This window comes from Staurois parvus, unplaced genomic scaffold (assembly GCF_062004578.1).
Source record: "Staurois parvus isolate SC_StPar_1 unplaced genomic scaffold, SC_StPar_1.0 ptg000235l, whole genome shotgun sequence".
Lineage (NCBI taxonomy): Eukaryota > Metazoa > Chordata > Amphibia > Anura > Ranidae > Staurois > Staurois parvus.
The window spans coordinates 1,556,299-1,692,446 of NW_028318031.1; the positions used below are offsets into that span (position 1 = coordinate 1,556,299).

At 43.2% G+C, this 136,148-nt stretch overlaps 1 protein-coding gene across 1 annotated transcript; it reads right to left on the minus strand.

Annotated features, from left to right (window-relative positions):
- Positions 1-7,874: 7,874 nt before the first annotated feature.
- PDE6D (phosphodiesterase 6D) lies at positions 7,875-87,932 on the minus strand. Its single transcript, XM_089680081.1, has 5 exons — positions 87,127-87,932; positions 41,649-41,737; positions 30,324-30,449; positions 23,595-23,700; positions 7,875-21,220 (listed from the first exon to the last, which is right to left on the minus strand). Exons 1-5 carry the CDS (start codon positions 87,171-87,173, stop codon positions 21,139-21,141), a joined length of 450 nt encoding a protein of 149 aa, XP_089536207.1. The 5' UTR covers positions 87,174-87,932; the 3' UTR covers positions 7,875-21,138.
- Between the last annotated feature and the right edge of the window lie 48,216 nt (positions 87,933-136,148).

Below are 136,148 nucleotides of genomic sequence, written 5' to 3' on the forward strand. Positions count from 1 at the left end.
GTCAGTGATGTAGTTCGGGGCAGTATGGTGGACAGCTTTGTACGTCAGCGTTAGGATTTTGAATTTGATCCGTTGCGCAATCGGAAGCCAGTGGAGGGATTGGCAGAGGGGGGTGGCGGAGACAGAGCGGTTGGAAAGGTGAATGAGTCTGGCAGCCGTGTTCAGGATGGACTGAAGAGGGGATAGCCAGCGGCGAGGCAGGCCAGTGAGGAGGGAGTTGCAGTAGTCGAGTCGTGATATGATGAGGGAGTGGATGAGCTGTTTAGTGGTTTCTGGGGTTAGGAACGTGCGGATTTTGGCGATGTTGCGGAGGTGGAGTCTGCACGAGTTTGTTAAAGATTGGACTTGGGGCTGGAAGGATAGGTTGGAGTCCAGAATGACACCCAGTACTCTGGCCTGCAGGGCGGGTTTGATGGTAGCGTTGTTGGATGTGACGGAGAAATCAATGGGGGGTGGTGGCCGGGCTGGGGGGAAGACAAGAAACTCGGTTTTGGAGAGGTTCAATTTAAGGAAGTGGAGCGACATCCAGTCTGATATGTCGCTCAGTAGGTGTGTGATTCGGGCTGAGACCAAGGGGGTGAGGTGGGGGGTTGATAGATTTGTGTGTCGTCGGCATAGAGGTGGTAGTTGAAGCCGTGAGAGTGTATGAGTTGGCCAAGGGAGGAGGTATAGATGGAGAAGAGAAGGGGCCCGAGGACAGAGCCTTGAGGGACCTCAACAGAGAGGGGGAGTGAGGGGGAGGTGGTAGCATTATACAGTTGCAAGAAAAAGTATGTGAACCCCTTGGGATTACGTGGAGTTTTGCATGAATTGGGCATAAAATGTGCTCTGAACGTCATCTAAGTCACAACAATAGAAGAACACAGTCTGCTGAACATAATACTACACAAACATTAGATGTTGCCATGGTTTAATTGCACATAACATGTAAACATTCACAGTGCAGGAAGGAAAAAGTATGTGAACCTTTGGACTTAATAACTGGTTGACCCTCCTTTGGCAGCAATAACCTCAACCAAACGTTTCCTGTAGTTGCAGATCAGACCTGCACAACGATCTGGAGTCATTTTGGACCACTCCTCTTCACAAAACTGTTTCAGTGTAGCAAAATTCTTGGGATGTCTGGTGTGAATCGCTCTCCTAAGGTCATGCCACAGCATTTCAATCGGGTTGAGGTCAGGACTCTGACTGGGTCACTCCAGAAGGCGTATTCTGTACTGTTGGAGCCATTGTTTTGTTGAATTACTTGCATGCTTTGGGTCATTGTCCTGTTGCATCACCCATCCTCTGCGGAGTTTCAGTTGGCGGACAGATGGTCGTACATTTTCCTGCAAAATGTCTTGATAAACTCTGGAATTCATTTTCCCATCAATGACAACAATCCATCCAGGCCCTGAGGCAGCAAAGCAGCCCCAAACCATGATGCTCCCTCCACCATTTTTTACAGTGGGGATGAGGTTTTGATGTTGGTGTGCTGTGCCTTTTTTTCTCCACACATAGTGTTGTGTGTTCTTCCCAAACAACTCAATCTTGGCTTCATCTGTCCACAGTATATTTTGCCATTAGTGCTGTGGAACATCCAGGTGCTCTTTTGCAAACTTCAAACGTGCTGCAATATTCTTTTTGGACAGCAATGGCTTCCTCCGTGGTGTCCTCCCACGTACTCCATTCTTGTTTAATGTTTTCCTTATTGTAGATGTGTCAACAAAAATGTTAGCATGTGCCAGAGATTTCTGTAGGTCTTTAGCTGACACTCTGGGATTCTTCTTTACCTCATGCAGCATTCTGCGCTGTGCTCTTGCAGTCATTTTTACAGGACAACCACGCCTAGGGAGAGTAGCAACCGTGCTAAACTTTCTCCATTTTTAGACAGTCTGTCTTACCGTGGACACATGAACATCAAGGCTTTTGGAGATACTTTTGTAACCCTTTCCAGCTTCATGCAAGTCAACAATTCTTGATCGTAGGTCTTCTGAGAGTTCTTTTCTGCGAGGCATGGTTCACATCAGACAGTGCTTCTTGAAACCAGTAAAGCCAAAACAGGTGTGTGTTATTTAAGGGCAGGACAGCTGTCAGCAACACATCCAATATCATCACACTGATTGGAGTCAAGGTTGGCTCACTCCTGGCTCCAATTAGCTCTGGGAGAAGTCATTAAGCTAGGGCCTCACATACTTTTTCCTCCCTGCACTGTGAATGTTTACATGTTATGTGCAATTAAACCATGGCAACATCTAATGTTTTTGTAGTATTATGTTCAGCAGACTGTGTTCTTCTATTGTTGTGACTTAGATGACGTTCAGAGCACATTTTATGCCCAATTCATGCAAAACTCCACGTAATCCCAAGGGGTTCACATACTTTTTCTTGCAACTGTAGGTAACGCTGAAAGAGCGTTGTGACAGGTAGGATGAGATCCAGGAGAGAGCAGAATCTCTGAGGCCGAGGGAGTGTAGTTTTTTGAGGAGGAGGGGGTGGTCGACTGTGTCGAAGGCCGCAGAGAGGTCAAGGAGTAGGAGCACTGAATAGTGTCCATTAGCTTTGGCGGTTAGCAGGTCGTTGGAGAGTTTGAGTAAGGCAGTTTCGGTGGAGTGTAGGGGACGGAAGCCGGACTGTAGGGGATCGAGGAGGTTGTTGTCGTTGAGGTGAGAGCATAGGCGGGTGTAGACTAGGCGCTCGGGGAGTTTAGATGTAAATGGGAGCAGGGAGATGGGTCTGAGGTTGTTCGGGTCATTGGGGTCCAGGGAGGGCTTTTTAAGTATGGGGGTGATGTGTGCATGTTTCAGAGGGGAGGGGAAAGTGCCTGAGGAGAGGGAGAGATTGAAGATATGGGTGAGGGAGCGTAGGATGGAGGAGGAGGAAGGTCGTAGGAGTTGTGAGGGGATAGGGTCGAGGGGGCAGGTGGTGAGGCGGGCATCAGAGAGGGTCTTGGAGACTTCCTCGATGGTAGTAAGGTCAAAGGTGTGGAGTGTTGGGGGAGCTTCAGTATGAGGAATGTAGGGTGGGGTGGAAGAGGAGGTCAGAGCAGTGGTGGGGCCGTGGGAGAGGGGTGATGAGGGGGTAGCTGAGTGAGGGTGAAGGGGGTTGGAGAGAGTTTGAGCAGCGACGAAGTCCCTGCGGGTTATGTCGAGGGGGAGGGGGGATAAGGGGGTAGCTGTGTGAGAGGGGACAGGTTGAGAGGGCGTGTGAGTTGCGGCAATGTCCTTGCGAATTGTGTCAATTTTGTTTTTGAAGTGATTGGCAATCTCAAGGGCAGTGAGTGAGGTGCTGGGTGGAGGTGGGGGTGGAGAGAGTAGAGAGTTGAAGGCAGAGAAGAGTCGGCGAGGATTGGAGGAGAGGGCCTTGATGAGGGTCAAGAAGTAGGCCTGTTTGGCAGCATGGAGGGAGGAGGTGTAGGTGCGGAAGGCAGATTTGTAGCGGGTGAAGGCTTGTTTGGATTTGGTTTTGCGCCATAGTCGCTCTAGGGCACGACTTTGTCGTTTGAGGGTTTTGGTGTGATCAGTCTGCCAGGGCTGGAGCGGTCGGGGTCTGGTGTTGCGTGTGGTTAAAGGCGCTAGTGAGTCAAGGGCTGTTGAGAGCGCATTGTTGTAGGCGGTCAAAGCCAAGTCGGGGCAGGACAGGGGGAGGATGCGGTCGTGGAGTTGATCAGCTGCAGAGTGGAGGGAGGCAGGGTTAAGGTTGCGGAGGTTACGGCTGGTAGTAGTGTGACATTTGGAGGGGTAGGCGTTGGAGGACGAGGAGATAGAGAAGGTGATCAGGTTGTGGTCAGAGAGAGGGAAGGGGGTGTTAGTGAGGTTGTGGGGAGCGCATTGGTTGGAGAAGACAAGATCAAGGATATTTCCGTCGGAGTGGGTGGTGGATTGTATGCACTGTGCAAGTGCAAAGGAGGAGGTTAGGTGGAGGAGACGGGCTGTGTCCGGGTTGTCGAGGTTGACAGGGATGTTAAAATCCCCAAGAATTATGGTGGGTAGCTCAGAGGAGAGGAAGAAGGGTAGCCAGGAGGAGAAGTCATCCAGGAAGCGGGGTATGGATCCAGGAGGCCGGTATATCACAGCAATCTTCAGGGGGGTTGGGGAGAATAGTCGGACGCAGTGGGCCTCGAAGGAGGAGAAGGATAGGGAGGGGGGGTTTGGGAGGACTCGGAAGGTGCTCTGCGGTGACAGGAGCAGACCAACCCCACCACCTTTACGACCGTTAGGCCTGAGTGAGTGGGTCCAGGTGAGACCTCCATAGGAGAGTGCAGCAGGGGAGGTAGAGTCAGTGGGCTGGATCCAGGTTTCCGTGATCGCCAGGAGGTTGAGGGAGCGGGAAACAAAGAGGTCGTGGATGGCGGTAAGCTTGTTGCACACCGAACGGGCGTTCAGGAGTGCACATGAAAACGGGGGGGAGATTTTAGGGAGCAGGGAGACAGATACTAAGTTGCGGGGGTTGCAGTAGGACGTGGAAGTGGAAGGGTGTTGAGCGGGTGAGGGAGGTGGAGGGCCAGGATTTGGGGAGATGTCCCCCGCGGCTAGGAGGAGGAGAAGGGTGAGAAAGGTGGCATGGGAGCGGGATGTGCAGGAGCGTGAGAAACTCCTAGTGGAGGTGTTGGGGTCAGTGGGAGAGCAGAGTAATAGGAGGAGGTGGTGGGTGCCATAGAGGGGTGAGGGAAGCAGTGAGGACACGATATACAAATGTTTGGGAGGGGCAGAGGGATATAGTGAATGGAATTTGGGAACGGAGGAGAGGAAAATGAGAAGGAGGAGTGGAAGAGACATTTTGGGGAGGTGAAGAGAGCAGTAGTAGGGAGATGATAGCAGTGAGGGGGAGATGTACAGGTTGTGGGGTGGAGCAGAGGGGTAGAGAAATGAGATTTGGGAACAGAGGGTAGTAATATGATGAGAAGAGGGGCGTATTATATAAAGGCACACAGATTGGGTCTCAGGCATGTAAGAGGTTTCCCAGGGTGTTTGCTTGCATTGCCTGTAGACATCTCCTTTCATGTTATGAGTTCTGCCTGTCTGCTAGACATCGCTTTCCAGAATTCCATGCATGCTTTACAGCTTCTGCTCTGCTGTTTGCTTTCATTTTCTAAGGACTACATATTCCATGGTACCTTGCTGTCTGCAGTGATCCCAGTATGGACTGAGCCTCCTGAAACTCCTCTTCACAGCACCTCTGTAATTCTGTGACATCGCACTACCTACATTTAGGGCAGTGTTAAAACTAGACATGTGCACACTGAAATTTTTTTTCCTTTCTGATACATTGATTCATTGAAGAATTTCATTTTGTCATATTTGATATGTTGAACGGATTAGTTTTCAGAACTCATTTAGTATCTTTGGCATTCATTTTGTACATTCATTGGTCCAGGTGGATTTGAAAAATTTTGATTTTTTTATAGATTGCTATATATTTTTTAGTTTTGATATTTTGGGTGGATTCATTATTTATATATCAATACTGTTCAATATTTTCAGATGCAACAGAATAAATAATGCTAAATTTGGTAGCTCCAAATTTTCAAACCTAAGAATTGCATGAGACTGTGGAACTGAACTGACTGACGGTGACCATTAAAAATTCATATGAAATCACAAGTTTACTCGAATCCGAATTATCGGAGGAATTTAAAAATTAAATTTCCCAATGAGCCCAAACTATTGCATCATGTGATGTCATCCGAATTAACTGAATTAAACAAATGCATTTGTTAATATGGTTATAAGTTTTTTGAGGTTTTGTTGACATTCATTACTATGTCCATACCGTGATTCGTATATATCCGAATCTCCAAAAATCACATTTTCATCCATAAAACAATTTGTTACAAAATGAAAAACACACGTCTAGTGAAAATGTTTCACAGAATTCAGGGAATTAAATATGTGGGTATCTTGTAATATTAAAGCAGTATTAAACCCAAAATTAAACATTAATTAAATAGCAGCTTAGCAATTTTTAGATGTGATGGTTGCATTAGTTTTCTTTTATTTTCACCTGGTGATCCAGCCAGTAAGTCTGTTGTTCTTCAAAACAACAAGCGCTTCTTCAGATGTAGCAGTTATAAGTGTAGTGCTATCCTCACAGGAGCCTCTTTGTATAATAGGCTTTCTGTTCTGCCATGCCTCCTTAAGCCGCTAGGTCCTCACTAACACATCTGTGCACCTTAAAAGTTTGTATGCTACCACTCTATAACACACAGAAAATAGGGCAGAAGGAACTTGGTAGTAGATTTATTAGATGTATTATGGCAAGAAAAAAACACTTAAAGATGCTGTACTGGTTAAGGAACATTGGCCTATAATATGGCAATTATCTAATTACAATAAAGTTAAACCAAATTTCATCTGGTATAAACAGTGGGCTATATACCAACTACATTTAACTAACTCAAAGAAATGTCCTTGAGTGCACTTTATGCATGCCCTAATAGCAGGTGGGTGTATGCATTCCTGACTAGAAGTACCTGGCATCTATCTTGGCAGTACCAAGTCAGTTATCATTGGGGCCCAACTGTAAGGTGGTGCACATGAAACTGTCCCTTTAGGACTGTACTCAATGGATGGCTCATGAGATGGTAGCTAAAGCACCATTTGCCCTGGCATTAACTGTGGGTAGAAAGGGCTTGGCAATTCCACTCACCACTTCTGGTATGTATCTGCTCAATATGCCTGTAAGTTAGCTGTCCCAGAAAGATCAGTCCGCATGACCAGGTCCTTTCTGGTGTAAGCACACATGGTAACAGATCTTCCCCTTTCAGGTCCCAAGACATCGAATCTCTGTGGCTCAGTCTCACAGCTCCCTAGGTGCTCAGAAGGGCTCGGTCTCTCACTGATGTAGGCACACATGAATCCAATGTGTGCCCAGCTCCGGTAACCAAACCACAGGAATGAACCATTACTCATTCTCAGCCTCAAATCTCTGCAGCATGTCCGTCCTTTCTCTAGTGTAGCATAGACTCCAGCAGCAGGTCTATAGTCTCTGGCTCCACACACTAGCCTCCACAGCTTTGCCTGAGAAAATTCTGTGTTCCCCTCCTTACTGTACAAGGAATTTTGGGTGTTGAAGTCACAGTGCCTCCATTGCACAGAACTCACACTCAGCTCAGCAGAGTCACCCAAAAGGGAAGGGGGCGAGCGGCTGTATCATACATACTCCTTGAGAGAATCGTCACTGCTGCTGAAGAGAGGGGGGCGAGTAACTGATACACATGGCTGTGCTCCACAGCACGGCTAACAGTGCAGCAGGAGAATGGAGAGAGCAGGCACACAGCCTGCAGTTATGCTGCTCTGTCAATTCTTACAGTGAGTGGGGGGGAGCAGGTAGAAAATCACATGTGCCAGCAGGCCCACAGCTACACAGGGCTGAAACAAACCATTTAACACTGGCACAGGTGCTTATAATGATGAGCTTTTATGTATTTGTGCAAAACCTTTATCCCCAAAGGAAAAAAGTGGTTTGCTGCAACTGCTTATAAACTATTAGCTAAAGTTTGGCTTCAATTTGTTAGTGTATCCAAATCTGCTAGAGCATCTAACACTGCCCTCCCCAAGCTGACAATGCTTTTGTCCAAAGGTACCCCAGTGCTCATTCATCCAGAGTGGAAGCACTCTAATGCAGGAGGTCTGTTACTGACCAGATCACCAGGTGATAAACAGATTTGAAAAAGTCTAAAAAAAAGAAAAAAAAGGAATACAGCAACCACATCTAATGATGGAGAAGTTACAGTATATTACTTTTTTGATTTTAGATTCAAAACTGCTTTAACGTTACAAACCTCAAAACAGATCAAATTAATAGGAGTTAACTAGAAATAAAATACAATGCGGAAATGAATATATATTTTTTACATATTGACCATAGATACTGTTTAAATGTTGAAACATGAAGACATGTAAACAAAAACAGTTTATTTAATCTACAGCATATTGTCAATCATTATTACATCGATCTTTTACCAAGAGCATGTTTATGATTTTCTGGATAAACAGGGTACATTCAGTTTATATTTTTGGCTTATTCCCCAAAAAACAGAATAGCTTCAGATGAAAGAACCAGGAACTGCTACTTTATCCAATAGTATCAAGTTAAAAGACATTTTATTGCACAAAGATTGTAGGACTAGGTACACACAAGCTATCCCTGCATTACTGCACATATACGTGAGCTAAGGTCTGTTCATGGATAAGAGACAAAGCTCAGTCAGGTACAATAAATAGGGCTCATTGAGCACTATATGTGATGCACTCTTCTCTACACAGAAAGCTTAAAAAAAAAAAAAAAATTATATATATATATATATATATATATATATATATATATATATATATATATATATATATATGAATGCATACCAAAAGTAACATACTGTACATCAGCTTGTTTGTGCCAAGCAGAGTTCTACTGAACCATATTCGAAATGCCATCCCCAAACAGGAACTGTAACTTATAATAAATGTGTGATGAAAGAAGTATGGAGACTACCACTCAACATGCCTTGTTCTGAAAATGCTAGTTGTCTGGCTGTCATGCTGAACCTGTCCGTGATCCAGTGACCTGGAATAAGCACATTAAAAAAAAAAGCAATCCAGTGAAATTGCAAGTCCTTTTCTCAGACCAGTGTTTCTGAACGTTCCTATGTCTGATAGCATAACAGCCAAGCAACATCATTTTCATAAGGTGGTCAGTAATAACAGCCCCTAAATTCCTCCAGTGACAGGTGTACCAGATGAAAACAGTCAGGAGCAGGAAATGTTCAGGTGTACATAATTTTACATCAGGTTCTAGGAAACCATAGCATTCCAGGTGTCATCTATGTGATCCTTCCTGGCTACCATATACAGGCAGTCCCAAGTTATGAACATTTGAGTTACGAATGACTTGTACTTACGAACAGAGGGAGAAACAGGTAGTGAGAGGAAAAAACTACCCCTAGGAAGGGAAATTCACTCCTGTAAGAGTTATCATGGGACAAAAAGGTGTCTCTACTGAAGGAGTATCACCAATCCTTGTTTCCTCAACAACCCCAAATTTTCAAAATCCAATTGTCCCAAGGACATAAAAGTGAAGTGAAATCTCTGAACAGGGGCACAGACAGCAAACTAAACATTGCAGGGGTGTTAATTCTTCCCTATGCTACCCCCCCCAAAAAAAAAAAAAAAAAAACCTTAGAAATAATTTTTTTGCCTGGAGCTACACTAAAAAATGTTTTACCTGTTTCAACTTGCATACAAATTCGACTTAAGAACAAACCTACAGACCTTGTTCCTAACCTGGGGACCACCTGTAGTGAAATACAGTGGCCATTCCCAAAGTATTATTCCATACACCCCTTTCCTGCTGCAAGACTACGGTTTTTCAAAGAAAAGCTATTATATGGTGTTAATGAAACCAGTTTCTAACCCACAAATTCAAGTATAAATACACTTCTAGTGTTTAACACATAAGAACACCTACTTTTATATGTAGAATTTTGAAATCCTGTGCCCTTTATGACTAAAGGCAGCTAAACAAGCTGAAGTTAGACATCCTTTGATACAGCTATAACAAAAATTAAGTCTATTATAACATCAAACAGATGTGCTGCTTAAATCTGGATAATTTAACATGTGGTACAAAACTGAACAGGTCTAAATTACAGTAATAAAAATATTCATACAATCGGAGCTTCTGGTTAGAGCGCAAATGATTTTTTTTACCTCCCTGCATTAAATCCTAATTCCAGCCAAGACTTTTATTTAATTTCTGATAAAGTGCAGAAGGTGTACAACCTTTATGTTTTACTGCCATCTGTAACGTAACTGGGGAAATTTTCTTTAAATTGCCTGTCAGGAGAGACAGAAATAAGAAATCTCTTCTACAATGACAAAGAAAACAGGAATTTTTAACTTACTTATAAAATTCCATATGGAATTTATAGGCAAGTCAAAAAATTCCCTTTATCTTAATCATACAGCACAAAACACAGGCTTGATATTCATAGAGCCTGGGACATCCCCAGGCAATGAATGAGAATAATGAGCAACAACTAGGCAAACAGAACTGTGCCAACAGAGCCAAACAATATCTAGGGCCAACAAACCCAACTGCAAGAACCTTATGGTTGAAAGCTGTATCCACAAATGATTGGACATCCATCTGATAAATCTTTGAAAATGTATGAACAGAAGACCAGTTGACAGCCTTCCAAAGATGCCTTCCAGAACCTTGATGACAGAATACTCAGGAAACTCCCACCAATCTGATGACGCAAACATGTAATAGTGCAGGAGAAGACTTGCGTTTGTAAGCTCTTGAGATGAGCTAATCATATTCATCTAGCAATGGTGGACTTTGAAGCTGGTTATCCCTTTCGAGGTCCTGAGGTTGTACAACATCTTTCTAATAGAAGTTGTAGCTTTACGATATACTTTGATGGCTCCAACTACATCCAGGTAGTCAATAGCAATTTTCTTTGAGTATTTTGGAGTGGGACACAGAAGGAAGGCCTATGTTTTGACTGAGGTGGAAGATTGACACAACCTTAGGAAGAAAGATATACAACCTTGTCCTTGTGAAGATTGAAGAATGGTCCTTGATAAGGGAGGGCGACTATCTCAGAGACACATCTGACAAATGTGATAGCCACGAAGAAAGCCATTTTGAAAAATAAATCATCCAAGGGTGTTTCCCTGTTGGGTTCAAAGGGTGGTTTCCTTCAGGGCAGAGAGAACCAGACTTAGATCCCAAAGAAGCACAGGGCACTGTAAGGGTGGTTTGATCTGAGATACACATTGAATAAAGGTTTTTGTTTTTTTTTACAAGGAGGTGCAAGGTCAGAGGTTTTTGGAAAACCGAAGCCCAAGTTATGGTCAAGTCCGGATTATAGGAAGGCCAAAAGCAAAGCACAGGTGAGCAAGGCACTGAAATACCTGTGCACAAACTAGACAACGTAGGATTTCCAGATATAATAGAGCTTTCTGGAAGAGGTTTTCCTTGCTTTAGCAATGTACGTATGGCAGACTCGGAAACCCCTCTGTCTCTCAGGACCTGGGCTTCAACATCCATGCCATTAAAGCCAGTGACTGAAAAGCTCTGAGGGGACCCCAAGATAACAGGGCTGATCTGTTTGGAAGAGGGAATTTGGAGGGGATTCTAGGCTGAATGCAGAGTAATGTTTGGGGTGAAGGGTTTCTATTTTATCTGGAATTTGGACTTATTACATCTGTTTGGGACCCTGGACTATTGGAATTTGTAACATCTTGGTAAATTCTCCCTTTTGTTTGGAAAATTGGATATACCCTTGGGATTATGGGCCATTGGAAATAAGATTTTTATCAGCCTGCAAAATCCTCTTAAAAAGTGATCCTCCAAATGTACCCTTTGTGCACATTCCTACTGCCTTTAATTGGGTGGGGGTAGATCACAGGAGCAGACAGTGGTTTTATAGTGTGTGGCTGACTGAATCTACCAATTGGTATTCTTTAGGTTCTCTCTGTCCCCTGAATGCATCAAAACACATTGGATTTCCATAAGAACACCACCATATGTCTCGCAAGATCTTTTAACATTATGGCGTTTGATGGGTCAGAGTATGTAACTTTATCCTCTTGCATGAAGCATGTGTAACATTTGTCAGCCTTGATTTTATGTGTAATTTTTTTGTTTTCATTTTTGTACAATTGTTTTTTGTTTTTTTTTTAACAATACATAGTTTGTGTAAGAATGTTTGGTATATATTGGTGCCTAAAAAGTCCCACCACACAAATGACGTTCCTAAATACTGTTTAGAAGAGGTCAGGGGTTGTCTCCTAACAGTCTGTCTGGTGGTTCGGATAACCTGGCCCAGAAGAACCTGGTACACAGTTTCTTCTCTTGCTCTATTTTGCAGACCTATCAAGACACAATTCGCACTGGACAAAAAGGCATACATTATCCTGAACGGACTCCAGTGAATTATCAGAGCATCCGATGCCAGTGCTAAAGAATCCTTGGTCTTGGCCACAAGAGTTAACTTGTTGAAGCTGGAGGCCAGGTTATTTATGTCTGGAGTCCTGCATCTCTTTATCAGGTTGAAGATGTCAGGGTGAAGGGCTCATTCCCCTTAGTTCATGCAGTGACAACTGAGGTAATCAACCTTACAGTTGTCCACTCCTAAAATGTGGACAGCAGAGATTGGACAGTGTTTCTCCAGCCATGAGTTTACAAGACACAGCTATGTAGGTGTCCGATTGTACCCTGATTGGGTGTCACTAAAAATGAGGGGTCCAGTAGTAAAAAGCCATCCCTATTGTTCTGAGCCCCAAGATGTTAAAGGGGAACTTGGTTTCCTGTGGGGACCATATTCCCTGAACTGTGAGAAGATAAAAACACTCCTTCCCAGCACAAAGGTTTGGCATTTGTGGTCTCTGCCATAATACTCAAAGGTGATAACACATTCCCAATTGTCAAGACTGGGTTGGAAAGCCACCACGCTTGGGAATTCCTCTCTGGTTGGATAAGAGCATAAACAAGTTGAGAGAAGGCATATGCTTGTACCATGAGAAAAGGACATTCTGCTGGAGGTCTTCAATGAAACTGGATGAAATAGAACAACCTTGAAGGAGGCTTCCATAAGGGCCAGAACTCTCATGAGAACATCACAAAGGGGCATCTCTGATCTCAAGCCCCAAATGTGAATTCTGAGAAAAAACAGTTTGTTTTCTGGAAGGAAGACTTTTGCTCAGGCTGTGTCTTGACTTAGGCCCAAGTAGAAAGTTGGAGGGCAGATTTTTGGAAGCCAATTACCCAATCAAAAGCCTGAAGTATCTGAATGATTCTGTGAACGTTTGCAGATAGCTGGAAGGGAGAGTAATCTATCAAAAAAAGGTCTTCTAGATAACCTTTGACCTGATGCCCCTGAATTCTTAGAATGGCAAAAAGAGGTATAAGTACCTTTATGAATACTGTGATAGAAGAGGATTGGCCAAATAACTGCAACAAACTGAAAAGGATTCTCTCCTACTGTGAAGCACAGAAAGTACCAAAAGAGGTGAATAAATTGAAATATGCAGATAGGCATTGTGGATTCCTTTTGGCTCAGAGAGGCAATAACTGACCTTGCAGATTCTGATGTGAAATTTTGAAATCTGAAGGTATTTGTTTATGTCCAGGATAGGCGAATACCCCCGTTTTTTTTTTTGTGAACAGGTTTAAATAAAAGCATTTGACTCAAACATGCAGCCCATCACTAATTGGTTCCAGTGCCTCTAGAGGACAAGTTCAACTCGAACATAGGCCATTCATGTGTTCGTTGAACACACAAATGCTACGGGCGGTCGGCAGGCTGTTCACCCACCGTGTCCCACAATGCACTGCGCCAACAGTGCATTGTGATTGGCCAAAGCATTGCCTCTAGGCACAGGTCAGGTGCAATGCTTTGGCCAATCACAGGGCATGATGATGTCACAAGGGGCGGGAATGATCCCTTGTGACAACATCAGCCTATTTAAGAACTGTCATCCTGGCACAGCTGTCAGATGGTGGGAGTCAGTGCCGAGGGCGGAACGGATTTTTCCTGTTTTTTTTGGGTCGGTGGTGGCAGTGGGCATCATGGTTGATGGCAGATTTACTTTGGGTTACTTTTTTAAAAAATTTTAAATAAAGGACTTGTCAAAGACTGTTGCCGGTCTCTTTTTACAGAACACTTTTTGTGAATGGGTAGTGGCACCATGTACCGCATACGCATTCAAGAGAGGCGGTTGCACAACCACCAGCCAGGGTTGTGGGGAGGAGGCCCTTGTCCCCATAACGTGGTGACAAGGTACTTTGGAGGGGGAGGGGGTTGGGAGAGGCCACCCTGCCCCAAAGCACCTCCCATTGTTGTGGGCATGTTGTCTGGTATGGTTCAGCAGGTGGAGTGGGGGCGCTCACTCATCCCCCCCCTTTCCTCCTGACCTGCCAGGCTGCATTTTGGCATGGGGTGTTCTTCTCGCAATCCATACCAGACCCGAAGGGCTTGGTTTGGAGGGAAGGGGGGACACTATGACCTTTTTTTTTTTTTTTTTTTTTTTAAATTGTGGGCAATGCCAACAATTCATTTGACATTCAGCTGTCAACAGGGAACCCCACTGACAGTTGAAACATGAAAAATGCTTCACTACTATAATACCGCATACTTAAGAATAGAACTCATGCGGTATTTTAGTAACTGAGCGGTATCTTACTGCATACTCAGGTGTGGTAAGATACTGCTCAGTAAATTGTCCCTGTTCAAAATTCACGGTCGAACTTTTGGTAGGTTCAAATGTTCAACCACGAACTGAACAGGGAGGTGTTCAGCCATCACTAGAACCAATATTTCCCAAGAGATGGTTCAGAGCATTTTGCAAATCTGACTGTCCTTGGGCAGATTCCAGCTGATTTAAAAGGAAGAAAATGGTGAGGGAGGAGTACTTGGAACCATTTTGTACCCCTTTGAAATCACTGATTGCCTATCTCTGGGTCACAGACATCACAGACCTGTGAGTTCAAACTCAAAACTAACAGATGTACCCCCACTTGGAGTAAGGTCCTCCCTCCACTGGGAAAAGGGCTTGGGGGAGGACTTGGTAGATTGGAGTTCCAAGTCTTGTGCGAAAAAAGGACTGAATTGTGGTTCAGACATTAAAGCCTGGGAAGTGTTTTCAGGAGGTAGAAGCCCCTGAGCAGGGAGGCTTCTGAACCTTCTGCTGTGGCCTTGAGTCAGAAGTTTCTGTGCATGTGAATGGAAATTAAAGCCTTTATGGACATCTGTGTCAACTTATTCTAGGGCATCACAGCAAGAGAAAAAGGCAAAAGAAATTAGTTGTAATTACTCCGTTAAACTGCAGTCCTGGAATACAGCATTGTGTTGGCTATTCATTGCTCTAGTCCAATTAGCTGCAGTTTGACAGAAAGAAACTGCATTAGCTGGTTGCAGAACTGGGCCTGTGAGTTAAGAGTCTTTAAGAGCATCTCAAACTTTCAGTCACCAGAATGTTTAAATAAAGGAATATCTTCAATTAGTACAAGTGAGATGTTTGTTAAAGACTGAGGTGTCAGGGTCTACTATGGAAACAGGTAAACTTTTTCCCCACTGGTTAGTGCCTAGCAATAATTCTAAGAAGAGTGAAAATATGTTCTGGATTTACCCAATCATTGTAGATTGTTCATTCTATGCTTTCATGAACAAGGAATGTCGTTTTAGATGTAGAAGGTTTCTTTGTACCCAAAAGGAACATGGCAAGATAGAGGAGAATCAATTGCCATAGTGCTGCAGAGGCTTTTCCAACCAGTAGAAATTAGTATATCAAACTGAGCAAGCATATTACGCAAAGCTGTAACACCAGGTGTAGAGGATCATGGGGGTGAGAAATCTTTTTTGACCTCCTCTAACACCACATCCAGGTCCTCTTCATTCCTTCTATTTTTGCCTCTTCTAGGGTCGGTATGTCAGGATCAGAATCATGTAGAGACAGCAGAGCTAGAGAAGGAGCCTGCACTTTTGAGCTCTAGCCAGTGATGGCTGCAAAGCCATTAGTTGCCCAAGGAATCGCAACATAGTTGTGGAAAAATCGGTCTTCAGTAGGTCATTGCTGCATGCCTGAGACTGTGATAGGACTGGAGACAGAGAGCAGTGTTAAAATAGGGTCTGCTCTCGAGCATTGGAAGCGTCATCACTATGAGTTTGAATGTTTTACAAGCCTTCAGCAAACTGAAGGTTTGCCTGAGGTTTTGCCATGACTTTCACCACTGCTACAGCTGAGGGTATTTCCGAAGTATTCACGGACTAGGATTCGGAGTATGCGTATAGAAGGAGTACAAAGCAACCTGGGTGGTGACCCTCCTGTAGCAAAATCCTCATTGCAAAAGGATGTGAGGAAGCTCTGGAATAACTTCTAAAGGGCTCTTGGTGGAAGTGGGGGTAAAGTGTGCAACCTGTGGTGTGATGTTACATCAGGTCATCCACCTGAGACTAACCCGATTGTTTGAGTTTTAGCGCCAAATTTGAAATGTTTAAACACGGTATAAGTGAATAAGTTTCAAATACATTCACAGTTTCATGATAGTTTTGACAAATAAACACACCATACAGGAAAGTGTAAAGCACATAATTAAATTTTTTTGGTCTTGTACTTTCTGTGGAACTACAACACTAACTGTAATAAAAAGGGTGACCCTGTCTTACCTATCCATGATGCTGGCCCTTATATAAGGTCAAGCTTTACCTGTCATGATGGGCATGTCCCTGGAGGGGTCATTAGGTTCTGGGTTCCATAGGGAAGAGCCACAGTCCTGGACCTGTATAGCACCCTGCAGTTAACTACACACACTGCACTAAGTGCCAAGGTGAGCACCCAAGCAGGATCCAGTGCTTGAAGCAACATGACGGGCCATCAGGCCATCACCACAGCATGGGGTCCAGATACAGCTCCCAAGGTTTTACCAAGGTTACACTGCTTCTATTTTTGTATTAGACAGTGAGGAGTTTGTAAAATTTGATCATAGAATCAGAGTGAAAGAATAACCTAGTTAAAATGTTAGTAAAAGGCCAATTCTAACAAACACTCTTTTAAAAACATTACCCTTCTATCTATTCTATACACCCTGTATATAATAATAATACAAAAAAAAAAAAAAAGATCTGTGTAGTTAACTTTTTAAATCTGGTCTAGTCACGTGATTCAGCAGCTTTGGCTGCTGAATAGGTAGCAGTGGGGAGGAATAATTTTAAAGATTAGTTACAGTTACCCTCATCTTCCACTTTAAGCTAAGAGTGATTTTTCCACAAGGGAGAAGAGGTCCATCTCCTAAGGAAAAAAATAAGGATTTTCAGAGTGGAGTATGGTTATAGCTGGATGCCCAGATGGTAGACAAATGTACCAGCCTATAACGAAGGGTCTACGAACATCAAGCCTGTACTGTACAATTTAAAATACACCTTTTTAGTAATGAGAAGGGGATAGAACTTCTTACATTTCCTCTATAGGGCCTCAGACAGAAATAAGAACAAAAACAGAAATATTGAGCCTTCCAAAGTCTATCCAAAAAAGAAAAAAATGGCTGGACTTGATCTTTAACATGGGCATTCCATGACAGACAAACAGACATGAAGATATGTTGCCACCAGCTTTCATTTGATTAATAAGAAGGGAAAACTAGGTATATGTAAACCAATTTTGAAATCCAATTTGGTGTTCTGATGGTTGGTGCTCGTATGTTTTGTGTGTGTACATGGTCTGATTAAGACTCATTTTCTTGGAAATTTGGCTCTTTGCCACTTTTAGTCTCCAGGACAGGTTCTAAATGTAACTGTAGTTAGGATAAAAATTATAATCTCAGAGTGCACACAGGTTTAGTTTTCCTCTAGAATGGCCCCAGAGACCTGGGTCTCTACTGGCTTGCATAATAGATCACCCTTTGTTATTGGATTCTATTCATTGTATTCCATTTGCTTATTTAAAATAAGCTCCTTCTGCTTTAGGAATTAAGTGCTTTGAATACCTTAATATTTGCGGTCATAAAATTGTAAATTACAAGGTTTGGCTACCTTACAATTCAGACTTTCATCAGACAGAACTCGCTGAAAACACCTACTTCTCCACTTCCAAGGGTAGAGAGCACACACAAAGCATTAGATGTTGGGGTTCATTTATTTAGAAAAAAAAAAAAAAGAAGATAGTAGAAAAACTGTTTTTTTTTTGTTTTTTTTTTACAGCTAAGCATCTTTCCTTCAGCTTCTATATATGAATCCCATTGACTCCAAGAAATAACACTATAACCATGGTGTCATATCCCTTATGCTTTACTGTAGATGAAACCACGTTTTGTCAATGTTTGGCAAAAGGCCTCTGTTTTCATCCAAATTGATCAGTTAAAAATCAGGTTTTAGTGAAACAAACCGAAACAAAATTTAAAGCAGTCCACATGACCACTAACTTTCCATTTGAAAACAAATCAATGTCTATATAAGTCAGAGAATTAGTGCCCAATTAACTTTCAAAAGAAAATTAAAATTTTTAACATTCTGGATAATGCATTGAGTATGTAACATTCAGTACAAAGATTTGCCTCTTGCAGTTGTCATCGTCAAAAACAACCACCTTGACAAATTTCTAAAGAAAGTGGACTGACACCAATCACAAGAGTGGTAGAACAGCAGTATCTTGTTGGCATAAAAAAAAATGCACCCACGTGGTGTATTCTAAACTTTCTTCTGTTGCCAAGTACTAATGACACATAAAAGTAGGATCAATGTAGAGATAATTTAAAGATGTTTTTTTTCTTTTTTTTGGAAAACTCTGAAATAGCAAGTTAAAAAATAGTGCATGCATGCATGCAAAACTGTATTTTTTGTGATGCTTCCAGAAGATATGCCAGTTGCAAGGATTGGCATAGTACAGGACCTGGGATTCTCTATGACCTCTTGGCCCCAGCCCTGCTGCCTGAGCAGGGAAGCATTTAGGCTAGCCACACCTCCCTCTTAGTATAAGGGAATAGAACTGCCCTAGTAAACACCCAGTTTCGGGTAAGAATAAATAAAACAAATAGTTCCGGCAGAGACCTTCCTGTGAGGGAATGATATACCACTTACCAAAAATGATCATCACCTCCCACTAATGCTAAAGAACAGACTAGGCAAGATGACATATGGAAACTTCCAAGGGGTAACGCAGATTTGCAGATATTGCACAATTTTGACTTGCAATTTCAAGATATTTTAGTTCTGCTTTAAGTCATAATAAGATAGTTTGAATGCTACCAAATTACCATATGCCACATTCTGGTGTGTGTGTGTTGCAATTTACCTTGTCCCTGCGATCCCCTGATGTCCTCCCACTGTGTCCTTTGGCATCTCTTCTCTTCCCTGTGAGCGCCGCGATGCAGGAGGGCAGAACCAGCAGGAGAGTCAAAAACGTAAAAACATGACATACACACAATACATTGTAATCTGTTAGGATTACATTACTGTATCAAACCATTTCACCTCAGTTTTGTCCCTAGTGCTTTGTCCAGTGCCCTGCCTGCACTTTTACTGTTCTTTCTGCCTGGAAACTTGAGAATGTCCATGGCATCCAAAAAGCATCCCTTTAGGTCAAAAGCGGTTTTAGACCAGCTAGAAAACAGAGATAGTGAAATAGAATCACTTGCAGAATTGAATAATAGTGATTCGTGTGGAAATTCGTCACCAGACACTGAAATTTCCATGCAAAACAATGTACCGCTTTGACATTCAAAAATATTGACATAATCAGACCGCCAGGGAGGTTAAAAGAGTATTGAAAATTAATTTGAACAACTTTTGATTTTAAGGACATTATAAAGCTCACTAGCAGTATTATACAGATAAACTATTTTACTGCACTTGTATAGTAAATGTAGAGGACACTACATCCATACAGCCTAAATCCATGGTAATCTAGTATGGTGGCAGATTTCTGTAAATACAGTTTTAGAACTTTAAACATTTTACAGATACATAAATGCTTTATGAATATATAGATTCACAACACTTAAAAGAAACACCTCTAGATAGACTGGGTGTTGTCGTGTTTCCAGAAACCATAAATTAGTGCTCCACGGTATTGTAACTGACTAATATGCTCCAGCAAACACAGGCAAGGACGCCTCCAGAAAATGGAAAATAGTTCTACATCAAAAACGTCTTTTCCATGCCTGGGTGGGCAGCTGCTGCCCATTTTAGCTTTAACGTACAAGAAACTTGGTGAAAATCAAAAGTGCTTTGGTGTTATAACTGTTAACCATATAATGCATTCATAACACATCTTTATGCCTCTATTTAACAAAGACAATGAAACGGTCTGTTTTTCAGTTTTACCATTACATTTATTTGCTACCTCATTAGATTAACTTTAAATATTTATTTCCTGTTATGAGTACTGAACCCACAGAAAGCAGTACAGTACTATATAAAAAGGACTAAAGAATGAAACGGTATTTTTAACCTATAATACTAAAGTAACTTAAAAACAGAACGCACGGTTTGTTTTCATTGCCATTCTTCAATGCACTGCATCTAGATCTCTCAGCAGAAGCACAAGTGAAATAATTAGCATGGTTAATTCCATTTTTGGTGGGACTAGATTTGGGAGATCTAGTGCCAACTAAAGAATAAGATGGAGAAGATCTTGTAAGAGGTTGCTTTTACTCACAGTTATTTCTGGCAATATCAGTGTTTCCAGTTGTAAGAGTATGAACATTGTTAGAATTAATACAAGCTCCTGTAAGACTTTATTCACATAGGATTCAGATGCTTATTTGAAGAGAGACTTTCAGCAGGCTTCAAAAAGCTTTCATGAAGCCCTTAAAGTGAACCTGTATTACCAGTGCAGAGACAAAACATCATATTTACTTAACCTACCATTGCAGTGCCCCATACTCTTTGATTTCTTCCCAGCCGTTCAGTTCAGCTATTGGAAACAGCGTAGAGTGGCTTATAGATAACAGCTCTCTAAGCATTGAGGGAGTAGGCAGAAGTTGTGTGAACTGGAAGTGTTGAACACTCACCTAAATGAAAGTGCCAGAGCCTGCTAATAGTCTGTTAAAGCTCTATCCTTTGTAAACTAGGCTTACTGAAGAACAATGATGTACCTATAAAGCTTGTATTTGGTCATTGTTAACTACGTGACAAACTACAATAAAATTATGATTATATCTGGGAAACAAAAATCAGGTATGTGGCAAAATCAATAAATGCAAGTTAATGTGGTTACTGTAATATGCTTCTCCAGTTACAGACATTTATATGTGTTAAAACATATATGTTAAACAGATCAGGTCATGGCTGACAAAAAACAAACAAACAATCTTCTCAGATGTATAACTGAAGTTGCAAACTTCCATAGAAATGGACTAATATTTCACTTGTCAAAGAGAAGTTTTGAAATAACTTAAACAAGTTTCAATAATCAGCACTGAGAAGCTTCTGGAAGTAGAAGAACGTTGGAAAAATGATTAACTTTGAAAGTTGATTGCCTAGTGCTCGATAACAGCGTAATCTGCAGCATGTTGCAGTGGCTGTCTCCTTAAGTATATTTGGAAATGGATGTAGACCCAGAATGCAATCAAGTCCATAGCACCCAACAAACAGTTTTTTCCATAAAAGAATATACATGAAAAAGGAAGGTGGGGTAAAAAAAAAAAAATGTAGAAGATTCAAACATAAAACAGCCTGACCCTCGATGTACTGACAAGAAGATCAGCATCGTAGAACTTGGTTTCTATGATGACGTTGCCACTGAAAAATAAAGCCATAAAGCAAAAATACTGTTAGATTAAAAAAAGAAATCAGACTTAAAGAGTAACTCCACTTCTGTTGAGAGAAAAAAACAATCCCCGCTGCATGATCAATGTACATGGCAAGGATTTTAACAAAGTTTGTAGCGGATTCCTACCAATTTTCATACAAGAAAAAGTTGTATGTTCCATAGTGTCCTTGGAATACTGATTTCTAAACGTGTTCTGCGTTTTGAGGAAAGATGTAGTGTCTGCATCCCTTTACAAGTAATTAACCCCTAAAGAGTAGCTCACCAAAAAGATAAATCCTATTGCAAAAAATGCCAAAATTTTTACTTGCCTCTTAGTGCAGACTGCTGGGAAAATCAGTGAGCCAATCACACAAGCAGGAAGTGAAATTTCTGGGGAATTTCTGTACAACCACTGTGTACAGAACACCTCCAGGTTGCCAAATTGCATTGAATTTTACCAGAAATTACAACAGCTGCAGATTGGGAAGGAAATTTCATTTTTAATAACATTAAATTACAATATGGCATGTGTAGCAATTGTATATGCTATTTTTTTTTTTTATTTGCTATAATTCTTTCCCACAAGAGTGGAGTTACCCTTTAAAATGCCCCATGTAATATACAATAGATTTATAAGCTATACACAGTAAAAAGCCAACAATAACTGGGACTTTTAACCTCTTTCCATCCGCCCTATAGCAGAAATACTGCTACAGGGCAACACACACACACACACACACACACACACTTTTGCAGTACCTGATAGGGGCCATTCATGACCTTGGCTGTCAATCACCAGGTCCCGGCCATTGATTGCCGAGTATTACCGACGGGGGACGAGAGAACTGTATGTAAACAATACAGTACTTTCCCCTGACAGCTCCTGCACGCTGATTTGTATGGCTCTGCATAGCAAATCCATACAAAGCAGTGTGCTTACAATGAAGCACACACACAGCCCATAATGTGAAACAGCACACAGTTAACACTTTGATTGCCCCAGATGTTAACCCCTTCCTGCCCAGTGCCATTAGTACAGTGTCAGTGCTTTTTATTTGAACGGATCACTGTATTGTTGTCACTGGGGATGTCAGTAACACCAAGTCAGTTACCCCCAGTGTAAGAATGCCCACCACAGTCCCGCTATAAGTCGCTGATAGCCGCCGTTACTAGCAAGTTAAAAAAAAAAAAATTCCAGTATATACACCGCCATATGTATGTTTGTATGTATGTATGTATGTATGTATGTATGTATGTATGTATATATATCACATAAGCCAATTAATTTACATGTATTATTATTTTTTTCTAAGCAGACATGTAGCAGAATACATTTTGGACGAAATTTATAACGACATCTGTTTTAATTTTTTTACTGGACATGTTTAATAGCAAGTCAAAAATATAGTTTTTTGCTCAAAATGGTCGTTTTTTCCTTTTTTTTTATAGCACAAATAAAAAAGGACGTAAAATTTAATTTGGGTGCAGCGTCAGTTAAAGTAATGCAACACTGTATCGCGGTTCAGAAAGGGGGGTACATCCTCTGGAGGGCAGGTGGTTAAGGTGCCCTCACACATATAAAACATATGAGAGATACCACACTGGGCAACCTTACATTTAGGGTTATACACTATACTCCAATTTTAAGTTGAAACTTACAACAGAAAGAAATAAAGCAAAATTATCATTTATAAATGCAGATGTAAAAACAGACAGAGTAGAGCACAGTCACTTTACCATTGTCTGAATGTGTGGTAAAATGACTGTGACTATTACTATATCAGACTTGTGGGTGCATGTTCACGCATGCAGTGGTGCATTGCCCATTTATTTTCAATGGGCCCTCAATGTATGTTCATGAGTCAAAAAACAAAGATGCCAGTTCACAACACAGCATGTTCCCGTGCAATTCACATGCAATCCACATGCAGTGCAATTTCAGCCCATCAATTTGAACGGGCTCATATCGCACCAGACAAAAACAAAAGTTGTGCATGCACTACTTTAAAAAGAAAGCACAGCAATCTGTACCATGCAATCCGGAGCAGGAAAACACACTGCGTTTGTGTCCTGTGATTAGGGTATCATAAAAGTGGTTCTAATTCTATGCATTAGGGTAAAAAACCTTCTGGGTACAAAAATGACTGGAGCTCCGCTTTTGCTGACAAAAACCTGCAATAAGGTTAGTGTGCTCCCCTATAGCCATTAGTACACAGAATTATTCCCTGCTTGGACAAAATTAACCACACCATTCCATTTTCCTAATTTCCTAATTTTATCTACAGTACTTGATCTGCTACCCAATGGCAAATCAACTCTATAGGTTAAAAATAATACTCCAAAATACCCCATTACTATACTTACGTTAAAACATTAGCAGGCATCATCTGAGACTCTGGAGCAGCTTCTATCATGGACTGCCATGTGTTCACTGAATTGGGCATAACAAACCCAAACTCAAAAGACCATTCTACAGAACAAAGAATACACATTTAAATAAAAGCAATATATATAAATGGCAAATAAAGCAAAAAAGTGGAACTTCCTTTAATGTAAAAATTCACAAAAACCGTTAAATAAGGATTTTTAACTTGCTTGCAAAAATCCTTTTCTTGCAATATAGTACTGGACATAGGTTTCCATTAATCAAGACCATGGGTTGTATGTAGTCAACTTTCGGTGAGCACACTGGAAAACATAGCTGAAAGGACAGCCAATATAATTACATCCTTATCCAAGCAATCCTCAAGTTTATCAGCAAGTGAGAAGTTGATATGCTAGGACAGGAAAGGGGGGGTTGGTCGTGTACTTCACAGCATGAAAGGATTTAATAGGCAATTCAAAAATCCTTGGCTCTTAAATTGCACAAAAAAGAGGTCAGATGCTTCCATTAATCAAGACCATGGGACTTCTCCAGGCAATACATCTGAAGAATGGGCACACACCAAACAATGCCAACAGGTCCAAGATGAGGAGGAGATCAGATTCCCAAACTCAAAGAGGGGCTTGAAGCATCTTACAGCCAAAGCTGATGTTAGTAGAGGCCTAAACATCCACCTGGTAAAACTTAAAACATGTGAACAGAGAACAAGGTGGCGGACTTGCAATTCTGACAATTAGACATTGGGTGCTGAAAAGGCCAAGTGGTACCAACTGAACAAGTGAGAAAACTAAAGATTTGTATCCTTCAAGGTATAAGCATTAAGTGATATCCCATCTAATCCACGTAGAAATAGTGAAATGAGATGCAGGATACCGTTTGTACAAAATAGAATCAGCTTCGGATAGGAGCAGTGGCAGAGAGGTAAAGGAGAACTGCATGTACCACATCTAAGCAGTGTAGAGAAATCTTTTTGGGATGCTTTGGATGCAGATAACGAGATGGCAGGATGATGTCCTGATTAAGGTGGAGGTGAGAACCCATCTTGGGGAGAAAGGAGGGCTGAGGCCTCAAGACCACTTTATCCTTTTGAAGAACAAGGAAGGTTTATATACAAGATAAGGCCATCAACTATCTCGTGGAAGTGACAGTCATGAAAAAAAATAAATAAAAAAACACTTTACAGTCTGCCAAGGAAAGTTTCTGTATAGTCAACAGGACCAGGTAGGGATCCCATAGTGACACTAATGAATGAATATAATGCACTATCTGAACCACTCTCCAAAGAATGGCCAAGGCCAAAACTTAAACCTTCAAGGTCAAGTGCTTATCCAGCCTATGCTGGAGAAAGAACAGGGCACATCCCTAGTTTGGTGCAACCAGGATAATAGGGAAGCCCTTTATCTTGATCCTGTGAAGCAGCCGAGGAAGAAACTGTAACCTGCATCTGATGCCATGGGGTTACCAGTACATCAACTGAGAAGGGCCTTGGGTCCCTGATCCTGGCTATGAACCTGGCCCACCTTGTTGATGAAGTGGGATGCCAACAGATTCACATCTGGCGTACCCCAATAATGACCTGGAACACTAAGGGGTGAATAGACCATTCTCCTTTGTCCAGACACTGAGAAAGTTTGCCTGCTTATTGTCTACTCCAGAAATGTGGACTTTGAACAAGGCTGGAACATGCCTTTCAGCCCAAGCTAGGATTGGGTCAACTACATGAACAGCAGTGTGGCTCCTGAATCTGCCCTGATGATTGATGTAAGCTACAGCTATGGCATTGTCCAACTGAACCCTCGTTGGTCATCCCTGAAACTGCTTGGTCCCCCACATTAAGGATAGGCCAATGGCTCTAAGTTAATGTTGATGAGAAGTCTAGACTCCCTTGACAACAACATCCCTTGGACTGCTTCTGTCCCTAGGAATTCTCTCCAGCCCAACCGTCCATGTTAAAAGGGAGAAGACACTTTCCCTATTCCAGCACAGGGCTGGGCAGCCACCAAGGTCTTGGGAGAGGGGCAAATGAGCCAATCCAGAGACCGAGGGTATTTGTCCAATGCAGTTAGTACATTAAAAGTTGCAGACCCTGGGATAGGACTGGGCAAATATCACTTCCTCAAAAAGGAGGCCACCATAAGGCCCAGCAATCTCATGCAAAATTGGACTAAAGGAAGCTTCTTGAAGCCAAGAGACATAAACATGGAGAGTCAAAAGCCATTACTGGGGAAAAACACTCTAGCCTGTGTCATGTTCAAGACTAGAACCAAGTACTCTAGTAGTGCATTGGATCCAATGCAGACTTCTGGGTATTGAGGATCCACCCAAAGCTCCTAAGTGTCTGCATCTTCTGCTGGACATTGGCATGGGTGTGAGCAGAAAGCGCCTTCAAAAGCAGATCGTCCATATATCTGATCATGTGGATTCTCTGAAAGTGCAACAGTGCTAGGATCTGGGAAATACCTTCATAATGTTGGAGGAGCTGATCCCCACCACAAATTGGAACCTCTAAAGCAAGGGAAATATGAAAAAACATATAAATACACATTCTTGATGTCTATTGATGCTAGAAATTGACCTTGCTGCAGCAATGGAATTACAAACCTGGCTGATTCCATCCAGAAGTTTTGGATCCGCAAGAAGGCGTTGAGAATCTTCAGGTCTAGGATGGGATTGTAAACAGGTTTGAATAGAAACCCTGCAATTGTTACTCAAGGGAACTGGAACAATCACTCCTAAAGAGTGAGTTACTGCAAAGCAGTCTGAAGGTCCTGCAATATTGTCAGGGAAGTGGGGAGGTTTGAGGGCATAAAGCAGACATTGAAATTCAAGCCTGCATCGCTGGGACACTACACCCTGGGCCCAAGGATCCAAAATGGCTAGAGTCCAAGGCCATTCACCATTAGTAGGACTGGGGGTGCCCCTTCATTGTGAGGAGGACTTGATGTCAGACTTTGCTGCCTTCTATGTCCAGAACTTGCAATGAAACGGAGTAGAGGACTCGGCTTTAGAAGCAGAGTTCTAGTAAAGACAAAAAGGAAATTCTTACAAATTCCAGAAGCAGACGATTTTGCCACGGGCAATTTAGCTTTTTTTCTTGATAGGTAAGCGTGTGCTCTTCCTGACTTCCCTAATAAAAAGTGTCTATGGACTTTGCTCTTGGGGGGAGTGTGTAATTTGTCTGGACGCAGCTTTTCTTTGTACATAGCATCCTGTATTACTGAGGGAATTGGAAAGGTTCCTTAGATTTGGGAAGAGATACCATACTGGTGACTGTGACAGAGCCAAATCGGAACACAGGCTTTTGGAGGGGACTAGGGGCTAGCCTTCTACCCACCGATTATGGCCCATGGAGGAGGCCGGGGATTGTCTGCTTCTCCCGGTCAGAACATGGAAAAAAATAACTCAGTTCAGCCTCGGATCCCGTGTAGAGCGCAGAACATTCTCTAATGATGGACAACAACATGATGAACAAGGAGAGCGAGGCTTGGATTAATTCTCCAAATAAAGACAATAAGGCTTCCCTTCTGGAGTGGATGGAATGGTGTAATATTAATTTAGTGGTAAAAAAAAAAAATATATGGTGGCCCTCCTGCAGACTGGGTTTGAGAATCTCCTCCACTTGGGACAGAAATTTTTATCAACAATCTCCCTCAGGAAATCTATGAACAGAAATTAATTCCACACTTTCAGATTGCTGCAACTTTGTATGAGATGTCTTGTGATGACCTTTCTAGTTATTAGATTACACAAGTGAAAGCCAAACACCTAAAAGACAGAATGTGTCATGTACTTTGTGCATCCAGAGCTGTGGGGCTCGTTGCCAGACTGTCTGGAGTGGGCTCCCTGACTAATCAAAACCTGTCTGGGTGCCTGGCTGTTGATTAGCTTACTGTTAATTAGATCACTGTCTACATTAGGTTACAGTTAGCTTCTAGCTGTTCATTAGACATAATGATGATATTTCCATTTAAAGTTTGAATTGTTTAGGATAATGTGACCAAGCTCTCAACTCATTTTGTGTGGTATAAATTCTTTGTGAATTATCATTAAAGTGAATTCCTGTTTGCACCTAAGCTAGTGTCGGCTAGTTCTCAGGTGCAATGCAGAGATATATAATCCCTTGTTTCTGTGTTCCAGTGGCGAGGAAGCAGCTCTCTGACTGAAAAACCTAGGCGGGGTGCCAGGCGGTCCGGCACAGTGACCATAAGTCCAGAAGGTGGAGACAGTTCTAACATCATAAAAGTACGTACTTTGTCCTCCAAAACCTTAATGGTTTCTTTTAGCTTGCGAGAGATCAAAAGCAACTGCCTACCCTCCTGGATGAGTGCTCAGACTCTGAGGAATCACCTTCCACTTGCCACACTGAGCGAGTCAGAAGACTCAGCAGGGGAAACCTGCTCTGACGCGGTCTGTATTGGTGTAGAGACTTTCCTCAGTAGGTCTGCCATAGAGGCAGAATATTCCTCTCTAGTTAACAAAAGGAATGATGGGTATCAAACGAGGTATTGAAGGCTTAGGTCCCTTTCAGACAGGTGCTCCGATTCGGTCAGTTTCTGATCATCCTCTTGTTTAGGCGGAGCGGGTCAGAGGTCTATTTACTCCCAGCTGCCTATACAGCAGAGCAGGGTCTGCCCATGTCCACTGTGCACTGAGTGAACACACTATGCTCCGATCTGCAGGGGATTAGCGCAAAGATTAGCTGCTAATTATGACCAAATCTGCCCCATGTGAAAGGGACCTAAGGTCCAAAGTACTTGAAGCAGAGTTTTCATGGGAACTCTGAATCTCATCATGGTACTATGCACAGTAAGTGCTGGCCCACCCCTCATCCCATATTTGTTGTGCCTAACATCCATCATGAGGGTGAGGTAATCCTGAGGGGTACTCACAACCTGTTGCTGTAGAGTAGATGGGGTGCAGCCATCCTGTGTCTCATGACTGAAGGATGCTGGATAACCCGGTGACAACTGATGCAGAGACCTGGGCCAGAATTTGTAGCAGGGGAACGGTGGAGCTGAAATGTGTCCCATCTGTAAGAAAGCATTTACTCAAGATGTAGCCTGAGGAACCATCTACAAGGGCAGGACTGTGCACACAGAGCAGGTCACTGCAAGTCTGAATGCATTGCAGGGGATGCAGCTAGAACAGCAATGGGCAAACTATGGCCCCTGGGCCGTATACGGCCCGGCGGACCTTTTAATCCAGCCCGCGGAGCGTGGCAAACATCGGCTGTCAGAATGTGTGTAGGCGGGGCAGCGTGAGGAACGTGAGAGGAGCTAGGCTCCTCTCACAGTCCGCCCTGAAGACCGGAACGGCGCGGGAACACGGCGAGAGGAACGGCGCGGGAACACGGCGAGAGGAACGCGCGGAGCAAAGGTAAGTGAATTGACACAGGGGGGACTTGGCTTACTACTTGGGGGGGAATAGTACTGTGGGGGATAAAATAATATGGGGAATGAATTACTATAGGGGGGATGAATATGGGGAATGAATTACTATATGGGGGATAAATTACTATATGGGGGATAAATTACTATATGGGGGATAAATTACTATATGGGGGATGAATTACTATATGGGGGATGAATTACTATATGGGGGATGAATTACTATATGGGGGATTAATTACTATGCTTACTATGGGGGAATATTACTATACTTACTATGGATGACACATACACATCATTCATCTACTCTTGGTCCGGCTCCCGGGTCCAATATATGAACCCATTGCGGCCCTCAAGTCAAAAAGTTTGCCCACCCCTGAGCTAGAAGGTGAAAGAACAGTGTTTAGTCTTCCCAATCTTCCAGGTAGAAATCAGAATTATAAGACAGAAACCTGCTCTTAGTAGAGAGAGAGATCATCCATCACCTTAGAAGTTCAATGGGCTGTCCTAAAAGCTTTATCTGCTGGTGTCCTCACCTGAAGGTGGCAGCATATAATCCATGGTCTTGATTAATGGTACTGTGTCCTGTACTGAATGATGTTTATGTTTGAAATGTATAGAGGCTGATCTGCTCCCCTATTGTTCCAAGAATTGAACTGCGTGCCTGTGGTTTTGCTGTGATTGAACACAGCAGATCACAGGCAAACCGTATAGAGTCAATGGGAGAGGCTCAGTACCATGTGACTGCTGTGATCAATCACAGCATTACAGAATGTAAACACAGCCTACAGCTATGTGTCACTTACTAGCCAGTGACTGGATAGATCCATTTGCTGACCACCAGCCTGCACTAGTGCAACATAGTATGGTTCCAATAATAATAAAATCCACCCCACTTAATGTCATTCACCCCTCTACAGTCCATCCTGTCTCTAGTCGGACCTGTATATTAACCCTCACCTCCTGATCCCTCTGTGTATTACATGTACATTTAATGTACCTAGTGGATCATTACCAAGCTCCATGTTTTAACCTCCACAGTACTGACATGTTTCTTCATTTCCAAAAAATTGTAGAAAAAATAAATAAATATGACCACCCTGAAGTGTCTACTTTCCAAAAAGAGTTAATATCAAGGGTTTTAATATTGTCATGGCATTTTTATTTGCTGCTGTATATCAGAAAGGAAAATAAACTGTTCCTTTTTTCAAATGTTTTGTTTTTTTTTTCATATCCATGTGTAAAATGTGAGCCCTTGCTGACTTTCTTCATAAAGATAAACATTTTTAAGAACAGCATGAACTTCACTTCGTGCAGTCCTACCTTCTAAACATTGTCCTTTAAAGTAAACTTTCTGTTCTAGTCTGAAATTCTCCATCTCTTCTTCAGATGCAAAATTTATCTCTCTGGACACAGATTTACACTTCAAGATTTTCTTTGGAACACGAGCTGAAAAAAAAAAAAAAAAAATTTGGAGGTGCATCAATAAATGCTAAAACACCGGAGAATCTCAAAAGTAAGTCTGCAGGCAGTGTAAAATTCAGTTTAGAATACATTTGTAAAATTGGTAAGATGGATGAGCCAGGCCTACATGCACAACACATACGGCCTTATGCACACTGGACGTTTAGCCCAGATGCATGGGGCTCCAACATTAAGTCACAGGCAGAGGGTAAAGGTATGAGGTCCAGCACCACTGCTGGCAACCTGTTAAGCTCAAGGGTGCACAATACATCCACTTGGGGCAGCACGCATCCAGGGTTTTCAAGCATTCCTCCTTGGATGCATACTACCCTAAACAGAAGTACTGCAGGGTTATCTGTCACATATTATCTGGCTACAGCAGCTTTCAGCCTCTGAGAATTTGACAGGCTGCTAAACACCAAAGCTCCATGTACCGAGACTAAACACCCAGTGGTGCATGGGACCTAAGAAAAAAAAGTGTTACTTTAAAACAAATTAATACATGAGGATTTGATGGAGAGAGAAAAAAAAAAACAAAAAAACACAAGACTATTTTCCTCCCAATTCTTTTTCATAGTTTTCTAATGGCACTTAGAGACCCTGTCACCAGACCATTAATTTCAGCAAAAGTCTTCCCATAAGATTATATGCACATATAAACCCTGAAAAATGCAGTGTTAGCTATTTTGCCTAAATAGCACAGGGTTAATTAAAAAGGGTTGCAGGGTTAATTAAAAGGAATGGTGTCATTAAAATAAATGTCTAAAACCCATTCACACCAGGTTCACCGGGTCTGCGCTAGGTAGCCTCGCCCAGCATAGTTCCAGGGCAATATTTAATAATGTACCAGTTGACATCACAGCATGAATTTGTCAGTGAAAAAAAAAAAAAATGCATATGGTTTCAGTCAATGTATGCCAGCAATTGTGTGATCATCTCAGCTGTCTGGTGTGAACGAGCCCTTAATATTCATCCCCCTGCACGTGTTGCCATTTGCAAAATATAGAGCTTACGATTCCAGAAGTGTCATATTTAGTCCCCTGTTGCATTCGGTGATTCAGTGGCCAGTGGATCAATCCACTGAAAAAAAGAGGACAAAGGAAATTTGCAACAAATACACCGTAAGGGGCAGCACAGAAGTTCCCTACTGAGCACATGGTTTGATCCCAGTAGTTGGGGGGGCAGGGGTCTTGGTCGTTACTAAAACATATTATTTATCTTTGCTACTTGAAATTAATTGTACTTTGGCTTCTAGCCAAGAGAAAGGAACTGTATAACTGCAGTAATAAGTGGAGAGAGCTCAGGCAGCCGTCTTACAATGTATTGTGTAAACTACTAATCCCATAAACTACCATGTAATAGATATGAAAAAGGCAGACATGTTTGAAGTTCAGCCTGTGTGACAACCGTGCCTGCCTCCAGGGATACAGTGGAAAAGCAAGTTTAGAGACACAAAAGGTACAGGATGTGCGTTATTTGAGGGATTTCCAGGTGAAAATAAATGGGGAAAAGTCTTAAAAAAAAAAAAAAAAAAAAAAAAAGGAAAGGAAGGGAAGAAAACAAATGCAGCCACAGAATTTAAAGTGGTTGCAAAGGCAGAATGGTTTTTTCCTTACTACAGGCAAAAAACCTTCTGCATGCAGCTTCCCCCACAGCTTCCCTAAATACTGAGGCTGACATCGATCCAGCGATATGCACGAGAGCCGAAGCTCTCTCGACTCTCTCACTCTACATCAGCAGTAACCATTGACTCCCGCTGCTGTCAGAGCCAGTGACGAGGGACACAGACTCGGGAGTGAGCAAGCAAGCGCGGATGCCCCCATAACAAGCGGTTTGCTATGGGGGCACTCAGCAGGGGGGCAGGAGCGCCAGCAAGGGACCAGAGAAGAGGAGGATCGTGGCTGGCCTGTGCAAAACCATTGCTGAGAACAGGTAAGTACAACAGGTTTGTTTTATTAAAACAATAAAAAACTAACCTTTATTATTCGTTTAAGGGCTAGTAAGCTGCATTATATCAGTTTTTGGTTTTAGATACAGTTAAACCATCCAAGTACAGCTTTTACTGAGCGCTACAAAGGTTCAAGGTACGAAAACCTATATCTCCCAGGCAATCAAAAAAAATTAGAACAAACTGAACCTTTCCTTGCTTTTGAATGATTGTTTTATATGATCTTTTGTTTGAAAACAATCAAATCTATTATCATTCATTCACTTTTTGTTACATGTATGGACCGTATAAAAAGAGGATGTAGTGACCATGTGTATGGGAACCCTGTCAAGGCAAGACAGGCATTTGTTACTTCAGCTACCTCTTGTTATTGCCACAATGGAAAAAGTCCTTCCTCCTGGTGCACTCATAAGCTCTGGGGAACCCTTAGCTTCATAGAATAGTTAGGGGGTTTTTTTGTACAAGGTGGGAACCAAGCAGATAAGAAGTCCCCATTATTCTTCCCTCAATTTTTGTTTTATTAGTTTTGGATAGTGTAGGGTATGGTTAAGGCTTCTGTCAGATATTTCTCATGTCAAGGAGATTTTTCTTCACCTCCTGTCCCAGAGACACAGAGCAAAGTAAAAAGAGATGTCTCCAAAGTGACAGGATAAGTCTCTTCTCAAATTGGACAGACACAGATTGAAAGTCATTTTTTTACCACCTAAATTTCAATCAGTAGATGGGCATCCCTGCTTAGCAGAAGTCGAAACAGTCGCAGAAGTAGGACCAATCTTCAAATAATCAGGTCCCAGGAAGGACTCTGGATATACTCTATCCCCAACAGGAGGTACCTTCAACAGGAATCCAGCATATCCAGCCTGAGGGTAATCATGGCATGCACTAAGCCCTCCAGTGATGACTCCTGCCTACCATGCAGGATATTAGGAGCACCCAGATGCACAAACCTTCCATGTGGAGACCATCGGTTGAGAAGAGGCAGATGTCAATGCCTTGATTCCAAGGAAGCCACTACAGTTGAGAATAGAACTCTGTGTCATCAAGAAAAGGGACAAGGCCACTCGAACTGTCCGATGAAGGATTGCCAAACTTTCTGGTGGGTGAAGGTCCTGCAACACCTAGGTGATGTCAATCGGAGTCCAACTCAGGAAACTGACTCCCCATGGAGATTCTCTGATGAGAAGGGGACTCTCTGTTTTAGGGAACCAGACTAAAACCCTAGGTATAGGGAGACCCCAGCAAGTGAGGTCCCCTCAGGACAGGGGACACAGACCACCCTATTCACCTGAAGGGACTGATGAAGGAAGCCAGAGACTTCCTAGTCCATAATGACCATCTCACCCTAAGCTCAGGCCCCTCACCTAAGAAAGGAAGGTTGAAAAGGACAGAAAGCCAACGACAGAACAGAAGACCATGTTAAAATGGAACTTCACCCAAAAGGAGAAGTTCTGCTCGTTTGCCTCCTCCCTCTCCACTGACACATCTGGCACTTTTTTTTTTTGGGGGGGGGGGGGGGGGGGGGGGGGAGTAGGTACCGGGTTTTAACAGATACCTGCTCCCACTTCCAGGTAAGATCGCAGCGGCGATCTTTCGGCCCCTCCACTTTTCCCCCCGCAGCCTTCTGGGAAACACACTGGTCCCAGAAGACTGCAGGACCAGTCGCAGCGCAGTGCAGCTGGCGCATACAAAGTAGGAAATCGGCTGTGAAGCCAGAATGCTTCATTGCTGGTTTCTCCTACCAAAGATGCCAGTTCCTGCACCCAAAGCTGACTGAAGAATCGGCTTGGGTGAGGACGTCAGTGGAGCCCTGGACAGGTAAGTGTCCTTATATTAAAGGTCAGTAGCTACAATATTTAAAGCTACTGACTTAATTTTTTTTTTTTGGGAGTGGGGGGAAAATGGAGCTTTACTTTAAAAGGCTGTCACCCTTAATGACCTACGGACCCCTAACAGTTTAGGACAAACATCCTCATACGTCGATGGCCAATGGTTACCAACAATAGGCATCTGCTAGTGATTATCCAGTTGATGCTTGTGTTAGGCTTTTCAGAAGGGTTCTAACTACAAGGGTCCAAAAAGCTGACCCTCTTCAGGGAAGGTGGTTCAAGTGTCCTGACTTTGAGCCCGATGCGCTGAGTGGTTTCTGAAGGCCTATGAGTATCTACTGCCAAAGTAGATGAGGGAGAGGGGTGGTATTTCTCCGATGTCCCAACAGACCTCTTGTGTTGAGACAGATTTATATAGGAGGAAACAACCCCCCCCTAGATGGGACTCAACAATCTAGGCGGGTTGTTTTCTCCTATATAAATCTGCATTTTAAGGATGTTGGCATCTATTAGATATACCTCAGGATCACTTTTCTTATATACTTGTGTTGAGATAGGAGCACACTCAGGCCACTCCTGCTTATCAGAGTGTAAAGAGCAGGCCAAAAGACGATGCCCCTCAAGAGGTTAACAAGGTCAGATACTACTTGGATATAGTATCACACCCCTGACACTTAGCTAAAGTGCTCTACACATCTGTACGGCATCAGCTTTTGTGCCATCTTTTGTATTTTGCATGGGACTATAACAGCTAAAAGCACAAAACGCCAAACATTTTCTCCAACCACACTATAAAACAGGGACCCACCTCTGCAGTAGAGGGATTCCTCTTGGTGGAATCTACACATTCTGACATAGTTTGACAGATTAAGGGTACTGCCAAACACAGTGGACCAGTTGGGCTAATTAAGAGTGGACTCTGCCTGTCAGTGGAATCCTGAAAGGTGAGCACACTTTCAAACAGTTTAGTGGTATTTCTGTTAGGGTGAGCACAGACCACCGATTTACAAATACCCTCTCAAAGGGGAAATTCCTGACACTCTCAGGTGGGGCACAGGAACCTTCAGTGTTTTTTTTTCCCGCCAGAGAAATTACTTAAATCGCAGGTCTAGTGGAAAGGTCTTTGCAGTTGTAAGAGTTCTGAAAGATCCGAGGCTTGAAAAAGTAGGCTGATCCTCCAGATGCAGGGTAATATGCATTGCATCAATAAGGTGTGAAGTAAATCCCTGTAAATTTGAGTCAATTCCAGTGCCAATGCCTCAAAACAAAACAAACAGTCTCTTCAGAGACAGACTGTTGAGACTTTGAATCAGAGATGGAAACAGGGTCGGCAGGCCCAGTTTGATTTAATGGCTGAGAATTGTCAGAAAAACTCTGCAAGGAATGGCACCAGAGCACACTTAGAGCCTCTGTGACCACAATGCCCAAGTAGCAGAGAACAAACAGCTAGAAGCTTTGAGTGTGAATTGAAGTCCTTGTGGAAACAAGAGAGGTTGAGAAAGATGCCTAGGATAACGACTCTTCAACATTAAGGAACCAAGGTTCCAGATTGCAGGCAGCTGTTCTTTCTGCATGCACTGGGTAAACATCCCAAGAATCACTAAGGACTATAGGCTGAGGTTACTCATGGTAGTGGGACTGTCCTCTGTGTGTCTTAGAGAAGACATGTATCCGTAAAGCAGTAATGCAACTAGGCTTAATGTGGTGGGTCAAGGCCTCAGGTATTTACAAACTCAGGGAACTGGTGTCAATAATGAAAGAGGTGACCATTTCAATGTAGGCAGGCAGTGGTAGCAGAGCAGGGATCCAAGTAGTTCTTTAGGAGCAGGAGCAGCAGCAGCAGCAAAATGCTGCTCCCCCCAGGCTAAATGGTAGGTAAGCTGGTGCAAAGCCATGCACACAGCACTTCACCATGCGGATGACATCAGTCCCTCAGCCCTAAAGATTAATGCAGCAAAACCAGCAGTGGGTGGAAGATTTGAAAATGCGCTCAGCAGTGCAAACTGTGGGGTAGCTCCCAGTTCTTCAGCCTAACCACCCTTACTCACACCTGGGGCTATGCCACAACTCTGGACTTGAAAATTGCTCAAGGGCCAACACAATGCACTTAGGTCTGAAATGCACCACCCAGTGTCCAGGCCAGTTCTACACGTCCAGTCCAGCAAGGTCAGAGAGGTGGAGGAAATGCCAGTGCATATACATTATATTGCCAAAAGTATTGGAACGACTGCCTTCACACGCACATGAAATTTAATGGTATCCCAGTCTTAGTCCATAGGGTTCAATATTGAGTTGGCCCATCCTTTGCAGCTAGAACAGCTTCAACTCTTCTGGGAAGGCTGTCCACAAGGTTTAGGAGTGTATCTATGGGAATGTTTGACCATTCTTTCAGAGACGCATTTTTGAGGTCAGGCACTGATGTCAGACAAGAAGGCCTGGCCTGCAGTCTCCGCTCTACTTCATCCCAAAAGGTGTTTTATCAGGTTGAGGTCAGGACTGTGTTCCACCAGTCAAGTTCCTCCAACCCAAACTCACTCATCCATGTCTTTATGTACCTTGCTTTGCGCACTGTGCTCAGTCACGTTGGAACAGGAAGGGGCCATCCCCAAACTGTTCCCACAAATTTAGGAGCATGAAATTATCCAAAATGTCTTGGAATGCTGACGCCTTAAGAGTTTCCTTCACTGGAACTAAGGATCCAAGCCCATGAAAAAGAAAAAAAAAACCCTCCACCAAACTTGACACAATGCAGTCAGGCAAGTACCATTCTCCTGGCAACCATCAAACACAGAAACATCCATCAGATTGCCAGACAGAGAAGTATGATTTGTCACTCCAGAGAACACGTCTCCACTGCTCTAGACTCTAGTGGCGGCGTGCTTTATACCACTGCATCTGACATTTTACATTGCACCTGGTGATGTAAGGCTTGGATGCAGATGCTCGGCCATGGAAACCCATTTCATGAAGCTCGCTATGCACTGTTGTCGTGCTAATCTGAAGGCCACATGAAGTTTGGAGGTCTTTAGCTCTTGGCTGTGCAGACAGTTGGTGACTTCTGCGTGTTATGCGCTTCACCATGCACTGACCCTGCTCTGTCATTTTATGTGTCCTACCACTTCTTGGCTGAATTGTTGTTGTTCCCAGCCGCTTCCACTTTGTTATAATACCACTAATAGTTGACTGTGGAATATTTAGTAGCAAGGAAATTTCACAGAAGCAATCTGCATGCCTAGGTGCTTGATTTTATACACCTGTGGCCATGGAGGTGATTGGAACACCTGAATCCAATGATTTGGAGGGGTGTCCCAATACTTTTGGCAATATAGTGTAGACACTATAAAGAGACCAGCTTAAGCAGTGTTGGAACATGATGCTCTCTCCAAGGCAGAATCTGCCCGGCTTCTCTTTGAGCAGCAAAGACCAGAGCTGGAATGGTGAGCCACCAAGCCAGACGCAATTTAGCCCTGGGGCACAGGCAAAATGATGCCTCTTAAAAATGTACTAACTAATCCCATGAAACCAGCCTATGGTACTGTCTGAGAGAAGGTTACCCACAAGCCTAGAACACCCGTGCAAAAGCGAAAAGATGGGAGGTTTGTGGACTGTAGAGTCTGAATATGGAAGTCCAGCATTTGTTTTGCTTTTGAGAAGGAAAAAAATAAATACATTCAGGACTAAGCAATATCTAGGAACAGCTCAAAATACCCCTCTCATTCCAAGTGAACTGGCATCAGCAAAGGCCTCCTAAGGTTCAGGATCCAACCAAACCTAGAAAGTCTGAACAGTCCCTGGACCGTGGCCAACAGGCTCGGAACCAACATCCTCTCAGCAAAAAAGGTCATCCAGATATCTCACTAAGGGAATACCGCGTGAATAGCAGAGCATGCACTGGGGCTAGCACCTTGGAGAATACTCTGTGTGCAGTGGACAGACCAAAGGGAATGGCAACATCTGGCCTCCTGCAAGTTAAACTACAGGGAAGGAAGATGCCACGACCCCAAGATGACAAACACAAGTCTAAAACATGCCCAACTCCAAACTACAAATCAGAAGGAGAAAAAAAAAAAAGCAAAAAAAAAAAAAAAGCTGTGCTGTTCCTGAATTGTAGAAAACACAATCTAGACTGGGACGGGGGAGGCAACATTAAAGAGGTGGAGATCTACTTGAACAACATGGGAGAAGTCAAAGATCACCAGGCAGTGTCACCTCCTCACCTGATTTAAACCTCTACTTGCCGTACTACCGTGTCACAATCATGTGCTTTGCACCACAATTATGGGTTCAAATCAGGTGTTGAGGAGGCAGCATATTGCCTCCTCACCACCTGTCAAACACACTCAGATCGCTTTGCAAAGGAGCAGTAGTGTCTGCTGCACATGTGAATAAGCACTTTGTTGCATCCAGCAGCAGCACTCTTAGGGCTCGTTCACATGTAAAGTTGGGGCATGGTAAAACCTTGTGTTGGAGTCATGGTTTACCGCCTCCAATCCCTATCCCCTTTAGCTGCTGAGGCAGTAGCCAAAAGGTGTACACATGCCGCAGCAGGAATTACACCCCATGTTGTTTTTGGTGGGTGCTTCCGCCTGTCAGTCAAGACCCATTTAAGTAAATGGGGCCACTCTGAAAGTGCCCCGCAACTGCTTCTACAGGGTCCAGGGGGTTAAAGCAGGTGGTGAGAAAGCAACACACAGCTGCCTGTTTAACCCGATTTGCTGTATTGCACACTGTTGCAGGGCACTTGCAGAGTGGTCTCATTCACATGAATGGGTCATGCATGGCAGGTGCTACACCCAAAACCATAACAGAGTAGGAGCAAGCACTACAGAGGAGACCTCAACTTATGTGGCTCTTGCTCCCTACTACAGCTCCAACTTTACAAGCAGTCCCTCTGCATTGCACTCTGTTTGGTGCCCTGGTGATCTACTAGTCACCTGACCGAGATCTACTGGTAGATCATGATCTACTGGTTGCTGACCCCCAGATCTAGACTGAGGGACAAGGTGGGTGGGAGGGGTTTTCAACTATTCTGCTTGTTTTCTGTTGAGTGGGAAACCCTCCATCTACTAGGACTGGGAAATACTGATGAGTAACAAATGTTTATTAGTTAAAAAAGAAAAAGGCAATTTACCAAGCAAGCTTTAACGGCCGCTTACCCACTGCCTACACCATTTGCAGTAACAAGCAGTGAATACCTGTTTATCCATTTCCTAGCAGTCAGGTAATTGCACAGCTCCAGGTCCCAGGCAGCTTCTGCAGATGGAGGAAGGAAACTTAGACAATGCTCAAAGTCTAAGTACCAGTGGGGTGACATCACTTAAAACTCCTCACCGTTGACTCTCAAAGCAGCCCAAGTCACAGAACTGTGCAGTCATGTGATTTATAGGGCCACATTTAAAGCTTACATAGAAGATAGCACGTTTACTTCTTTAACCACTTGCCGCCCAGCCACTGTAGAAATACGATGGCAGGGTGGCACGGCTGGGCAAAACCACATTTTAAAACGTGTTTTTAAAACAGGTAGGGGGCGCGCGCGATGCGCGCCGCCGCCCTACCTGTCCCGCCGAACACAGCCGCGGATGTCAGTCGCCGGGTCACAGCCGGTCGTTACCGGCTATGTCCCGGCGATTAGCGGCAATCAGTGACAAAGAGCACAGCTGCAGTAGCTGTGCTTTCTGTCAGTTCCCTGACAGCTCCTGACAGCTCCGGACACGCTGATCGGGACAGAAGAGTTTATCTGTCCCGATCAGTGGTGTTCCCTGCAGTACACACCCCCGCCCCCTAGTAACACTCCCCTCACACAGTTAACCCTTTCACTGAATAATAAAGTTAACCCCTTCCTCCCCAGTGCCATTAGTACAGCGTCAGTTTTTTTTTTTTTTTGCATTGATCACTGTATTGGTGTCACTGGGGATGTCAGTGACCCCAAGTCAGTTCCCCCCCAGTGTCAGAATTTCCACCGCAGTCCCGCCGTAAGTCGCTGATCGCCGCCATAAGTCGCTGATCGCCCCCATTATTAGTATAAAAAAAAAAAAAAAAAAAAAATCCCAGTATCTTTCCCGCCATTTTTAAATGCTATAACTTTCACGTAAACCAATTAATTTACACGTATTGGGTTTTTTGTAGCAAAGACATGTCCCAGAATGCATTTTGGCAGAAATTTATGACTAAATTTGATTTTTAATTTTTTTTTTACTGGACATGTTTTATAGCAAAAAGTCCAAAATATTGTTTTTTTTCCTCAAAATTGTCAGTCTTTTTTTTTTTTTTATAGCGCAAAAAATAAAAAAATAAATAAATAATAATAAAAAAAACAAAAACAAAAAAACCGCACAGGCAATCAAATACCACCGAACGAAAACTCAATTTGGGGGAAAAAAAAAGGATGTAAATTTCATGTATGTACCGTATTGCATGACCGCGCAATTGTCCGTTAAACTAGCGCAGTACTGTATAGCAAAAAAAAATGGCGTAAATTGCAGTATCTATACCATAGTTTGTAGACGCTAGAACGTTCACACAAAGCAATCAATATACACTTATTGGGATTTTTTTTTTTTTTACCAAAAACATGGAGCAGAATACATTTTGACCTAAATGTATAACTAACTTTGAGTTTACTATATATTTTTTATAGCTGAAAGTAAAAAATATCGTTTTTCTTCAAAATTTTTGGTCTTTTTTTGTTTATAGCGTGAAAAATAAAAAGCGCACAGGTGATCAAATACCACCGAAAGAAAGCTCTATTTGTGTGAAAAAAGGACGTAAATTTCGTTTGGAAGCAGCGTTGCATGACCGCGCAATTATCAGTTGAATTAGTGCAGCGCCGAGTAGCAAAGAGAGGCCTGGTCATTAAGGGAGGTGAATCCTCAGGAGGGCAAGTGGTTAAATGCTCATTTAATATGGAAAATAGCAACTCTGCACTGGTGATATTTTTGTTTAAAGCAGAAACCCCCCCCCCCCCCCCCCATGTCCCAGGAGGCTGCAGGGGGCATTTAAAGGACAGCTAGGAGGTGGAACTTCTGCATCACTGGGGCCGGACTACCTGGACCCAGTAGATGCAGCTAGCTGAAGAGGACCAGACACAGACAGCTGAACATCAGATTGCTGCAGGACAATGCTGTATTCGTTGGGCAGGTCAGTGTGTAGGAAAATGGGAATGGGGAGCAGGAAAGGCAGGGGAGAATGAGTTCATCATTAAAAACTGAACATTCCGATGAGATAAAATATAATCTGTTTGGAAAATACTGCATGTTAGTAACACTTATTTTAAGACAATTTATACTGCATCAACACAAAAAAAAACTGAATATTTTCCAATGGAAAGAAATAAAAACAAATTTATAGATTTAATGATCTTGCTCCCCCCGAGACAAAGTTAGGATAAGTCTGAAATCTGAGGTACAGTACCTTCATGTTCAACACCTGGAAAAGAAAGGTCTTCTGCTCCTTGCCACATGGTTTTCCCTGTTTCACCATCTCGAAGAATCATTGAATTTCTATTAGATTAAGGAAGACAACCAACCACCTCTTTTCTGTATTAAGGCTTATTCAGATGACAGATAAGTGCATTCCTCTGTGCAGAGCCACTGATAAATACGTGTGCACCTGTCTCATTGCTGCGTATAGGCAGCCCATAGAAGCGGATGCACACACAGCGCCAGCACAGACACAATCACGTTAAAGTTTGACATAAAACAGGAGCAGGTGCAGATCCAAAACGCAGATCCGTGCACCCACTCCTGTCCGCATTTCAAACTTTCACATGAGATTGTGTCTGTCGGCATTGTGTGTACATCCACTTCTATGGGCTGACTGTATGCAGTTTCGAGGCAGAAGCACACGCATACACCAATGGATCTGCACAGAGGATGGAGCTAACCTGCCATCTGAATGAGCCCAGATAAACATTACATGTTTACACGTTAATATGCATAAAATCTGCAGATATTTTCATTTGCAGCTGTAGCTATGTGTAGGCCTCCAGTGATTTGTATAGTTCTATGTTTAAATGCATACAAAACTTTATGTTGTATGCATCAAAGGGTGGCATTTTAGATGCCCATGTAACTGAGCCCTTACATGTACATACAGGACTTCAGCCACAATTCAAAGTTTTTGGATGGACTGTCTAATGTAAAAAAATATATGTGCATGTAACATTTCAAGCAGAACACCAAACTTCAAACTACGTCCATCATACTTCATAAATTCCTTTTATAAACAGTTCATTTAGGTAACTTTAACATTAACATTTCAAAAGGGAGAAGGGTGCGAACCATCCAAAAGATTAATGATCGTGATCACTGCATGAGATTAAAAAAATTTTACTGATGAACACACACACACACAGGAACACACACACACACAGGAACACACACACAGGAACACACACACAGGAACACACACACACACACAGGAACACACACACACACACAGGAACACACACACACACACACAGAAAACCTTTCCTTTCAGGATCAACATTTTCTATGGGACACTGCACTAGAAAATACTCCCACAAACGTTAGCCATTGATTGCAAACAAGATTTGTTAATTTGCACACACACACACACAAAAAAGAAAGCATTTTTCCTAACAAATTCATTCAAGACCATGTTGCAAAAATGAATACTCCCCAATAAAAGTCTTAGGAGCAAAGCTAAATTTTAGACAACAAAATCCTAATTAACAAGAATTCAACTACAGGCGAGTCTAATTATTCATTACATAGGTGTCCAGCAGACAGTTGATTATAAAAGGGAGTTACTTAAAGAAAAGAAAACCCCTCCCATTCTATGCTGTGAGCAATGGCACCACATGGAAGAGAAATGTCACAAGGCCTGAGAAAGAAAGAAAATAATATCTTTATACAAGAAAGGTGAAGGCTACAAGAAGATCAGCAAAGCTTTACTTATCAGTCAGAATACAAAAATGATTCAAAAATTTAACAAAGATGGAACTACAACCATCTCACAGAGACATCCAAGCTGTCCACGGAAGTTAAAGCGTTGACAGGAGTCCCTTTCACTGACACCCCATCGTTGGTGTCAGTGGAAGGGAATAGGCCTCGTATCCGTGGACAGAAGTGCCCCAAGGGCCAGATGAAGGCAAGCAAAAGGGCCACATCTAGCTTCTTGCAGGCTGCAGTTTGCAGACCACTACTCAAGAGGCTAAAAAAAAAAAAAACAAACAGTCAGAGGCACCTACTACTATGCATAGATAAAAAAAATATAAATGTTGCTTGTTAGATTACTTGTCCCTTTACTCAGAAGGTTCTAAAAAAAATACAGTAACAAGTCTATACAAGTCAAAGTGGTAGAAAAAAAAAAAAAACGTACATTTATGATGTATCTACAGATAAACCTATAATAAGGTCTACCTGTAGGTACTGTAAATATCTAAATATTTATTTGTGCAGCTGCTGGTGACATCAGCAGCGCATGTGCGCTGAAGGAACGGCATACCTTCAGAGCCCTGTGCTGTAAACAGTGATACCAGCACACATGCGCAGGAGTGACGTCATCGTGGCTCGGCCAAAGGACTGAAGCCCGCCAACCTGGAAGGAAGACCAGGTGAAGATGGAAGCCCTTTTATTGGTGACAGCACACCACTGGAAGGTTTGATTTTAAGGTAAGTTTCACATAGTGTGCCTTTATGCGTTACATACTAGCACATTATAACTTTGCTTTTCAGAGGAATTTTTTTTTAAGCTTCAAGTTTACTACCACTTTAATGTGGACCCCCACCCCTTAATAAACCAGACAATACTAAGGAAATCTTTATAGGAAAACCAAAAAGAAGACTAGTTATTTGCTTTTTTCTTGTTTTGTCCGTCTCAATGGTCTGTCCCCCTCGGGGGGGGGTGGGAGCATTAACTGTTACTGTACAGTTCTTGAGAAGCTACAAATACTTGCATAACTTGCTCTATATTTCAATGTGAGTTGCTACTATGAACAGGTTTCCTATGGTTTACATGTGTCAAATACAAGGCCCACAGTGTCAAACTGTATTGGAGACTGCTCAGACAGAACACCATGGCAAAACCATGTTCTGTCTGAGCAGTCTCTAATAAAGTTTCTTGTGAATGATGCCAGCAGTGAGCAACACTCATTTTCAGTTATTTCTAATGTCAGTAATAATTGAATACAGAGGCAATTATCTAATATGATAAAAAGGACATTTATAAAGCCTTACAAATACAACCGGCCCTTTGAGTGCAACTGTAATGCTGCTGCAGCCCGTGATGAATTAAGAGTTTGACACCCTTGCTTTGCATACACATTTGTAAATAAATGCAGACCCCACTCATGTATTCTTAGTCAGAAATATTCACTGTTTGGAGCAGAATGCAGGCCTTAACAGCATGACTGAGGCGTTATCTCTTAATGGGATTAAACAGCTTAACTTCTGTTCATCCCCACTAGGAGCAGAGGGTCACTATAATTAGAATCCCCAGACACTGTTGTGGTGGTACAGCAGGTACAAGGAAATAAGTAGTTAACTATAATTATTATAGCAAGCAAATCTTTTCTTAATTCACGTAAAAGACAACAAATGAAGCTTTCTTCATATCAAAAGCACAGGCAACCTGCTCAAAATGTGTTCACACTTTCGCGCAGCAGGAACAACCATTCCCACTCGTGATTTTGTTTGAGTGACTGGCACGTAATTTTGCGTATCGCATAGGGCAGTGGTCGGCAAGCTGCGGCTCACGAGCCACATGCGGCTCTTTACACGATTTAATGCGGCTCTTGTGTGCCGGGCGCCCGCTCCCCTCCCTCCTCTCGGGCGGCAGCGTGATCCAAAAAAAAAAAAAAAAAAAAAAAAAAAAAAAAAACAGCCAGGGCAGCGCGCTCAAATGCAATGATTGGCCAGTCTCGCTGCCACTCACATCCTGATAGCCAGTGATTGGCTGTCAGGATGTGTGTAGGCGGGGCAGCGTGACGAACATGAGAGGAGCTAGGCTCCTCTCACAGTCCGCCCTGAAGACCGGAACGGCGCGGGAACACGGCGAGAGGAACGCGCGGAGCAAAGGTGAGTGAATTGACACAGGGGGGACTTGGCTTACTACTTGGGGGGGAATAGTACTGTGGGGGATGAAATACTATATGAGGGATGAATTAATATGGGGGATGAATTAATATGGGGAATGAATTACTATAGGGGGGATGAATTACTATAGAGGGGATGAATTACTATAGGGGGGATGAATTACTATAAAAACTTATTGAAACTAAAAACAGTGTACCATCCTATGTATTTTCAGTTTTAAAAATGTGGCTCTCAAAATAAATTTCAATCGTGGTTTTGGCGAGATTTGGCTCAGTTGAAAAAAAAGGTTGCCCACCACTGGCATAGGGCAAGCCTATTCACTTGAATGGGCTGTCCTACGTGCATTCATTGCCTGAAAATAAGCTCCTGCTCCTTGTTTGGCAACAAGGATCTTCAAAATTTTTAAAAAGGTGTGGTTTGCCATATGACACATGCAGGAAAACTGCATTGTGTTTGGAGTGCCATTATGGGATAATCATGGGCAGAATTGATGTGATTCCAAATTGCAAAATGTGAATGGAGCGTGTACGATATCAGAAATTGGTTGATATTGTATATTGGGGTAATTTAAATAATACAAACTTCCAAAAAAAGTACAGCAAAAGGCCCTTGTATGACAGTCTAAATAAGTATTGTAGCAGAATGCCTATTTACTCACCATGCTCAGATGCCGGCACGGCCCCTTTATCTCCATTTCCCACAACTCTCTGGGTTCTTGGACATGCTCAGGGACAATAAGGGGTTTATTTACTAAAGCTGGAGAGTCCAAAATCAGACTCCCTTCTGCATACAAACCAATCAGCTTCCAGATTTCATTGCCAAAGCTTCATTGAACAAGCTGAGGTTAGAAGCGGATTGGTTTCTATGCAGAAGGGAGTCTGATTTTGGACTCTCCAACTTTAGTAAATAAACCCCTAAGTGTCTTTTTAAACAGACAATTAGGCCAGCAACTCCAACATCCATAAAACATCTTTATTTCTTGCACAGAAGTAAAATGCTTAACTCTTTCCAAACCGCTGGTATGCACTGAAGTGTTGACACATTCTTCTCATTGGTATAGGTAGCTCCATTTTAGTGTTCAGCAATTTTAGTTTGAAGTGGTCTAGAGGTGCACCTCCCATACTAGAGTGCACACAAAACACATTCAACAACATATACCACAATTTTAGTACTGCAATTAATGTAATCACGTAATGTGAATTCCCTGCCATTAGATCAAGAGACAATGGTTTTGTGGTTTTTGCTGTGGCTATTACAGTAAACACAAGTTCAAACAACAGCAAAAAGAACCATTTGTTCCCAACCAGGATTTATAAATTGGTAGAGGACTGAAAAAGACTTGGGGATAACAGGCTACCAAGAGTAGCCTGTTATACCCAATAAGTGTCTCTGCCTCCCTCAGCGGCTATGAGAGTTCACACCTGATGAGGCAGAAGTAACGGGACAAGTGATCTGCAGTCAGGATAGTGGCCTACCACTGTGCGAACATGCATATGGCTAGCCAAGCAGGATCTTAATAGTATGCATCTTCCCTAAAAGACCAAGCTACTATGTGGAGTCCCTCCCCAATTGCCAGAAGAGTACTCCACTTTCAGTGGGATGGAACTTTATCCTTGGGTCTTAAAACCCTGTTCACCCATGTTACCAAAGCTACCTTGGTCTTCACTGTTAAGGACCCTGTGTACAGGCATAATTGAGTCACAGAGAGATTTCTGTGACCATATTTATGCAGCTTTGATTATTCTGCAGTGTATTGTTTTTTGCATCCTGAACCCATTTTGCATGGATTCTGACTCTGTACCTGTTTAGTATACTGCAAGTTACAGTTACTCTCTGGGTAATCTGCCCCGATAGACATTCTGTTAAACTTGGCATCTATGAATAGGATTTGCCATATCAGATAAGGACAATGGTAGCAGCATGACAATGGTGTATGGCAATAATAATCCAGAAGGAAACAAGCAATTACTGCCCCTAGAATAGTCACCACATTTATTCCTAGCAGGATTCCTGCTGCAACACCTTAGAGGGGGAAGCAAGAACTTTAATTCTGAACCTCCCAGCAGAAAAATATTCTCGACAAAATAGCTAGCTTAGAATCCGTGTATAGCCAAGTGCCAACATTAGGGAACATTATTATTTTTATACAGGATTTATATAGCGCCAATGGTTTGCTCAGCGCTTTACATTATAGTGGGAGACAATACAGTAACAATACAGTTCAATACAAGAGGGATTAGAGGGCCCTGCTCCTTGGAGTTTACAATCTAGGAGGGCAGGGTGAGTGGTACAGTAGGTAGTCACTGTGGGGGATGGAGTGGTTGGAAGAGTAGAGGGTACCAGAATTAGCAGAGGGCGGGATAGGCTTCCCTGAAGAAAAAGGTTTTCAGCGAACGCCGAAAGGCAAGTAGAGTAGGTGATAATCTGATAGATTGGGGTAGGGAGTTCCAGAGGATGGGCGACGCCCTGGAGAAGTCTTGGAGACGAGCATGGGAGGAGGAGATAAGGGAGCTAGAGAGTAAGAGGTCTTGCGAGGAGCAGAGTGTACAGTTTGGGTGATATTTAGAGATAAGATTGGTTATGTAAGTTGGGGCAGTGTTGTGGACGGCTTTATATGTCATTGTCAGAGCTTTGTATTTTATCCGTTGGGCAACTGGGAGCCAGTGGAGGGATTGGCAGCGAGGGGTGGCGGATACGAAACGATTAGTGAGGTGGATGAGTCTGGCAGCAGCGTTCATGATAGACTGGAGGGGGGATAGTCTACGACGAGGTAGGCCAATGAGGAGGGAGTTACAGTCGAGGTGTGATATGACAAGAGAGTGAATAAGTTGCTTAGTGGTTTCCGGGGTTAGGAACGGTCGTATCTTGGAGATGTTGTGGAGGTGAAGTCTACATGATTTTGTCAGCGATGGATCTGGGGCTGGAAAGACAGATGGGAGTCTAGGATTACCCATAGTACCCTGGCGTGAGGGGATAGACTGAGGATGGTGTTAGCGATAGTTATGGTGAAGTCAGTGGGGGTGGCGCGGGCAGGGGGGAATACTAGGAGCTCAGTTTTGGAGAGGTTGAGTTTGAGGAAGTGGAGTGCCATACAGGCTGATATGTTGCTAAGTAGGCTAGCGATACGGGTGGAAACTGAAGGGGTGAGGTGAGGGGTAGACAGATAGATTTGCGCGTCATCAGCATAGAGATGGTAGTTGAAGCCGTGGGAGCTTATCAGGTGACCAAGGGAGGAGGTGTAGATGGAGAAGAGAAGGGGTCCAAGGACAGAACCTTGGGGGACTCCTACAGAGAGAGGGAGTGAGAAGGAGGTGGCAGCGTTAGAGGTAACACTGAAGGAGCTTTGTGATAGATAGGAGGAGAACCAGGAGAGAGCGGAGTTGCTGAGGCAAAAAGAGTGTAGTTTTTTGAGGATGAGGGGATGGTCAACCGTGTCAAGCCGTGGAGAGGTCAAGTAGTAGGAGTATTGAATAGTGGCCATTGGTTTTTGCAGTTAGTAGGTCATTAGAGAGCTTTAGTAGGGCAGTTTCGGTGGAGTGTAGTAAGCGAAAGCCAGACTGTAGGGGGTTGAGAAGGTTGTTGTCAGTGAGGTGGGAGCTCAGACGATTGTAGACTAAGTGTTCTAGGAGTTTAGAGGTAAATGGGAGCAGGGAGATGGGTCTAAGGTTGTTCAGGTTGGTGGGGTCTAGGGAGGGTTTCTTAAGTATGGGAGTGATGTGCGCGTGCTTTAGAGGGGAGGGGAATGTACCTGTAGAGAGGGAGAGATTGAAGATGTGAGTGAGGGAGCATAGCATGGAAGAGGAGGGTGACCGAAGGAGTTGTGAGGAGACAAGGTCCAGGTGGCAGGTGGTGAGGCGGGCTTCTGAGAAGACCTTTAGGACCTCTTCGGTGGTAGTGGGGTCAAAGGAGGACAGTGTTGAGGGAGGTATGGTGTGAGGGATGCTAAGTGGGGTGGGTGTCTGTAGTGGCGATGTCCCTACGAATTGCGTCGATCTTGTTTTGGAAGTGGTGTGCAATCTCGTGGGCAGTGATTGAGGCGCTAGGTGGCGGTGGGGGTGGAGAAAGTAGAGAGTTAAAAAAGGTAGAGAAGAGCCGACGAGGACTCGAAGAGAAGGTATCAATGAGGGTGACAAAGTAAGCTTGTTTGGCAGCGTGAAGGGAGGAAGTGTATGTTAGAAAGGCAGATTTATAACGGGTGAACACTTGGTGGGATTTGGTTTTACGCCATAATCGCTCCAGCGCGCGACTGTTGTTTGAGATTTCGGGTGTGGTCAGTCTGCCAAGGTTGTAGGGGTCAGGGCCTGATGCTTCGTGTTGTTAAGGGAGCAAGCAAGTCTGAGCGGATGAGAGAGAGAGTTGTAGACAGCGGTGGCCAGGTCGGGGAAGGACAGGGGGTTGATGCTGTCGTAGAGCTGGTCAGTTGCGGAGTGAAAAGGTTTCGGAGATTTCTGCTGGAAATTGTCTGCAGTTTAGTGGGGTAGGTGTTGGAGGACGAGGAGACTGTGAAGGTGATGAGATTGTGACAGCAGAAAGGAGAGACTGGGAGAAACCACTGAAACTGCAAGACAGACATGCCTAAAGAAAAGGGGCAGAGTAGGACAGTCCGGATGAAGACATATGGACAGCTAGCTTAAAGGAACATTTTGCAGACAGATTGGTGTCTGACAAGAGAAAACTAGAGAAAGATTTAAGCTCAATTTTGTAGAATTCTGTGTTAGGAGCAGAGAGGTACAAGCTTAGATGCACCTTCGGCTGTCATTGAAAAGATGGCCAATAGAAGGGACAGCTCCTCTCCAGACAGAGTAAAATCACACCAACAGGAATGCTCCTATTAGGAGCTTGTAGGGGGGGTTCCTCCTCATAGAGAAGGTGAACACCATTTCTGAAATGGCTCAACCTGAAAGCCTAGCCACCCTCGTGCTTGGACTTTCAGGTTGAGCCAAGGATGCAGATAAAGCTGAGGAAACAGAAATCCCTGACTTGAAGAAGGTCTAGGACTCAGGTGAACCTCATCCATGTACTGGAAGCGTATAACTAGGCAGAGATAAGAAGGGTGGATACAGTGGTTAACTCTCCAGTATGTCAGAGTAGCCCCTGCACATGCTCTGACAGTCAAGTGCTCCAGTATTGACCTCGCCCCAACCACCCACCATTCTATTATCTAATGAGGGCACCATCTCTGGCTACTGAGGTGTTCCGGCTGATATTAGAAACATGGGTGGGGTTTAGCTGCCATGATCAAGCTTACTGGATTATGTTAAGAAAAAAAAAATACTGTTGAATTATGTACAATGGACAAAATAAGTTACATTCTTTTCACTGCAAAGGACTGTAAAAAAATGTGAATTTAATTAGCCAGTTAGTCTAATCTATGAGTTAGGTGCATAGTTTGGCATTTGTTACACAAGTTAATAAAAAAAAATATAAGCACAAGGTGCAATTATTAAACACAAAATTTTTTTTTATTTTTAAGTTTTGGACAGAGTACAGAGGGATTAGAACACCTTTCATGCTTTCAGTGCTTTTTTTGCACCCGCCACGGAGATTCACACTAATTGTCCTGATGATCACCATAACTGAAGGTTAAAAAAAAATGCTGAGTTTTCACGAGAACAGGAACAGAGTGAAAAATCTTCCAATGGGGACACTGTTGGATTTCTTCTGACTTCCTGCTGTGGCTATGGGACAGGAAGTGAGGGGAAATCTTAAAGACACACACGTCTACTCTCCTACACTCTAACCAGAATGTAAAAAAATGCCTTTAGTTCTTCTTTAAAGGTAACATTGGCTACACAGCTTTTTGGATACTTCCACCATTGTTCTAAAGAAGTACAGTATATTGTCAAAAATATTAAAAATATAGAATCTAATATCAATGTTTACACACTGAAATGACACAATGCTGCATAACACATTGTGAAATTAACCATTTGCTAAGTAGAAATAGCATTCCCAGATGGAAAAATCGGTTAATTACAGCATAATGAAACATTTCCAGTGTGAGGACTATGTGCGTGGGATTTATATGAAACACATGTGTTGAAAAGACTCAGGCATGCAAAAACATTCAGCTGAGCAGGTTGCCATACCTTGGAATGAGTCCCCTTCCCTAGAGGTCTGTTTAGAGATTATGTATGTACACACAATATATAGGGGGGGGAAAAGCAGGTGTAACTGAGAACTCAAGAAACTGGCACTATAAAGTTTAAAAAGCAGATCAAGTTGCGTCCAAAACATCTGTTTTGTAATCTGTAGGATATCGTAAGTATTTATAATCTGAGAGGCAGCTAAGGAGGTATAACAGAACAGAGATGGGGATAGATTTAGTATCAGCAACTGCCCAAGTGTTTCTTTCATTTCTAGGTAGGAAGAAGCCCAGACAGAAAAAAAAAATAAAAAGGAAAAACAACAAAAAACAAAACAAAAAAAACAAACACACCCCCCTTGGTCTAGACCAGCATTAAACAAACATTTAAACCTTTTTAAAACACTACAAGTCCAAGGCCAATCTCTCACTTAGGTGTTTGTGTTGGGATGCATTTTTTTTTTCGGAGCATACATAAAACACATACATAAAATCTTATTATGAAGGATACGCTGCTTCCAAGCCCTAAACCGGGTAACCCTCATGAAACTTTGGGTGCTGAATGCCAGCACCGGCTCATCCTAAACACTGCACAAATCCAAAAGGAAAAGACCAGCTGCACTCCAAAGAAAATGTAAACCCTATTTATCTGAGACCTCCACGCTGATCCGCCTTATCCACAAGGCTGGGCTTAATCAGAGTTGTTATGCAATGACAGTTCATGAAAATACATTTACATCTGTGTGACACAGATGGGACATTGGGGTGATTTCCCTTCACTTTCTAGCCCATATAAAAAAAAATAAAAAGGAAAAATTTGTGAGAATCACTGGTTGTCACCAGAACTAGTGTCCATATTGTAAGATTTTCTCTCTATTCCCATTCCAATGACAACCCAAAGTTGACACTTCCTTCTACTTTCACTCTTGCCAATAAATGGTAAACAGGACAAAATAAGCATTGAACCTTGCTAATGCTGGGTACACTCTATCAGTCTTTTTTTTTTTCACTCGACCCAGCGAGCTGAACGAAAAAAAAAAAAAAAAAAAAAACACAAAACTGAAGAGCTTGGGAGGAGCTCGGTGTACTAACTAACCAATGTTAGTACCCTGCCCTGAACACATCAGTCAGTGCTGGTAGCCATTAGCTACCAGCACTGATAGGATACCGATCGGATGCTGGTTTTCCAGCATGTTCAGCCGGCTTCTGTTGGACAGGTGAGTGTACACACAGGCCGAATGTAAGCCAGTTTCTATTGAACCAGCCAATATTTGGCCTGTGCGTACGGGACTTAAAGCAGAGCACCACCCAAAAGGGAAAGTTCCACTTTAATGCATTATCCCCCAATCCCTGTTAAGGATTGGCAGTGGGTACCCAAATTTGACAGGCACCCACTCCCACTGCGATTGCCTGAGGCAATCGGAAGAGAAAGTTGTCCTCCTCCCTCCCTCCCTGTAGTCTTCTGGAGCACGTGACAGGTCCCAGAAGACTACAGAACCATACACAAAAGGACAGTGCTACTCGCACATGCGCAGTGGGCATCCGGCTGTGAAGCCGCAAGCTGTTACAGCCGGTTGCCCACACTTAGCCTGGGTTCATATATATGCGGTGGGGCATATCGCATGTGATTCACAAAGGAACAGCAGTGCATTCCTGTGCAAATCGCATGCGATTTCTGTGCAAGGCGATTGGAGCCATACATTTTCTATGGCTCTAATCGCACCACAACAAAAACGTGCAGGACCCTTTTTTTGGTCCGCACTAGAATCGGATCGCATGGGTATTCACACCTATGCAATCCGATCCTGCACATCGCACCGCGTTTTGCACACCGCATTCGGGGTGTGGTTAACACACACTCGCAGCAGTTCACATGAACGGGGTGAGATTCTGATGCGGTGCGGAATCGCCACAGAAAACGCTGCGAATTGTGCACCGTATCAGTGTAAACCAGGGCTGAAGATGCTGGCGCCAAAGAAGAAGAAACCAGCCATGCTGAGGACACTGCTGGACCCTGGGTCAGGTAAGTGTCTGTAGTTTAAAAGTCAGCAGCCACAGTTTTTGTAGCTGCTGACTTCTATTTTTATTTTTTTAAATCAGCTGGAACTCCGCTTTAACTGGAGCACAGATCACAAAAACCTCACAGGTGTTCTAATCCCTCTCCACTTTTCAAGGCTAAAAAGTATCACCTGTCTTAGCTTAATGTATAAGATTTTGTCACAATACAGACTGTAATCTGATACAAGGACAGTGCAGATAAGATCAGATGTTCATTAAAAGCAGCTGTCATCAGCTACAGCCTACTCCTATGTCTGAAAATTGTAGTTACTATGAAACGGCTGGCCTGATATTCCCTACTGTACAGCAATACAGTCTTCTACAATAGTTACTGCTTGAATCATTTTTCCCTTTTAACAATAATCTGGCCTGGACACTGTCCTAGAAACCTCACAAAAGGAAAAAACAAAAACAGATGTAGCAGATTTTTTCCCAACATGTTTAACGGATTACACATTTTAAATATTTAATACCTAGTGGTTGACGGCAGGCTCAAGCAAGGGTTCTGCCCGAGTTATTGGAATATTATCTGTATTCTTCCATCTATCCTATAATGACACCATGTATTAGTGATCTTCCTGAGAGTATTAAAAGTCCATCATGTCTAAGGCAGAAACAAACTTTACAGGAAGAAGACCTGGCCCTATTTATTCCCCACAGCTATAAATGACAACAAGATGTGTACACCTGCGTTAAAACTTTCACAGGAATGTGTGCCTGTCATGAACATACCACAGCAGTGCTACTTTCCTAGATGCTCAATAAATTCCACTTCAGCTGTGCCATATATTCAAAGCCACTGGATAAACTCGAGCTGTTAGAGCCAAGGACTTGATGTTGCTACCTGCCATGGGGAAAGGCATAAGCTAACTTCACTTTGTTAATTACAAAATATTCAGAATCAGGTTGGTGTATACTTCTTATCCAGAAGATTTGCTTAAAATCTATAACCTTACCTCTTGCTCATTTTTATTTTTTCAAAAACGGAGAATTCCCACAATGAATCTCACCAATTTTCCAGTGTATGATTATAAATGAATTACAGGTATTTTTTTTTGCATCATTACATTGGTTCATCTTGCACAAATCCAAGTATACATATTCCATAACTGGCTAATGGAACTCCCCGTGGAAACAGAGACTCAATGTAGTAGCCGCTGATACGACAGTGATCCTCACTGCCTTCCAGGTCCCATGCTGACTAGTTGTTCTTCTGCATAGTAACCACAGAGGGTCACCTGCTGGGCACGGGCATCATTGAGAGACTGTATCTTTCTCAATGAATACAAGGTGTTCTCTGATTGGATGGTGTGGAGATTGTGACATCACCGCCCCACCACTGAACTTGTCCAACCAGAAAAAGTGCTTTGCTTTCAATGAGAAAAATCCAAGTCATTCTATGAACAGTGCCTGTGCCGAGTGAGGGACTCCCTGTGGTTAAAAGGTAGCATGGCAGATGTTTGACATGGAACCCAGATGACAGATTCTACAGCGATTCTCTGTTTCCACATAGATTAGCCAGGTATGGAATATGTACACATACATTGATCCAAGCTAGACCAATGTAACTATGCAAAAAACACACCTGGAATTCAGCTTGTAAAAATCTTATAAATCTTTAAATCAGATATAACATCTAACAAGATACTGAAGAACTGATGTGCAAAAAGCATTGCTCTTTTGTGCAACTTCCTTTCAAACGGAGAAAGGAGAAATATCTAAAAGACCATAACGCTTATCTAGATGACATGCTGCACCTAACAATTTTAAACATAAAATTCAGAAATAAATCATTGTCATGTATGTGCTGGTCTTACTTTTCTTATCCCTTAGTGAGTTTCACATGTACAGAAGAAGTAACCTTTACCAAAATCTGTATTCACCACTGTTAGCAACAGTTTTCTTTGCTGCAAAGCAAAAAAAAAAAAAAAAAAAAGTAAAAATGACATGGCAAAGGCACGAGGACACCATATAAAAATATACGCTTTCTTTTCTATACTATTGGGCTTCATGTAAACACCCTAGTTTTAACCTCTTGATGCCCGGCCAACGGTCGACTGGCGGCCAGCAAAATCCCTCAGCGTTCCGGGTGGACGCCGTATGACGTCCTTTCGGGTTTGCGCAGTTTACGCGCCTGCAGAGCCGCGCAGCGGCGCTGTCACCGGCCGTGTACCTCGCACACGGCCGATGACAGATCTGAGTACCGGCCCTGTTGCCGGTACCGTGTGAAAAAAAAAAAAAAAAAAAAAAAAAACCCTGAATGAATCGATGTCATTCAGGTAAATGCTTGCTTATAGCAAAGTAATTCTTTGATATAAGCAAATTGTGTAAAAAAAAAAAAAAATATTGATCACTTCCCCAAAGTAGTACAATGTTACTATGGTAATATTGTACTATTTTGGTCATAGTGAAATATGAAAAAAAATGTAATAAAAAAATAAAAAAAAAAAAAGATTTTTTTTTTCCCCATACTGTCACCAGTCAGTGTCTCTGATCACTGCCATGCCAGTTATATGATGACGCTGTACTGGTGACAGTATGTAAAAAAAAAAAAAAAGTGAAAATTATTGTTTTCATTTTCCGAAAAAAGACAAAAAAAAAAAAAATACAACTTCAAAAAACTCGCCATTCCTCTTATAAAGTACATCGGACTGTCTACTCTGCAAAAAGGGGTCATTTGGAGGATATCTGTACTGTTCTGACATTCTTGGACCTCAAGAAATTAGATTGGACGTCAGTACTTCAGGACTGATCAATATTCAGATATATCCCATAGTTTATGAACTCTATAACTTTCCTACAAACTAAATAATACATCCTAATTTGGGTTATGTTCACCAAAGAAATGTAGCAGATTTATGAAGAACAATTATTTATTTGCAAACTTTTTTTAAACTATTGTTTAAACAGAAACAAAGAAAAACGTGGGTTTTTTTTTCAAAATTAGAAAGCTCTAGTTGTGTGAAGAAAATGATAAAATTTTAGTTTGGGTACAATGTTGTATGACCGCGCAATTGTCATTTAAAGTATGAGAGAGCTGAAACCTGAAAAATGGCCTGGGCAGGAAGGGGGTAAAAGTGCCTGGTATGGAAACGGTTAAACAGTGGAATATATGAAAATGCTATAGAAATAAAGGACAGCTGGAAGGACTACTGAAACGGACTGCTTGCTATGACATCATATTTTTTCCCAGTTGCCTCCGAAAATTTGGATATCCTTGAAAATAATAAAAAGGTACCATTAATGTTGTTCTTTCTTGACCTTAGCAAGATCAGTGAAATAAGTGATTGGGATTGTCTATTTGCTTCAAATTACTTGAGCTTATATGTGTGAAAACTGTTAAACTGCTAACTGAAAACAAAACCAATGGATGTTTGAAGTGATTCTGGATAAAATAAAAATGAATGTGAATTCCACTACAGTATACATTATAAGAGCTTTGAAAACTAAAAAACATGGATGGTCACACAAAATGTTCTTTCTAAGCTGGTATACTTCTAGTTTTGTGCCATGCTGGCAGTCCCTTGTCCATGATATGTCGTCTTCTTCCAGATCTGGTGCAGTGGGAGCAGTTAAACAGAAGACTGAGACATACAACAGTTACTTAGCGAAGTAATCCCTTTTCCCCCGGTCTCTGCATGACGCAGGTTCATGTCTAACAGTGTGCCAATAACTCAGAAGTAAAGTCAGCAGATACAAAGACTTGAAAGCAAAGCAGGATGGGCCACACATGATCTATTCATGATCATTCCACAAGAACATTAACATCCTTTAATTCCCTGAAGCAACAGAGAGCCATTATGGAACAATACTCCAATGTCTCTTTGGTTCTCCTCAAGTAAAATATTGTAAAGTTTTTTCTGGTCAAAACCATTCCCTACTAACAAGCGCAGCTATTGATACTGAGAAATAGTGAATATATTCATATACATTTTAGTTCTTTTCTAGTTTTCTTTTCTGCTTTATATAAGAAAATATAAATGCCTCCTCTAAGTGATTATTGCAGCAAATGCTGATATTATTTTATGTTTTAATTGGCTATTCATTGTTACTTTTGACTAGAATGTTTGTTCTGCCCATTTTACCAGATTATTTCTTCATTCTACTGGATTCAGTTGTAGGCGATTGCCCACATCACCAGTGGTTGAGGTCTCCCTTAGAGAAGCACAGTGCTCGGTGTACATTGCCTCACAGTGCTCAGGTTAAACTGACATTTGGTTTACAGCCCTTTACCAGACAATAAGTACTACAGATTCAAAAGGTAAAAGTATAAATCAAAGTCAGTCTTAGGTCAGGGAAGGTACAGTTCAAGTAACACCACAGCACAAGCAGACCAACAGGGACATTAGGGGACAGATTAGTCACAAATTGATACAAAAAGTTAGCAGACAAGGGAACAGAACAGCATACACAGGTGCAAAATAGAAGCTCAGATAACACAAACCACAGCAAACCAGTAATGAGGACCTGTGCAGATACCAACTAGGACCTTTGTTGTAATAGCAACCTTTAAAACTAGGTCCCTGTTTCAATGTTTTTATTAAAAGTATGAAAATGCCATAAACAAAAAATTAATTCTTTGAGCACAATATCAAGTGAAGTTCTGCAACACAGGCGGGAAGTACAACAAAAAGGTTTTAAAGAAAAGGAAAAAAAAACAAAACACACTGCAATGGACTAGGACTACATACATTAGGTAGGTCAAGACAGCAATCCAAGTAACAAGCAAAAATTTATCAAAGTGAAGATGTGAGGTCCATGTGTGACGGACGTGGTTTTCCGACCACTGCCCTCTTCACCAACCTGTGACAAAAGACTGGTCTACTTCACACCACGCTGTCACTTATGCAACAATGCCACTCTCAGCCCCACACTACACAAAGATTTTCCAGCTTGTAGGTCCATAATCTAGGTGCCAAAAAACTATTGTCACTGGGCTTAATTAAAGTGATTGTAAAGGCTCAAGGCTTTTTACCTTCATGCATGAAGGTAAAAAAATGTTCTCTGTTCAGCAGCCCCCCCAGACCCCCAATACTCACCTAAGCCCTCTCTAGATCCAGCGATGTGCACTGGAGTCTCGGCTATCCTGGGACTCCCTCTCCTCATTGGCTGAGACAGCAGCGGGAGCCATTTGCTCCCACTGCTGTCAATCACAGCCAGTGAGCCAATAAGAGAGAGGGGGCAGAGGAGAGAAGCGGCTGCATGTGTGAATGGACACATGGAGCAGCGGATGCCCCCATAGCAAGCTGCTTGTTGTGGGGGCACCCGACAGGAAGGAGGGGCCAGGACATCCTGCAAGATACCTGAGAAGAGGAGGATCTGGTCTGCTCTGTGCAAAACCACTGCACACAGCAGGTAAGTATAGACATGTCTTATTTAAAAAAAATAAAAAATCTGAGCCTTTAGTATCGCTTTAACTAAGCAATTAACTCTTTAAACTGCCACCAGATCACACTATCACCTGTTCACAATATTAGCAAGAACAATTATGAATAAACACACACACCCACACACACACACACACAAGCATATTCAGGGATTTGTCATATACGGTAGCGCTCTTCAAGAGACAGGGATTCTTTTAGTTTGAGTTAAAAGCCTTAGAGACAATTTCAACACTTTTAAAACAGGGTTTAATACTGAAAAGTTCAAAATGGTGCAAATAAAATAGTTACAGAAAAAGGGTGTTACAAGGAAACAGACAAAGCAACAGAGAAATAAAAAAGGAGTTGAAAATGAAGAATACTTGCAAATCCTGGATTCAGCATAGTCCAGTGAATAAGCAAAAACGGTACAGTGGCTCTCACAAGACCTGTAAAGTGTTCCTCAGTTTGATGTTAAAACGAGAGCTGTCATAATGTGGCTGCATTCCAATTTTCTTCACATCAAGGGGGGTGTTGACAGAGTCAATCTGACCAATCATCTGGTTTAAGGGGTGGTTGATGGGATGTCACCACTTTTATGATCAAGTCCCAGATACAGTTTTCTAGAAGTATTAATATCTCTGAATATCTACAGGGTACAGTTGGCTATGTTGCATATTATTGTCCAGCATTAAATTAGTTTTCAAATGGATATAGATATGACAGGTCTTGGATATCTATTTCTCATAAGAGGAGTGTGGAGGCCTAATCCACTCTGGTACCTCCTAGCATAGGGGTGTTTGGGTTCAAAATGCTACCCAATAACGGATGAAGGTGAATATGACTTTATGAAGTTATGAAATATATTGGTCAAAACTCTAAAACTTCAGTATAATCAGAAATATGGATTGCTACGGTATTTTTTTTTTTTTTTAAAAAGAGCATTTATTTTTCTTTTCTGGAGCCTCCAGAGCATTGAATCTGCAATCAGCTGATAGTGGGTGCAATCTCAGCTTCCTGCAGACTCCCAGGATAGTAGGAAAAATCAATGTACTATCGCAACAGCTGATGGAACTTGTAGGCATTCATTCACAGGAAACTGAATCAAAAAATGTGTTCCTGTGGGCGGAGCCCCGCCTTCTCAAATTGTGAAAGCAGCTGAGGGGAGAAAACCCCCCACCCCCTGTCACAGGGGGAGGGGGGAGAGTTGCAGGAGCTGGAACATATTACATGTTTCACCCTAAAAAGTGAACTTATCTTTTAAAGTAGTCCACAGAGGGCAAAAATTGTAGACATTTTCTCCTTGGGCACAATGTGAAACTATAAATCAGTTATCTATTATTTTCTTAAAGTGGTTGTACGGCAAAAATAATTTTTCTTCCCTAAATGCATTCTCTGCATTATACTAAAAAACCTTTATCTGCCGTTGCATCTCCATACCCCACCCACTTACGTGACACCACTCAATTCAACGCTGTCCGTGCTGTCATGCCCACTCTCCTCTCTTCCTCCTTTCACAGAGGACAGACAACAGCAGAAGACACTGGCTGCTGTCAATCAAATCCTGTGATGAGGAAGCAGGGCCAAGCTGCTGCACTACATGTATCAATAAACGTGCAGAGTGAGTGAGCCTGCAGGTGGAGTCCCATAGGAAACAGCATCCTAGGGGGGCCCACCGAGAACAGTAGGAGCTCGGAGCCGCTCTGTGCAATACCATTGCACAGAGCGGGTATGTATACATTATTTATAAAAACTGTTACAATCAATTTAAGACAAGAAAATTATTTTTTAAAGACCTTTGGTTTTCAGTTTAACGACAGGCCCCTGTAAGAAAGCAGCTCCAATTCTAAGTGTGGTCCATAATGTTCTTCACCCAAGCAACTACGGTACCAAGCTTGGAGCCAACAAGAAATTTTCTAGTGCATGAACATTCACTGGACAGGCAAGTAGGACCTATAATGGAAAGAAGATTCAATATCTGTACGCAGTTGGTACAAACATTTGCAGGATCCTAGCAAGGTAATCAAGGTGCAGAAAAGCAGCGTGTTTAGGGCCAGGTGAGCTGTAGTATATACCTTCACTGGTTATAATTTTAAAGTGGAACCAAGTCATTGATTTAACGGTTTCTCAAATACAGGTATATTCAAGGTATGCCACAAATGATAACTGTCACACTTGTTCTCCCAATTAGACTGTCAAGCTGTCAAATGGCTGGTATCAAAGCTGATCAAATGTACAGCACCATGGCAACTGCAGAACAAAACAGAGACTAAGATGGCAGCTTCCTGAGCTGTAAAGGATAGGCCTGCGTCCAGGGCTGATCACTCCAATGTGAGCACAGCATGAACGGTTACACCAAGTGGGCGCAATTAGCTGCAAGAAGTGGCAGCATTCTATTGCTTTAAATGGGGGTGCCTGCTTGCAGCTAACTGTGGGAACCCCTGCTTGGGTTCTCACATGTAATTGCCGGCAGGGTGCATTCGCAGGTGTGAACACACTCAAACTCTCTTCTGAACAGAGTTTGCTAAAGCAGTAGGGATACCTGAAGAACCAGGGGTTTAAAATAGGTCAAATCACTGCAATAGCTGAAAACTATAAAAACGGTCTTAGTTTCTAGAAGCATAAATGGTTTCAGACTACAGCATGTTTGTGGGATCTATGGCCTGATCAGACAGGCAAATGAGTGTGGACCCTCTGTATCAGCCATGGTAGGTGTAAGCTTACACCAAAACACAGAATCTACAGGTGAAACTCGAAAAATTAGAATATCGTGCAAAAGTTCATTTATTTCAGTAATGCAACTTAAAAGGTGAAACTAATATATGAGATAGACTCATTACATGCAAAGCAAGATAGTTCAAGCCGTGATTTGTCATAATTGTGATGATTATGGCTTACAGCTCATGAAAACCCCAAATCCACAATCTCAGAAAATTAGAATATTACATGCAATCAATGAAACAAGGATTGTACATAGAACAATATCGGACCTCTGAAAAGTATAAGCATGCATATGTACTCAGTACTTGGTTTGGGCCCCTTTTGCAGCAATTACTGCCTCAATGCGGCGTGACATTGAAGCTATCAGCCTGTGGCACTGCCGAGGTGTTATGGAAGACCAGGATGCTTCAATAGCGGCCTTCAGCTCTTCTGCATTGTTCAGTCTCATGTCTCTCATCTTTCTCTTGGCAATGCCCCATAGATTCTCTATGGGGTTCAGGTCAGGCGAGTTTGCTGGCCAATCAAGCACAGTAATCCCACGGTCATTGAACCAGGTTTTGGTGCTTTTGGCAGTGTGGACAGGTGCCAAGTCCTGCTGGAAAATGAAGTCAGCATCCCCATAAAGCTCGTCTGTGGAAGGAAGCATGAAGTGCTCCAAAATCTCCTGGTAGACGGCTGCGTTGACCCTGGACTTAATGAAGCACAGTGGACCAACACCAGCAGATGACATGGCTCCCCAAATCAACACAGACTGTGGAAACATCACACTGGACTTCAAGCATCTTGCAGTGTGTGCCTCTCCATTCTTCCTCCATACTCTGGGTCCTTGGTTTCCAAATGACATGCACAAGTTGCTCTCATCAGAAAAGAGGACTTTGGACCACTGAGCAACAGACCAGGTCTGTTTTTCTTTAGCCCAGGTAAGACGCTTCTGACGTTGTATGTTGTTCAGGAGCGGCTTGACAAGAGGAATACGACATTTGAAGCCCATGTCCAGGATCCGTCTGTGTGTGGTGGCTCTTGATGCACTGACTCCAGCCTCAGTCCACTCCTTGTGAAAGTCCCCAACACTTTTAAATGGCCTTTTCCTGACAATCCTCTCCAGGCTGCAGTCATCCCTGCTGCTTGTGCACCTTTTTCTTCCACACTTTTCCCTTCCACATAACTTTCAATTAATATGCTTTGATACAGCACTTTGGGAAAATCCAACTTTTTTTGCAATTACCTTTTGAGGCTTTCCCTCCTTATGGAGGGTGTCAATGATGGTTTTCTGCACAACTGTCAGGTCAGCAGTCTTTCCCATTATTCTGATTCCTACTGAACCAGACTGAGAGACCACTTAAAGGCTCAGGAACCCTTTGCAGGTGCTATGGCTTAATTAGCTGATTAGAGTGGGACACTTTGAGCCTAGAATATTGCACCTTTCCACAATATTCTAATTTTCTGAGATTGTGGATTTGGGGTTTTCATGAGCTGTAAGCCATAATCATCACAATTATGACAAATCACAGCTTGAACTATCTTGCTTTGCATGTAACAAGTCTCTCATATATTAGTTTCACCTTTTAAGTTGCATTACTGAAATAAATGAACTTTTGCACGATATTCTAATTTTTTGAGTTTCACCTGTAAGTAGTGACTGATGTTCACAGGGTACTCCTTCCCAAGCCTGCAATGCATGAGAATTCCAGGATTTTGCATCAAAACAAAATACAGATTCCTCGGGTGAAGATTATTTTGTCCATCAAGTTGAGGTCAGGACAGGGAAATGTTTAGCATAGAAGGACAAAAGGCAGATGTCAAAACAGGCAAGTAAAAAACATATAAATTAGGCAGGGGCACAATCAAAATAGTAGACAAGCAAAATCAGAATTCAGGGATAAAATCAAGGCTGTTATCAGGCAATAAACTCTAGAAAGCCCCAGAAACATAGGTTTAATAAACAGTATGCATTCAGAAAGTGGGTCTGGATATGCAAGACAGGAAATACCGAATATCTCTGTAACCTTAGGTTTTGGCACAGTGCAATTCAAGTGTATCTTTAGTCACAAAAATAAGTCCTGTTAGATAACCTCAGGCGGGCCCCTTTGGCAGGTTTAGCTATGTAAAACATTAAAAATAAGTGCCTATACGGTTTAAAATCCAGTAATACACGGTCTTACCCTGCTCTGCACATGCTCAGTTGCTCTCTATTTCAAGGCACTACCAAATTTGTAAAGGTCAGTCTGTTGACAACCTTAAATTAAATCCTCCTATCCTTTACAGCCAAGGAAGTGGCTTCTGTCTGATCTGAAACTACCATGGTGCTGCACATGTGATCAGTTAGGACACCAGACTTTTGATGGTTTGACAGTTTTGTTGGGGACACAAGCAAATGTAACAGTTAGCAATCCCAGCATTCCAGGAATGTAATTGTTTTTGAAGCCGTTAAATCAGTGTTTCTCAACTCCAGTCCTCATGGACCCCCAACAGGTCATGTTTTCAGGATTTCCCTCAGATGAAACACCTGTGGTAATTACTAAGGCAGTGAAACTGATAAAATCACCTGTGCAAAATAATGGAAATCCTGAAAACATGACCTGTTGGGGGTCCATGAGGACTGGAATTGAGAAACACTGCGTTAAATCAATGGGTTTAGTTCTGCTTTAAATGATTTCCTGCTGTTCAGGGGCTCTGGGCTTCAGCAGAGTGGCAGTTCCCAGCAAGAAAAAACAGGGACAATGGTGGAGGCATTTTACAGAATGCACTTATTTTGCTGGCAGAATTATTAATGTGGAATGTATGCGTCTTGCTAAAGAACATTAATTTTTATCAAGTTGTTATGAGTAAAGTACCGCTTTAAGAAGTCTTTTCACCTGGGTAGCTGGTGCTATCAAAAGAATGCTTACAGCAGCAGTATTTTATGAATGCAGCAGATGGTGTATAAGTATGCTAGGGAAAGCACTCCCAGAATACGGGAGAAGACACTGAAGTTGAAGCCAGGGGCGTCCCAGACAGAAAGAGTATGTATTGAACTGGCAGTTCATACTTAGGGGAAGCGTTTCATAGGGAATTACCCAAGTACATGCTTCACTGTATAGGCCACAAACTATAAACACAAAGCTGAGGCCTATATAACACTGTCCTGAGTCCTCTCCAGGTCAAACTAGATGCATCATGGATTTTTTTTAAGTTATGCTTTGATAAGGGGATGCAAGGCTCTCCCTCAACCTCACCACTGTCCAGACCTCCACCCCACCTAACATCCCTCACACTGAAGCCCCTTCAACACTCCACTCCTTCGACCTTGCTACCACTGAGGAGGTCACTAAGGTCTTCTCTGAAGCCCGCCTCACCACCCGCCCCCTCGACAATGTCCCCTTACAACCCCTACGATCTCCCTCCTCCATCCTACGCTCCTTCACCCACATCTTTAATCTCTCCCTCTCTACTGGCGCATTCCCCTCCCCTCTGAAGCACGCACACATCACTCCCATACTTAAAAAGCCCTCCCTGGACCCCACCGACCTGAACAACCTTAGACCCATCTCCCTGCTGCCATTTACATCCAAACTCCTTCAGCGCTTAGTCTATAATTGCCTAAGCTCCCACCTCAACGACAACAACCTCCTGGATCCCCCACAGTCTGGCTTCCGTCACCTACACTCTACCGAAACTGCTTTACTCAAACTCACCAACGACCTGCTAACCGCCAAAGCTAACGGCCACTATTCAGTGCTCCTACTCCTCGACCTCTCCGTGGCTTTCGACACAGTCGACCACCCCCTCCTCCTCAAAAAACTACACTCTTGGCCTCAGAGACTCCGCTCTCTCCTGGCTCTCTTCCTATCTATCACAACGCTCCTTCAATGTTACCTATAATGCTACCACCTCCCTCTCACTCCCCCTCTCTGTTGGGGTCCCTCAAGGCTCTGTCCTCGGACCCCTTCTCTACTCCATCTACACCTCCTCCCTTGGCCAACCGATACACAATCACGGCTTCAATTACTATCTCTATGCCGACGACACGCAAATTATCTCTCTACCCCTCGCCTCAACCCTTCAGTCTCCGCCCAAATCACTAGCCTACTGAACGACATATCAGACTGGATGTCACTTCACTTCCTCAAACTAAACCTTTCCAAAACCGAGCTCCTAGTTTTCCCCCCAGCCCGCACCCCTTCCCCCCCGACTTCTCTATCACAACCAACAATGCCACCATCAGTCCAACCCCGCAAGCCAGAGCACTTGGTGTCATCCTAGACTCCAATCTGTCCTTCCAGCCCCAAGTCCATTCGCTAACAAACTCATGTAACATCTCCAAAATACGTCCGTTCCTAACCCCGGAAACTACTAAAACAACTCATTCACTCCCTTATCATATTACGACTTGACTACTGCAATTCCCTCCTCACTGGCCTACCTCACCACAGGCTATCCCCGCTTCAGTCGATACTGCGGCCAGACTCATCCAACTTACCAACTGCTCCGTTTCCACCACCTCCTCTCTGCCAATCCCTCCACTGGCTTCCGATTGCCCAATGGATCAAATTGAAAATGCTAACACTGACATACAAAGCTGTCCATAACACTGCCCCAAACTAAATCACCGACCTGATATCCAAATACCACCCAAAATGTACTCTCCGCTCCTCACAAGACCTCCTTCTCTCTAGTTCCCTGGTCACCTCCTCCCATGCCCGCCTCCAGGGCTTCACCCATCCTCTGGAACTCCCTACCTCAATCCTTCAGACTATCACCTACTCTCCTCTCCTTTAGGTGCACCCTGAAAACCCACCTCTTCAGGGAAGCCTATCCTGCCCTCAACTAATTGCCGATCTCCTCCACTCTTCCTACCACTCCACCCCCCACAGCTATTCCTCCCGTACCACTTTCCCTTCCCTCCTAGATTGTAAGCTCCAAGGAGCAGGGCCCTCAAACCCCTCGTGTATCGCATTGTATTGTTATTGTACTGTCTCATGTATTGTCTCCCACTGTAATGTACAGCGCTGAGCGAACTGTTGGCGCTATATAAATACTGTATAATAATAATAATTTTAAAAAAAGGTACATATGAACAAAACCATTACACTGTAAAGTAAAATTCCAACCAAAACCTTTTTGGTTGAGTTTAAAACTCTTGAGTGGTTCAAACTGGGAGGCAGTAGGTGACATGGACACTTTCTTTACACTATTTTAGAACTATTGCAGTGGATGTAATATTTCATATTGGTAGAGGTCTATTTACCAATAAAGGTGCTGATGTTTGTTTGATAATTCAAGGTCTCACCTGACTACAGGGAATCATTACAATTGGATATGAATAAGGAGGAGGAGCATGAGCACCCACTACTCCTCACTTTAAAGGGTTATTCACCTTTACCAAAAAACTGCAAATGCAGTTAAGGGGGCACCTGCAGATATAAACAAACTAAGCAGCTCTGAACAAAGTCATTTGATATTTTCCCATATTATCACATACACACCAGCACTCTGCCTGAAAGAAAGAAAGCCATTGCTAAGAGCCAATAAAATCACTCCTAAATTAAATTCCCCTCTATTTAATATGTTTTCAGGCTGTGAGGTGGAACGAACGAGGACCTCATTGATGGATGTTTTCACTAATAGAGAAGCTGGCAAGGGGCAGGCAGGTGATTAGGTACTTCATATCCAACAGGTCCCATTCACATCAACCCAGTCCCTTGCAGTTCGTTGTTTGCATGTTGATGTGAATTGAGCTAGGGCAGCCAAGTTATTTGAATGGGTTGGGATTTTGCTACATTTTTACCATGCTTTGAGTGTTTTTTTAAAGGACACGTGACCTACAAACTGAACGAAAAAAAGCTTCTCAGAGGTGTTTGAGGCGTTTTTCAGGCAGTTGCCATTGATTTCAATGGGAAAAGGCATTTTTGGGGTTTTTAACTGAACAAACCATGCTCCAAAGATGCTGCAAGTGGGAGTTTTTACACCACAATGAACGCACAATGCCCCAGTGTGAAAATGGAAGCATTTTCTTAAGCATTTCAGGGTTTTTTTTTTTAATGCAAAAGCACTTCAAAAAATCCTCAGTGTGAAAGTAGCCTTACTCTCCTTCCTTCTACAGTAGAGGTAGTGGTGAAAGTAACACAGTGACTGTTAACACACACTGCATAGAGCAATTCATTCATTGCGACACAGCATGAGCAATACATAGTCAATACATAATAGCTTACTGAGGGAATGTGGAATCAGACTACAAATGGACACTCAATGAGCTGCCTTTGGGCACACCACTAAAATATGGCATGACAGTGATAGATTTATTTATACCTGACTTTAAAAACATGCATTTTATATAATGAAACACACACACACACACACACACACACACACACACACACACACACACACACAGAGGACTCTGAAACAACAAAAAGGGATACAGTACCTAATATCTATATCAGGGCTTGAAAAAGTGGCTCGCCAAATGCGAGGAGAAATTCTTGTGTGGCGAGCACAGATGATGAAGTGGCTGCACCTGCGCTCCAAGCCTCATTGTGAAGCTGAGTTCTTTTTTCCGGCTTCTTCAGCACCACCACTACACTGACAGCGCTGCTGAGGGGACAGGTGCAGGAGAGGTCCATATTACACAAGTCTTGGCCCTGCTGTACAACACAAACCATGGCTGCTCTATTAGCACATCTTTGGTAAAATGTTTACGATTGTTATGCCATGTTTTTTGGCATCTAAATAAGCACTTTTTTGTTTTTTCTTAATGCACTACTTCTCTAAGCTCTCTTTTAATAAGATGCTGGAGATAAATAAATGCTAAATGTTTACTATTGTTATTTATTTTATGCAATGTTTTTTGGCCATCAAAAGAGGCACTTTTTTCTTAATGCCACACTTCTCTAAGGTCTCTGCTGGAGATAAAAGATAAAAAAAAAAAAAAAACAAAAAAACAACATGTTTACAGTAACTATTATTCCATGTTTTTTGGCATCAAAATAAGCACTTTTTTATGCTATACTTCTGTAAACTAAACTTACATCTTTTAAAAAGAGACTTTAGTTACTAAAGTCTCTTTTTAAAGATTCAGGAGATAAACAAAAAATATACAAAATGTTCACTACAGGTTTAAAGCTGTAAAACTTGATATTTTGATTGCACCCTATTGCAATTAAGCTATTGCTGTTATGTTTAAATTGACATAATAAAGCTATGTTATAATTGCAGTTTTTTATATTTTGGACTCTTTATGCTAAAGAAAAATGTAATTTCATAAGCTTTAAGGGGGCGTGGTTGGGAGCAGACCTGGGCAAGGTTGGGTGGGGCAACTGGTGGAGAGTAAGGTTTGTGCCTGGCTAGTAGGTCTAGACTCGAAATTTTAAGCCCTGATCTATATAACCAAATTTCTATCATTATCTCCTTAAAATAAATGCTAATAATTTAGCCACACCGATTTTCAAAATGTACAGCAAAGTTAGAATATACTCATACCAATATTTAAACATGTACAGTGAGGAACATCCACGCCATCTAAGGAACTGGACTGCACTCTTAAATGATGGTGGATTTTTCCTCCCTAATTCAAAAGAAACATCTGTTGCCTAGCATAGACACACCAGGAGGGATCATCTGCAATACAAGACTCGCTCAAGATGAAAGCAGATGCTCGGTTGTCCTCTAAAACAAATCTGATGAACCTAACAAACCGGAAAGAAAGACAGACCAAAACAGATCTCCAAGGAACAGAACTATTATGAGATAAACTTTGATCTTGTTCTCATAGTTCGTGGCATTTATACAAATGCTTTCATGAAACAGCATTTGTAAGACGGCCAGTAACATTTAAGTGTCTAATTTCTTTGTGTGACAAGATTTTTGCATAATAAAAATTATATATTATGATCAAACTATTAAACTCAATAACCCCATTTGGTAAACTGTAAAGCAGAGCTTTTCATCACAGAACAAACATACAAAAGGACAAGAAACTTGCATCATCACTACACGCAATCTGATGGAGTGCTGAATTATGGATATATGCCAAGGGACTAGGACTCTGAGGGCCACTCTGCAGTAAACAACTTAGCACATTTTGGTACTTATCAGTAAGAAGAGTCAATTGTGCACACACACAGTAAAATAAGTATTGAACACGTTACCATTTTCCCTGGTACAAATCTCTAAAAAGGAGCTATTTACATGAAATTTTCACTACATAGTCAGTAACAATCCATGCAATCTATACATACAAAAACCAAAACAAATAAATTCAGAAATTAAGTTATGTGTAATAAAATGGAATGACACGGGGGAAAGAGCTTTGAACACATGAAGAAAGGGCGGTGCAAAAAGGCATGGAAAGCCAAGACACGAGCTGAAATATATCAGTAATTAGAGAGCAACCCTGCCCCTTGTCAGTGCAAATTAATATTAGCTGGTTCAGTCTCAACTGATGGCCTATAAAAAAAAAAAGAAAAAAAAAAAAAAAGGTGTCTAATTACAAAAAAACAAACACTCATGATGGGTACAGAAGGATTTCTAAACATATGAATGTTCCAGTGAGGACTGTTGGGACCATAATCCGGAATTGGAAAGAACATAATTTCACCACAAAACAGCCACAACCAGGTGTTCCTCGCACAGAGGAGTGAAAAGAATTGTCAAAAGAGTTGTCCAAGAGCCAATGACCACTTGTGGAGAGCTTCAGAAAGACCTGGAATTCGCAGGTACAATTGTTTCAAAGAAAACAAGTAATGCACTCAACTGCCAAGGCCTGTATGCACGCTCACCACTCAAGACTACATTGCTGAAGCTTGTTTTTGCTGCACAATATTTAGACAAGCCTGTGAAATACTGGGAGAATATAGTCTGGTCAGATGAGACCAAAATTGAACTCTCTGGATGTCACAATACACACCATGTTTGGAGGTCAAATGGCACTGCACATTATTATTATTATACAGTATTTATAAAGCGCCAATAGTTCGCTCAGCGCTGTACATTACAAAGGGGGACAGAACATGTGACAGAACAATACCAAAACAATGCAAAACATGAGGGGATCGAGGGCCCTGCTCTTTCAAGCTTACAATCTAGGAAGGAGGGGATGGTGGCACAGGAGGAGATAGCTGTGGGGGATGGAGTGGTAGGAAGAGTGGAGGAGGTCGGCAAGTTAGCAGGGGGTGGGGTAGGCTTCCCTGAAGACATGGGTTTTCAGGGTGTGCCTAAAGGAGAGGAGAGTAGGTGATAATCTGATGGGTTGGGGCAGGGAGTTCCAGAGGATGGGCGACACCCTGGAGAAGTCCTGGATGCGGGCATGGGAGGAGGAGACCAGGGAAATAGAGAGAAGGTCGTCTTGTGAGGAGCGGAGTGTGCGTGCTGGGTGGTACTTGGATATTAGGTCAGTGATGTAGTTTGGAGCAGTATGATGGACAGCTTTGTACGTCAGCTACATCACCCAAAAACACCAAACCGACAATGAAGTTTGGAGGTGGGAACCTCCAAGCGGGCTTTCATGTGAGAGGCTTCCGTCTAGCCACTCTGCCATAAAGCCCAGGTCGGTGGAGGGCTGCTGTGATGGTTGTCCTTCTGGAACTTTGTCCCATCTCCAGAGCTCAGTCAAAGTGACCAATGGGGTCATGGTCACCTCTCTTACTAAAGGCCCCTTTCCCCTGATTGCTCAGTTTGGCCGGGAGACCAGCTCTTGAAAGAGACTTCAAACTTCAGCCATTTGAGAATTATAGAGGCCACTGTGCTCTAGGGAAACTTCAGCCTTCTCCAAATCTGTGCCTTGCAATAATCATGTCTCTGAGCTATGCAGGCAGTTCCTTTGATCTTATGGCTTTTTTTCTGATACAGTATGCATTGTCAGCTGTGAGACGTTTTATAAAGAGGTGTGTGCTATGTCCAATCAATTTAATTTGTCACAAATGGACTCCAATCAAAAAGTGTAGAAACATTTCAGCAACGATCAAGAGAAATGGGAGGCACCTGAGCTAAATTTCAAGTGTTGCTGCAAAGGGGCTGAATACTTATGCGAATGTGATATTTCAGTTATGTATTTTTAATAAATTCAAACATTTCTAAAATTCTGTTTTCAGGTAGTCATTATGGGGTACCAAGTGTTGATTGATGAGAAAAAAAAAAAGAATTTAACCACTTGCCAACCATGCTATAGCTGAATGACGGCTACAGCGGGTGGCCAATTCTGGGAGGGCGTCACTGTCACTAAGCAGATCGGCAATGATGATCAGTGCCCTGATCATCAGTGCCACCTAGCAGTGCCCCAGATTGCTGCATATCAGTGCCACCTTATCAGTGCAGGCTATCAGTCCCACCTCATGAGAGCTGCATATCAGTGCAGCCTCATCAACGCACATCAGTGAAGGAGAAAAATTACGTTTGCAAAATGTAACCTTTTCCTGACCACCCTATAGCAGAAATACTGCTACAGGGTGGCATACATGATTTTGCATTTCCGGGTAGGGGGCCTACCTGTACCGTTATTCGTAGCCACGGCTGTCAATCACCGGGTCCCAGCCAGTGATTACTCGCTGGCGCCTGGTGATTTCTGAGCATCTCTGAAGGGGAGGAGAACTGTTTTGTACACGAAACAGTTCTCCCTGTCAGCTTGTGCACTGCAGCACACTGACACAGACAGAAGTAAAACAGCACAGTTAACCCTTTGATCGCCCCTCATGTTAACCCCTTCCTGCCCAGTGCCATTAGTACAGTGTAAGTGCTTTTTTTTTTTTAACACTGATCACTGTATTGGTGTCACTGGGGATGTCAGTGACACCAGGTCAGTTCCCTTCAGTGTCAGAATGCCTGCCGAAGTCCCTCTATAAGTCACTGATCGCCGCCATTACTAGTAAAAAGAAAAAAAAAAATATCCCAGTATATATACACTGCCATTTGCAAACGCTGTAACTTTCATGTAAACCAATTAATTTACACGCATTAGAATTTATTTTTTTTTTTTTTTTTAGCAAAGACATGTAGCAGAATACATTTTGGCCTAAAATGATAAAATTTGATTTAAATTTTTTTACTGGACATGTTTAACCTTTTGCCACCAAGCCAATGGCCGTTTGGCAGCCGGCAAAATCCCTCAGCGTTTCGGGCGGACGCCATATCGCGATCTCCCGGACATGCACAGTTTGCGCACCTGCAGAGCCGCGCAGCAGAGTGATCTGTCACTGGCCGTGTACCGCGGACACGGCCGATGACAGATCTGAGTACCGGCCCTGTTGCCAGTACCATGTGACCAATCACAGCAGGTCACATGACAGCTGTATACAATGGATGGCTTCATTTATGCCATCCATTGTATACTAGTGTGTCTAGCTGTGATTGGTCACAGCGATCATATGCACAAGCTGGGCCAATCACAGCCCAGCTGTGTCATGTGATTAGAATAGAAAAAAAAAAAAACAACCCTGAATGAATCGATGTCATTCAGGTAAATGCTTGCTTATAGCAAAGTAATCCTTTGCTCTAAGTAAATTGTGTAAAAAAAAAAATACTGATCACTTCCCCAAAGTAGTACAATGTTACTATGGTAACATTGTACTACTTTGGTCATAGTGAAATATGAAAAAAAAAAATTTAAAAAAGTAATAAAAAATTAAAAAAAAATAAAATTATATTTTTTTTTTCCATACTGTCACTAGTGTCCCTGATCACCGTCATGCCAGTTATATGATGACGCTGTACTGCACTGGTGACAATATGTAAAAAAAAAAAACTGTGAAAATAATTTTTTTAATTTTCTGAAAAAATGACAAAAAAAAAAAAAAAAACAACTTCAAAAAACTCGCCATGCCTCTTATGAAGTACGTCGGACTGTCTACTTTGCAAAAAGTGGTCATTTGGAGGATATCGGTACTGTTCTGACATTCTTGGACCTCAAGAAATTAATTAGCCATCAGTACTTCAGGATTGATCAAATTTTCAGATCTATACCATAGTTTGTGAACTCTATAAACTTTTCTACAAACTAAATAATAAATCCTAATTTGGGTTATTTTCACCAAAGACATGTAGTAGAATACATCTTGGCCTAAATTTATGAAGAACAATTATTTGCAAACTTTTATACCAGAAACAAAGAAAATCGTGGGGGTTTTTTTCAAAATTTTTGGCCTTTTTTGGTAATTTAGCAAAAAATAAAAACCCCTGTGGTGATTAAATACCACCAAAAGAAAGCTCTAGTTGTGTGAAGAAAATGATAAAATTTTAGTTTGGGTACAATGTTATATGACCGCGCAATTGTCATTTAAAGTGTGAGCGCTGAAACCTGAAAAATGGCCTGGGCAGGAAGGGGGTAAAAGTGCCTGGTATGGAAACGGTTAAACAGTGGAATATATGAAAATGCTATAAAAATAAAGGACAGCTGGAAGGAAGAAAGCTCAATTCCTGGGGGAAAAAAATGGGCATAAATTTCATTTGGGTGCAGTGTTGCATGACTGCGCAATTTTCAGGTAAAATAACAGCGCCATAACGCAAAAAATGGCCTGGTCAGGGAGGGTAAATCCTTAGGAGAGCAAGTGGTCAATAAAGAAAAACCCAGTGGCAATTAAATACCGCTAAAAGAAAGCTCCATTTGTGTGAAAAAAAAAAAAGATAAAAAATTCATATGGGTACAATGTTGCATAACTGCCCAATTGTCATTCAATGTGCTGAAAACTGAACATTGACGTGGGTACGAAGGGGTAAAAGTGCCTGGTAGGGAAGTGGTTAAACAACTGTAGTATCCCTTTATGGAAGAGTGGCAAGAAGAAAGCCATTGTTGAAAGAAAGCCATAAGTAGTCCGTTTTGCAGTTTGTCAGAAGCCATGTGGGGGACACAAACATGTGGAAGATGGTGATCTGGTCAGATGAGACCAAAAATTACCTTTTTGGCCTAAAAGCAAAACGCTATGTGTGCCGGAAAACCAACACTGCACATCACCCTGAACACACCATCCCCATCATGAAACATGGTGGTGTCAGCATTATGTTGTGGGGATGCTATTTTTCTGCAGGGACAGGGAAGCTGATCAGAGTTGATGGGAAGATGGATGGAGCCAAATACAGGGCAATCTTAGAAGAAAACCTGTCTAGTCTGCAAAAGACTTGAGACTGGGCCGGAGGTTCACCCTCCAGCAGGAAAACAACCCTAAACATACAGCCAGAGCTACAATGGAATGGTTTGGATCAAAGCATATTCATGTGCTAGAATGGCCCAGTCAAAGTTCGAACCTAAATCTAATTGAGAATCTTTGGCAAGACTAGAAAATTGCTGTTCACAAAGTCTCCATCAAATCTGACAGAGCTTGAGCTATTTTGCAAAGAAGAATGAGCAAAAATGTCACTCTAGATGTGCAAAGCTGGTAGACACATACCCAAAAAAACTTGCAGCTGTAATTGCAGCAAATGGTGGTTCTACAAAGTATTGACTCAGCGTAGCTGAACACAAATGCACGCCACACTTTTCAAATATTTGTAAAAATTTTGAAAACCATTTATCATTTTCCTTCCACTTCACAATTATGTATTAGGACACCCCTCCAAATCATTGGATTCAGGTGTTCCAATCACCTCCATGGCCACAGGTGTAAAAAAAAACAAAAAAAAACACAAACAACAAGCACCTAGGCATGTAGACTTCTTCTACAAATATTTGTGAGTATGGGTTCACACTGATGCGGTGCGGAATTCAGTGTTTTCTGTGAAAATTCCACACCGCATCAGAACCACACCCAGTTCATGCAAACCGATGCGGGTGGGTATGTTAAGCTAACAACACCCCGAAATCGGTCCGCAAAACGCGGTGCGATGTGCAGAATCGGATTGCATAGGTGTGAAAACCCATGCGATCCAGTTCTAGTGCGGACCCAAAAAAGGGTCCTGCACCTTTTTGGTGTGGGGCGATTTGAGCCATAAAAAATGTATGGCTTCAATCGCACCGCACACAAATCACGTGATTTGCACAGGAATGTGGTGCGGTTCCTGTGCGAATCACATGCGATGTACTGCACTGCATTAGTGTAAACCTAGCCTGAAAGAATAGGTCGCTCCCAGGAGCTCAGTGAATTCAAGTGTGGTACTGTGATAGGTTGCCACCTGTGCAATAAGTCTATTCGTGAAATTTCCTTGCTACTAAATATTCCGTGGTCAACTGTTAGTGGAATTATAACAAAGTGGAAGCAACTGGGAACAACAGCAACTCAGCCACGAAGTGGTAGGACACATAAATGACAGAGCGGGGTCAGCACATGCTGGAGTGCACAGTGCGTAAAGTCGCCAACTGTCTGCAGAGTCATTAGCTTCATGTGGCCTTCAGATTAGCACAACAACAGTGAGTAGAGCGTTTCATGCAATGAGTTTCCATGGCCAAGCAGCTGCATCCAAGCCTCACATCACCAAGTGCAATGCAAAGCGGCGGATGCAGTGGTGTAAAGCACGCCGCCACTGGACTCTAGAGTAGTGGAGACATGTTCTCTGGAGTGACAAATCACGCTTCACTGTCTGGCATTCTGATGGACGTATCTGGGTTTGGTGGTTGCCAGGAGGAGAACGGTACTTGACTGACTGCATTGTGCCAAGTATAAAGCTTGGTGGAGGGGAGATTATGGTGTGGGGTTGTTTTTCAGAGGTTGGGCTTGGACCCTTAGTTCCAGTGATGGAAATTCTTAAGGCGTAAGCATACCAAGACATTTTGGACAATTTCATGCTCCCAACTTTGTGGGAACAGTTTGGGGAATGGCCTCTTCCTGATCCAACATGAATGCCATGTTCCAACCAGTGCACAAAACAAGGTCCATAAAGACATGACTGAGCGAGTTTGGGGTGGAGAACTTAACTGTCCTGCACAGAGTCCTGACCTCAACCCAACAGAACACCTTTTGGGATGAATTAGAGCGGAGACTGTGAGCCAGGCCTTCTTGTCCGACATCAGTGCCTGACCTCACAAATGCGCTTCTGGAAGAATGGTCAAACATTCCCATAGACACTCCTAAACCTTGTGGACAGCCTTCCCTGAAGAGTTGAAGCTGTTATAGCTGCAAGGGGTGGGTCAACCCAATATTGAACCCTACAGACTTTTGCCAATATAGTGTATATTTGCTCTCGTTCTCTCTCTCTCTCTCTCGCATTAAATACACTCATTGACCGCTTTATAAAAAGGTACACCTATGCTAAGGTACTATGCACACAATCAGCAACAATACTCTGGTACCCTATGGCGACTAATGTGTTCCATGAAAACATTCCCCATCAGATCATACCACCAGAATTAATACAAAACAGATTAGAGCAGTTCATTCATCCAAGGAACACCAAATTCCTGCATCTATGTTACAGCACAAATTGACCACATATAATTTTCAGACTTCAATTGTACACTGATAGGGAAACTGTATATTTTATATTTGCTTATTAATGTTAGCTCACAATATCTAATAATGAGACAAGGATGATCACCTTAGCTAACTATAGGAGTTTAATTATATGGACAAGCCAGCCCACTATTCTTCTTTTAGGAAGGTGTGATTGCAAGCTGACCAAGTCCTTAAAAGGTCATACAGCTTGCAAAGGGAGTTGACCATTTCCTTACATTCAAGTCCTTTATTACCAAACCCATAACTTGTAATTCTCAGTCTTGTCTTCAGAGTTTGCAATCATGCATGCGTCTGTTAAACACCTGTGTGCAACGCTGCGTAAGCAGATGGGACTCCGTGGTGGAAACAGCATCTTTAGTTAAGTATTATTCCTATACTTTCTATTAGCTGTATCTGTCATTACTTAATTAACCACTTGTCCTCCAGAGGATTTACCCTCTTCCTGACAGGCCATTTTTTTTCATATGGCGCGGCGTTAGTTTAACTGACATGGTCATGCAACGCTGTACATAAATGAAATGTATGTTCTTTTTTTTCCTCCACAGAGCTTTCTTTTATTTTTTACAACAAAAAAAGACCGACAAATTTGAGAAAAAAAAAAAAAGAAGAAGATTGACTTTTTCTATAAAGCATGTCCAGCAAAAAATTTTAAACATCAAATTTAGGCCAAAATGTATTCTGCTATAGGGCGGTTGTGAAGCAGTTAAATGTTATACTCAAGTATTCGTGTGATCTCTCAATGCACATATCAAATACAATCCCAGGAATGTAACAACAAATACACATTTGGTGATCCCATTGGAACTTTGTTTTCCTGTTGTCAGCACACAAGTTGAACCCAGCATAAGTTTTTTTTTTTTTTACTAGTCTATCCACTTCAAGGTTTGATATTTTTAGCATGCAGAGATGCCCTGATGTTGTAAAAGGATGGTGGTAGTTGTGTTGCTGTGAAAGGGTCTAGCTATCAGACCAATTGTAAAATAGAAATATGAAAGCTACCAGTATACACTTGTTTTTAAAGATGCGTGCGCTAGCCTGTCATATTTATTTTGACTTTACTACCTTGTGAGTCACAGAACCATAACTCTCAGGGCAAGTTCACACCTTACCAGCACAGGAACATGTTGTGCGTTCCTGTGTGATTCACAAGCAGTTCTGTGCACTGTGATTTCAGCCCATTTATTTTTAATAAGCTAAAAGCTACACCGCACCAAAAGTAGTACATACACTACTTTTATAAAATGTACTGCAACCAGATTGCATTGGTACTTTTGTACCACTGGTACCAATTTGCAGCCTGCCTTTAGGGTGTTCTTAATTTACTACTGACAGCCACTGCAGACCACATCTGCAATGCATTTTGAATGTGGTGCAGGAAATGCACAAGGAATGCGGGTTTCCCGCACTGCGTTCCGGTGTGAATCGGTCCTAAGTGTTTTAGCAAAAAGCACCGGTGGTCACCCTAGCACCGCTCCCAAACCACTGCTTTATCTGTTAAAATGCTTGCTACTTTTGGGCAGGAAGGGGGGCATGTGACCTCCTCCCATGTGTCTAGCAGCCAATTGCTGAATCTGAACACTGTCACATCAGAGATAGCAATGCAACTATTCCCTCTAGCATGCAACATCAGCAGACAATAGGGATTTTAGTGTTGGCTCTGATAAAGTAAAAAGGAGCAGGGAAGCAATGTCAAACTGAATATCAGTGGGTCACTCTGCGAAGACACAGTCACTTTTACCCGACAGAATGTAACTTTCCATAATAAATAGAAGCCTTTTTGATTGTCATTTCTGGCCCAGCCATTCCAATGTGCTTATCCTCTCACTTACCACATCTATTACAGCTTTGAACTTTCATCTGTATAGTTGGATGCTTAAAAATGTCTTTAGATTACTGTAGATTGTAACGCATCATGCACTTTCTTGCTACATCACAGAAGAGGGAGTGTTCAACTCCATCATGACTATAGCACCTTCCTCCTACTTTTTGTACAATCGGATTGTATAAAATGCTTTAGATCTCCCATCAGCCATGTAGAAAAAGTGTCTAATTTGATACAAACTGAATGGATTGTTCAGGTGTGTCCTCCTATTCCATGGTTCTGGTAAATCTAAAGGATAATTGTACAGAGATTGTACAATCAGATTGCATAGTGATGACCAGCTATATACAAGTATAAAGGAGGGAGTGGATGGCGATTCAGCTGTCTGGCCCCATTCACATCTCCCCATAGCGGGAACTCTTGCCTCCACATCCGTTTTTTTGGGGTGTTTCCGCTCATCACGCATAGGGCAGCCCATTTAGTCTTAACACCTTAGAGAAGCTCCAGAACTTTTTTTGGAGCAGACAATGCTTCGTTTTTACAGTACATTTTTTCGTGTGTTGTCACATGCAAACGCATGCCTGCTATCCACGATAGGGGTGCCTTTAACATTTAATGACAACAAAAACACAATGTGCAATTTGCAGCGTGTTTCAGAAAGGCACTTTGTCATGTGTTCAGAAATGAAGATGTGAATGGAGCCTGATTGTTCGTGTGTAAACACTAATTTCACTTTCAGGCCTCGTTCAACCTAGCGTAGTGGGAGCACACATTTTCTGGCACGTTTTTCCCACAACATGCATAGCTCAGTCCATTGATTTCAATAGACTGCCCTACACATGGCAAAGTAGCTGGAGTGTTACAGTTTGCATGTTTTCCTTACTGTGTGTTTTGCTACGTTTGTTTCTTTATGCAGCAAAATGTGTGTTTCTGCCTTTGGTGCGCCTTTAACAATTGTCATCGAAAGCCCCACTAATTAATTTTAGGTGTATAAAGGTAGCCATACACTATAGAATCTGACTGAACAATCTCTGTACGATCTCCTTTAGATTTACCAAAGCTACAGTGCTCAGCATGAGTACACCTCAACAGATTTGTCAGAAAACCTTTACTTTCCTTTCAGAATCAACTTTTTCTATGGGACACTATACTACAAAATACTCCCACAAATACCAGCCATTGATTGCAAATAAGATTTGTTAACCACATCCCCACCGCCCTATAGCCGATATACTGCTACAGGGCGGCAGGGGTGAGCAAAATCACATATATACACTATTTTGCATTTCCAGGTAGGGGGCTCATGCCACCATTCGCGGTCATCAATCAACGGGCCCCTACAGGTGATTACCACTCAAGACCATGTTGCAAAAATGAATAAACCAAAGTGAAAGTCTTAGGAGCAAAGCTAAATTTTAGAAAAAATCCTAATTAATTAACAAGAATTTAGCTACAGGTGAGTCTAATTATTCATTAAACAGGTGTCCAACAGACAGTTGATTATAAAAGGGCATTGCTTAGAGAAATCCCCTCCCATTTCATACTGTCAGCTATGGCACCACATGGAAGAGAAATGTTGCAAGGCCTGAGAAAGAAAATAATATCTTTACACAAAGGTGAAGGCTACAAGAAGATCAAAGCTTTACTTATCAGTCAGAATACTGTAACAAAAGTGATACAAAAATGTAACAAAGATGGAACTGCAACCATCTCAGAGATATCCAGCCTGTCCACAGCAGTTAACACCTCGACAAGAGTGTCTTCTGTTGAGAAAATCACCATGCAAGTTCATTGCAGTTAGCTAAAGAAGTAGAAAGCCAAACTGGGGTGATTGTTTCCCATGACACAATATGGCTTACACTACAGAGGAATGGCATGCATGTGTGTAGTTCACGTAGGAAGCCTCTCCTAAAGCCCATGCACAGAAAAAGCCAACCTAGAAATTGCCAGAGCCCATGCTGAAAAAGAAGATGACTACTGGGACTCTGTACTCTGGAGTGATGAGACCAAGATAAAGGTTTTTGGAAATTCAAAACTCTTTGGTGTCGCAAAGGTGAGGAGTACAAAGAAAAATGCATGGTGCCTACAGTGAAACATGCTGGTGGCAGTGTCCTTCTGTGGGGATGCATGAGTGCTGCTGGTGTCGGGGAATTGCATTTCATTGATGGGATCATGAATTCACAGATGTACTGCTCTATATTGAAAGAGAAGATGCTATCATCACTCTGTGCCCTTGGTCAGTGTGCACTTTTCCAACGTGACAATGATCCAAAACACACATCTAAGGGTGAAAGTAAATCAGTGGACAAGTATGTCTCCTGATCTGAACCTAACTGAACACCTATGGGGAATTCTGAAGAGACAGGTTGAGCATCACCATCCAGACTCTAAAAGAGGCCATTCTTGAAGTATGGAAAAAGACAGATGTTGCAAACTTGTTCATTCCATGTCTAGAAGACTTGGTGCTACAAATCATGGAGGTCATACAAAATACTATATGGAGTAGTTTTTGTTGTGGGGTGCATTCATTTTTGCATCAACTAATTTGAGTAAAACTGAAGATTTTGTAAAGTTATACTATTAACCTTACTTTCATGTTATGAGCTAAACAAATGTTCTATAAAACTTTTGGCAAATGTTTGGAAACTGTTCTTGTGTTAATTGAGATATTGATTAAAATATTACTTTTCAAAAGGGGTGTACTCATTTATGCTCAGCATTGTATATAATAGGAGGACACACCTATCGATCCAATCACTCTGTATCCAATCAGGTCAACTGGTGTACTACTTCCTTTTACTGGTTCAAACTCAGGACAGTTAATGGAGGAATTTTCAACAGGACACTGAGGCTAAAGTACAGCCTGGTCTAAGAGAAACAGAAAGCTTTTTTTTCTGTAAAAAGTACATTAAAAAGGTATGCTGGTACATACGGAAGCTGGAATTTATAAAAAAAAAAAAAAAAGTGAACTTAGTCTTTAACCACTTGCTAGCCGAGCTATAACCGAAAGACTGCGCACACCTGGCGATCTTCATGATCGCCGTGTCTTACGGACACAGCTGATCACGTGATGAGGTAAAAGGCCAATCACAGCAGCCTTTTACCATGTATCAGCTGTGTCCAATGACACAGCAGATCACCGAGTAAATACAGTTGCCAGTTATCGACAGCACTTTCCTCACGCTGTCACACCATGAGGAAAGTACTACCGATAACCGGCAGTTGCCACAGAGCAGATCAGCAGTGATCATCAGGGCACTGATGATCAGTGCCGCCAGTCATTGTCCGCTATCAGTGACCATCAGTGCCACCTATCAGTGACCATCATTGTTGCATATCAGTGCTGCCTCATCAACGCACATCATTGAAGGAGAAAAATTACCTGTTTGCAAAATTTTATAACAAAAACAAAAGACACTTTTTTTCACATTTTTTGCTTTTTTTTGTTTATAGCACAAAAAATAAAAACACCCAGTGGTGATTAAATACCACCAAAAGAAAGCTCTATTTGTGTAAAAAAAAAAAAAATTATAAAAATTTCATATCGGCACAGTGTTGCATGACTGCGCAATTGTCATTCAAAGTGCGACAGTGTTGAAAGCTGAAAATTAGCCTAGGCAGGAAGGGGGTAAAAGTGCCCGGTAGGCAAGTAGTTAAAGTGGTTGTAAACCCTGACATATACCCAGTAAAGAGACTGGCCTCAAGCAATACACAGAGATGAAACAAATCCTCCTACATCCTGTATGTGCTGCACTTCAGCGGTGAAACTCTATTGGCTTATTCACACATGTGCATTGCCATGTGTGCTGAATGCATACAGAGCAGTGTAAATCCAACCTAAAATTGAAGGCATTTACATACATGCCATTACTTCAACAAAAAGTGGGCCAGCTCTAAGTAAAACAGAAAATTTTAATATATTATTCATTTTTTATTGCATCACAGCTTATACTTTTGCCTTTAGGTACACAGGGCATTCCTAAAGACAGCAAGCTCATTTATGCATTGGCAAGTTTCAGCTGCAAAGTAGGAGCTCTGGCACACCCCCTCATGCGCCTCGCACAGCTCATTGTTATCAAGGCTCACTCTCAATGACCAACAGCTGTTGCTTTTTGACTTTCTAACTGAAACAAATTACCCAGGTTAAGCAACTCAAACCCAGGGACATAACTGTACCTATTTCTAAGATTTGCAACCAGTACACGTACACTAAAGTACAGGGACACATTAAAGTGGTAGCAAACTTAAAAAAAAAAAAAAAAATTCTCTCTGCAAGGTAAAGGCATAATGTGCGACTAGCACATTATGAAAGACATTCCTTGAAACAAATCCCTCTAGCGGCACACTGTCACCGCTGCAGAGGCTTCCAACTTCACCCAGTCTTCCTTCCAGCTTCAATGATCGAGCCGCAATGACGTCACTCCCACGAAATGCGAGTGGGAGTCACAGCCACAGCACAGAGCTGGTGACGATACCGGCTGCCAACCAAGCGAATATAATCTAAACAATGCGTATCTAGGAGATATTCATTTAAACCAGGGCTTGACAGATTTGCTTTGAATCTAGAAGCCAGCTAAAACAAAGTTAGGAGTCAGGTGGGGGGGGTGGGACAAGAGGGGAGAGTGTCATGAGAGAGGGGCAGCAGAACAGGAGGGGGAAGTGTCGGGGGGGGGCAGTGTCACACACACCTTGGGAAGCACCAGTCCTTACCTGTCTAGCAGCAGCTCCTCCAGATGGTGTCCAATGAAAGGATAGGGTGCCAGGAGGTGTAGCTGAACCTGTGTCCCATCTCTACCAGGATCTCCAGCGGAAGCTGCAACAAGGAGAAGGGGGGCCTCCGCTGGTACCCCCTGGCCTCACCCACCTTTCACAGCCTGGCGCACAATGCAGTTCCTGACCGGAACCTGCCTGACAGCGGGCCCCAATCGCTCCCTGAACACACCTGGGATCCATGCACCACTCCACCCTACTCTGCATCCTGGCAGCCGGTCTGCCCAGATAGTGGCTGCCCCACGTTAAAGATGGCCCTGGTTGGGCCCCATGGTCCAGGGCCCTCGGGACACCCAGGCACCCTAATTGTGTATGGGCTGTTATCCCCAGATGGTGGCCCTGCCGCTGGTGAGTGGGCTGGCGGGGGCTCAGGTTTCTGGCTGCCGTTGTGACTTACCACCTGGGATTTGTCAAGCCCTGATTTAACCTACAGGTAAGCTTTATTGTAAAAAACATACCTGTAGGTAAAAATAAAAATCCTGAGTTCACTACCATACTATCACTTTAGGAATACATTATAACATGATAGTTCTAACACATTTGTTTCCATTGCAAACTACATGGTACAACTGAAATTTAAAAATTTTGCAGCAGAGAGCATTTTCTTTCATAAGCAATAAAAATAGTTAATGGGACACTGATGTCATAAAGCTGAACAAAAATATTTCTATATTATACCCCAATAAAATGTACCTCTAAGGCTTAGTACACACAAGAGAGTATCAAACGAATGATCAATTGTTCTTGTTTTTTTTTTTTTGCAGCGCTGCACATTTATGAGATATTCATTTTACCTACAGGTAAGCTTTATTATAGGCTTACCTGTAGGTAAAAGATACAAAAGTGGGTTTGCTTCCACTGTAAGGACATTGCAAGTACAGAAAAATACCTGTTGATCTGCCAGAAATGCACTCAGCAGCCAATCTACTGTAGTGGGCATACAAGACAGTAGCATTTCTGGACAGAAACTGCAAGATTTGGTATCAGCCCTGACAAGTTGTTTTTGTTAAAATCTCTCCCTCCAAAACATAGGGGAGTGTACTATATAGTATAATAGAAAAACTGGTATGACGGATTAGACTCTTTTAGATAACTAGGGATGCACTGAAATTTTGGCCAAAAATAGCCGATAGGAAAATTTTAGCCGATACAGGTGTCGATAGCGGGCGGTGGAGAAAGGCAGGAGAGGAGCGGCGTATACAGTGAGCTACCGCTAAGGCTACGTTCACACTAGCGTTGTGTGCAGGTGGCAGAGGCGTTTGGGAAGCGTTTTTAACGCTTCCCAAACGCCTCGGTCAATTCTGCACATTGTAGCACATGGTGCTGTTCTAACGGGAGCATTAGCGTTGCGGCAAAATGGACACCTCTGGTCGAGTCAGGAGGTGTTGAAACCTCCTATTCTAGCCTATGGTGCCGCTCTGCAAACGCCCGGCCGGCGTTTGCGGCGCGGTTGTGGGGCATTTGCAGAGTGGTAACACCATTTAAACTTCATTATAGGCGTTTGTGTGGTGTTTTTTTAACGCTCGGCAAACGCCTAGCAACCTCCGCTAAACCGCGCATGCGGCGTTTGCGAAGCCTTTGCCGAGCGTTAAAAAAACGCTCCGAAAACACTGGACCAACGCTTGCCAAGCGCTATAGGGGAGTTTGGCAAGCGTTTGTAAAACAGTCAAGCGTGAACAAGCCCTTAATGTCACTGTCGGTTTTTAAATGTAATTACTGGCTTTTTTTCCCTCTTCATTTTTAGCTCAGAGAAGGAGCTGTCATTCTCCCCGCCACTAAAGGAAATAAAGTGCAGGGTCACCCAGTGACGTTACCCAGTGACCCTGCCCCTCAGTTTCCTTTAGCGCCGGGGAGAATGACAGCTCCTTCTCGGAGCTATAGGGAAGGCAAAAAAAAGCCGGTAATGACATTTAAAAACCAGCAGTGACATATAGGGGCAGCCAGTGAGGAAGTCACTGCTCCCTCACTATGTACACTGCTCCTCTCCTGCCCATTCCTTGCACACACTGACCCCCTCCCCCTACAAAAAGGACCTGTCACTCATATGCCATCACATCAGGGACTATTGGTCCCCCATGTGATAGCAATAAAATCATACATTAAATAAAAATACACATTAAAACTTATAAAAAAAAAAATAATAATTTGAGCCTCTCCACATACGCAGACATTTCGGTTTCAGTTTTTGGCCACGTGCGTTCTGAATTTTCGGTATGGGTTTTTCGGCATCAGAATTTTCACTTCGGTGCACCACTATAAATAACACTTGCAAAGTAAACAGGACAGCTCTGTATTTCTGACACCAAAAGGTACTTTGAGCAAATTAGAAAAGTTTGCAGTTAGAATCCACATACACTTTAAATCAGTGGTGGGCAAGCTGTGGCCCTGAAATAAACATCCCAATGGGCATTGCAAGGCTGAAATTTACAAATCATGACTCCCAGAGGCAGAGGCAAGACGGGACTTGTAGTTCTGCAAAATCTGGAGGGCCGTAGGTTGCCCGCTCCTAAATTAAATTTAAATACAACTAAGTGCAACTTTTTTTTTTTTTAGTTTTGGGTAGAATGGAGAGGGATTAGAACCCCTTTCAGGTTTTATTGCTGGCTGTGCCCCCTGTTTGCTGCCTCTCAGTTTGTCCAATTTTCCATTTTCATTGAGAGTAAAAGAGAATCCTAAATTTTAGTTTGTCCCCAAAAAAGTAATAAAGGGAAAATCTTCCAATGGGGGACGCTAGTTCTGGTGACCTGGGAGTCCGACAAGGAATTTACAGGGAATTCCTCTTATTTCCTGTTTGGTTATGGTACAGGAAGTGAAGGGAAGTCTCCACAATGGGACACAGAAGATGAAAAAAAAAAAAATCTGACATGGACTATAACCTTTACTTGCTCTATCCAAAAATAAAAGTTTTGTTCTACTTTAAAAAAAAAAAAGACCCCTCTAACCCATCCTGAATGGTTTTTACTTTTTCTTACCTTGTGACACAAGTTATACTCACCTAAGTCCACCATATAGGTCCCTCACTGGTGCCTTTACCAGGTGCGGGACAGTGCTTATCTGATACTGCAGATGGCCCCACACCAGTGTCCCCTTGTGATGACATTGATTCTCTTCTGGATCCTGCATGAACCCCACTGCTGGACAGCCAATAGAAAGTATCCATGCTACACAGTGACATGAACAGCTGAAGAAGGACCCCACCTGTGTAAACAAAGGAAGATGGAAAACCTGGGACTAGAGGATCACATGACCTTGGTGCTCCGTAGGTAAAATGGGTTTGTTTTTTACTGCCAATGATCAGTTATAAGGGGTAGGAGTTGAAAGCTTTGCCCTTTAATGAACACCAGTGCAGAAAGAAACCTGAAAGTTGCAATTTTTGGCCACCTTATAAAAATGCTAGTTGCCCGGCTGTAAGGCTGATTCTCTGTGAGCCTCCGACCTGGAACAAGCGTGCGGCAAATGATGCCCAAACACCTATTTTAGGTCAACGACTCAAGAAGAACTGAAGACATTGGCTTTGTATGAAAGCCAGAGAACTAGCATTTTCACAAAAGATGACAGCAGTGGCATTTTTTTTAACCCGAGGTTGGGATCTGAGAAGATCACAAGGCACTGATCTCCATAAAGCCACTCAATTTCTGCTACCAAATTATGGAAACAGGATACAGTTTGAATCCTTCCATGATCTTCTTAGCTCGCTCATTATTAGACATGGTGGATAGATTCCTTGGGTTTATTCTGGGTCAACCCAAATGAATGGCAGGCGTCCGGATCGGAATTGTCAATATCTTCTTTCTCTGAATGGCCACGGTTCTATGGAATAGATTCTGTCACAGGAAAACAGACTATGTACAATTCACAAAATGAGTTCGTCTCTGATTCACCTTGGGGGTCAGTGTGGCAGCCTAGCCCAGGGAGTGATCATTAGACACCGACATCAGTCAGACAAGCAGTGATGATGGCCTGTAGATGGGTGGGTAGCAGGTCACTTAGATGTTTATTGCATGTACCAAGCCACCAGGACGGGGAATGACAGAAGTGTACACAAAACTCGTATCAGCTTCCACTGCAGCCAACTTCCTTGGGCACCTCATGCAGGGGGTAGCCAGGCTTAGCTCGGACGGTGGAGGAGGCTCACAGAGAGGACAGGCCGGGTACCTCAGTCCCACAGCCTGCTGATGGGTGGAGGGCTTCTCTGAGGTAATAATGACAGGCCTCAATCAAGCACTTTCAGCTCCCGTATTTCAAAGTTTGACCCAGTTTTCCTTTCAGAAGAAACGGGTACCCGGCACTGAAAGTCTGTACCCACACCTCTCTCCTTTCCCCCCCGCTCATACACGCACTGTGTAAAGCCGCCTTATTCACGCCGCAATCCCACCTCGGAGGCCGCTATTCCCTGTCAGGCAGGTACGGGTCCTGATAAGCGGATTTAGCGAAGCGCTTCCAGCGCCGCCTTCTGCCACCCGCAACGCCTTACACGGGTCTACCGAGCCCTACAACCAGCCAATAACAGCTACAGCAGCGCATACACGACAACGCCACAGACCACTCAGAAAAAGGACAGCGCAAGAACCCGCCTTACTGGGCGCGGCGAAACAAATAAGCGGCTAGGTTGTGTTCTAAACGTTGTAGTGTAACAGATGCGCGTCACTCTGCCCAGCAACGTGACGTAGCATAGAAACGGAAAATATCGAACGGATGCTTGGAGGGGTCAATATGTACAAAGCGTTTGCTTCGTTCTCCTGTATCGTTTGGTTTCCCTTCTAGGGAGCTGATAAACTGACGTTAAGGAGCTTTTCTGCGTTTTTATTCAGCAGCCCCTGGACTCTCCCTAATGTTGTCCTATGTATCCATGTACATATATTCGTTTACAGTAGTTTACAGGCAGTTCAGTTTACAGTTGTTTTTTTTAACGCATGAAACATGCGTTTAGGAGTAAATTTTATCAGCGTTTTAAACAAAAATGTTTGTAAATGTGTCTAAACACGGTTAACCGCGTTTATAAATGTTTGCGTTTAGAAGCCTTTTTTAACTGTTCCATATCCAGATGCTTGCCAGAACCTTTTTTCATCATCAGAAATGCATGCAAAGCGTTTTCCATGTATTCAAATGGACCCGGTACACCAGCGCAGTCAGCTTCAGGTTTTGCGTGAAGGAAAAAATGGTAGAATGTGCCGCATTATGCTTATGATGGGATCCATAGTGAATACAACCAGAAAAGACAGGTCATCTCAACACATACTACTCTCTCTGCTTCTGCTCTCTCTATTTCAAAATGCCTGAAATAGTTAATTTTTTACTGTTTTTCAGTGCATTCTGGGCATTTGGGAAGGTTTGAGGTTATCTTTAACCATTTCAATACCGTGCAATTTTACACCTTCCTGCCCAGGCCATTTTTCAGGTTTCAGCGCTCTCACACTTTGAATGATGATTGCGCGGTCATACAACATTGTACCCAAACTAAAATTTTATCATTTTATTCACACAACTAGAGCTTTCTTTTGGTGGGATTTAATCACCGCTGGGGTTTTTATTTTTTGCTAAATTAACAAAAATTTTTTTTTTTTTTTAAGATTTGTTTTTCATATTTTACTATGACCAAAGTAGTACAATGTTACCATAGTAACATTGTACTACTTTGGGGAAGTGATCAGTATTTTTTTTTTTTTTTTTTACACAATTTGCTTATAGCAAAGAATTACTTTGCTATAAGCAAGCATTTACCTGAATGAAATCGATTCATTCAGCTTTTTTTTTTTTTTTTTTGTGCTTAGCTGAGATTTGGTCACAGCTAATCACATGACATGTGCATGTGATTAGCTGTGACCATTCACAGCTAGGCACTAGTATACAATGGATGGCATGAAAGAAGCCATCCATTGTATACAACTGTCATGTGACCTGCTGTGATTGGTCACAGCAGGTCACATGGTACCAGTAACGGGAGCCGGTACTCGGATCTGTCATCGGCCGTGTCCGAGGTGCACGGCCGGTGACAGAACGCGCTGCTGCGCCGCTCTGCATTAGTGCAAACTGCGCATGTGCGGGAGCACGCCAAATGGTGTGCACCCGGAATGCAAGAACACTTTTGAAGCCGCCAAACGGCCATTGGCCGGGCGGCTAATGGTTAAAAAATGCTTCTAAACGCAAACACTCATAAATACTGTATGCAAAGGCGGCTAAAGTGACTTTTTTTAACCTACGTTTTCCAGCAGTTTCCATCGTTCAGAAGTGTTTTCCAAATGTCCCGTGTACATGGAGCCTTATTGATGACAATGTAAATGCTGTTTCTAATGAATTGTGACGAACGTATTTTACCTCAACAATGAAAAAAACACAGCATGCCTCCTAATGTTCTTGGGTGTGAAAGAGACACCTGTTAGCGTATGTAGCCAAAGCGTTTTTTCTCTTACGTTCATTGACGGACACAGCCTCTTCTTCTTTGTCAATGACCAAAAAGGGTTTTATAGCCCCACCCACAGAACTATGGCATGAGGCAGAAAAAACGTTGGCACCTCCTATGGGCATTCCTCATTGTGCAGGGCTTTTTTTCTCAGAGGAGAGGTGCAGGATCTCCCCCCTTCCGAGTCAACCCTTGTCTCCGTCCCCTACCCACCTATGAACACCATCCTTTGGTTCCACCACCTACCAGTACCACCCATTTTAGTGAATACAGAACCAAGCATCATTTTGTGTTAAGTAATTTGTATAGAATTTGCTTAAGCTAACATAAAAAAATAGTAAAATAGATCCCCTGCTGCCAACAACAAAAGCACCCTAAGGAACAAAATCCCCCCCCCCCCAGCAGCAATAGACCCAGTGCAGCAACAATAGATCTCCCAGCAGTCAGCAACAACAGACCAATCCCTCAACAGTAGATCCCTCCCAGCAACAATTGACCCTTCAGCAACAATCGACCCCTCCTTCATCAAGAGATTGAACCCACCAGCAACAACAGATCCCCCCCACAGCCAGCATAAATAGACCCTCTTGCACACCCCAGCACCTCTTGCCATTACATACATTCAGTGCTGGAGGTACCGGAACTGTGTTCCCACCTAAAAAAAAGTCCTGCTGCTTTGGACCTTCAGTCATTTCTGCCTAGTGTCAGAAGTATGGACATGTTTTATTATGCTGGCCCTTTAGCTTTTAATTTATTTTTCCTGCAGAGATCTTCTATCATTATTCGGGTTGGGCAAATGTAGATCGAGTAGTCACCCCAGTCTGACCAGTGAGCATGCGTGGACTGCTAGCTCCGTGCTTGTTCGGCTGTGACAATGCCCCATCCTAAACCTGGGGTGGCCATGGAGTTGAATGTCTCTCAGGGACACATAGGACCGGGCACCTATAGTCTGTGTCACAGTGTGACCCCTGGCCGGCAGTCCCCCATTTCCGTGGAGAGGTAGATCTGTCACGGGAGCCTTACCCACCCGCTCCATTGGATTGGTAAATAGAAATGGGTAATGAACATGGCATGCCTCCATGAGTAACTCCACTTTTACTGGGAAATACAAATGACACCTACAATTCCTACACAAATCACATTATCTTTCATTGTTATTAACAAGCAACTTCCCTTCCTAATCTACAGGGACCCTCCAGGAGGTGTCATTTCCTGCTGTGTGACTGTTAGGCTGATATTCCCACAAGTTTGCACTGACATCAGTCAGATGATGGGCGTCCCCTCCAACAACCATCATCTCTACAGGTTTGCAGACCCTACCACTTTCTCCACAGGTACCCCGCAGGAGCAGCCGCCGATCGATCATTGCAAAAGTCGTTCCCGTGTATTTGGTTCAAGAACACACATGGATCTATCTGCACAATAACAAAAGGTAAGAATCTCCGAACCTTTCACAACCATAACAATATACATCAATCACCCAGAGGGGAGTGTTGTCCTCTCAACAAAAATGGAGTTACTCTTTAAAGCAATACAGGACTGAAGATCATTTCTGAATGATTGTCAGCTCTTGTGCCCAGACTTTACATTCCTGCATTAGCACTTCTTGGTCTTTTGATCAAATTTTGCTGCGTCGTTAGCCTGAGGGGTTTCCCTGCTGTCCAGCTGCGTCATTGAGAAGTTCTTCGATCTATCCAAGCCTTTTGGTCCTTGTGGGGTACCCTCTGCTCGGCCTGGTAGGATCGTCAATTAAATTTGGCTTTACCTACTTGCTGCTATTGGGTTAGAGGCTTAGTCCCCACAAGGAACGAGACTGCGATCTACCCTTTTTCCTTTCTGCATTATTGCTTCTCGCCTTTTTGCCATGATCAAGTTTGGTATCGACCTAGGCCCTTAGGGGTGTCCCTGCTGTTCAACTGCGTCGTTGAGAAGTTCTTCGATCTATCTAAGCCTTTTGGTCCTTGTGGGGTACCCTCTGCTCGGCCTGGTAGGATCGTCAATTAAATTTGGCTTCACCTTCTTGCTGCTATTGGGTTAGAGGCTTAGTCCCCACAAAGAACGAGACTGCGATCTACCCTACTGTCCTCTTTTCTTTCTGCATTATTTCTTCTCGGCCTTTTGGCCATGATCAAGTCATGATCTGTGAATAAACTTCACTACAATTGAAACACTTTAGAATTTTCAGACTGAAGGCATCTATGTGAAAGAGAGCTCTGCATTGATTAAAGAAGGGGAAATGTGTCGGGACATTACAGATGATCATTGCTGACCACTGCATCACCGCCATAAGATAACAGCAACATCCCTTTTAAATCTGTTCTTTGTTTTGTGACTGAAAAGGTTTGTTCTTATGTTGATCTTATTAAACAAGTCTGGAAATTAAGAAGGAAGGTTCTAGGATGAGGCTTATCACAAACAGGCATCTAACACAAGAAATACGATGACTAGCATGGAGTAGCTTAGCGTAGTGCAGTGTAGTGTAGGTCCTTCCCTAAAAGAGTCTACCTTGTCGTGGTGGGCAGGCTTGTCATCTTTTGGTTAAAAATGTAAAAACTGGAGAAAATCTATTGTCTCTGGGCAGTTTCATTTTTGACCATGGGATTCAACTAAAAGACTCCTAGATTTCACTTAGGCAGACCAGAAAAAAATTGTTATATCTCTATATTTATAGAAAAAAGATACAGACAATAATTTGTACAAAACATTTTAACGTGGCTTTGTATGTTGCAGCATTTTTAATGTTACACGTTTATTCCTTCTCTTTAATGCCGGCAACATTTCTCTGATCTAATGTTTAACCATTTCCCTCCCAGCCTATGGCCGAATGGCAGCCGGCAAAAACCCTTACCTTTCCGGGTGGATGCCATATGGCCTCCTTTCGGCTATGCTCAGTTTGCGCAGCGGCTTGATCTCTCACTGGCCATGTACCTCGGACACGGCCGATGACAGATCTGAGTACCGGCCCCATTGCCGGTACCATGTGACCTGCTGTGACCAATCACAGCAAGTCACATTACAGTTGTATACAATGGATGGCTTCATTCATGCCATCCATTGTATACTAGTGCATCTAGCTGTGAATGGTCACAGCGATCACATGCACAAGGTGGGCCAATTACAGCCCAGCTGTGTCATGTGATTAGCCGTGGCCAAATCACAGCTAAGCGTTAAAATAAAAAAAATAAAAAACCCTGAATGAATCGATGTCATTCACGTAAATGGTTGCTTATAGCAAAGTAATTCTGTACTATAAGCAAATTGTGTAAAAAATAAAAAAAAAATACTGGAAACATGTGACATCCACTTCGTTGAGCTACCTGTGTGCTCCTTAGCCCCGCCCCTTTATGACGTCATCGGAGGGAGGAGTCTATACTGAGCGGGTGCTCTGCTCAGAAGACAGCAACACTCCGGAGTGTACAGACGTGTGGTAAGTGTGCGGAGTGACAGAGCGCCATCTGTCATCTTGGAGGGGAACAATCGGCAGCCAATGTAGAAGAAATGATTGTGTGATATGAGAAGTGCGGGGGAGGGGCGGACTACAATCCATTCAATGCGGTCTCTACAGGGCTCGGAGAATCCGTCCAATCATCTCTGAGCCAGGCTGGGGAGGGCACATGAAATAAAGGGGCACTCTGATGAGGAAAGTCCGTGTAAGGGGGACAATGATGGGAACACTACATGTAAGGGGGCACTCCGATGGGATCTGTCAATGTAAGGGGGCACTCCGATGGGATCTATCAATGTAAGGGGGCACTCCTATGGGATCTATCAATGTAAGGGGGCACTCCGATGGGATCTATTAATCTATTTAAAATAAAAAAAAAAAAAACCCTGAATGAATCGATGTCATTCACGTAAATGGTTGCTTATAGCAAAGTAATTCTGTACTATAAGCAAATTGTGTAAAAAATAAAAAAAAAATACTGATCATTTTCCCAAAGTAGTACAATGTTACTATGGTAACATTGTACTACTTTGGTAATAGTGAAATCTGAAAAAAATCTGAAAAAAAGTAAAAAATGTAATAAAAAATTAAAAATAATTAAAATTAAAAAAAAATTAAAAATTATATATATTTTTTTTTCATACTGTCACCAGTCAGTGTCCCTGATCATCGCCATGCCAGATATATGATAATGCTGTACTGCACTGCTGACAGTATGTAAATAAAATAGTGAAAATAATTTTTTACATTTTTTCATTTTTCGAAAAATTGACAAAAAATTACAACTTCAAAAAACTCTCAATGCCTCTTATGAAATACGTCGGACTGTCTGCTTTGCAAAAATGGGTCATTTGGGGGATATCTGTACTGTTCTGACATTCTGACTCAAGAAATTAGATTGGCTGTCAGTACTTCAGGATTGATCAATATTCAGATCTATACCATAGTTTGTGAACTCTATAACTTTCCTACAAACTAAATAATACATCCTAATTTGGGTTATTTTCACCAAATACATGTAGCAGAATACATCTTGGCCTAAATTCATGAAGAACAATTATTTATTTGCAAACTTTTATAACAGAAACAAAGAAAAACGTGTTTTTTTCAAAATTTTCGGTATTTTTTTGTTAATTTAGCAATAAATGAAAACCCCAGCGGTGATTAAATCCCACCAAAAGAAAGCTCTAGTTGTGTGAAGAAATTGATAAAATTTTAGTTTGGGTACAGTGTTGTATGACCGCGCAATTGTCATTCAAAGTGTGACAGTGCTGAAACCTGAAAATTGGCCTGGGCAGGAAGGGGGTAAAAGTGCCCGGTATGGAAGTGGTTAATGTAACAGTCAGAGCCTATAGAGTGGAGCTCCACTTGACAGGTAACATGTGACCTCCAAAATGGAGCTCCATTCTGCAGCCAGACCCCTCTTGTTCCTATAAAAATATATACAGGAAACATGTGACAGGAAACATGTGACATCCACTTCGTTGAGCTACCTGTGTGCTCCTTAGCCCCGCCCCTTTATGACGTCACCGGAGGGAGGAGTCTATACTGAGCGGGTGCTCTGCTCAGAAGACAGCAACACTCCGGAGAGTACAGACGTGTGGTAAGTGTGCGGAGTGACAGAGCGCCATCTGTCATCTTGGAGGGGAACAATCGGCAGCCAATGTAGAAGAAATGATTGTGTGATATGAGAAGTGCGGGGGAGGGGCGGACTACAATCCATTCAATGCGGTCTCTACAGGGCTCGGAGAATCCGTCCAATCATCTCTGAGCCAGGCTGGGGAGGGCACATGAAATAAAGGGGCACTCTGATGAGGAAAGTCCGTGTAAGGGGGACAATGATGGGAACACTACATGTAAGGGGGCACTCCGATGGGATCTGTCAATGTAAGGGGGCACTCCGATGGGATCTATCAATGTAAGGGGGCACTCCTATGGGATCTATCAATGTAAGGGGGCACTCCGATGGGATCTATTAATGTAAGGGGGCACTCCGGTGGGATCTGTCCGTGTAAGGGGGCACTCCGATGGGATCTGTCCGTGTAAGGGGGCACTCCGATTGGATCTGTCCGTGTAAGGGGGCACTCCGATGGGATCTGTCCGTGTAAGGGGGCACGCCGATGGGATCTGTCCGTGTAAGGGGGCACTCCGATGGGATCTGTCTGTGTAAGGGGGCACTCCGATGGGATCTGTCCGTGTAAGGGGGCACTCTGATGGGATCTGTCCGTGTAAGGGGGCACTCCGATGAGATCCGTCAATGTAAGGGGGCACTCCAATGGGATCTATCAATGAAAGGTGGCACTCCGGTGGGATCTGTCCGTGTAAGGGGGCACTCCGATGGGATCTGTCTGTGTAAGGGGGCACTCCGATGGGATCTGTCCGTGTAAGGGGGCACTCTGATGGGATCTGTCCGTGTAAGGGGGCACTCCGATGAGATCTGTCAATGTAAGGGGGCACTCCAATGGGATCTATCAATGAAAGGTGGCACTCCGGTGGGATCTGTCCGTGTAAGGGGGCACTCCGATGGGATCTATCAATGTAAGGGGGCACTCCGGTGGGATCTGTCCGTGTAAGGGGGCACTCCGATGGGATCTGTCCGTGTACGGGGGCATTCCGATGGGATCTGTCCATGTAAGGGGGCACTCCGATGGGATCTGTCCGTGTAAGGGGGCACTCCGATGGGATCTGTCCGTGTAAGGGGGCACTCCGATGGGATCTGTCCGTGTAAGGGGGCACTCCGATGGGATCTGTCCGTGTTAGGGGGCACTCCGATGGAATCTGTCCGTGTAAGGGGGCACTCCGATGGGATCTGTCCGTGTAAGGGGGCACTCCGATGAGATCTATCAATGTAAGGGGGCATTCCGATGGGATCTATCAATGTAAGGGGGCACTCCGATGGGATCTATCAATGTAAGGGGGCACTCCGATGGGATCTGTCCGTGTAAGGGGGCACTCCGATGGGATCTGTCCGTGTAAGGGGGCACTCCGATGGGATCTGTCCATGTAAGGGGGCACTACGATGGGAACAGTCCATGTAAGGGAGCACTCTGATGGGAACAGTCCATGTAAGAGGGCACTCTGATGGGAACAGTCCATGTAAGGGGGCACGCCAACGGGAACAGTCCATGTACGGGGCACTCTAATTGGAATAGTCCATGTAAGGGAGCACTCCGATGGGAACACTGCATGTAGGGGGGCACCCTGATGGTAACAGTCCATGCAAGGGAACACTCTGATGGGAACACTGCATGTAAGGGGGCACTCTGTTGGGAACAGTTCATGTAAGGGGGCACTCCTATGGGAACAATCCATGTAAATGGGCACTCCGATGGCAATAGTCCATGTAAGGGGGCACTCTGGTGGGAACAGTCCATGTAATGGGGGCACTCCGATGGGAACAGTTCATGTAAGGGGCACTCCGATGGGAACACTGCAGGTAAGGGGGCACTCCGATGGGAACAGTCCATGTGCGGGGCACTCTAATTGGAATAGTCCATGTAAGGGAGCACTCCGATGGGCACACCGCATGTAAGGGGGCACCCTGATGGGAACAGTCCATGTAAGGGGGCACTCTGGTGGGAACAGTCCATGTAAGGGGGCACCCTGATGGGAACAGTCCATGTAAGGGGGCACTCTGATGGGAACACTGCATGTAAGGGGGCACTCTGATGGGAACAATTCATGTAAGGATGCACTCCAATGGGAACAGTTCATGTAAGGGGGCATTCCGATGGGAACAATGCATGTAAATGGGCACTCCGATGGCAATAGTCCATGTAAGGGGGCACTCTGTTGGGAACAGTCTATGTAATGGGGGCACTCCGATGGGAACAGTTCATTTAAGGGGCACTCCGCTGGGAACACTGCAGGTAAGAGGGCACTCCGATGGGAACAATCCTATGTAAATGGGCACTCCGATGGCAATAGTCCATGTAAGGGGGCACTCTGTTGGGAACAGTCCATGTAATGGGGGCACTCCGATGGGAACAGTTAATTTAAGGGGCACTCCGCTGCGAACACTGCAGGTAAGAGGGCACTCCGATGGGAACAGTCCATGTAAGGGGGGCACTCCGATGGGAACAGTGCATGTAAGGGGGGCACTCCGATGAGGACAGTCCATGTAAGGGGGCACTCCAATAGGGACATGTGATTTAACGGGAGGTGTGATGTGGACAACAGATTAAGGGGGCACCCCGATGGGAACAGTGCATGTAAGGGGGCATACCAATTTGAGCAGTCCATGTAGGGGGGCACTCTGATGGGAAGAGTCCATGTAAGGGGGCACTCCGATGGGAAGAGTTCATGTAAGGGGGCACTCTGATGGAAACAGTGCATGTAAAGGGGCACTCCAACACATTAGTGAAAGTGTCTAAATGAACTCATAAAGAAATCTAATAATAAAATTTAAAGCAACAAAATAAAACTGAGGGGTGAATCTATTATACATAAATAGACTGTTCACTTTGCAAGTGCAGTTGCTCCACAGCTTAATAAGGGGAAACACTGCTGACATCCATAACCCAGTCACGTGCAAGAAAAAATGCTCTTCTTTTTAATTTTCATGCTTGTGATTGGGTATCCTTTACCAAGTAAAGCTTTATTTCATGTACTAAGCTCTGGAGCAATTGCACTTGCAAAGTGCACAGGCTATTTAAGTTTAGTAAATCAACCCCAAAGTTTCCATGTTTTATAAATGTTAAGTTCTTCTCCTTCACGTTGTAAATTAGAGAAGAAACATTGATTAAAGAAGGGGAAATGTGTCGGGACATTACAGGCAGGAGCGGACTGACCATACAAACAGTCAGTAGGGGGCCCCATGAGGGACTCTTTTACTACCCCTCTAATTGTTGCAGAGCACCAGTCATAGAGCGATCTCTGTACATGGTGCGCTCCTCAGCAGCTTCTTGTCAGTCCCCATAGATCAGTGATGTGAAGGTCACCTCACACACAGATCCCCTAACCTGAGTACAGAACGGAGACAGTCGAGAGCAGGCATGGCAGGCCCGCCCCCTCTTCTGCAGCCCGCCCACAAGGATCACTCACAGCTCCCCCCTGCACACGGAAGGTTTTTTACTTTCATACATAGAATGCATAAAAGTAACAAACCTTGAGCCTTTACAACCACTTTAACCCCTCAATCATCGGGAATCTTTACTGTACTACGTAGCCAGCAGGTGCTACCTACAGACCCCTGAAAACCACACCCAATTTTTTAGCAGCGCGCTGCGTACGCCACACCTTTTTATCTAGTATTAGGGCCCAATTTATGATCTTGTACACAGGCCCACTGGTTTCATAAAACGCACCTGGCTGCATCACAAAGATAGCTGCTGCACATTGTCCAAATTTATACCTGAAAGTGCCCATCAGCTTCTACAAAAGGAAGCCAGGAACTTCTATGCAGGCTGTGCTATAATAACCAAATGATCAGGCTCACAGAGATTCCTGGTGGAATGGTTGGGAAGCCTATGGGCACCTGACAGGTTCTCAGATGGCCGCCAACTTTGAACCTGTCATGTCTTTGGTGGCTTCCCAGCAATAGCAAGGGGAATCTCTGTGAGCCTGAGCTGCAAACAAGAATTGGGCATTGGCTCATTCCTGAACATGGGGGCCCAGCAGCTTCTGCAGTTTGCTGACGGGCCCTTCTATGCAGCTGGGATGCAATATGTAGAGGATGGCTGCCACAAATGCATATAATGTAAATAGTGCAATATGTAGGTGGAGCTTTGTGTAGGTGTGGCTTGAGTGTGGGTGGGGACACATGGGGCCCCATGATCTCCTATTGCCCAGGGGCCCTATGAGTTGGCAGTCCGCCCCTTACTGTGACCTTGTGACATGAGCTTTAGGGTTGTTGTAATATGTCAGGTGTGAGTCTCTTCACTGCTGCCTGTGTGGATTACACAAGTGTGATGACTGTATAAGGGTGAAGAAGGTACATTTTTGCAGAACAAGTATGTTTGAGATTTTATAAAGGGTAGAATGTGTGGCGGGCTAAAAAGAGAATCCATCTGCATGGCACAGACATGTCGCTGATTAGTGACAATGCAGTCTTGCAATGTCACAAGGGTAACTCTGCTGGTGGTGAGTTGTCATCACCATCATCATCCACTGTGACCTTGTGACATGAGCTTTAGAGTTGTTGTAATATGTCAGGTGTGGGACTCTTCCCTGCTGCCTGTGCGAATTACATGAGTGTGACAACTGTATAAGGGGGAAGAAGATGTACTCCTTTATGGCGGGCCTTCAGCAGGACCTGTTAACCTGAAACACCAACGTTCGTGATGATTATGAGTTCAATTTATATGTATATGTGTATTTTTCCTGAACAAATATGTTTGAGATTTTATAAAAGGTAGAATGTGTGACGGGCTAAAAGAGAATCCATCTGCATGGCACAGACATGTCGCTGATTAGTGACAATGCAGTCTTGCAATGTCACAAGGGCGACTCTGCTGGTAATGAGTTTTCATCATCATCAACTGTTACCTTGTGACATGAGCTTTAGGGTTGTTGTAATATATCAGGTGTGTCTCTTCCCTGCTGCCTGTGCGGATTAGAGGAATTTGAGTACTGTTGACAAAGGCGGTTCTTTGTAAAACAAACTTTACTGCAATTAAACCACTTTAGACCTTTCATACTGAAGACATCTATGTGGAAGAGAGCTCTGCATTGATTAAAGAAGGGGAAATGTGTCGGAACATTACAGATGATCATTGCTGACCACTGCATCACCCGCCATAAGATAACAGCAACAACCCTTTTAAATATGTTCTCTGTTTTGTGAATGAAAAGGGTTGTTCTTATGTAGATCTCTGTAAACAAGTCTGGAAAGGAAGAAGGAAGGTTCTAGGATGAGGCTTATCACAAACAGGTATCTAACACAAAAAATACGATGACTAGCATGGAGTAGTTTAGCGTAGTGTAGTTTAGTGTAGGTCCTGCCCTAAAAGAGTCTACCTTGTCGTGGTGGGCAGGCTTGTCATCTTATGGTTAAAAATGTCAAAACTGGAGAAAGAATCCATTGTCTCTGGGCAGTTTCTTTTTTGACCATGGGATTCAACTAAAAGACTCCTAGATTTCACTTAGGCAGACTAGAAAAAAATAGTTATATGTCTATATTTATAGAAAAAAGATACAGACAGTAATCTGTACAAAACATTTTAAAGTGGCTTTGTATGTTGTCAGAATTTTTAATGTTACACGTTTATTCCTTCTTTTTTATGTCGGCAACATTTCTCCGAATATAATGTTTAACCACTTGAGCTCCAGAGGATTTACCCCCCTTAATGACCAGGCCTCTTTTTGCTACTCGGCGCTGCACTAATTGAACTGATAATTGCGCAGTCATGCAACGCTGCACCCAAACGAAATTTACGTCCTTTTTTTCACACAAATAGAGCTTTCTTTTGGTGGTATTTGATCACCTGTGCGCTTTTTATTTTTCACGCTATAAACAAAAAAAGGCCAAAAATTTTGAAAATAAACAATATTTTTTACTTTCAGCTATAAAAAATATTTAGTAAACTCAAAGTTGGTTATAAATTTAGGCCAAAATGTATTCTGCTACATGTTTTTGGTAAAAAAAATCCCAATAAGTGTATATTGATTGCTTTGTGTGGAAGTTGTAGCGTCTACAAACTATGGTATAAATACTGCAATTTACGCCATTTTTCTGCTATACAGCGCTGCGCTAGTTTAACGGACAATTGCACGGTCATACAATACGGTACATAAATGAAATTTACATCCTTTTTTTCCCCACAAATTGAGCTTTCTTTCGGTGGTATTTGATCGCCTGTGCGGTTTTTATTTTTTGCGCTATAAAAAAAAAGGCTGACAATTTTGAGGAAAAAAAAACAATATTTTGGACTTTTTGCCATAAAACATGTCCAGTAAAAAAAAATGCAAAAATCAAATTTAGTCATAAATTTCTGCCAAAATGCATTCTGCGACATGTCTTTGCTAAAAAAAAAACCCAATACGTGTAAATTAATTGGTTTACGTGAAAGTTATAGCGTTTACAAATGGCGGGAAAGATACTGGGATTTTTAATTTTTATTTATACTAATAATTGCGCCGATCAGCGACATATAGCGGCAATCAGCGACATATGACGGCGACCAGCGACTTATGGCGGGACTCCGGGACTGAGGCGGACATTTTGACACTGGGGGGGAGCTGACTTGGGGTCACTGACATCCCCAGTGACACCAATACAGTGATCAGTGAAAAAAAAACACTGAAACTGTACTAATGTCACTGGGGAGGAAGGGGTTAACATTTTTAGTGTTCACTGTGTGAGGGGAGTGTTTTACTAAGGGGCGGGGGTGTGTACTGAACGGGGGGGGGAGGGAGGGGGGAGCTGATCGAGGGAGAGAAACTGTATTCTCCCTCTGCAGCTTGGCGGCGAACTGTCACAGAGCAGGCTGTGTGTAAACAATGCAGCCCTGCTCTGTTTCAGTGTTCACCGCTCATCGCGGGAAAACGGCTGGTAAAAACCGGCCGTGACCCAGCGGTGGGGACCCGCTGCTGACACCCGCGGGACAGGTAGGGCGGGCGCGTGCCTCGCGCGCGCCCCCTGCCTGTTTTGTAGGCACACGTTTTAAAACGTGCTTTTGCCTACGAGCGCCGCCCTGCCACCGTTTATATGCGGTGGCTGGGCAGCATGTGGTTAACCACTTCAAGTCCGGACACTTTTACCACCTTCCTGTCCAGGCCAATTCTCAGCTTTCAGAGGTCCCGTACGACGATCAGTGTTCCACTGTGTACAGAGGACACAACGGGCACTGGATTGCACTGCTGTGCGCTCCAAGGGAGCGCGCACAAGCAGGGGGCAAGAAGGCCATTTATAAACGGTTACCTGACCCTGCACTTTTACCGTCCGGTCATTTATATACAACGGCCGGATGGGAGGTGGTTAATAAATCCTAGCGCTTCATTTAAAGAGTAACTCCACTTTTACCGGGAAATACAAATGACACCTACAATTCCTACACAAATCACATTATCTTTCATTGTTATTAACAAGCAACTTCCCTTCCTAATCTACAGGGGCCCTCCAGGAGGTGTCATTTCCTGCTGTGTGACTGTTAGGCTGATATACCCACAAGTTTGCACTGACATCAGTCAGATGATGGGCATCCCCTCCAACAACCATCATCTCTACAGGTTTGCAGACCCTACCACTTTCTCCACAGGTACCCCGCAGGAGCAGCCGCCGATCGATCATTGCAAAAGTCGTTCCCGTGTATTTGGTTCAAGAACACACGTGGATCTATCTGCACAATAACAAAAGGTAAGAATCTCCGAATCTTTCACAACCATAACAATATACATCAATCACCCAGAGGGGAGTGTTGTCCTCTCAACAAAAGTGGAGTTACTCTTTAAAGCAATACAGGACTGAAGATCATTTCTGAATGATTGTCAGCTCTTGTGCCCAGACTTTACATTCCTGCATTAGCACTTCTTGGTCTTTTGATCAAATTTTGCTGCGTCGTTAGCCTGAGGGGTTTCCCTGCTGTCCAGCTACGTCGTTGAGAAGTTCTTCGATCTATCCAAGCCTTTTGGTGCTTGTGCGGTACCCTCTGCTCGGCTTGGTAGGATCGTCAATTAAATTTGGCTTCACCTACTTGCTGCTATTGGGTTAGAGGCTTAGTCCCCACAAGGAGTGAGACTGTGATCTACTCTACTGTACTCTTTCCTTTCTGATTTATTGCTTCTCGGCCTTTTGGCCATGATCAAATTTAGTATCTACCTAGGCCCTTAGGGGTGTCCCTGCTGTCCAGCTACGTCGTTGAGAAGTTCTTCAATCTATCCAAGCCTTTTGGTCCTTGTGGGGTACCCTCTGCTCGGCCTGGTAGGATGGTCAACTACATTTGGCTTCACCTACTTGCTGCTATTGGGTTAGAGGCTTAGTCCCCACAAGGAACGAGACTGCGATCTACCCTACTGTCCTCTTTCCTTTCTGTATTATTGCTTCTCGTCCTTTTGGCCATGATCAAGTTTAGTATCGACCTAGGCCCTTAGGGGTGTCCTTGCTGTCCAGCTGCGTCGTTGAGAAGTTCTTCGATCTATCCAAGCCTTTCGGTCCTTTTGGGGAACCCTCTGCTCAGCCTGGGAGGATCCTCAATTAAATTTGGGCTTCTCCTACTTGCTGCTATTGGGGTAGAAGCTTAATCCCCACAAGGAAGGAGACTGCGATCTACCATACTGCCCTCTTTCCTATCTGCATTATTGCTTCTCGGCCTTTTGGCCATGATCAAGTTTGGTATCTGTGAATAAACTTCACTACAATTGAAACACTTTAGACCTTTCAGACTGAAGGCATCTATGTGAAAGAGAGCTCTGCATTGATTAAAGAAGGGGAAATGTGTCGGGACATTACAGATGATCATTGCTGACCACTGCATCACCCGCCATAAGATAACAGCAACAACCCTTTTAAATCTGTTCTCTGTTTTGTGAATGAAAAGGGTTGTTCTTATGTAGATCTCTGTAAACAAGTCTGGAAAGGAAGAAGGAAGGTTCTAGGATGAGGCTTATAACAAATAGGTATCTAACACAAAAAATACGATGACTAGCATGGAGTAGTTTAGCGTAGTGTAGTTTAGTGTAGGTCCTGCCCTAAAAGAGTCTACTTTGTCGTGGTGGGCAGGCTTGTCATCTTATGGTTAAAAATGTCAAAACTGGAGAAAGAATCTATTGTCTCTGGGCAATTTCATTTTTGACCATGGGATTCAACTAAAAGACTCCTAGATTTCACTTAGGCAGACTAGAAAAAAATAGTTATATGTCTATATTTATAGAAAAAAGATACAGACAGTAATCTGTACAAACCATTTTAAAGTGGCTTTGTATGTTGTCAGAATTTTTAATGTTACACGTTTATTCCTTCTTTTTTATGTCGGAAACATTTCTCTTAATGTAATGTTTAACCACTTCAAGTCCGGACACTTTTACCCCCTTCCTGTCCAGGCCAATTTTCAGCTTTCAGAGGTCCCGTACGACGATCAGTGTTCCACTGTGTACAGAGGACACAACGGGCACTGGATTGCACTGCTGTGCGCTCCAAGGGAGCGCGCACAAGCAGGGGGCGAGAAGACCATTTATAAACGGTTACCTGACCCTGCACTTTTACCGTCCGGTCATTTATATACAACGGCCGGATGGGAGGTGGTTAATAAATCCTAGCGCTTCATTTAAAGAGTAACTCCACTTTTACCGGGAAATACAAATGACACCTACAATTCCTACACAAATCACATTATCTTTCATTGTTATTAACAAGCAACTTCCCTTCCTAATCTACAGGGGCCCTCCAGGAGGTGTCATTTCCTGCTGTGTGACTGTTAGGCTAATATTCCCACAAGTTTGCACTGACATCAGTCAGATGATGGGCGTCCCCTCCAACAACCATCATCTCTACAGGTTTGCAGACCCTACCACTTTCTCCACAGGTACCCCGCAGGAGCAGCCGCCGATCGATCATTGCAAAAGTCGTTCCCGTGTATTTGGTTCAAGAACACACATGGATCTATCTGCACAATAACAAAAGGTAAGAATCTCCGAATCTTTCACAACCATAACAATATACATCAATCACCCAGAGGGGAGTGTTGTCCTCTCAACAAAAGTGGAGTTACTCTTTAAAGCAATACAGGACTGAAGATCATTTCTGAATGATTGTCAGCTCTTGTGCCCAGACTTTACATTCCTGCATTAGCACTTCTTGGTCTTTTGATCAAATTTTGCTGCGTCGTTAGCCTGAGGGGTTTCCCTGCTGTCCAGCTACGTCGTTGAGAAGTTCTTCGATCTATCCAAGCCGTTTGGTGCTTGTGCGGTACCCTCTGCTCGGCTTGGTAGGATCGTCAATTAAATTTGGCTTCACCTACTTGCTGCTATTGGGTTAGAGGCTTAGTCCCCACAAGGAGTGAGACTGTGATCTACTCTACTGTACTCTTTCCTTTCTGATTTATTGCTTCTCGGCCTTTTGGCCATGATCAAATTTAGTATCTACCTAGGCCCTTAGGGGTGTCCCTGCTGTCCAGCTACGTCGTTGAGAAGTTCTTCAATCTATCCAAGCCTTTTGGTCCTTGTGGGGTACCCTCTGCTCGGCCTGGTAGGATGGTCAACTACATTTGGCTTCACCTACTTGCTGCTATTGGGTTAGAGGCTTAGTCCCCACAAGAAACGAGACTGCGATCTACTCTACTGTCCTCTTTCCTTTCTGCATTATTGCTTCTCGGCCTTTTGGCCATGATCAAGTTTAGTATTGACCTAGGCCCTAAGGGGTGTCCCTGCTGTTCAGCTGCGTCGTTGAGAAGTTCTTCAATCTATCCAAGCCTTTTGGTCCTTGTGGGGTACCCTCTGCTTGGCCTGGTAGGATGGTCAACTACATTTGGCTTCACCTACTTGCTGCTATTGGGTTAGAGGCTTAGTCCCCACGAGAAACAAGACTGCGATCTACCCTACTGTCCTCTTTCCTTTCTGCATTATTGTTTCTCGGCCTTTTGGCCATGATCAAGTTTAGTATTGACCTAGGCCCTTAGGGGTTTCCCTGCTGTTCAGCTGCGTCGTTGAGAAATTCTTTGATCTATCCAAGCCTTTTGGTCCTTGTGGGGTACCCTCTGCTCGGCCTGGTATGATCGTCAATTAAATTTGGCTTCACCTTCTTGCTGCTATTGGGTTAGAGGCTTAGTCCCCACAAGGAACGAGACTGCGATCTACCCTCTTTCCTTTCTGTATTATTGCTTCTCGGCCCTTTTGGCCATGATCAAGTTTGATATCGACCTAGGCCCTTAGGGGTGTCCCTGCTGTTCAGCTGCGTCGTTGAGAAGTTCTTCGATCTATCCAAGCCTTTTGGTCCTTATGGGGTACCCTCTGCTCGGCCTGGTAGGATCGTCAATTAAATTTGGCTTCACCTTCTTGCTGCTATTGGGTCAGAGGCTTAGTCCCCACAAGGAACGAGACTGCGATCTACCCTCTTTCCTTTCTGTATTATTGCTTCTCGGCATTTTGGCCATGATCAAGTTTGGTATCGACCTATGCCCTTAGGGGTGTCCCTGCTGTTCAGCTGCGTCATTGAGAAGTTCTTCGATCTATCCAAGCCTTTTGGTCCTTGTGGGGTACCCTCTGCTCGGCCTGTTAGGATCGTCAATTAAATTTGGCTTCACCTACTTGCTGCTATTGGGTTAGATGCTTAGTCCCCACAAGGAACGAGACTGCAATCTACCCTACTGTCCTCTTTCCTTTCTGTATTATTGCTTCTCGGCCTTTTGGCCATGATCAAGTTTAGTATGGACCTAGGCCCTTAGGGGTGTCCCTGCTTTCCAGCTGCGTCGTTGAGAAGTTCTTCGATCTATCCAAGCCTTTTGGTCCTTGTGGGGTACCCTCTGCTCGGCCTTTTAGGATCGTCAATTAAATTTGGCTTCACCTACTTGCTGCTATTGGGTTAGAGGCTTAGTCCCCACAAGGAACGAGACTGCGATCTACCCTACTGTCCTCTTTCCTTTCTGTATTATTGCTTCTTGTCCTTTTGTCCATGATCAAGTTTAGTATCGACCTAGGCCCTTAGGGGTGTCCCTGCTGTCCAGCTGCGTCGTTGAGAAGTTCTTCGATCTATCCAAGCCTTTCGGTCCTTTTGGGGAACCCTCTGCTCAGCCTGGGAGGATCCTCAATTAAATGTTGGCTTCTCCTACTTGCTGCTATTGGGGTAGAAGCTTAATCCCCACAAGGAAGGAGACTGCGATCTACCATACTGTCCTCTTTCCTATCTGCATTATTGCTTCTCGGCCTTTTGGCCATGATCATGTTTGGTAACTGTGAATAAACTTCACTACAATTGAAACACTTTAGACCTTTCAGACTGAAGGCATCTATGTGGAAGAGAGCTCTGCATTGATTAAAGAAGAGGAAATGTGTCGGGACATTACAGATGATCATTGCTGACCACTGCATCACCCGCCATAAGATAACAGCAACAACCCTTTTAAATCTGTTCTCTGTTTTGTGAATGAAAAGGGTTGTTCTTATGTAGATCTCTGTAAACAAGTCTGGAAAGGAAGAAGGAAGGTTCTAGGATGAGGCTTATCACAAACAGGCATCTAACACAAAAAATACGATGACTAGCATGGAGTAGTTTAGCGTAGTGTAGTTTAGTGTAGGTCCTGCCCTAAAAGAGTCTACCTTGTCGTGGTGGGCAGGCTTGTCATCTTATGGTTAAAAATGTCAAAACTGGAGAAAGAATCCATTGTCTCTGGGCAGTTTCTTTTTTGACCATGGGATTCAACTAAAAGACTCCTAGATTTCACTTAGGCAGACTAGAAAAAAATAGTTATATGTCTATATTTATAGAAAAAAGATACAGACAGTAATCTGTACAAAACATTTTAAAGTGGCTTTGTATGTTGTCAGAAATTTTAATGTTACACGTTTATTCCTTCTTTTTTATGTCGGCAACATTTCTCCGAATGTAATGTTTAACCACTTCAAGTCCGGACACTTTTACCCCCTTCCTGTCCAGGCCAATTTTCAGCTTTCAGAGGTCCCGTACGACGATCAGTGTTCCACTGTGTACAGAGGACACAACGGGCACTGGATTGCACTGCTGTGCGCTCCAAGGGAGCGCGCACAAGCAGGGGGCGGGAAGGCCATTTATAAACGGCAACCTGACCCTGCACTTTCACCGTCCGGTCATTTATATACAACGGCCGGACGGGAGGTGGTTAATAAATCCTAGCGCTTCATTTAAAGAGTAACTCCACTTTTACTGGGAAATACAAATGACACCTACAATTCCTACACAAATCACATTATCTTTCATTGTTATTAACAAGCAACTTCCCTTCCTAATCTACAGGGGCCCTCCAGGAGGTGTCATTTCCTGCTGTGTGACTGTTAGGCTGATATTCCCACAAGTTTGCACTGACATCAGTCAGATGATGGGCGTCCCCTCCAACAACCATCATCTCTACAGGTTTGCAGACCCTACCACTTTCTCCACAGGTACCCCGCAGGAGCAGCCGCCGATCGATCATTGCAAAAGTCGTTCCCGTGTATTTGGTTCAAGAACACACGTGGATCTATCTGCACAATAACAAAAGGTAAGAATCTCTGAACCTTTCACAACCATAACAATATACATCAATCACCCAGAGGGGAGTGTTGTCCTCTCAACAAAAGTGGAGTTACTCTTTAAAGCAATACAGGACTGAAGATCATTTCTGAATGATTGTCAGCTCTTGTGCCCAGACTTTACATTCCTGCATTAGCACTTCTTGGTCTTTTGATCAAATTTTGCTGCGTCGTTAGCCTGAGGGGTTTCCCTGCTTTCCAGCTACGTCATTGAGAAGTTCTTCGATCTATCCAAGCCTTTTGGTCCTTGTGGGGTACCCTCTGCTCGGCCTGGTAGGATCGTCAATTAAATTTGGCTTCACCTTTTTGCTGCTATTGGGTCAGAAGCTTAGTCCCCACAAGGAACGAGACTGCGATCTACCCTCTTTCCTTTCTGTATTATTGCTTCTCAGCCTTTTCGCCATGATCAAGTTTGGTATCGACCTATGCCCTTAGGGGTGTCCCTGCTGTTCAGCTGCGTCGTTGAGAAGTTCTTCGATCTATGCAAGCCTTTTGGTCCTTGCGGGGTACCCTCTGCTCAGCCTGGTAGGATCGTCAATTAAATTTGGCTTCACCTACTTGCTACTATTGGGTTAGAGGCTTAGTCCCCACAAGGAACGAGACTGCAATCTACCCTACTGTCCTCTTTCCTTTCTGTATTATTGCTTCTCGGCCTTTTGGCCATGATCAAGTTTAGTATCGACCTAGGCCCTTAGGGGTGTCCCTGCTTTCCAGCTGCGTCGTTGAGAAGTTCTTCGATCTATCCAAGCCTTTTGGTCCTTGTGGGGTACCCTCTGCTCGGCCTTTTAGGATCGTCAATTAAATTTGGCTTCACCTACTTGCTGCTATTGGGTTAGAGGCTTAGTCCCCACAAGGAACGAGACTGCGATCTACCCTATTGTCCTCTTTCCTTTCTGTATTATTGCTTCTCGTCCTTTTGGCCATGATCAAGTTTAGTATCGACCTAGGCCCTTAGGTGTGTCCCTGCTGTCCAGCTGCGTTGTTGAGAAGTTCTTCGATCTATCCAAGCCTTTCCATCCTTTTGGGGAACCCTCTGCTCGGCCTGGTAGGATCCTCAATTAAATTTGGGCTTCTCCTACTTGCTGCTATTGGGGTAGAAGCTTAATCCCCACAAGGAAGGAGACTGCGATCTACCATACTGCCCTCTTTCCTATCTGCATTATTGCTTCTCGGCCTTTTGGCCATGATCAAGTTTGGTATCTGTGAATAAACTTCACTACAATTGAAACACTTTAGACCTTTCAGACTGAAGGCATCTATGTGGAAGAGAGCTCTGCATTGATTAAAGAAGAGGAAATGTGTCGGGACATTACAGATGATCATTGCTGACCACTGCATCACCCGCCATAAGATAACAGCAACAACCCTTTTAAATCTGTTCTCTGTTTTGTGAATAAAAAGGGATGTTCTTATGTAGATCTCTGTAAACAAGTCTGGAAAGGAAGAAGGAAGGTTCTAGGATGAGGCTTATCACAAACAGGCATCTAACACAAAAAATACGATGACTAGCATGGAGTAGTTTAGTGTAGTGTAGTTTAGTGTAGGTCCTGCCCTAAAAGAGTCTACCTTGTCGTGGTGGGCAGGCTTGTGTTCTTATGGTTAAAAATGTCAAAACTGGAGAAAGAATCCATTGTCTCTGGGCAGTTTCATTTTTGACCATGGGATTCAACTAAAAGACTCCTAGATTTCACTTAGGCAGACCAGAAAAAAATAGTTATATGTCTATATTTATAGAAAAAAGATACAGACAGTAATCTGTACAAAACATTTTAAAGTGGCTTTGTATGTTGTCAGAATTTTTAATGTTACACGTTTATTCCTTCTTTTTTATGTCGGAAACATTTCTCTGAATGTAATGTTTAACCACTTCAAGTCCGGACACTTTTACCCCCTTCCTGTCCAAGCCAATTTTCAGCTTTCAGAGGTCCCGTACGACGATCAGTGTTCCACTGTGTACAGAGGACACAACGGGCACTGGATTGCACTGCTGTGCGCTCCAAGGGAGCGCGCACAAGCAGGGGGCGGGAAGGCCATTTATAAACGGTTACCTGACCCTGCACTTTTACCGTCCGGTCATTTATATACAACGGCCGGATGGGAGGTGGTTAATAAATCCTAGCGCTTCATTTAAAGAGTAACTCCACTTTTACCGGGAAATACAAATGACACCTACAATTCCTACACAAATCACATTATCTTTCATTGTTATTAACAAGAGACTTCCCTTCCAAATCTACAGGGGCCCTCCAGGAGGTGTAATTTCCTGCTGTGTGACTGTTAGGCTGATATTCCCACAAGTTTGCACTGACATCAGTCAGATGATGGGCGTCCCCTCCAACAACCATCATCTCTACAGGTTTGGAGACCCTACCACTTTCTCCACAGGTACCCCGCAGGAGCAGCCGCCGATCGATCATTGCAAAAGTCGTTCTCGTGTATTTGGTTCAAGAACACACGTGGATCTATCTGCACAATAACAAAAGGTAAGAATCTCCGAACCTTTCACAACCATAACAATATACATCAATCACCCAGAGGGGAGTGTTGTCCTCTCAACAAAAGTGGAGTTACTCTTTAAAGCAATACAGGACTGAAGATCATTTCTGAATGATTGTCAGCTCTTGTGCCCAGACTTGAATTTCAGAATTTCAGAGAGAAATGTACTTTAGCCAGCATGTACAACATTTGCTGCATTCCTTCCTTAAATAAGGGCAATAATTGCCACCTGTTTTTCAAAGAATGAATGACCTCACTAATAGAACTCCACACTGCTATGATTTTGAATATGCCCCTTTCAATTAGTGATTCAATTACACAGAATCAGCAGCATGCATGTCATGACTGTTGGGTCTGTTGGATTTCTATTACTCTACTACACCTGCTAGTAAATTATTTACCATGTAGAAATATCATTTCTACCAAAAACAGTGATTGATCAGGTTAGTGATGTCTGACTGCTATTATTTTGAACACAACTGTATATACTAGCTGCAGCAGGGGGGCAGACCTGGAAATTTACAGGAAAAATGTTAGAAAACCAGAATACCTTCTTAGCAGCTGTATTTTTTTCAAAAATACAGTTATTTGCAATAAATAGGTACAAACAGTGTTAGCTGCTTTTATTCACTTTCCACAAAATTTTGCTGGCCATTCATTCATATGCTCATAACTGCAGCCAGCTTTCTCCTGTCATCGCCAGGTGTGATGCTATTCGACACATGCCACCACCTCCTGGGAGGAAGAATACAGAATGTAATACAGGTATTTTAGAGGTTACAATTGGTTTGAAAGATAATATATAGTGTATTTGTACAAAATTACTTCTTTGCATATAAATCTAAATTCGCTCACTTAAAGTGTAATATAATATAATGTAATATATTGCAGCTTACCAATCATCAGATGTGGTGGCAGTGTTAGATGCACTAGCAAACTGGAGCACACTGAAATTACACAAGCACTTACAGCAAACAGTTTTGTTTTATATGAATAAATAAAAGCTGATCATTTGTAAGCACCCCTGTCAGTGGTAAAAGGTTTGTCTCAACTCTCTTAACTGATAACATTTACAGGAGAGCATGTTTTGTTGAAAAACAACAGGCTTACTGGCCAGATCAGCAGGTGCAAATAAAGGAAAGAAAGCCAACACATCTAAAAATTGATAACCTGCAATATAATAAATGCTTGCTTTTGGGTTTAATACCTCTTTAATTCTAATAGGGTAAAATGGTCCTGTAACTTCAAATTATTATTATTTTTTTAATTTAATTTTTTTTTGAACATTTAATGGACTATGTAGAGCTACCCCCACAGAAGCTGCTGGTATATTTGGGTCCTCTGTTCGTCACTAGGCCAAAGACAGGAGAACATCCCTGCTGGCACCACCACAGTACCTTAGCCAGGGAGTCTCCTGGCTGCCACCCAAAAAAATATGCACACACTATTGTAAAATAAATGATTAGGTTGCATTTAGATCAATAAAAAAAAGTAGGCAATTTAACTGTTAAGGACGGTACACAATAAACTAGGTGATTCATCACAGAAATCTGGCAACACAGTACAAATACCCTTTCAAACATGGCCATTTGTCCTGCAGGACTAAGGGTATAAACTATAGCCCTCAAACTGGGAGATTACTCCAGATGAGACAAGTATGAGTAACAAGGAATTAAGGCTAGCTTACTTGTAGGCCCTCAGTCAGGAGAGTCTAGGTTTAGGCTCTAGGAAATCTCCAGCACACCAGTATTTTTAAGAAAGATAGTCCCTGTGCACAATCAGACTGAAGTACTGATTCTTCTGCTGGCTTAGTTGGGGCCCTTATGTTTACACATGGTGTAAGGTGTAGTATTTTTTTTGATGTGAGAAATAAGATGGTTTCCTTTTAAGAGGCAAAGTGGTTAGCACAGTTCTCCTTAATATATGTAAAGTTGATGGGGAAACTTTAAGATATTGAACTGTAGAAAAGAGTCTCTTTAGTAGCTGAATTGTGGGTAATGGTCACTTTAAGAGCTTGAATTGTAGAAAGAGCCTATTTAGCACTTGCCTTATGGGTGGTGGTTTCTTAAGGAGGAGTTAGAAGGTTGGTTTTTTTGTCCTAACTCCATCCAGAACCAGACCCGTTTCATTTTGTAACCTAGATTGCACGGCCCACAGTGACACAGCCAACAACCACCAACCAGACAGTGTGCATTTGGGGCCATGCATCAGCACCTGCATGGCTATCAGATTGAGAGCAGCAATTGTGTCTGTGCTGTCACTGCATCCCAGTTGACATGAATAGGACTGCCTGCATGGGGATGCACAGAACACCTGGCCATCCCTGTGTGGGCAAATATGGCCCTCACATGGGTGTGCGCTGCAAACAAGTCCTTAAAGCCCAACTCATCCTAAAATTTCAAACTTTAGCATATAGGCAGCAAATGAGCAGAAATCTTCCCAGCTGGGGCACAATAATTGAAGAACTGTCAATGTGCCCTGAATAGGCAAGGTGAGAGTTGTGACATCCACATACACAGCCTCAGCATGCACAGAAATTTTAAAGCTTGCAGTCAACATTCTAAGCACCAGTAGCCTCAGAATGATGTCACTGGGGCAAGTGAACGGAGCAGGTAAACTTTTTATATACACACAGCAGTTACCACTATGTGTTTTAACAAAAACTTTTCACATCATCCGCTGTTGCGATTCGGAACTTAAAAAAAAATGTATATATCACTTACTGCCATGCCCAGACAGAAATATAACAGGTTTTACACTGTCATAGCTCCTTCTGAGATGCACAGTTCCCTCATTTCTAGGTAGACCATTCAGCTTAATGATTTTACAAAATCAGTTTGGGAAAAGAAAAACAGCACAAGAATTTTTTTCACAAAGAATATTACAAAACAGAGAAAAGTAACAGTAAAATAAAAAGGTTTAAAGATGTTGTAAACCTCCAACATGAACAAAGCATATTGTTCTACACTGTGTACTTGTCTTAGTCCAGGGCACTAAGTGTCATTTCTGCCTGCTGTCTACTTCCTCTATCAGCATGAGTCACTTCTGACATGTTTTCCTGACAATTAGAGGTAAAAAGGTAATGGGAAGGGATCTCCAGCATGCAGTCGGTGATTTACAACCTCAGCTGTATTCCTGTGTGCTGTGTGAAGGGGGATCCCCTTCCCTCCACTCAGCTCTCAGATCTCTTCTCAGTGAGATTTGAAGAGAGTATCTTCAGCCCCTCGCCCACCTTTCTGGAAGTTCACAAAAGCTATATAAATTCTGCACTTTGAACAAATGTAGAGGAGAGATGGTTGCAATTAAACAGGTATAACGTATGTAGAAGGATTTGTTTCATCTTTGTGTTTTACCTGAGGCTAGTCGCTTCACTGGGTTAATATGAGGGTTTGCTCACATAGATTTCAAATTCCTCTGATACTGAAAGAGTCACTGGCCCTCATTGAGTAACTCCCAGTACTCTTTAGTAGTTCCAGCGATGCTCATACAACTACCTTTTCTCTCCCTGGACAGGGTGATGCAGAGCTACCCCACCCAATCAAAAGGTCTGAGGGGTGTGTTGTAGGTATGTGGAGTGTTTTATAATGCCCAGCGTAAACACCCTTAATGCAAACTATCCTGGGTAAGTCCAACTAACTAGCATGTTGTCCATCAGCATAAAATTACTCATTGTTACAGACCTTGTAAAATAGTCGGGTCTACCTGAGTAGTATCTTCTTCTACATCAAGATAACCATGGTTTAGGAAGATAACTTCATCACAGCAGGAATTATGGAGTATGTATGAAAATCAACTCTGTGGAGCTCTGGTGTAGGTCAGTATAGGTAAATACCCCAGCCTCATAAATGGCTATTCATAAATCTGCACACCAGATCATTTACAACATGACTATTTAGGACAAGGCCACATCAGAAGTCCATTGAAGACCTAGGGTTAATTGAGATTTATGATGCCTCTGCAATCCTTCCTTGATTGACTTTTGACTTTTTTGTCAAGTGCCTAAAGCAGAACTATACTGCATCTGGGCACCACAAACCAAAAACATATGTAATTAATTTTAAATATTCCAAACAAACTCCCCCATCCCTCCATATCTACATGCTCTATTTGCTGAAAAATCACTTTGATCCCCCCCCCCCCAGCATTTTTTGAGTAAGGGAAGATGATTCATACAGCATTTACTTCCTGGAATTAATTTGCCCTTAGCTCAGGCATGCAAATAGGAGAGTGTGCTTAGCTAAGAAAACCCCTCCTCCACTCCTGGATGTACTGTATGACATCATTTGCCTAGGCCAGAAATCGGGAAGTAACTGAAGAAATGTAAAAATAAAAGTAAATATAATGTACCACTATGCTAGCAGCATAAGGATTAAAATTAGTCAATGTTGGTTGAGAGAGTGAAGTACAGATAAGAGATTTGAATCTGACCGTCTTGTCACCGACTTTTGAATTTTGGGGAAAATGAGGGTGCCATTGTGTTTAGACCCAATTCCCTATTCTCCCACACACACTACTAATACCCAGGGCCTCACACTAAATTTAGTAAGTGCAGTTGAAAGGTGGCAATTACAGAAGGAGAACTTCATTGGTTAGAGAATGAACTATGGACACTACTATGGAAGGACACTAGCTTCCTGTGTAATTGAAGCAGAATATTTAAAATAGGCAGTCTTGATGTAAAAGCTGAATTCCAGGTATGGAATGGCAGTGATATCACGATCTCCACCTTAATCAATCTGAGGACACTCTGCATTCAGTAAGAAAATGCAAAGGGGGTTATTTACTAAAACCGGAGGGTGCAAAATCTGGTGCAACTCTGCACAGAAACCAATCAGCTTCCAGGTTTTATTACCAAAGCTTAATTGAACAAGCTGAAGTTAGAAGCTGATTGGTTACTATGCACAGCTGCACCAGTTTCTAGTAAATCTCCCCCAAAGTGTTCTATGAATGGTGCCCTACTGTCATTAAAGAATAGGGCAGGCTTTCAGTCTAGGACCCAAAAGCTAGCGGTGATCACTGTAATAGCAGTGCCTACTACAGATTTCCAGCTTCCACAGGGATAAGACAGGTATGAAACATGGATATTATACATGTGCTAGAATGGTCCACACTGGACCAGTGTAACTACCCAAAATTATTCATGCCTTTATTCAGCTTTAAAAACATTTGGAGGGTAAAACTTTATATATAATAGGTAAATAATAAAACTGAAGCTTAGAAAACGTACCTGCATAGTTTCACTGTGAGAAACATGAGCACCAGACATGAATGTAAATACCTTCTTTCTACATACCTTATTTCCTAAAAAAAGTAAGGAGTAAGGAAAGTAATGGCAGTAAGGAAAGAGTAATAGTTTTTGGTGCAATTTCTAAATATCTTGAGTCACCATATGGCATGTGTTACAGTAAAAATATATCTATCCACATGTGTTTTATAGTGTCTGTGCATTGTCTGTATCACCCAAATTGGCCACTATGGCCAAAGTGCGAAGTGTTGTTCAAGAAACTAATGGCCCAATTATTGTTGCATTTGTGGAAACCCTGGTATTATGAGTTATTTTAGTTCATTTCATTGGGTGAGTAACGATCCCATTTTATTATGGAATTATAGTTTGGCAATACAAATAAAAGAGGTTTCCACTTTGGCAGTTAAAATTACAAGTATTCACAAAATAGTCTGTTCCTAGTCTAGTTTTTCTTAGCTATGCAGTAGTGAGCTTCTCAAGGGATCTTCTACACCCTGCTGGAAAAAGTCTGCATATTTTCTGCCTAGTGCTATGAATCGTCTTTGTGGAATGTAGTCTAAACCACTGACTAGTTGTGGCTATATGTTAACATGCTCAGGTATATAAATACAGTAATGCAATATAAAGAGCATTAACAAATTGAACTATGCATAGGACAACCAAGCACATAGTGGATATTTGAATATGTAACTAATTTTGGACCATGTAGAAAAGTGTAATGAAGCAAATTATAATTCCTTGTTGAGGCTTATACATCGATTATGTACATTTAGGCACAGCGTATGAAGTGCATTCATCTTCTGTGCACATGCAAGTGTAATATACTATATGTCTCTCCGTTCGGCCAATTTAATTTCTGAGTTCTGAAAATTGGCTTGGTAATTTATGAAACATTGTTAGGTCCACGTATTTTGGCACATACATTTTCAGCACAAAATTTTAGTGCATTTGCTTTTTCCTAGGATTCATCACACCTAGGAAAAAGTGAATCTGTTATGTACATAAAACTGTATAAACAAGTTCTGTCCAACACATGACCCCCTCCATCAATACTCTGTGTGTACTGTGGACGCATACACACATCCAGCAGTCCAGAAGATCTTAGCAGGCTTTAGTGCTGAATCTTCTGTCAGTGACAACTGTGGTCCAGCATTGAGCCCATGCTCTGGATTCATCAGCTTCTGGACTTGCAAAGCTGTTACAGAGTGTTCAGTAATAATGGCATGGTGCAACACGATGTTTCAGCATTGTGTTTAAAGGGACAGTACTTTGACAGCATATGTAACATCATCAGCACTTCCTGTGACTGTGCAGGAGAGGTCTAGCACATATATTATATTGCCAAAAGTATTGGTATGCCTGCCTTAACACACACATGAACTTCAATGGCAACCCAGTCTTAGTCCGTAGGGTTCAATGTTGAGTTGGTCCACCCTTTGCAGCTATAACAGCTTCAACTCTTCTGGGAAGGCTGTCCACAAGGTTTAGGAGTGTGTTTATGGGAACGTTTGACCATTCTTCCAGAAGCGCATTTGTGTGGTCGGGCACTGATGTCGGACAAGGAGGCCTGGCTCGCAGTCTCCGCTCTAATTCATCCCAAAGGTGTTCTGTTGGGTTGAGGTCAGGGCTCTGTGCAGGTCAGTAAATTTCCTCCACCCCAAACTCGCTCATCCATGTCTTTATGGACCTTGCTTTGTGCACTGATGCAGTCATGTTGGAACAGGAAGGGACCATCCCCAAACTGTTCCCACAAAGTTGGGAACATGAAATTGTCCAAAATGTCTTGGTATGCTGACTCTTTAAGAGTTCACTTTACTGAAACTAAGGGACCAAGCCCAAACCCTGAAAAACAACCTCACACCATAATCCCCCCCTCCACCAAACTTTACACTTGGCACAATGCAGTTAGGCAAGTATTGTTCTCCTGGAAACCACCAAACCCAGACATGTCCATCAGATTGCCAGACAGAGAGACATGATTCGTCACCCCAGAGAACATGTCTCCACTAGTCTAGAGTCCAGTGGCAGCGTGCTTTACACCACTGCATCTGACGTTTTGCATTGCACTTGGTGATGTAAAGCTTGGATGCAGCTGCTTGGTCATGGAAACCCATTCCATGAAGCTCTCTATGCCCTGTTGTGCTAATCTGAAGGCCACATGAAGTTTAGAGGTCTTTAGCTATTGACTCTGCAGTTGGTGATTTCTGCACACTGTGGGCTTCAGCATGCGCTGACCTTGTTCTGTCATTTTACATGGCCTACCACTTTGTGGCTAGGTTGCTGTTGTTCCCAGTTGCTTCCACTTATGTTATTATAGTACCACTAACCATTGACTATGGAATTTTTAGTAGCAAGGAAATTTCACGGATGGACTTATTGCACAGGTGGCAGCCTACCATGGCACCACACTTTAATTCACTGGGCTCCTGAGAACAACCCATTATTTCACAAATGTTTGCAGAAGCAGTCTGCATGCCTAGGTGCTTGATTTTATACATCTGTGGCCATGGAGGTGATTGGAACACCTGAATCCAATGATTTGGAGGGCTGGCCCAATACTTTTGGCAATATAGTGTATATCCAGTGATTTAACCACTTGACAACCGAGCTATAGCCGAATGATGGCTACAGTGTGGTTGTCCAGTCCTGGAAGAGAGTCATATGACGTCCTCCCAGAATGCGCCCTCCCGCGCTCCCCCAGCGGTGCACACCCGGCGATCTCCGTGATCGCTGTGTCCTATGGACACAGCTGATCATGTGATGTGATAAAGGGCCAATCACAGCGGCCTTTTACCACGTGATCAGCTGTGTCCATTGACACAGCAGATCACCGGGTAAATGCAGTTGCCGGTTGTCGGCTGCACTTTCCCCATGCTGTCACAGCGTGAGGAAAGTACTGCCGATAACTGGCAATTGTCAGAAAACAGATTGGCACTGATGATCAGTGCCCTGATGATCAGTGCTCAGCAGTGCCACCCACCAGTGCCACCCACAAGTGCCAAGCAGTGCCACCCATCTGTGCCCATCAGTGCCTAGCAGTGCCACCTTCCTGTGCCCAGCAGTGCCCCCTATCAGCGCCACCCATCAGTGCTGCCCAGCAGTGCCCAGCAGTGCCGTTAGTCAGTGCCAACCATTGGTGCCCATCAATGCACATCGGTGAAGGAGAAAAATTACCTGTTTGCAAACTTTTATAATAGAAACAAAGAAAAACCTTTTTTTTCCAAATATTTTGCTCTTTTTTTGTTTATAGCGCAAAAAATAAAACACCCAGTGGCGGTTAAATACCACCAAAAGAAAGATCTATTTGTGTGAAAAAAATTATAACAATTTCATAGGGGTACAGTGTTGCACGAACGCACAATTGTCATTCAAAGTGCGACAGTGCTGAAAGCTGAAAATTGGCCTGGGCAGGAAGGGGGTATAAGTGCCCAGTAGGCAATTGGTTAAGGGGGGTGGCCATGTTGGGGAATGGGGGTGAAGGTAAATAGAGGAAGTGGGAGTTTGCCCACTTGAGGGCATATTAAATCCATTAAAGTAGTTTTTCACACTTACGTTACAAAGCATTTAAAGATTAAGTTCACCTTCACAAAAAAAATTATAAATGCACATTTTTTGCAGGTAAAAAAAATATGTATTTATTATTTTTTTTGTTAAGTGCCTGTAAAGCATTGCACCCACAATCAGCAGATCATGGCTGTAGCTGCTGACATATGATAAAAGGATACTTTCCTGTCCAGGGATCCAGCGCTGTGTTCACCCAGGCTGGTTCTTTGGAGGTCTTGTGGTCCCAGCACCGGCATGTTAACTGTGCGAAAGCAGGCTGAAACTCCTTGCGGCTTCACAGTTGGCTCCACATTGTGCATGCGCAAGTGACGTTATGCTTTGTGAACGGCCCTGCAGCCTCCTAGTGTCTGTGACATGCCTGGGAAGTGGGGCGAATTGCCTAGGAGATGCTAGCAGAAGTGGAAGCATGTACCTGACAAAACTATGTACCCACTCCCCCGAAAAAAAATTATCCAAAAGTGGAAGAGGAGGAGGGGAGGAGAACAAAAAGCAGAACTTCCCTGTTTAGGTGAAATTCCGCTTTTTACCTCTTCACGCCTGGAACCAACAGATATCCATATTCTCCTCATTCCTTCTAAGGTGATTAACTGTTGTAGGATAGGGGTACAGAACAAGCCGCATACCTCGCCAGTCTTCTGTGTCCCACCCAGGACACAAACGCTTGCACTATACTGTTACTTTATATTATAGATATCTTTGCCATACAGGTTCACATCACAAAAAACTTTATGATTATAACAAGGCCGTGCTCTCATGACTATCGAAGGCCTGGTCCCTAGGCTGACGCGGCGCCACAGCGAGTCCCAGGATTTGTACCACGCTACACTGTACACTGTCCGACAGAAAGAAGCTCAAGGCTGCTTAACCCAGAGGGTTACATGACTATCTCCTCATATACAGTAAGGTTCTTCTGATACACCAAGGTTTCATTGAGTTTGTGTTGGCACTACATAAGTAAAATACACTTACCACTTCTTAGCTTGATTAAATTTTCTTTTTTACTGAGACTCTTAGAAAGTATAGATACATCTAGGTGATTCACATTATTTGGCAAATATGGAACTGGCTGTGGTGCTGTAACATAACACTGTCTCTAGCTGTTTCTTCAAAAGCTAAGGTGCATGAGACATAGTGTGGCCCACACCTGTGATGGATAATGTTTATAGCAACCAAGATCATAGAAACTGGAGTTCCTGAAGATGGGCCCTTTTAAGGGGTAGCAGCAGCAGAGGAAAGAATCACACTGCAGCAGTCTGTCCTTTTCAACAAACTCCCATTGGTCAAGAGCGGCGGATGAAACCCTGGGTCAGTCTTCTGAAAAAGTATTTATACCCATTTACACAGGATATGACACATCTGCAGAGGAAGAAAACATACACAACCCAACCCCTGGGGCAATCAGCCAACTAATATTTAAAGTGTCACTGTACCCACTATAACACAGGCATAAGTTCATCAAGAACAGAAATCCTTTACTTGGTGATTCTCTGCAACTTCAAGTACCTTATGCTGCGATTCCATCCCACAAATTCTTGAACCCCACTCCCCTTGAACTACTCTAGGAATACAGTAGGTTTATGGACATTCCACTAGTGCTTCTTGTCTCTTCCATGCGAACAACAGATCATCCTTTCTGGACTTGCCTGGGTAAAACTTCTTCTTCTCAACATGAAGACCTCCAAGTTGGCAATCTCTGCCCTCTCAATCTTTCTGTAGGCTTAGTCACCCCTTTCCCTCCTTGAAATAACTCTAGTATAAAGCCCAGGTGTACTTTTATAGTGCATTAGAAGTGAACAATGTCCACACAACTGTAGTTCATTTCTTGACTTGCTTTACTGGACATCATTCTGGTGGATATTTGTCCAATAATCTTTTAGGCTGCATATTCCGGGCCAAAGTCAAAGAGGAAGCTTGTACAACACGTCCCAGGGCTTACTCTTCCTTGAATATAAAAACCCTGCAATCATGGAGTGGGCAGGTTGTGATGACTGTGCGCAATAGAGACATGGACACTGTACGTGACAGCCATCTTGTTAGGCCTCAGCCATTTTGTCTCTCCTCTCCTCCCTCTTGAAATTGAATTTATAGCTGTAAGTTGAAAGGACGTCAAAAGGGCCTCTTATCTTAAATAAAACAGAGACAGATGAAGCTGAAGAGCTGTAAACCACTAATTAGTCTGGTGCAGGAGGTCTACTTTGAAAACCACTTTCCTCTGCCCGATCGTGAAACAATAACTCAGTCAGTCATGACCTGTTAGGCCAGTGGTTCTCAACCTTTCTAATGCCGCGACCCCTTAATACAGTTCCTCATGTTGTGGTGACCCCAACCATAAAATTATTTTCATTGCTACTTCATAACTGTAATTTTGCAGTGGGAGGAGTAGTGCCATGTCATTGGTGTCAGTGGAAGGAGTAGTGCCCCATCACTGATGTCAGTGGGATGAATAGTGCCCCATTGTTGGTATCAGTGGGAGGAATAGTGCCCCATCGTTGGTATCAGTGGGAGGAATAGTGCCCCATCGTTGGTATCAGTGGGAGGAATAGTGCCCCATCACTGATGTCAGTGGGATGAATAGTGCCCCATCACTGGTGTCAGTGGGAGGAATAGTGCCCCATCACTGATGTCAGTGGGATGCATAGTGCCCCATCACTGATGTCAGTGGGATGCATAGTGCCCCATCGTTGGTATCAGTGGGAGGAATAGTGCCCCATCACTGATGTCAGTGGGATGAATAGTGCCCCATCACTGGTGTCAGTGGGAGGAATAGTGCCCCATCGTTGGTGTCAGTGGGAGGAATAGTGCCCCATCGTTGGTGTCAGTGGGAGGAATAGTGCCCCATCGTTGGTGTCAGTGGGAGGAATAGTGCCCCATCGTTGGTGTCAGTGGGAGGAATAGTGCCCCATCGTTGGTGTCAGTGGGAGGAATAGTGCCCCATCGTTGGTGTCAGTGGGAGGAATAGTGCCCCATCGTTGGTGTCAGTGGGAGGAATAGTGCCCCATCGTTGGTGTCAGTGGGAGGAATAGTGCCCCATCGTTGGTGTCAGTGGGAGGAATAGTTCCCCATCGTTGGTGTCAGTGGGAGGAATAGTGCCCCATCGTTGGTGTCAGTGGGAGGAATAGTGCCCCATCGTTGGTGTCAGTGGGAGGAATAGTGTCCCATCGTTGGTATCAGTGGGAGGAATAGTGCCCCATCGTTGGTGTCAGTGGGAGGAATAGTGCCCCATCGTTAGAGTCAGTGGGAGGAATAGTGCCCCATCGTTGGTGTCAGTGGGAGGAATAGTGCCCCATCGTTGGTGTCAGTGGGAGGAGTAGTGCCCCATCATTGGTGTCAGTGGGGGGAGTAGTGCCCCATCACTGGTGTCAGTGGGGGGAGTAGTGCTCCATCACTGGTGTCAGTGGGGGGAGTAGTGCCCCATCACTGGTGTCAGTGGGAGGAGTAGTGCTCCATCACTGGTGTCAGTGGGAGGAGTAGTGCCCCATCATTGGTGTCAGTGGGAGGAATAGTGCCCCATCATTGGTGTCAGTGGGAGGAATAGTGCCCCATCATTGGTGTCAGTGGGAGGAGTAGTGCGCCATCATTGGTGTCAGTGGGAGGAGTAGTGCCCCATCATTGGTGTCAGTGGGGGGAGTAGTGCCCCATCATTGGTGTCAGTGGGGGGAGTAGTGCCCCATCATTGGTGTCAGTGGGGGGAGTAGTGCCCCATCATTGGTGTCAGTGGGGGGAGTAGTGCTCCATCACTGGTGTCAGGGGGGGGAGTAGTGCCCCATCACTGGTGTCAGTGGGGGGAGTAGTGCTCCATCACTGGTGTCAGTGGGAGGAATAGTGCCACATCATTGGTGTCAGTGGGAGGAATAGTGCCCCATCATTGGTGTCAGTGGGGGGAGTAGTGCCCCATCATTGGTGTCAGTGGGGGGAGTAGTGCCCCATCATTGGTGTCAATGGGAGGAATAGTGCCCCATCACTGGTGTCAGTGGGGGGAGTAGTGCCCCATCACTGGTGTCAGTGGGAGTAGTGCCCCATCACTGGTGTCAGTGGGAGGAATAGTGCCACATCATTGGTGTCAGTGGGAGGAATAGTGCCCCATCATTGGTGTCAGTGGGAGGAATAGTGCCCCATCATTGATGTCAGTGTGGTGGAGGGGAGAATAGTGCCCCATCATTGGGGTCAGGGGGGGGGGGAAATAGTGTCCCATCGTTGGTGTCAGTGGGGGGAGGAATAGTGCCCCATCGTTGGTGTCAGTGGGAGGAATAGTGCCCCATCATTGATGTCAGTGTGGTGGAGGGGAGAATAGTGCCCCATCATTGGGGTCAGGGGGGGGGAAATAGTGCCCCATCGTTGGTGTCAGTGGGGGGAGGAATAGTGCCCCATCATTGGTGTCAGTGGGGGGAGGAATAGTGCCACATCGTTGGTGTCAGTGGGGGGAGGAATAGTGCCACATCGTTGGTGTCAGTGGGGGGAGGAATAGTGCCACATCGTTGGTGTCAGTGGGGGGAGGAATAGTGCCCCATCGTTGGTGTCAGTTGGGGGAGGAATAGTGCCCCATCGTTGGTGTCAGTGGGGGGAGGAATAGTGCCCCATCGTTGGTGTCAGTGGGGGGAGGAATAGTGCCCCATCGTTGGTGTCAGTGGGGGGAGGAATAGTGCCCCATCGTTGGTGTCAGTGGGGGGAGGAATAGTGCCCCATCGTTGGTGTCAGTGGGGGGAGGAATAGTGCCCCATCGTTGGTGTCAGTGGGGGGAGGAATAGTGCCCCATCGTTGGTATTAGTGACACAAATGATGGGGCACTATTCCTCCCACTGACACCAATGATACTTACTTTGCTGACCCCTGCTCCAGCCTGGGCTCGCTCTCTCACTTACCTGTCAGCTGTCTTCCTTCTCTGGCCGCTCTCCTCTTCACTCGCTCCGGCAGCTCCCTCGGTCTTCTTTGATGTACGCGCGCTGCCGCTCGGCTCCTCCTCTCCAAGCTCCACCTCCTCGCCGGTGATTGGCCGCCTGTGTGCCTCTCCTGAGCTACAGTTCCAGTGGCCAATCAGCGGCGAGGAGGCGGAGCTGCTGAGCGATCCCGGAGGTGTGGCCAGGTGACAGCAGCGTATCATCCCGCCCACACATCGCCGGAGACTGCAGCGGTGTCTCGGTTCCTAAGACCATCGGAAATATGTTTTCCGATGGTCTTAGGCGACCCCTGGAAAATGGTCGTTCGACCCCCAAAGGGGTCGCGACCCCCAGGTTGAGAACCGCTGTGTTAGGCCATTAGGGCTCTAGGATGCAGAGCGTGCCATAAAATGTCCATTCCACATGTAGACATTTCGCACACAATTCATAGTTCAGCAGGAACTGGGCACATTAATATTAGGTATATATTTGGATAGATAATTTTAATGTGAGTCAAACAAGGCCATACATGACTATATTAGCACATAGGAAGGGGAGGAAAGCAGTCTCTTTCCCCTTGGGTGACAAGGGTACGCTGTGTTTGGTATCCCTGGGTTTGAAATATAATTCTTAATATTAATCTGCCAGTTGCTAGGATGCCACCTGCACCTATTGGAGGTTGATACCTTAGTATGAAATTCTAAGGCGACTTGGTCATAACCTTGGTTACCTCCTAGTCCCCATCCCCAAACTGGATGATTGGTAATTTGTTCTCAGGCGACACCCCTTTAATATCATAGAAAAGGATTCACCGGCTGGAAAAAGAACAGCTCTCGTTTGACATCAATCAGGAAACATCTAACGGATTTGAGAGCCAAGGCAATCTTTTTGTCCGGACAATTGGACTCTGCTAAAACCAAGGATATTGCAAGTATTCTGCCTTCTGAACTCCTCTCTTTTATTTCTCTGTTGTTTTATTGGTCTCTTTATATCTTTTAACATCTTTTTCTGTAAATATTTTTTAATTGCACCATTTTGACCTTTTTAGTAATAAACCCTATTTTGAAAAGTGTTGAAACTGTCTCTAAAGCTTTTAATGCAAACCAAAGAATCCCTGTCTCTTGAAGAGTGCTACTGTATATAATAATCCTCTTAATATATCTGTCTGTGGTGACAGTGTGTGTTACAGACGCTTATGCTAATATCATAGTGTTACTGCTAAGAGTTTCCTCCTGCTCTGTAAAAAAGTGGTGGTGGCAGTGTGAAGGGTTAATTGCGTAATTAACCTGACCCAGTAACAATCGCTCTCAGGCTGCTGGCACATAGATTGTAATCCCGCGAGCTGGAAAATCTTTGTGCAGATCGCAGCTGAGAGTGGCATTGTTACGCAAGTGACAGTGCGGTGCAAGATCGGCGGGTCCTTCGGTCACGAGTTGGTGAGAAGGGCAGGGGTCGGGCACCGCGGTCCGTCACACAAGTCATAAGGGAGAACAATTACATTTTTTTAAAGGACTGCCTTACAGCTCCAGCAATTATGTTTAGACACAGCAGAGCTGATCCACATCTGCACAGCACAAAGCTGATCCACATCTGCACAGCACAGATCACTGCAAAAGCAATCTGCTACTTGCGGATTACTAACTAGAATTATTTAAGACAGTTCCATTAAAAAAAAAAAAAAAATATATATATATAGATTTTAAAGATTTTAAAATGAAACGTTAACCATCCACTTTCCTATTTTATCTCTAGTTCCCAACTAATACTCACAGTGTTCTGGAGTTGTGTTTACTGCATGAGCATAAAATGCTCACCTAAACAAGCACAATATCATTCCAAATTTTAATGATTGCGCATTTTAACAATCACTAATAATGTTACTCTTGTGCTAATTTCTGTCCATACAAACCCAACTTGATCCTAACTCAATAATACGCTAATAGAATGTACAAACAGATATTTTATTTACCCGTGTGTGTCACGATGGAACATTAAAAAGAGAGACGAAATCTTCTAAATTAAAACTACTGCTTGGTTTGAGGCATTTAGGGAAACAATTAGGAGAAACAGTTCTTCCAAAAACAGCATTCTTATAGAACACCAGTTTATACAAAATAAAAGTAGACCACTTTATGGCAATATATTTTTTTTTTACAATGTAAAAAGGAATAACAAATTACCAAAAACTAAGCTATTGTGCTGCCTTCTGGATGTCAGAGGCTGCACTCTAGCACCCCATTTTTTACTGTGATGACCACTTCTAGTATAAATTAATATTTTTGGTAAAGCAAAGAAAACATTCTCATTCCTCAGTTCAATGGCAGAATCTCAGTGTCCAGAAATGGTTGTGTTATTGAACAGTTGAATGGTAGGGGGTGGGGAATAATTTCAAGAAAGGCCCAAAGATATAAAATGAGCAGGAAGAATAGCAAAAGCAAGATCAAAACAGATAACTAATGCAAAGGAACAAACTTGCTTTTTACTGCAGTTTAGCTTCTGCTCAACACACTTGCACTATATCAGGAGTTATACTGATTTTCTGCTATTACTATTGGTAGAGCCACCTGCCCAAAAGTATTGTACCATTCCTACACCATGGGTATACATCATCCTGGGTGCCATGTTTCTTGGTGTTGCAGGCTGGAGAACACCATTCATCAAATTTAGGAGCAAAGTGAAAAACATAAACAGACATACTGAAGAAGGGCCAACCTTTTTAAGAAATTCAATAACTGTAAAATTAAAAATGAAATAATAAAAAAATGAATGGAATATCATCTGACAACATGAGACACATTTCGACTGAAATCAGCATGTGTCTCATTTAGCATAATGTGTGCAGTAGATTTTGTGCGTATTTGCAACATCTGCACCTGCAGTCCTGAGCAGCCAATTTAGACAGTTATACAAATGAATGAAACAGATATCAAGCTGCAATCTAGTTTTGCACTGCATAGTCCCGGGGTCTCCAAACTTTCTAAACAAAGGGCCAGTTTATTGTCCTTCAGATTTTAGGGGGGCCAGAATGTAGCCAGCGGGAGTGGAAATTTTCCTGGAATCAGTGGTAGTAAACATTGCCACATTTGGCATAAAGGAGAGGAATTGTGCCCCATAATTGGTATCAGTGGGAGGAAGAGAGCCCCATCATTGGTATCAGTGGGAGGACTAGTGTTCCATTGTTGGTATCAGTGGGAGATATGGTGCCCCATTGTTGATGTCAGTTGGCAGAATTGTGTCTCATATCAGTGGAAAGTGTCCCAAGGGCTGGATAAAGGCAAGCAAAGGGCCACAGTTTGGAGACCACTAGCATAGTCTCTTGGCAAGATTGGTGAATCTGTGTCACTGAATTATCTAAACAATGGTAACATATATTAACTATATGCTACGTGTATGTCCACATTCTGCCATAAAAAACATTTGACAAGTGCCATGATTGCTAAACAGAAACCCGGCCTGGATTCACCCTCTGATGCATTTCACCCTAAAGGATGACGTAGAATGCCATTAAGCCCTGCACTGTGGGTGAGACTTCTTAGGGTGGAGGTGCCAAGCATCAACTTTCTGTTCATATTGTCCTGATGAATAGCTACCAGTGTTTGAATTTATTTCAGAATGCAGCCGTTTGTTTTGTTTTTTCTTTTTGGATATACTGGTGCTGGGAAAAGTATTTCAACTTATATAATATAGTAAAAAGACGTTTCTTTGGTGTAGTTTCTAGGTAAATTGATTTTAAAGATCCTCCTTTAAAATAACTTTGGGCTACAATCAGATGTACTCAGCTTGTGGAAAAGTCCCCTTAGAAAATGCCAGATACAAGCAAATAAAGTCTGGTGGATCTTCCGTACGGAAAATATTAGTTGTACCTCTATGGTCAAATTAAAAGTGAAGTGCTTTGGTTCCCAAGGATTATGAAAATGTCATCAAGTTCCTAGAGCAGAAATGCCAAATATTGTGTGTCCTTTTCTTCCTTTCAGCACAGTGATGTGAAAAAGGAAATTTGTAGTTGAATATATCATACTGAATTGATTTTGAGATATAAGCAATGGGCCAGTCAGTCATCAAGATTCTTAAAGGAAAATCATGTTAATATGAAGGCTTACATTTTCTTCTCAAAATGTTGCTGGGTTGTTATATTGATCCAACAACTTCATTATATTCTGAGTCAATTGATTAAAAAGAGGTAAAGAAAGCAGTTCTAACTGGACTCTGAAATTATCAGCTACTCACCTATCCTGGGTAAGTTATTCAAAAGAGTGTATTTACATTGATTTGCTTGGGAAATGTTCACTTAGTCCAAATATAAGCAATCATTTAGTGGAAATTCCCTGGACACTTAAAATCATGCTAGTATTGAGAAATTCCTCAATGCTCAGTGTTTGAGCAGGGAGGATGGGGGCACCTATGCTACCCTTTCCTCTCACCTACTGACATAGGAAGGATACCTTCCAGACATAGTAGTTAAAAATAAAATAAAATACTTTTTTGTTTTTTTTTGTAAACTTATATTTGCCCGCACACACTGGTGAACTTGTAGGCAGGTCTCTTACTGTAAGTATCCAGTTATGGCTGCCCTAGCGAGGGGAAATGGGTTAATGCTTCTACCAATTTCCCCAAGCTAAGTGTGCTGGATTTTCTGGGTCCAGTCCACCTGTCCTGTGCGTTTATAAATAGGATAGGGGCTCGAAGAGAGAGTGGAATCAGACCAGAGCGTCTCAAGTGAGTCATATGAGAGTCTCCCACTGAACTCTGCTTGGGGAACCGCAATAACACCACTATATAAAGGATCTTCTGGGACTTGTAGTCTGCTCTGAAGACACTGACTCGTTTCATGCACTTCTACCACTCTGGACTTGCCACTATTGGACTCTTCCTATGTAGGTATGCTGGAGCAGCCACAATTATAGTTAGTCAGGGAAAAGACTTCTTAAACTGTTGTGCTGAAGTTTCTCAGTAAAGTCTTTGAAATGTTGTCTGGCCTGGTCTGAAGTTATTCTAAATGGGTGTATGAAAGTAACAAGCACACTGCCAATAGACATCTGGAGTTCGGGTCACTTAAAGCACATTGGGGGATAAAGTCAGTGTCTGCAAGCATTTGCCAGGAGTAACTAAAAACTAGAAACCAGTACAAACAGCCTGTCATGAAGTGTGATACCTGTGCTAGGTGAGGCATACTCCAGTAGCAAGGGGGTCGCTGCTTTGGGCTCCCTCCCCAGCGGTCTGTCTCCCATAGCAATGGGTGCAAATCAGCATCACGGAGGCCCTGGGCCTAACCATCTGCTATGGGAGATTAAGAAGTACAAAGTGCATGCATGAGCTTCATGCACGGTATGTGCATAGTGAAACCTCATTCTGTTACTGGGAGTGAGGTAACAGAGGTACGCTGGATCGGTGGAGTGGGTATAGGCTCAGCATGTCCCTCCTAAATGCCAAAAAGTACAGTTAAGTGTTGGCACAGGACCAGAAGTCTAGCTGTAATCCGGCTTATTCACTCAATATACACAGTGTACAGCCCATTTCTAAGTTGGAGGACCGCCTTAAGGCTGATTTTCCCTGAAGGCGGTCCCCACCTTGTCCAGGGGTATTGTTGAGCATGACACAGGTACCCCAAGTGCAGGGTAAGTGACCCCGCCCACAGTGCCTAGTGCCTAGTGTAGCCCAGAAGAGCTTAGTTCCTTCCTCGACTCCACAAACTGATTAAGGTTCTGAAGGGCAACTAAAACCAGTTCACTCACTTGTCCTCCATAATGGAGCAGGTAGGCAGCCCATGAGCCCACCTTCTTAAACACCCCCTTTTCCACTATGTCTGAGAAATTATTTAAAATACTATTTAATAATTTACATATCCCAATGACAGTGAAATATAAACATTTACCCAACACCTTCATTTATTTCTTGTATATTTTTTGGCTCCTTTTGGCCTACCTTACCATAAACTGTCATTTTACACATTATCATTGTTCCCCAAGCCCTACTATACTGAAAACATTGTAATAAAAATCACATAGCGACCAATAGCATTCTAGTTTACTGAATTGTTTTGGGAAACCTAGTTACAAAAACAATGCATGCACCTCTTTTGGTGTATTTTGGTTTATTAGCACAACTTATATTAATGCATGGCATAATGCACTGCACTAACAAAGCACAACAATGTGCTGTGTCCGCCTACATTTTCACAAATGCAGGCACATATACAGGGGTTCTTACCACACTATCCAAGACTAAAAGAAAAAAGTTTTGGCTTTATACATGTACATACTTTGGACATCTGCAAAGCTGTTTGAACTGCTTTTAAACCACAGTGTTTTTCCAGTCATTGTTACCTCCTGGTTTCCAGTATGCAGTACAGTTAGGAATTAACACTAAGGGGTTTATTTACTAAAGCTGGTTTATTCAGAATCTTGTGCACTTCTGCACAGAAACCAATCAGCTTCCAGGTTTTATTGCTAAAGCTTAATTGAACAAGCTGAGGTTAGAAGCTGATTGGCTACCATGCACAGGTGCACCAGATTCTGAGTGAATCAGATTTGGTAAATAAACCCTTAAGGATGGTTACATAATCCAATGCAATGCCTATTTAATTCCAGTTCGGAAGTAAGGCAAGGACTGAAAAACAAGTAGGGCATACCATGGGAGCTAGGGTAAATATTTGAGCAGGGCATTCACTGGGAGCAAAGACTAAGTTGTAAGTAGGGCATACCCAGGTGTAAAGACTGAAATGTACGTATTGCAGGCTGGGGGGGGGGGGGAACTGAAATGTGAACCTGAAATGGTGAGGGTGGCCTCTTCCATAGTTTCCGTCCGAGCAGGGGCGGACTGACAACTTATGGGGCCCCCGGGCATTAGGGGATCATGGGGGCCCTGTGTCCTTGCCCAAACTCAAAAAAGCCTATGAAAAAGGTTCCAGGGGCATCTCATGGGACCCCCTACTGACCCCAGGCCCTCAGGCAGTGCCCGAGTTTCCAAATGATCAGTCCGCCCCTGCGTCCGAGCATCCCTGAACAGTGAGATAGAGACTGAAAGGGAAAAAGAAAGACACAAGTGCCAAGGTATAGCCACTGTGAGCAAGAACTTGAGTTTGATGGTATCCGATGAGCAGAAAGATACAGCTGTTAATGCAATGTGGTAGTTTAGTGGATGGTGTACACCAGGACATAAACAGAATCCGAGCCAGAAACAGGCGGAGGTCGGCAACAATCGGGCAATGTGGTACCAAGTCACTATGCAGAAGCTTGGTCAGTAGTCAGTAGTGGGGTTGGTAGCAGAGGCAGACAGCAAACATGAGCAGGTAAAGATAATCAAAGAGTACACATATGGAAAATATAAAACAAAGGAGACTTTCTTGAGGATCCACCAGCACCTCAAAAGATACTGCGGCTTACCAGACATATATGACCCCACAATTATGTGACGTCCAGAAAAGTATGGTATGGAAACCCAAATAGGATGACGAACTCTGTTAATGCTGACTTTGAGGGGATGCAGTGCACTCCATACACTGGATGTAAATGGACGCCAATAGAATCACTCTCACTGGATTCCCAAATCAAGGCATAAGCTCCCAAACCGATACTCCAGATAAATTGCCAAATATAAACCTAAAATAATGAATTATCCTCAAAGAGGACAAAATCATCCAAAAAGCAAAAGAATCCTCATGATATAGTATAATAAGCAGGATTTATTGCCTTACAACGTAGTATTATACGTACATCAAGATAAACTTAAAACAGCATGTCACCATATAACCAAATGGTACGTTTCCAACCAACAAGATGGCCACCGCACTCCGGTACATGCTGATGTCATGCGTTCTGACTCCTTCCAACGCGTTTCATCATCTATGACGTCTTCAGGGGCACAGCAATTGAGGGAGAAGAGGAGACGCCAGCTTTCAGCTGCTGCAGGCATATCAGTTCTTGGAATTTACCCCACCCCGAACTGATCAACCCCTGCTGTCCACGACTCACTTCCCCTGCTGGCCCAAGCCACTTACAAGAGGACTGGTGCTTTATCTATCTGCGACTTTCAGTGTGGGAAAGCTGCATTCCCATGCGGTTTCCCTCATCTAATTTTAATTGCATTGCCCTTGTGATCTACTGCAGGTGTCAGTGCAAAATTAACGACACCCCAGACACAGTGCGTTTGCCCCACCAGATCACATGGTACAAAAGTACCAAGCAATCCAGTTGCTGTGCATTTCAAAAAATTAGCGCATGCACTACTTTTGCTGTGGTGTGATTTTGCACTGCACAAAACTGCACGTAAATCACACAGGAACTGCACAGCGTTCCCGTACAATTCACATGCAGTTCCTAGTGTGAACAGGTCCTAAGCTGAAAGTATAATCCTTTTAGAAGAGTTCCCTGAAACTTAAACATTACTTAAAGGGTTCCTCCAGATTAACTCCAGGTTGAGAAAAGCTCCTATAAACAGTTTTCCCAGACTGACATGTCTGACCTTCAGATCCCATGAACCCCATTTCCTCGCCGGAATTCACAGGAATAAAAACATAAAGAAATACAAACCTCCCAACTTTCTAACATGGGAAAGAGGGACACTTTTTAGCAAAGATTATTTCAGAAAACCCCCCCGATCATCCCGACCATTGAAAATTGAAGTATAACTAAAGGCAATACATTTGCCCCTGTTGGGGAGACACTTGTTCCTGTGACTATTGCCTAAAGGATGTTATCCTTTCACATTGAAAAGATATTTGAAAGATATTGACTCCACAGGACAGGAAGTGAAATGAAATCTCCCTAATGAGAAGCAGATGGAAAAAAAACTGACAATGCTTTTAACCCTCACTAACTCTGCCCAAAGTAGAAAAAAAAGTTTTGTTTTTAGATGTTCTTAAACCAAAGCATAAAGCGGTCCTTCAACTCCGAAAGGGAGTTTTGTTTCTTTGTTTCAACCTTCCCCACAAAGCCTTTTTTTTAACTATTAGATCGTAAGCTCCCAGGAGAGGGCCCTCCTATCGCTCTTGTATTGAATTATATTGTATCCCCTTTATATTGTAAAGTGCTGCGCAAACTGTTGTCTCTATATAAATCCTGTATAATAATAATACTACAGCCCCGGCTTGTAGCTCCATGCTACAGTTGTCCCATGTCAAATCTAAGGCAGAGAACAGAGCGATCACATGACCATCACTCAGACTGTCAATCACCTCTCTCTACTTTTCTCCTGCAGTGCCAGATAGGGGAGGCAGCACACAGAAAGTAAGTTATATGGTTGTCAATGTCATAGTTCACATTAGTGCTTGCAGTTCCAGTTCGCCGCGGTGAAGTGAGACGGATGTTCAGCCCCCTTCTTCCTCCCGCAGTCTCCTTGGAACCTTCACAGGTCCCAGAAGACTGCCGGACCAATGAGAATACACATGTGCAGTGGGCACCCAGCTGTGAAGCTGCAAGCAGTCACAGCCTGGTGCCCACAGTTGAGATGCCGGCGCTGGAGAGAGAAGAGGGCGGCACGTGTGAGCACCCTGGGACAGGTAAGTATGAGTTTATTAAAAGTCAGCAGCTACAGTTTTTGTAGCTGCTGACTTTTAATAAACACAGAACTGGCTGGAATTCTACTTTGAATTGAAGAAAAAGAGAAGGGAAAAAATGAACCGGAAAGCATAAAAAACGCACTGGAACTTGTAAAAAATGCATAAAACCCCTATGGAAATGGATCCGAAACACATCTGGACTGCGTTTCTATAATGTGACCTGGCCCTAAGGGTCAGTTCAAACTACATGCGTTTCAGTGGGGTTTTTTCTGCATCCAAAATACACAGAAAGTAGGTTATATGGTTGTCGAAGTCATAGTTCACATCAGTGCTTGCGGTTCCAGTGCATTCCATTTGCAGAAAAAAAAAAGAACAGGCTGCATTTTTTCTGCCCAGAACTGTACTGGAATGCAGTAAAACGCACCGGAATGCACGTCCCTTTTTAAATTGAAGAAAGAGAGAGGGGAAAAAATTAACCAGAAAGCATCAAAAACACACTGGAACGCATCAAAAACGCACCAGAACATGTAAAAAATGCACATACGGAAACACGTCTGGAACACATCTGGACTGCTTTTCTATCATGTGAACCGGCCCTAAAGGTCAGTTCACACTACATGTGTTTCAGTGGGTTTTTTTCTGCACCCAAAATGCACAGAAAATAGGTAATATGGTTGTAGATGTCATAGTTCACATCAGTGCTTGCAGTTCTAGCTGCAGAAAAAAACAGGCTGCATTTTTCCTGCACAGAACTACTGAAATGCGGTTAAACGCATTAAAAATGCACCGCAATGCACATGTCCCTTTTTAAATTATAGTGAGGGGAAAAAATTAACCAGAAAGCATCAAAAACGCACTGGAACATGTAAAAAACGCAGCAGAACACGTAAAAAATGCGCATATGGAAACACATCCGGAACACATCTGGACTGTATGTTTATAATGTGAACCGGCCCTAAGGGTCAGTTCACACTACATGCGTTTCAGTGGGTTTTTTTGCATCCAAAATCCACAGAAAGTAGGTAATATGGTTGTCAATGTCATAGTTCACATCAGTGTTTGCAGTTCAAGTTGCAGAAAAAAAAACAGGCTGCATTTTTCCTGCCCAGAACTATACTGAAATGCGGTTAAACGCATCAAAAAATGCACCGCATAGCATATGTCTCTTTTTAAATTGAAGAAAGGGAAGAGAAAAAATTAACCAGAAAGCATCAAAAACGCACTGGAACGTGTCAAAAACGCACCAAAAAATGTGCATGTGGAAACACATCTGGAGCGCAGCTGGACTGTGTTTCTATAGTGTGAACTGACCCTAAACCCTAACACATATTAATTAAACAGGTTCTGGGGCTAACTGAATGCAGATAAGACAGTTAAGTTTAATTATCACCTTAATCAGCCACAGAGCATGCGTAATTATTATGTTTGCTTTTAAAGGCATGAGGTGGCAACCCTAGTGTAGGGGTGGCTTGCTAGATGCTGAAAGCCAGAAGTCAATCAGTCAGCAGGGTGGTTCCCGACATTACTGTCGGGATGCTTCCCAAGCCTGGCACAGCAGTAGCCAGTTATCAGATGACTCTGGGTCACGGGAGGACAAAACTAATTGTAGCCCTGTGACCCACTAGAGAAGGATGCCATAAAAAGCCTTGTCCATACTTAGCTACATTTAGTTACCGTTTATAAAGGGGTTTGGCTGGAGCTGAACTCTAAACCAGCCTTTCTCAACCAGGGTGCTTTGAGGTTTCTTCAGGGGTGCCTTGAGGTTTCTTCAGGGGTGCCTTGGCAACGTATCTAAAAATTGCCCAAAACTTGTATATAAGCCAGCAGATGGAACAAGCCTGCCTTTTCGTTACACAAAGCCACAGGTTTTCATTGTGCACCATTACAACCTTGTAGTCGCCAGCGTCCTGACAGCCAATGACATCACCAGTTGATAAGGAGGATGTCAGCTGCCTGCACAGCATCCTAGTTTGACCCTCCCCTGCCCCTCTTCATCAGTGCTCAGTGATGGAGAAAAACTGAGGGAGAAG

Coding starts and splice junctions, on each gene's coding strand:
- PDE6D (XM_089680081.1), bottom strand. CDS start 87,173: ATGTCTAATAATGAGCGAGCTAAGAAGATCATGGAAGGATTCAAACT. Junction 41,738..87,126: donor ATCATGGAAGGATTCAAACT/GTATCCTGTTTC, acceptor TTAATCTAATAG/AAATTCAATGATTCTTCGAG. Junction 21,221..23,594: donor ATGCCTGCTAATGTTTTAAC/GTAAGTATAGTA, acceptor TTTATTTTTCAG/TGGCAACGTCATCATAGAAA.